Genomic DNA, 144,179 nt, shown 5'->3' with positions numbered 1-144,179 from the left:
ATGGAATTGTGAATATGACAAGGAAATGGAGTTCCATGAGTGTTCAATGTATAAGTTGAGAGCGTGCCTGGTACACCAAATGTGTCAATTGAGTGTGAACACAACCTAAAATCTACAGCTCTACTATATTGTAACCCCTCATTCACATCTGCATTGGTATTCCATTCAGGGGAGTCCACATGGGGACATCCCCCGAAAGGAATACCGAACTGCAAGCGCTTTGCAGTAAAAGCACACGGATCCCCATAGACTATAATGGGGTCCGTGTGCTTGCCGCCAGATCTCCGCACAGAACATGCGGACAGGAAAGTAGTTCACAATCTACTTTCCCGTCTGCATGATTCGTGCAGGCAGCGCGCGGCAAGCACACGGACCCCATTATAGTCTATAGGGTCCGTGTGCTTTTACTGCTCACCACTTGCAATTGCGTTTGGTATTCCGTTCGGGGGGATCCCCGTGCGGTCTCCCCCGAACGGAATACAAATGCAGATGTGAATGAGGGGTTAGAATGAAGAACAGTCTGTAGGTAATGTCACATGTGCAGTACTCGGTGACTTTGTAGGAACAGACAGATGTTTTTAGTTCTGATCACTTAGTACACTAATTAAAGCATTGCCATCTACATCTTAGAAACTTGATTACAACTGAGATTAGCTAATGCACCAGAATCTGAAGATTTATATGGGGATTACTATCTGAAGCAGATGGAGCTCGGATTCCTGACCCATGGCACCCAGCTGTGTAGACTTGACTCATCAAAAACATTTAAAAAAAAAAGCGATCTTTGGATTTTCTCTTTGGGGTTTGTTGGCAGAAATGGACATTCCAAACCAATGAGAAAAAAAGTGGATGGGACATTATTGTTCCAAGAACACCGCAGAATGGAAGAAATAATCCAGAGACAGAGGAACAGAAGAACATGCAACACTATATCCATGAAGATTGTTACAAAGCTCAAGTGTAATGTTTATGGCATCCAAGCATATATCTGAGACTATGTTACATATAGAGTTTGTGTATCCATAGCATGTTCCATGAAGATACCCTCGGATCTACTAACATAATGTGATAGCTCTCATGTTAGAGGTTCCGGGTGAGACTTTAAAAACGTTTTCACACTTCCCTTCTTTGCCCACCTTATCTGCGGCGTTGCATTTTCATGGGGTCAAACTCTAGCCTGACTTTTATTCTAATATCATCTGATATCTAGAAACCAAGACTCTGACTTCTTCCTCATCCATTGTCTACTCTCCTATTTAATCATTTTAATAATCATTTGTTATTTATATAGCACCCACGTATATATAATTGTCTATAGGCTGTGCCTCTGACTGTCCTCCAGGTCTGTTCGTCCATGATCTGGAAGGGGTCAAGGTTGAAAGTCAGTGAATCTTTAAGATTCTAGCAAATCCCATCCCCACACAGTGATAAAATATATGAGCATCGGACAAGCAGCAATTTCCAAAATTGTCACATTTTAATTACTAGAGATGAGCAAGTACTATTCGAAATGGCCATTTTGAATAGCATGCACCCATAGGAATGAATGGGGGCAGCCTGCGTGCCTGCCGCTTCCATTCATTCCTATGGGTGTTTCGAATAGTACTCGCTCATCTCTATTAATTACACCTACGAAAATGTCGGTAGTTTCTCTATAGGTATAATTGTAGCAGAATGTCCACAAAGGGAAACCTTTTCTGTGAAAAGCCAGATTTTATTAATCTCACAGAAAATCTGCATTCCCAGTAAAGAAGCACTGAGCATGTCACATGTTCCTCACTAGCGTGAACTATATAGTCTGTGTGAACTTGGCCGAACAATAATTTCAGTCTAATCCCTGTGCTATCTCGTAACAGACACGCCAAATTCTGAGTGTTCAAATTCCAAAGACAGATTGCTAAAAAATGTACTATAAATTTCCTGAGAATATACACAGTGCCAACGATATAGAGAGAAACTGAGAAACAATAGTCTTGTTTAAGGATAAATGAAACGTCAACGGTTTACTGAGTTACTAGTGAATTTCTCTATTTAAAGGGCACCTATTATTTCTGCCAATGTCTGATATGTCATAGTGACTCTAGGTTCACGCCTGTGCCCGGTTTCCATTCTTTGGGTCTGCTCGGGAACCCGACAAACAGAAACTGAATCTTCTTAAAAAGCAGTTACCCGCGCAAACCTGTGGGTAACCGCTATAATGGGGTCCGCCGGGTTTCCACCAACCACTGAACAAGTTGATGTTTTTCTTTTTAAAATTCATGCACCTGTTCTAAATATGGCCCCTCGAAGGTTATATGTGAATTAGCTCTGATTCTCCAAGTAGGCGGGAACCTGTTAAGTTTCGAGAAATACAAAAATGGTCACCACCCACATGGAGAATCAGAGCTGGTTCACATATAACCTTTAAGGGGTCTTACATTCTAAATGGGTAAACAAATTAACACCAAACACAGAAAAACACCAAACTTGTGAGTAGCACAGTAAGGATAAAATCATGTATAGCATTTAGCATTTTGTACTTAGTGATAGGTCCTCTTTAAGAATATAGTGCAAGCTTAAAGGGGATGTCCAGGATAAACGGAAAATTAACCCCTAAACTAAACTCCCTCACCTCACTCTAATTTACTTCAATGAAATAAAATCTATAATCACCCATAGCAGTCACATCACCGCTCCAAGGGCACTTTCAGATAATCCTGTGATGTTCCGTTTCACCACTTCCGAAATGGAACATTACCAGTACTCTTCCCCTTCCCCTATCAATACTTACCAAACCTTCCTGTGTCCAGGGAACAGATCCTCCCCTCTTCCTGTCTTCTAGTATTGGCCAGAATAGGTTCGCCAGGGAGACTGGGGCATGGTGGGAGGAGCTATTAATGGGCGGGATCACTAGTCTTAGTGACACAGGGAGAGTGGGAGGGGCTAGGCTTAGTGAGACAGTGAGGGTGGGAGGGGCTATCCTAGTGAGACAGAGTGGGTGGGAGGGGCTAGCTTAGTGAGACAGTGAGGGTGGGAGGGGCTAGCCTAGTGAGACAGAGAGGGCTTTGGGAGTGAGAGAAGAGGGGGAGCTGTGTGAGTGGGAACTAGTGTAGCAGCTAAACAGGAAGCTGCACAGCAGCAACCAGAGACACCCAGAAATCACTGCAAGCACTGCTAAAGGTATATGGGTGTACTTATTAACCCATCACCAGCACTAACAGACCTTTCTGCCTGGAAAACTCCTTTAAAGCATAACTAAACTTTAGATTTTCTGCCAGCATTTAGTAATTAATACATTGTGTAATACACTGTATTAACACATTTTGCCTCCTTTCTATGAAATCCTGCATTTCTTTATTCTTTCCGTTGCTTTTCTATTAAGATCTGTACTCCTCTTCTCACTGTGTATGGGCTTATGTGAGTAATACTGGGAAAATGAGGGTGGGGGAGGGTCATTTCCAACAGCTAGAAACCTGCTTCTGGTGTCATATGAAGTAGGAGATTCTCATCTTTCATATGATACTAAGACTGCAGTTATAACCCATACACTGTATTCAGTGAGAAGCAGGGGGTACAGCTCTGAATAGAGAAGCAAGGAAAAAAATAAAGAAATGCAGGATTTCACACAAAGGAGAAAAAAATATGTTAATTATATTTCAAAATATATTAATGACCCAAATACTGAGACAAAATCAAAAGTTGTTTAAAAGTCTAGTTTTGCTAAGTTCACATCGGTGCCTGGGTTTCCGTTCTTTGGGTTTGCTTAGGGACCTGAAGAACGGAAACCTAATTCACTTAAAAAGCAGTTACCTTTAGAAACTCGCAAACCCCATAGACTAGAATGGGGCCCGCCCGGGTTTCCACTTGAAAAATGCGAAGTGAAAAGTCCTGGATTTTCAAGCAGATTTGGGGGAGGAATCCACAAGAGAACGGTGCCCTATGCTTAAAGAAAATGTAATAGCACCCAATTGCCAGAGCATCATATAACTTTGATGTGACCCTTATCGGGTTTCAAACATACTCCATTCTGATATACTACGTGCTGTTTGCTTATTCACCCAACACGGACAGAGTGACCTAGATGGGTCAGAAGACATTTAACTATCAGCCTCAAGCTTTGGACTGTTGAAATGTGCAGCATCTTATCAAAAGAAGGGAGTGGTGTCCGGGCGTCTCGCCAAAGTAAAGGATATTCACAGCCTTGTCCTGTCAGGAGAAGATGATCATCTCTGCTTCAGCAGTTAGGAAAAAGTCACTTTCCTGTCCATGTATTGTGCTGGGCTGTGGCAGGAACATTATTAACTATGTTGTTACCTGGATTCCATTATGGGCTCCGTCCTACAAATGAAATAACGGTAAAATCCTACATGAAGAAACTTATGAGCGCACACAAGTCATTACAGAAAATAACAAGTGACAAGACTTCAATGTACCAGCTAATACTCTCATGTGACCTGTGCCAGGAACTGATGTGGAGACACAGAGATATTACTCACATACAATAGTCTGCATTGTCAGATTTTCTTTTACAGGGGATTTCCAATTTCAAAATCTTGTGGAATAGACATGTTATGGCGGCGATACCAAAACCTCCAGGTCTCCAACTATTGCTAAACTATAATCTACCAAGCTAGGCTTCAGATGTCCTAAATGTGGATGCAATTGTATCCAATGTAGGCAATGCTCTGTGAGCTCAATACAAAAGAACAGGTGATCAGATGTCCAGCTAAGAACAGCTAAGGCCACACGTTGCAGAAAAGCAGTTTTTTTGTTGCAGATGTTACATTGCAGATTCTTCCTTTATTAAATCTATAGGGAAACCGCAGCTAAAACACATATGTTTTTAAAAATTCAACTTTTCAGCAGATTTTTTTTGTTTATGTAAATGAGATGAAATTAAATCTGATTCATTTTGCAGTTACTGTAAGGCCGGGGCCCCATGAGGCATAAATGACACAGTTTGGCAGCAGCGGAATCACCATGGAAAAAAACCGCAGTGTTTTATAGTCACTGCAAAGTGACTTCTAGTGAATCCCATCCACACATTGCAGAAAGATACGCACAGCGGATACGCTGCAATTTCCAAAACCGTTGTGATTTTAGAAATCGCAGCACGTCAATTATATCTATGGAAGCTGGCGGCTTCCCTGTAGATATAATTGTAACAGAAAGTCCACGGAGGAAAACTCTGTGAACTTTATGTTCAAAGCGCTGCGGGAAAAGTTCACGCCGCGGTTGTTCCTGCAGCGCCTTAGCGCTGCGTTTCTGGCCCATGGGGCCTTAGCCTAAACGGGTTATCCACCCTTCTAATTTTGAGGGCCCATCCTTATAATAGACCAACAATATTACATCTGCATTGATCCAACAGCCGGGACCCCTGCAGATCAGCTGTTCTGGGACAGAATGGCAACCTGTACTGTTAGCGTGCCAGGGGCCACACTGCTCACTCACCACACAGTGTGTAGTGGTGGGTTTAGGTACTGCAGAATTGCACTTTGTACGGCAGGCGAACAGCACAGTTTCTGGTATGTTAACATTACTGGTAGCCATACTGTCTCGGAACAGCTGATCTGTAAGGGTTCTTTGCCGTCAGATCCCCGCAGATGTAACATTGTTGACCTATCCTATGGATTATAAAGGTGGACAACCCGTTGGTTACACTGCTTATAGAAACATTATTAGTAGACGCTACAGCGATGCCTCTGGTCTGTGCCAGTCGTTACAATGGCTGCCTATTCATTATAGAATAAAATATAAAGTTATCACTCTCATCCACAAGGCTCTCCATAATGCCGCACCTCCATACATTTCCTCCCTCATCTCTGTCTACCGCCCAACCCGTGCTCTCCGTTCACTCAATGACCTAACACTTATATCCTCTATTATCAGAACCTCCCACGCTCGTATACAAGACTTCTCCCGAGCTGCACCACTTCTCTGGAATGCTCTACCCCGGACAATCAGATTAACTCCCAATTTCTACAGCTTCAAGCGCAAACTAAAGACACATCCTTTCAGACAGGCCTATCACAATCTCTAACGTAAACCCTTCCGTACTATAATTAGAATCCCCAAAATGAACCCTCCTCTGTTCCCGCTCCCATATTATCCCACATGATATGATGCCATCTCAGGCTAACTTTATAGGTCCAAGCTCCATCCACATGTTAAAGGATACGACTGGTGACGGCTCATAAAGTTTTATGTTTGTGTAATGACAGTAATCTCTATTACAAAAGTGTCTGACCTTTGTATAAGCAATGCCGCCCCTGCTACCTCTTGTGTCACCCCCTCTACCTCATAGATTGTAAGCTCTTGCGAGCAGGGCCCTCAGTCCCATTGTGTGAAGTGACTATTTCTCTGTAATGTATCTTTCTGTCTGTATTTGAACCCTACAAATTGTACAGCGCCGTGGAATATGCTGGCGCTATATAAATAAAATTTATTATTATTAGAGGTATCACATCACTATACATTAAGTTGTAGGGCTTTACTAACCTCAAATTACTTTTGTCTAGGGGCAACATGGTGGCTCAATGGTTAGCACTGCAGCCTTGCAGCACTGGAGTCCTGGGTTCGAATCCTGCCAGGAACAACATCTGCAAGGAGTTTGTGTGTTCTCCCCGTGTTTGCATGGATTTCTTCCCTTTCTACAAAAGACATACTGATAGGAGTAAAAAATGTACACTGTTATCCCTAGATGGGTCGCAGAATCTACATTAGAAAAAAAAAATTACTTTTGTCTTTTAATGTAAGAGGCAAAGGGGTAGAATTACTTCTGGCCATGTACTAGAATTTTATCAGAAAACTTCTATGCAGCGATCAGTTCTAAGCCCCGATTCACATCTGTACACATTCAGTATTCCATTTGGGGCGTCCGCTTGGGGACCCCCTTAAACAGAAACCTATTCGCATTAAAAAGTGGTTAGCTAAGAAACTACACTGACCCCATAGGGAAAAGTGTTGCTTGCAGTATTGGATTCGCTAGAAGTCGCTTTGCATTTTTTTCTGTGGCGTTTCTGACCCCTATTGTGAAGGGGTCACTCAATGTCACATTCAGACAGACGTAAAAAAGGAATAAACAAAGAAGATTGTGTTATATGTTTTAGCCACTAGGGGGAACCATTCACTTACATATTAGTCATATGAGAAATTTTACTGCCATTATAATGGGAACACACATAGGAAGCTCTACACAAGGATTAGTTCCCCTGCTTCAGCCACTCATTACAATGCAGGGTCAGATCTGCATTATATAGGCTTATTCCAGTGCAGATAAGACTAGCGGCCAGGCATGTTGGAAGGTATGTGTCAGTGTTAATAATAAATTTTATTTATATAGCGCCAACATATTCCGCAGCGCTGTACAATTTGTAGGGTTCAAATACAGACAGAAAGATGCATTACAAAGAAAGTCATTTCACACAATGGGACTGAGGGCCCTACTCGCAAGAGCTTACAATCTATGTTGGGCCCAGTCGGCCGGCATTTATCTAAAATGGCCCTGCAGCTTGTACTAGTGAAACACATGTTTCCATTGCAATACATATGCAAGATAAGCGGCTTCATTAATCTCCGTATATTCACTGTAAAACCATGCATGGCACGCTACCATGGGTATGGGCACCCTAAGGGTCATCATATTGCATACCTCCCAACTGTCCCGATTTCCGCGGGACAGTCACGATTCCGGTGACATGTCCCGCGGTCCCGGTTGGAGGGAGGTATGTCCCGATTTCAACTCAGATCTGCGTCCAGAGGACGCAGATCTGAGTTGAACACATACGCAGCTAAAGCAAGGAGCTGTCACAGTTCAGCTCCTTGCTTCATCGCTGCACGCCGCCTACTGGCTTGTAGACGTCATGTGATGACGTCACATCGCGTCTACAACTGTGTGCGAGTGAAAGAGAGAGCTGCGCAGAGAGCGGCGGGGGAACAAGGAGAAGGTAAGTGTAATGTGTACACTGAGGTGGAACGTGAAACTGGGGGCAGATGAAGGATAGGATGGCATGACACTGGGGGCAGAGATGTGGAGACATGAATCTGGGGGCAGAGATTTGGAGACATGAATCTGGGGGCAGAGATGGAGGGACATGAATCTGGGGACAGAGATGGAGGGACATGAATCTGGGGACAGAGATGGAGGGACATGAATCTGGGGACAGAGATGGAGGGACATGAATCTGGGGACAGAGATGTGGAGACATGAATCTGGGGGCAGGGGTGGAGGAGACATGAATCTGGGGGCAGAGATGGGAGGACATGAATCTGGGGGCAGAGATGGAGGGGACATGAATCTGGGGGCAGAGATGGAGGAGACATGAATCTGGGGGCAGAGATGGAGGGGACATGAATCTGGGGGCAGAGATGGAGGAGACATGAATCTGGGGGCAGAGATGGAGGGGACATGAATCTGGGGGCAGAGATGGGGGGACATGAATCTGGGGGCAGAGATGGAGGAGACATGAATCTGGGGCAGAGATGGAGGAGACATGAATCTGGGGCAGAGATGTGGGGACATGAATCTGGGGGCAGAGATGGAGGGACATGAATCTGGGGACAGAGATGTGGAGACATGAATCTGGGGGCAGAGATGGAGGAGACATGAATCTGGGGGCAGAGATGGGGGACATGAATCTGGGGCAGAGATGGAGGGGACATGAATCTGGGGGCAGAGATGGAGGGGACATGAATCTGGGGACAGAGATGTAGGGCACATTTTGTCCCTCTTTCGGTTCTTCAAAAATTGGGAGGCATGATATTGGTTACAATGATAGAAAAGTTGAAGTGAGGACACCGTTATGTCTATATCCACATATATGCGAATTCTGATTTTTTTAGTATTCACTTTCAGAAAAGTATAATAAATAAGGGACCTCCCGCAGGTCAGTGTATATAGACTGATATATATATATACGCTATCCTGACACAGTGAATGAACTTTAGCTTGTGTCCTCCTCTCGGGCCTGTATTTTGCAGACAGGAAATCTGTGTCTTTGTGCCATTGGCCTTCACATTATCTTACAGTCTCCTGGGGAGTTTTGAAAGGAAGGGTGGTAGAGGAGTCTGCAGAGTCTTGTCTGCCGGAGACAAAGGAAAGTGGACAAGGTAGCAATAAATCTACTTTATACTTGTCGCAAGAAGTGTTCTGATATTATACCATGTACTAATTCGGAAAACAGTAATACTAGTGACCCAGCAATGTAAATCAGGAGAATATTGCCTATCTAATATGTCCGTTTAGCTGTAAAAAGAATCATCTTGGATCATATTTTCTTAGATTTCTGCGTTATAGAATAATCAATATGTTATATGAACTTCTTAGCATTCCCTTTCCTGATCATGGTATTAGCCTTACCGGTATGGGATCAGTTACTATTCGCAGGATATGGTTTATAATAGGTACATTTTACATCCAGGTTGGATTGGATGGTGCACAGGGCAATACCTTTTATTGCACCCCCTTAAACACCACGGCATAGGTATCCTACATGTCCATGTCTCAAATAGCTAAATCTAACCCATCTATTACAGAATACTTGGCTGCCACCATTTTATAGCACAAAGTTTGGAATCAGGGTCCAAGTGCCCAGGCCATCGGGGTCAGTGGCACCTCGGTCGGTAGTCAAGGTTTGTGCCCAGTCTGACCACACAGGACTCCCAGCCTCAGGTGTATCACACCATGTTGTTTCCGTAGATATCCATATTTTCTGTATTCAAAATTGATTTTGATCTGCAGCAGAAAAAATTGCACCAAATAATTGCAGATTGTGTTGCAGAATTGCTGAGAATTGACAGTAAATTTTTTAATCGTTTTCCAAGCAGATATCTTTCTGTACAATGTGAATAAGCTTTAGTGCTATTGCATTCACTTTGTTGGTTTGCATATTTTTTACATGCAGGTCTGCAACAGAAAATCCACAGCATATCAATGTGTGAATATCATCTTATATTGCTCTATATTAGGGATTGGAAACCCACCATATGTCGGCTAAGAGTGGTCTGTGAGACACAACGCCCTGGCAGGACAAGCTCCTACCTCTGTGCTTTATTACACCCTCCGGCAATATGCATATATTTCCTTACCATCCATAACTTGGCAGTAGAGAGCCATGTTACTGTACACGTCACTCTGCTTGGAATTATAAAGTCACAAGATCCACCATCATATGCGAAGTTATGGATGGGATCAATGTCTGCAGGTACAGGTGGCTAATAGAATGGGGACGGAACAATCCTCAATAATAAAGTACATGGCACAGAGGTAGGAAATACTGTGCAGAGCACTAATGGGGCATTACAATATGTATATGGGCACTAAGATGCATTCTACTGTATATAGGGGCAAAAAGTATACTGTGCATAGGGGACATTAGGGGGTATTATACTGTGTATAGTGGGAGAGCATTATACTGTGCATAGGGGACATTATGGGGTATTATACTGTGTACAGGGGGCAAGAAAGAGCATTATACTGTGCATAGAGGACCACTATGGGGTATTATACTGTGCATATGGGGTATTATACTGTGTATAGAGGCATGAAAGAGGATTATACTATGCATATGGGACATTATTGGGTATTATACTGTGTATAGGGGCATGAAAGAGGATTATACTATGCATAGGGGACACTATGGTGTGTTATACTGTGCATATGGGACATTAGGGGGTATTATACTGTGTATAGTGGGCAAGGAAGAGCATTATACTATGCATAGGGGACCACTATGGGGTGTTATAATGTGCATAGGGGACATAATGGGGTATTATATTGTGTATAGGGGGCAAGAAAGAGCATTATACTATGCATAGGGGATCACTATGGGGTATTATACTGTGTATATGGGACATTATAGGGTATTATACTGTGTATAGGGGCATGAAAGAGGATTATACTATGCATAGGGGACCACTATGGGGCATTATACTGTATATAGGGGCAATAAGCATTTTTCCCATTTATAAGGGACACTAAGTGCCATTATACTGTGTATAGGGGCAATAAGGAGCATTCTAGTGTGTTTAAAGGACACTAAGGGGTATTATATTGTACATGGGGGGCACTAAGGAACGTTCTACCATGTATAGAGTACACGGAGGGGAATTATTCTGTGTATGCTGTAGATAGGGTTCCTGGCATTTTACTGCACAAAATAGCGCACGGCACACCAAATACCTCATCCTCCATATCTATCTATCTATCTATCTATCTATCTATCTATCTATCTATCTATCTATATACAAAAAAGGACTACCTGCCCCTGGGTATACTGGACATTCTCTATGCATATTGCCAACCTCTGAGCATACTGGACATTCTCTAGGCATACGGCCTATCTCGGCTCTACGTATCGATGTGCGTTTGTGGTAAAACTACAAAATTGATGGCACAAAATGTCTTTCCTGCAGAGCTTTCTCATCTAACTTCCTAACATCCATTGTGTTTGTCATATTAATTTTCCTTATTAATCCCCCGTATTATTAGCTGCTGTGAATTACACAGAATAATGTGAGGAGTTCAGTGAATTCCTCTTATAACGATATGTTCTCCCCTTATAGGGAGGATCTTGTCTTTCAGGTGAAGGAACATTTATAGAAGGGTATAATTTCTATATAATTTCTGTATAATTTATACTACATTTACCATGATTCAATATAATGTAACGTTCACACAATGTAAGGCTGTCACAGCTGTGACTAACAATACTGCATAGTGATATCATCTAAAGAATATCTGCACCACTCAGGTTTCCCTACAAGCCTTCCCATTTCCCACACTCTGTTATGGGATCAGCGGTCGTCCCACCAAAGGTCGTCCTGAGTGTGGCGTGCTGGTGACACGTTATACATACATGTTACCAGACGTTCTGCTCTTTATAGGATTCTGCATTGTCTATGTCAATGTGCTGCCAAAATACAGACATAGACTCTATGAGACTCCATTGTAAATACGTACAATTACAAACCCCTTTTTGCAAGACTTAGGTTTAAAGGAGTTGTCCAAGTAGGACAACCCTAGGCCAACAAAGCATGTCTCATGTGGCAACTCTCTTGGAATGTCTGTGAGGCTCCCCAAAAAAGGGGGTATCGGAAGAGCAGGTGAATCCATTGGACTTGTCAGAATACTCCAGCATCCGCCAGACTGGTTGTCATTTTATATATGACATGGACCTCCCGTCCCGCATTTTGTGCCCGCATCACTAAAGGAAAACCCAATGTGGCCTGTTCCACAAGGGGCCTAACCAAAAATTCTCTAGTTGCCCTCTCTGAGCCAAAGCCAAGCGTGATTTCACAAGGAATGGGATATTTAAAGGAAACTCTTAAGGTACGTTCACACAGGGTTTTTGGACCGGAACCTGAGGTGGAGGCTGTCGCGCACTCCGCTCCGGATTAGGCCCAAATGAAGGAGTGTCTCCAGGCGGATGTTGCGAGGCGACTCCACCTGAAACAATGAGCATGTCGCTTGTTTTTCCGGGAGTCGGTACAATTGGCTCCCAGAAAAAAAGAACTGACCAACTCCCATTGATTTCAATGGTAGCTTTTTTTTGGCTCCACTTTTGGCTTTGGCTCAAGAAACCATAGCAAAATCTGCAACAAAAATTGCATTTTTTTCACAATGTGTCGCCTCAACCTTAGAATGTTGCCAAGCATGTATGCAATTTGGGGATAGGCTGCCGATGTTCTTTCAAAGATCTGTATACAAAAAATTTGCAACATTACCAGAGGAGTGAATGAGATTTTACTAAATCCCAAGGGTCATTCCTCCGAAAAGAAAGTCTGTAGTGGAAATTGCCTTGTGATATAGATTTCTGTATAAAATCTGCGGACTTTCTGTGAAAAACAGTGCAGGGAAAATAATGCAATACATCTCCGCCACAGTCTTTCTGCAGCGATTCGATGTGTGTGGTCTTAGCCTTAGGAAACATTCAATGATCAGCGGGTACATAAAAATTTGCACATTTTAGACCAATTTTCAAATAAAGATTTATTGAATTATTTGTATATATGTATACACCACAGTTACCTTGTAACATGTATAATACTCAGATACGCTGTATGTGTTCATGTACGTTACAGGCACAGCTGGTTAGAAGTTTTATTACAAATCAAGTAAATGCTACAATCTTAAAACTGCTTCAAGGTCCATCCAGCTCTTAAGATATTGCATGGATTATAACACATATCCTTACAGTATGGGACATATTGCACATAGACCAAAAAACTAACGGCAATTTAAGAAAGAAAAAAAATGAATGATCGTACATGGCTAGCCCAATCCATACTGAGTACAGAAACACTCAGACTCTCTTTCCTTTGTTCTTTGTTATACAGTATATATGACATAAAACAATAGGATCATCATTAGCAACACAGGCAATTCAATCTCGATTGGGATAAAAATACGGGATATCGAATTGCTTTTGCTCTTTTACTTTACCTCCTGTAGTAGGACTAACACAATGTTATCAGATTTGTTAGATTGTTGGGATCCACCAATGATGACCCATCCTAGAGTTATGGAAACCCCCTTTAAATAACAGTACAGAAACAGTAAAGTAAATGACAGTGATGAAACCAAACCAATCCCATGTCCCAGTAATATGTTACATTCATGACCACTATAATACAACAGCATTGGATTGGCACTTATTTATCAGATGTGGTCTACAATCAGATGTAAAACACGTTAAGAGAGACTTGACTAATACCAATAACCTATAGATTATGGAGAGCATACAGGGATTACACATATTAAAATATCCGGGAGCACCGCTTCTATTATAACATGTCGCAAACCTCACGGATCATAAGTAGGAATCCAAATGTCAAGATCTTCCATCTATGACCTGTGCGATGTCAGATTTTTCTGATGAAGAGTTTTTCTTGTATTCATATACCCAATAGGGTTCATTTGTAGGGTTGAGTGATCAGGATCGGAAAAGATCGGATGCCGATCAGCGATCGAGCAAATTTCACGATCGGCTGGAAAATGATCGGAAATCGGATTTTGAAATTTCAACATTGGCTCAACCCTAAAAGTGACTTTTCCCATAGTGAAGGATTGAGCAATCGGGAAAGATTGCATCCTGATCAGTAATCGAACAAATTTCACAATCATGTACTCTTGCCAATGGCCTCATCCACTTGTCAGACAACCAGGCTTTTCCTTCTTCCTGGTCTTGAACTTAACTCTACTTGTTTAGCTCGTGGTTCATCCACTTGGGCATCAGGTTGACAAAGCAACTGGTATCCAAAGAGGTCTGTCGCATTTGTATAGCGCCATCATATTCCGTAGCACTTTACGGTCATTGAGCTCACAATCTACATTCCCTATAAGTAAGTCTTTGGAATGTGGGAGGAAACTGGAGTACTCGGAAGAAACCCGCGCAAACACACGGAGAACATCCAAACTCCTTGCAGATGTTTTCCTTGGCAGGATTCAAACCCAGGACTCCAGTGCCGTAAGACTGTTGGGCCTGTTGGCCTATCCTAAGGGAAATTGTCCTCTTAACTCTTGTATGTGATGTTCAGTACTGTCCTGGTTCTCTTCTGATGCAGAATTTGAAGGGAATTTGTCACCATTTTTTCTTTCTTTATTAAAACCATAGAGTGAAATAGATGACTTTTTTTCTAATCTATTATAATTTTCTATCTTCTGTAGATGATTATGGGGGCTGCCATCTTGCTAGAGCTTCTATTCTTAATAGAAATAAGTGATAAGTTCCACATTAGTGTCGTTAACATAGGCATCAATAGTCTAGATCTGACTTATTGTGGTCTATGGGAGAATTGTCTAGAAACTGTGACATCATCTATTGTCAATAATGGAGGCAATGGATGGGTCAATGGGGTAACCTATAGAGGTAAAATCTAAAATTAGAATCCTATCTGTGATGTAAATGAGGTCACTGCTGCAAAGTAAACCACTACAGACTTGGCAAATATTGTGTTTAGGGGTCAGAGTGAACGATTTTTTATTTAAAAAAAAAAAATCTAGATAGTGACATGAAAAATTCTTTCAAATATCGTCAAGAATTCTTAAACATTATGTTTAACATGAAAACCTGGTCTAAAAATAGGTAAATTCCCTTTGATCAATGAACTGTTTACAAAACAAATGGAAAGGCTGGTTCTTCGGAGAGGAACTTTTTGGTTTCGTAGACTCTTCACTAAAGGTAGTTGGTAAAGATCTTAAAGGGATTCTTCTACTAAATCGCTTTTTTTTTTTTTTGCTTAAGATGTCGGAATAGCCTTTAGAAAGACTATTCGTCTCTTACCTTTAGACGTGGTCTCTGCGACGCCATTCCTTAGAAATACCGGTTTTAACCGGTATGCAAATTAGTTCTCCGCTGCAATGGGGGCGGGCCCCAGTGCTAAAACGGCGATGGGGGTGTCAGAGAGCTCTCTCCAGTGACGCCTCCATCTTCAGCTGCAACCCTGCCTCTTCTGTCTTCCGTGTCGGTCCAACCTGCGACGCCTGCGCCATTTTTGGGAGGCCACTCTTGCTCTTGTAGCTCAATACAGGAGCGTACTGAGGCTGGCCGGCGGCCATTTTTGGGAGGCCGCTCTTGCTCTTGTAGTTCAATACAGGAGCATATGTGCGTAGGCGTCGGAGGTTAGACCGACACGGAAGACAGAAGAGGCGGGATTGCAGCTGAAGATGGAGGCGTCGCTGGAGAGAGCTCTCTGGCAGCAGTGGGGACGCCCCCATTGCCGTTTGAGCGTTGGGGCCCACCCCCATTGCTGCGGAGAACTAATTTGCATACAGGTTAAAACCGGTATTTCTAAGGAACAGCGCCACGGAGACCACGTCTAAAGGTAAGAGACGAATAGCCTTTCTAAAGGCTATTTCGACGTCTAAAGCACGAAAAAAAGTGATTTAGTGGTAGAATCCCTTTAAAGTGCTCACTCCCTTCTAAGCATTTTCATTTATGTTACAGTTCTCTCTCGCACATTGTGCACAGTTTGGACCCCTTGATGTCCTCTATAGGTCAATCATATCTTGACATAGCGATGTAATGTCCATTGGCAGGTCTGTCGCATTTGGGGAAATTGTTAAATGTCAACAACCCCAAAACATTTCTTTAGCCTGGATTAAGGTATGACAGCAAAAATACAACTTATGATGTAAATTCTACAATATCTTTTTTTATTTCCATGGTATAAGAAGCATCGCTTCAGTAGGAATACAGATTTTTCAAGTATAAACCTATTAGAATCGTCCTATTCTTGATCCCAAGAACAACAGGAGGTGCTTTGTTTCTTTGCAATTATTTTCTTTTTATAAAACATACTGCCATTTACTTCCTATCATTTTCTTTTCTTTACATGCTACAGTAAATTTTTTATCATCATATAGTATAGCCAAATTCAACAGCTTGGAGAAAAGTCCTACTTTAACAATCAAGGAATATAGCATATTGTAGTCCTGATGTAAAACAGACACCTTCATTCATTCATTTACGTACGTACCATTTACGTAACTGGGCCAGTCACTCCCACTCCTACAATGCACAACAGTCTCCCTCATTGACCAATCTTCAACCCTTTCTAACTTGTAAGGTATTGAGTCCCAAGGTGTATTAAAGGGGAAATATACTGTGTCAAACGAGTAAGTGATTTGGCTGTTACATTGGCTATTAAAGGGGTTGTCCAGCTGATATTTTTTAAAGCCTTAGAATGCCATGACAAAGTAAAACAAAAAATGTAACTTCTCAATCTCCTATCATTTTCTACTTCCTGGTCCCGATCAACAAACAGGAAGTGCCCACTCGGCCAATCACTGGCCACAGCAGTGATTGGCTGAGCAGCTTTTCCTGTGCATCAAGGTTGAACAGTAAGCATAGACCATTGGGGAACACTAAAATAGGAGCAGAAGAGGACTGGAGAGAAAGAATTGAAAAATAATAATTATGGTATTATGTAGGTTTTCTTAAAATCAGATGAATAACCCCTTTAGGGGACCTTTCATCACCTCTTCCAATTCAACCTCTTAGTATCTGTTAATAGGCGCTGCTCCACTGTTTCCAGCACAGTTGGAATTTCTTGTCTAGCCCCTACGGGTACTGAGCAATAAGTACAGTTAGTTTTGATGTCTGATGTACTATTTATGTAATGTCAGAAGGGTGGAGTCAGGCGGGGGTGTGATTTAGAACTCCAATCAGAGGCAGCCAGTGTCAGAGCTCAGAATCACACCCCTTTCCTGCTGCTGCCTGATACCGCCCACCCGATAGTACTGAGCCTAAACAGCATATCAGGCACCAACACTAACAGCATTGATTGCTTGGGAATGGAGGGGGCTAGAGATAAAATTCCAACTGTGGAGCAACACCTATTAGCAGATGCTAAGTAGCGGAGTTGGTGAAGGTGGTGAAAGTACTCTTTAATTTCCAATGATCCTAATGGCAATATTTAGTAATGCTATGACATAACTAGTGGCACTAGCACACAACAGTATCATGGTGTGAGCCCATTGTGGGCACTGTCTAAAGAACACTGTTGACCAACTGATCTGCACATTGACTAACGTATTTTTAAGGAGTGTTGGGAAAGTAATTATCTCAATTTTATCAAACAGCTTAATCTTAGCCATAAATCATTTATCACAGTGAAATACGTAAAGGCTATAACATCTGAGGCAACATAATGAGTCCGCAGAAGGACAACTCCTCCATCATTTTTTGGTGCATGGCAATCTAGAATAAAAAAATTCCAAAACACATTCTTTTTCAATATGTGATAAAATAAGGCACAAACTAACATTCATGAAATACTCAAGCCATTGAAGTTATTCATACAAAACAGATGCACTGGATGAACTAATGATCATGATAACTTGGTCCCTGTAACGGTAACAAAATAACCCATAAAGTAATGGAACACGATATTTTTTAACAAAATATAAATGTCTCTCAGATCTACAGACAGTACCTGAGCATTTGAAAACCCAAAGGAAAGTCTACAAAGGTCCCACAAAAAGTTATATTGCCCTGCAATAGATTATTTTAATGCCATATTGTTTAAAGGATCCTATCATTGGATTCCCTTTTTTTCTGACTAACACGTAGGAATAGCCTTAAGAAAGGCTATTCTTCTCCTACCGTTAGATGTCTTCTTTGCGCCGTTGTTCGGTAGAAATCCCGGTTTTCTTTGGTATGCAAATAAGTTCTGTCGCAGCACTGGAGGCGTCCCCGATGCTGCGAGAGAACTCTAAAGCGACGCCTCCATCCTCACCTGGAATGTCCTTTTCTTGCGTCTTTTTCCGTCCTGGGTTTCAATCTTCTAGGCCTCAGGAAGAGCCGACTGCGTATGCCCGGGCCACAAGAAAATGGCCGCTTACACCAGCTTACTGTGTAAGCGGCCATTTTCTTGTGGCCCGGGCATGCACAGCCGGCTCTACCCAAGGCCTAGAAGATTGAAACCCAGGACGGAAGAAGACACAGGGAGAGGCTGTTCCAGAAGAAGATAGAGGCGTCGCTGGAGAGTTCTCTCGCAGCATTGAGGACGCCCCCAGTGCTGCGAGAGAACTCACTTGCATATCGAAGAAAACCCAGATTTCTACCGAACGGCAACACAGAGAAGACATCTAAAGTTAGGAGAAGAATAGCCTTTCTTAAGGCTACTCCTATGTGTTAGTCAGAAAAAAAGGGCATCCAATGATAGGATCCCTTTAAGGTAAATTTTAATCGGTCAACACTACAGTGCTGAAAAATAGCGACCAACAACATGTACATTGTAATAATGCCCAGTATAAGTGGGCCACAATAAGACATAAAATTAGGTCCAGTCTTAGAGGATACTTCTCTCGGCCTTGCCAACAGTACTGTTTTGGCTTCCCTTCTAGTCCCGGCATCCTGACACCAGGCTGCTTTGTCCTATTCTAATTTCATTTGTTCCCTAATATCAGATGGAAGAGTCTCAAATAAAGTGTCTTCTACAACAAGTCCAACTCTCTTCAAGGCTCTGCAATCTCCAAGTTCTGGTGGCAAAATTTCAAAATGATTCCCCTTAATATCCAGGTAAGATAGGAATACTAAGTTCCCAATTTTTGGTGAAAGAGTACTCAAGTTATTCTTCCCGATTTTTAAGGTTTTCAATTTCTTGCAGAAATACAGTTCATCTGGCACGCTTTCCACTTTGTTGCAAGAAATTGAGAAATATTGTAAACTTTGCAAAACTCCGATCTCGGGAGGAATGAATCTAATATCGTTGTAAGATAAATCTAAGTATCGAAGTTTGTGGCATAAGAACAGGTGAGAAGGAAGCACCTCGATTTTGTTGTGGCTGAAATACAGTCGTTCCAAACTTGTGAGTTTCTTTATGTGTTCCGGAATATAGGTTATGCTGTTGTACCACAGCTTTAAGATGGTGAGTTTACGCAAATGTTGGAAGCTAAGTATTTCTTCAATGGATTTAAGATTGTTTTCTTTCAGATCCAGTTCTTGAAGAGCTAGAAGACTGAAAATGGCGTGAGGTATGCGCTCTAAGTCACAGTGTATAAGCTCCAACTCTGTCAAGTTGACCATTTTCTTTAGATTGTTTAGCATGACCAGCTTGGTTCCATCATTATGGATACATAACCTCTGAAGATGACCCGAAACATCAACTGCTCCTTGAGGAATTTTAGAGAGATTACTCTTGATAAATAGAATCTTTAGGCTCTTCAGCTCCCGGAAAGACTCGAGATTGATATTTTTGGATATATCAGGGCTTAGACTTCCGATCAAGTACAGTTCCTCCAGGTTCCTCAAGCTGTACATCCACGGTGGAAGTTCTCGAACATCATCAAACTTCACTCTCAATATCTTGAGATTCTCTTTTAGAAAGGCCAAGGCCGCTGTATGAATTTTTACAGAGCACTGATACAGGGACAATTCTTGAAGGTTATCAAGCTGAGCAATTGTTGCTGGTATCATAACATTATTGATGATTTCCAGCTTTAAAGACTGCAGCTCGGTTATCTCGAAGACGGTATCTGGAAGACCAGAGAGCATAAATAATTGTATCTCCAGGCGGTTGTTGGCATTTGTTTGTAACCTCTGTCTCAGCTTATCGGCCGTCCATTCATTGTTCAAGTTCAATTGTTTCAGTTTATTTTCGCTTACTTCCGATAAGAAGACGGCAAATCTCTTCGAGTACAGTGGGTCGTATTGGTCTATCATGTGAAACATGAAGGCAAAGTCATTTTTCACATCAGGGATATCATCGATGCCAGTTTCTTGACGGACGTATTCAAAAGAGTATTCTTTTAAGGACCGGTAGAACAACCAGTAGAGAGTATAAAGGCACGTAAGTCCGTAGACTCCAACGAAACACAAGTAACAAAAGGACAATTTAGAAAACAAGTGCGCCATTGTGTGATTACAGGAAAAGTTCTTATATCCCGTCATATCTTGTATGTCAACATTACAGTCCACAGTAAACTGTACTTTGGAAACAAGTGCACTATTGTAGCAGATAATAATGAGGAATTTAAGAACTTTCAGTATGGTTTGCCGAACGTACATGGCGTGAAGAAGATCTCCTTCTTCAACGTGGAGCCGGAATTTTTTAACTTTCTCAAATAAGGCTTTGGCTTGTTCTCCTTCCTTTTTATCAAGTGCTCCTGCTGTAGTTTTATCAACCACAAACTTCTCAGGTATGGATTTTAGGGATTGGGTCTTCACAAGTGGGCTCTCCACCGCAGAAGGGGTAGCAATGATTTTGTTCTGAGCATTTTTACGGTTGTCCTTCTCCTCCGGTTCCTCACCGGATACTTCTGACAAGGCTCTGGTTGTCCAGGGTGAATCAAAACACTTTCCCAATATGGATATGAAATGCTCAATTTTTGAGCTGGACCCAGGAAATTTAAACCAAAAGTTACTACACACCATGAAAATTAAGGTGTGGATGAGAACCAGGTAAGGGAAATACTTTGCATACCAATGGAGGGCTCGCTCGTAACACATCTGGTTAATGAAACTGTATTGTTGGAGATCCAAGTCTGTCTTTAATCCCCTCATTTCCACAGTTCCAGACGGAGCTGTTGGTTTGGGAGCCGGAGGAGACATATTAGTAACCACAGCTCCTGATGCATTATAGATGGAGGCGTTCTGGGCTGGATATACTCTCTTTGGCAAACAGATAATCTTGTCTTGCATTACCTGAGTATAAAGAACAAGAAAAAGTTATTTCCAAAGAAAAACTAATACTCTTACATAGTTACATAGTAGATGACGTTGGATGAAGACATCAGTCCATCAAGACCAACCTATAACCCTACAATCCCCTACAGTGCTGATCCAGGGGAAGGCAAAAAACCCCATGAGGCTCATGCCAATTGCCAAAAAATTCCTTCCCGACTCCAATATGGCAGTCAGTATGAAAACCCTTGTGAGAGAGTGAAGGGTGTAGTCTGGGAAGACAAGAATATTCCAGTCAGGCACCTAAGGGGTGTTTGGTAAAGACCCACACCAGGGAGGTCAGATGACTAATCAGGCCCTAATAACAGTCTGAGTGTGAAGACTAGCAGGGTGGCACCACACTGACAGAGCTGACCTGTCCAGACCGGACCTCCAAAGCAGGTACTGTGCCACCCGTTGTTGCCAAGGTGGGAGACTGGTAGCCAGTCTTCTGTATAGTCAGGGATAAGTTTCCTTACGCTTAAGCTAGTTTCTCAGCCGAGAAGGGTTTTGTTTATTCTGTGGCTTTGAAAAAGCAGTGTATGCGTTACATGTGAATAAAGCCTTAACCTGTGTGCAATCCAGTGTCTGTGTCCCTGTTTCTTGCATCTACCTGAGCGATTCCCCACACCCTGGATCAATGTAAATATTAGAATGTGCGGGAACAGGTGAGTATGATTTTTCTTTTTTTCACCTTCTATCTCAACAATACATTTTCCGCCTCGGACAACCTCTACAACCTTCAGACCCCATAGCAGATAACATGGCTATTAGGGCCGTACTTAAGTCCGCGGTCATGCACGACCATCTAAACATAAATATGGCCTGAATTCTGAATTTGTGACAGATTTACATTAAACTTGTTAAATATTTGTTCCTACCAACCTTGAGTGCATAAGGCCACGTAAACTTCTGGATCCAAATTGGCTACAGATATCATCTCGGAGGAAATGCCTTGTAATATAATTATAATTTGGATTGTTTGTTCTGGTACAAAGAAAACTAATCTAAACTGAACAAACCAGGTGAACAATTTCCAATGTTGTTTCTAAGACAACTAGGAAAAGGCCTTAAGAAACAAACAAACTAATTACAATTTCAGATGTGAAGCCACAATGGAATTTCCTTAAATTATCCCCTCGCTGAAGAAAATTCTAATGGAACAATAATTCATTTCAGATGGAACTAATGTTTAATGAACCGGTTATCAGCAGTGCGCAGATTTCATGGATATTTTTGCTATCAAAATACAGCGAGGAGATGTTTTTGTTCTGTAATGATCTTCAATGATAACACTTTCATTAGCAAACTAAATATGGGAACAGATCCCAGCAAAAATGTTCCCAAAATGTTTTCCTCTGCTGGGATCCATTCATGTTTCATCATTCATGAACCATAACTGTAAGTGAGTCAGGCGAAATCACATACACTCCTGGCACAGGCCTCAAAAGTGTTTTCTTTAGTGGAGCTCGTGGTGTGCTGAACATCTATGGATAAAATTGCAAGTAGATTTCTTCACCTCGAATTTATACTCAAAACCTATACCTGCCTATACCTGTTTTTCCTCAGGATGATGGCATCTACCAGCAGGACAATGCGACGTGTCATAAAGCTCGCAGTGTACGTGCGTGGTTCGAGGAGCACCAGGATAAGTTTACCGTACTCCATTGGCCAGCCAATTCCCTGGACTTGAACCCAATCGAGAATCAGTGGGACCACCTCGATCGGGTTGTTCGCGCCATGGAACATCAACACAACATCCCCTCTCTTCCTGCACGGCTCGCAGCGATCGGCACTGGTTATCCTGGTTATAAAGGTGGTTATTTGACAGGTGGTCACATTCATGTGACTGGACTGTGTATTTTCTATCTTCTATGATATCCAGTGGGGAGGCGGTCAGCCCCTGACAGAACGTGCACCCACCATATACAGGTGATCTGTGTGCTGACTATACATACTTTACCACACCTCAGAGTTCAAGACATGGCTGAATACTTCAAAGACAAAATTGATAAGATCCTAAAGGAAATAACCTAGTCCCCAAGAAGAAACAATCACCTTCCCTCCCTCACTTCTCCTTGTGAATACTCATTCTTTAACCCAATACCAGAAGTCGAAGTCTCCCAGTTCCGCTATCGCCCTACTAATGGCACAGGCAGCCCTATCTCGTCTCGCCTCCTCCGGTCTCTGTCTCCTGCTGTTACTACTGTTACTACTTACCGTCTAACATTTCTAACCTCTCTTTCATCTGGAATCATTCGCTCCTCTATGAAACATGGTGTTATAACCCCAATACTGAAAACACCGTCCCCCGACCTATACTGTGCTGCTAACTACCGACCCGTCTCTAACCTGCCCTTCATCTCTCATCTCCTGCCATGTTTGTTCTGTCCAAGCCTTCTCTTCTAAATTTCTTCTGGACTCTATATAATCTTGTTTTTGTGCATTACACTCTATAGAGACAGCCCAGAAGTCTCCAATAATGTCTTGATGACTATATCTATGGTTCTTCTGGATCTTTCAGCAGTTTTTGACACCGTAGAGTTCTCCTCATTATACTCCATTCTACTGGCCACAAGGACACTGCTCTCTTGGTTTTCTTCCTTTCTTTCTGACCACTTATTTATTGTATCATTGGCTTCTCCTCTTCCCCTTGCTATTGGGGTTCCTCATGGCTGAGTCCTCTCCTCACCCTGCTTCTGTAGCTTCAAACATGTCCTACAAACCCATCTGTTTAGACAGGCCTACCATACTTCTCATCATACTCCCTCACACTAAGCTAACATCCTAAGCGATCCTTCCTCTTTATTCCTCAGAACCATCTAGAAGTGAACTCCATGAACTGAGTATCTGTATATTCACAGATTCCGGCTGGCGACAGTCTCATACATAGATTCATTCATACGACCTTATTAAAAGATGGCTAGACCATCATATAAAAGATTCATCTGTACTCCCAGGCTCTGATTTAGCAGAACAATGTACCCCTTTCAGTGAGAAGATTTCTAAATACCAGATTAAATCTCTACCCGCCGCCTTTTGTTAATAACGTGGCTAATTTTGGCCATGTTTTCTATCTAAGCCCTTTGCCATTCCATGCTCTTAAATTTTCTAATGTACTTGGCTTTACGATTCTTTGACTTTTAGTTAATATTACTAGCGATATTGTAAGTCATGAAACAAAGGAGTCTGATAATTCTATCTAACCTATTCTTATAGTTACTTTCAGACCTACAGGCTGCCAGGAACCAAGGAATGATGCGCGCCATGTCTAGACAAAGTACCAGTGCTGTCATTTAGAATCTAAGGCTTCTCGGCAAAATCAGCCCCCAGACATGTGCCAGATGTCTGCTTTTACTATTCGCTTACTTTGTTGGTACCATTAGTATTACTGTTAATGTATATAATGTCATCATCTATCATGGATAATTAGATAACAGAGTGGTTACCTGCAATGTACAGCCGAACACTCCAATCATAAGCATGGCCACAGACAGGTAATCCGTAAACACATCCCACCATGGTTTGAGGACTCGGAAGGCTGGCTGCTGCTCCGAGAACTGACGGAATTCAGTAACTGGAATCATTGTCCTGTAAAGCACAAATAAGACTTATTATTAAATAAGCCAATATACACAGTCCAGTCATATTAATGTGACCACCACCAACGTTAAATAACCAATCGCAGAAGGCACGTGTCATCAGCCATCTGGGTGCACTCATCATTGTGGAAGGCACGATGGATCAACACAAGTATGCATCTATCCTTGCGGACCATGTTCACCCCTACATGTGAATTGTTTTTCCTGAGGATGATGGCATCTACCAGCAGGACAATGCGACGTGTCATAAAGCTCGCAGTGTACGTGCGTGGTTCGAGGAGCACCAGGATGAGTTTACCGTATTCCCTTGGCCAGCAAATTCCCTGGACTTGAACCCAGCCGAGAATCTGTGGGACCACCTCGATCGGGTTGTTCGCGCCATGGATGCTCAACCGTGTAACCTAGTACAGCTGGACACGGCTCTGGAGTCGGCATGGCTCAACATCCCAGTGATCATCATCACAACATCCCCTCTCTCCCTGCACGTCTGGCAGCGGTCCGCTCTGCCAAAGGTGGTTATTCTGGATTTTGACAGGTGGTCACATTAATGGGACTGGACTGTGTATAAATGTCACCAGACAAGTGGCGAGCCATTGCTAACAAGTGTTGTTCCCCAACCAACTCATAATAACTATAAAGCAAGAAAATGTTGGGCGCTTACAACATGCAATGGGAAAAACGGTATTAAATTTATTAAATCATTTACCAACACAAAAATACATGGACCATCCATTGTCTATTTAGTAAGTTAGCAGCTTCCACATATTGCCAAGACATATAGAGTATATTGACCGACATCCACAATAAATACATTTATTACAAATGAAGAAAATACTTTCTTTTCATCAAAATACACAGTAACACATTGTCCCCCCATAGGAAGACACCGGCTACACCTATCATCTATCCGCATGTGACATATTCATACCACATATGGCAGTCAATAAGTCAGAAAATATTAATATTCACACTAGGCTTTCTGTTGTGGTATCTCCAGCCATACAGCACCAAATATACCATATCTCCAGTCATATAGCACCAAATATAAATGCCGTATAAATAGCGACCACGTCCAACAGGATCCTATGTGATGTATGGTCCTGGTACCACACCAAATAGCAATATAGTCAACAGGGAAACCTGAACATACTGAAACTCCCTCCATACTGTGTACATAGGTCGCCATTTGAGTCCAGTGACCCTAACCCATCTATCTGTAGGGCTGGACTGATATGCTGGGATCTGATGAGAGGCTCCCATTAGAGAAATATCAAGGGCTTTAACAGGGCAGTACGTAAAGCAGGAATAACACTGTCATGTATCAGCTGTCAAAGCGCAGGCAAGAATTATCCACAACGTCATCAAGTAATCCATTACTGATAATGCCGTATATTCATGTTTGATGGATTATTAACCCGTGACTCATTTCATGAGCCTGAAATTGTTCCATCCGCTTCTATGACGCCAGGACTTGTGTTGTTTCATTATATCTGTAAAATTTAATAAAGGCTTTTTGTCCAAGTAAAAAACTCTTCGTGGTTATATGAAAAAGTATTTCCACCCATCCAGATGTCCAGTATTAGTATTGTTGTAGAATAATTTACCACCACTTTTAGCCAACCTTAGCAAAATGCAAGCCCTGCTCATGGACATATTGATCATAGATATACACAGTGAGACTGAATAGAATCTTACCAAAAATCATGATATAGTCGTCTATGAGCTGGGATTGCATTGTGCTAACATCATCAAGTACATGCTATCACATACAGCAAATATATCCTTCCAAATGAACTAGGGCAGTGATGGCGAACCTTTTAGAGACCGAGTGCCCAAACTGCAACCCAAAACCCACTAATTTATCACAAAGTGCCAGCACGGCAATTTAACCTTAATAATGTGCACACAATTACAGACCTGCAAAATATGGTCATATGAATGGGGCTTTATAGAGCTTTCTGCTCAACTGTGACCTTCACACAGTTCAATCTGTTTCACAGTGACCCCCACACATTACAATCTGATACACAGTGGCCTCCACACAGTATAATCTGCTGCACAGTGGCCTCCACACAGTATAATCTGCTGCACAGTGGCCTCCACACAGTATAATCTGCTGCACAGTAGCCCCTACACAGTAAAATCTGCTCCACAGTGGCCTCCACACAGTACAATCTGCTGCACAGTGGCCTCCACACAGTACAATCTGCTGCACAGTGGCCTCCACACAGTAAAATATGCTGCACAGTGGCCTCCACACAGTACAATCTGCTGCACTGTGGCCTCCACACAGTATAATCTGCTGCACAGTGGCCTCCACACAGTATAATCTGCTGCACAGTGACCTCCACACAGTATAATCTGCTGCACAGTGGCCCCCACACAGTATAATCTGCTGCACAGTGGCCTCCACACAGTATAATCTGCTGCACGGTGACCCTCACACAGTACAATCTGCTGCACAGTGACCCCCACACAGTATAATCTGCTGCACAGTGGCCTCCACACAGTATAATCTGCTGCACAGTTGCCTCCACACAGTATAATCTGCTGCACAGTGGCCCCCACACAGTATAATCTGCTGCACAGTGACCTCCACACAGTATAATCTGCTGCACAGTTGCCGCCACACAGTATAATCTGCTGCACAGTGGCCTCTACACAGTACAATCTGCTGCACAGTGGCCTCCACACAGTATAATCTGCTGCACAGTGGCCTCCACACAGTATAATCTGCTGCACAGTGACCCCCACACAGTACAATCTGCTGCACAGTGGCCTCCAAACAGTATAATCTGCTGCACAGTGGCCTCCACACAGTATAATCTGCTGCACAGTGACCCCCACACAGTACAATCTGCTGCACAGTGACCCACACACAGTACAATCTGCTGCACAGTGGCCTCCACACAGTATAATCTGCTGCACAATGGCCCCCACACAGTACAATCTGCTGCACAGTGACCCACACACAGTACAATCTGCTGCACAGTGGCCTCCACACAGTATAATCTGCTGCACAGTGGCCTCCACACAGTATAATCTGCTGAACAGTGGCCTCGACACAATACAATCTGCTGCACAGTGGCCTCCACACAGTATAATCTGCTGCACTGTGGTCCGCAGAAAGTACAATTTGCTACACAGTATAATCTGTTCCATGGATGGGTGCCCAAAGAGAGGGCTCTGAGTGCCACCTCTGGCATCCGTGCCATAGGTTCGCCATCATGGAATTAGGGTATCTTCTCACAATTATATGACTCTCAATTATTACGTGATTAAACATTTGGCAACATACATATTATTAATACTTGGTTTACAGTGCTGCTATTTTTTCTACTCTAATCCAATAATTTGGTCACTGGTGCAGTGATGTATCCGGTGTCACTCAGCCATGTGTATAACTGCACATGCTCTGTCCGATATACAGAAATTATTCTTCAATTAAGAAAGTAAACAGACGTCTGTAATATTTTTTTTACATTAGAATCAATGGGAACAGACACAGATGGAGAGGGCTCTGTCTGTGTCCATTACTCTACGTTATATCCATTGCTGTCATCCTGTAATGGACTGTGATAACGGTAGTGTGAACTTACTCTAACTGTATACTAAGAAGAAAACATTACACTTTGGAAATAAATTTTCAATTTCCATGTAGATAAAAAAACAAATGGCTTGTAAAATTATGTTTGACCCAAAAGAAAAAAAAGCTGTAATGAAAAACTAAAACTGGTCCACTTAGGTACACAAAAACCAGAAAACCAATTCGCTTAAAAAGCCATTACCCATGGAAACCCACAGACCCCATAGAGGATTCCCTGAACGCAGAGTGAGTACTGGTGTGAATCCAGCCTTACACTTATATAAGCATAACCTGATCATTTTAGCAAACCATCTAATATGTTTGGGGGTCTTCCAACTCTCCCCTTGATCTTAAAGTTGGATTTTCCTGTTCATTCCGTTTGTTTCCAGGGAGAAAAACCAGTGCCACAGGAACCTGGTGGCATCCTTCCCTCTGCCACTTCCTTACACATGCCAACCTCTCATTTCATTACAGAGGTGGATAGGCCAATGTTGAAATCTGCAAAGCATAAAAAGGTCATGCAATTCTATGCACATTGGTTTCCGTGCTAAAATTTCGGACTTTTACTTTTGTGCACTGCCCTTGCCACTTTTACGAAAAAGGGGCATGACAAGAGCATACAAGTGGTGGTACCACAAGGCAGGGGTTGTGGGTGTCAGATTATAGGTGCACATGTAAGCTAAGGACCAAACGGGCAAAGCTATGGCAGGGAAAGAGAGTAATACACAAGCCAAGGTCAATGCCAGGAGAGTACAAGAATACCTAAAATAAGAGCAGAGGAATAAAACATACCAAACCAGGGTCAATTCCAGGAGGTCACAATAAAGCCAAATCAGCAAGACATCAGATAACTGGATGAATGGCCAAAATCAGTAACCAGGGAATCAGTAGAAAACAGGTTAAGTTCTAAGAATACAGAGCCAGAAAACTAACGTAATGTAACATCTCTGCCTGTTCGGGTCACTGCACCACCCTCTGCTCGCATGCTGCGGCGCAGGAGGCGTGTGCAGTTTGAGAATCTGCTTAAAGTTTTTAGTTGCACTGTGTGAACACGGCTCTAGTCCTTAATTGGATTTGCACAACACCCGTCTTCTGCCAAGGTTGCCTCTGTCCATTAAGTGGTTAATCTGGCCTTGCCCTGTGATTGACAGCTGCCTTTCTGTGTACTCCATGGGCGGGTTCTTCCTCCCTATTTAGCCTTGGTTCCCATTCACACCAGTGCTTGTTATTGCCGTGCGCATACCTGCTCTTACTGTCCCTGTTTGCTTATACTATTATACTTGACCTTTGGCTTTTCTCACTGACTATTCTCTTGACTCCGATTTGGCACTGCATCGCTCTCTTGTTACCGATCCCTGGCTACCTGACCTCCCTTTGTTGTTGTACGTCTTGTCTGTGTTTTGTGTTTCACATATTCAGGGAGGGATTGTCCTCGTGGTTGTCGCCTATTACCTAGGATAGGGCCTGGCAATAGGAAGGGAAAGTGGGGGGCTTCAGCTTAGGGCTCACTGTCTTTTGTGCCCCTCCCAGGGTTTAACAGTTCTGGGAATTGCTGTCTTAGCAATTCCCTTACATAATAACAAGCCCAAAAACCTACATCCATTGCTTCCGTACAGACAGCATGGATCCTATTCAGTGCCTTGCAGCAAAGTTGGAGGGTTTGACCGGCCTGGTAGCTGAGCTAGCTAAACAGGTTCAGACCCTAACTGACGCTGCTGCATCATCCCCAGCTGTTTTGGCACCTTACAAGGTCAAGATGTTACTCCCGGATCGTTTCTCAGGGGACCGTGACAAATTTGAAACTTTCAGGGAGTCTTGTCGCTTGTATTTTCGGATTAATCCACATGTGACTCAGGCCCAAATGGTGGGAGTGGTTATATCTCTGCTACAGGGGGATCCACAAGCTTGGGCCCTTAAACTCCCTCCTGATGCTGATGAGTGGTCTGATGTGGAAAAAAATTTTAAGTCCATGGGCTCTATCTATGCTGAGCCAGACCACATTGCGCTTGCGGAATCTCAACTCCTCACCATGCGGCAGGGAAAACGCTCTGCAGAGGAGTATTGCGCAGAGTTCCGTAAGTACAGTGTAACTGCAGGTTGGTGTGAGTCAGCTCTAAAGGCTCACTTTAAAAAAGGTTTGTGTGACCGTGTTAAGGAGCTCTGGGTTGGTCACCCAGATCCCCCGACGCTTGAGAAAGCCATGACTTTGGCGGTCCGTATTGACCGCAAGATCCGAGAAAATTTAAAAGAGAGAGTAGGGTTTGTTGCCTCCAAGTTTTCTGTCTCTTCCTCTCTCTCCTCTGAAAAACCTACCTTTCCTCCCATCACTTCTGGTGAGGAACCCATGCAACTGGGAGCTATGGACGCCAAGACACGACGAGAGCATCGTCTCAGGAATAACCTGTGCCTGTACTGTGGTTCCTCTGGTCATGTCATCCGAGACTGCTCTATCAGACCATGGTCACCTGCGCAAAAACTTCAGTGCCTGAGTGGTAATCAGAAGAACCACTCAGGCAACCAGGTATTTGGTGGGAATAACAATAAGTTGTTGTTATCTGTGTCTCTGTCCTCTGGGGACAGATCTGTTTCTGGCAAGGCCCTAGTTGACTCTGGGTCTGCAGCAAATTTTATTAAATATTCAGTTGTTGAATCTTTGGGCATTGAGCTTTTGCCACTGGACTCGCCTATGTTTAACAGGGTTTAACAGTTCTGGGAATTGCTGTCTTAGCAATTCCCTTACACGTAATCACAGGGAGAGAATCCTTAACTCTAGATCGGACAATGAGGCGGTTCTCCGATTGCCTCTGTTTTTGCTATTAACCATGAGATATAATAAAACAGTCAGACAATATAGTAAGGTTAGCCATTGACTACAATGTATAATACATTTACTGACACGTTGTGACATAAGAAGAACAAAACACAGCCATGAGGCTATCCGGCAATTCAGAAGGCATTTCCTCCTATAAATCTGCATATCTGTGATGGACGTGTGCATGTTTTATGTCAGACTAGGTCAGAGTTACAGCGGCAGCTACAAACATTACATAAGTATGTGGAGATTGACATTTCGGATACAACAACTAACAGCTCTATTCAATTGACCGTACAGTAACCGAGTCTCCATAGATAAACAGAAAGTGACATACTGAAGCTTAGTGCGCTGCTGATATGGGACGCCACCATTTTACAAGTTAGTTAGCCATATATCTGCCATATGGTGCTACTGTATGTAAAAATAGCCTTACTGCGCACAACATCATCACATACTTGTCTAGAGTCTCCCAGTATAGGCTTCCATAGACAAGCAGCTGCACATAAGACAGTCATTGCCAAAACTGAGAACTTTGGTATCTATGTATACCCTCTTTGATCGCTTTGGACGGTCCAGGGAAAATCAGGGACAGCTTGGCAAGTATGTAAGCCCTTAGATTGGCAAGTACAATGTCAAGTACACCAATATAAAAATTTGGAGCAGTGGGCTGATTTCTCTAGAGCTGTGTTGGTGACCCGTCATCTACACTGAAGTCACTTACAACAGACTAGCCTCAAAGATATAGGCCATACAGTACGAGGACACTCTCCATAGACACATCGTGTTAACCCCAGGGGCAGATACAGACAGCTCAGTGTCCCTTGTTTTCCAATATATTTTAGCATAGAGCACCCCCTTACATTTCTAGAACAACATACCAGTAAAGTCGGACTTGCAAGACATTTTCGTCTGCGATTGTAGGAGGACTCTGACTCAGATATGAATGTAGCCGAATCCAAGCACTGACATTGACAGAATCCACAGTGATGCAGTCTAGGAAATCCTCAATGTCATAAATATTTGCATGATCAATGGACACCAGGGATGAGATCCTCAATGCAAGTTTGCAGGAGTCTAAGAAAATGGGCAGGGAAACGGCTTCCTGGTGGTCATTTTTAAAACCCATTAAGGGCGGGTTCACTCCTGTGCCCGGTCTCCACTTTTGGATTTCCGTCTTCTGCCGAGAGAAACTGGAGAGGAGACGGATACAGGGCAGTCAGTTTTCAAACCCATTCACTTGAATTCACTTGAGCTTCTTCTGCCTCTCCGTTTTTGTTTTTTTTATAACTCAAATTTTTATTGAAAATTTTTACAATAAGAAAAGAAAAGACAATTACAAGTTACAAGGCGAACACACGCTCTCCGTTTTTTTTTAACCAGACACAAAGTTGGACATGCAGGACTTTGTGTCCGGCCCAAAAAAAATCCGTCCCCTATCCAGTTTCCCCGGGAAATAGGACAACGACCCAAGCTGATGGACATGGGAGCAAGTGTGAACGCCCTATAGGAGGTTGAGCATTTGAAGGGGTGGAGCTTACCATTATTTTTGTCCTACAGCAGACAGCAGGGAAACTCCTGCTCCAGCCAGTTGTATTACAGCCGGACATAACACAATGTGGAGGATCGGGGGGGATGGCTGATGTAAGTCTTATTGTAATAAATGACAAAATAGTCAAAAAGAGGGGAGATTTTTTTCTATTTTTTGTGCATTTTCTGTGTTTTATGTTGTTTCAATCACTTTAATAAAAGTATGTACATAACATGAAGAATAATACATGTAAATGGTATTCAATGGTTAGGTGCATTAATCTGTATTGTTGTCAGTACTTCGTTGCGCTTAATATTTAATGTGGTCGGTCAATCACATTGCTCTTACTGAGGGTGGTGCCCAGATCGCAATATTTCAATTATGACTAAGGTGTCGGAAGTATATATAATGAAAAATATAAAAAGCATTACGGCTGGCGTATTATTGCGCCCTATTAGATAATGCCTGCTTGGGAATGAATGCAGAGTAAATTACAGAGCAAGTCTAATGACATATGAGGCTCCAGAAGGCCTGAACCTCTCGCAAATGAACTCTATAAAAGGATTCTATGGAAAATGATATTTCCTGCTATTTAGATCATCTTCCACATAATAATAAAGCAACAATAAAGAAGCTTTAGATCTGACAACCTAATGCAATGGGCAAAAAGAAGCATTAACGCTCTTTATGGATATTGAATGTGCTTCAACCAGGAGGTGGCGCTATATTTAAAGAGTATTTTCTACACTATTATTCATAGTATGTATTAAGTCTGTAAAAGTCCAAAATGTTGGGCATACCTGCATTAAACGGGAATGTGTCTCCAGAAAATGACTTATTTTTCAAACCAGGTTTTGTCATTTTTCATGTCTAACTATATATTTTGAAAAAGTACTACATTCTGCAATTCTTACTTTGGCCACTAAGCCTAATTATAGTTGAATACTTGCCAATTCTAGTTTGTTTTGTATACATCACAAACAGGATTACAATAGAAGATAACACCACTGACCCATCATTACATCCACCACTGACAACGGATGATATCACAGCTTATCTACTCCCCTCCCTGGACAAAGTATGTCTAGAAAACTCTCCCATAGACCCCACTGAGTAACATCCAGACTACTAATACCTATGGAAATGACTATTGAGAGATGACTGCTGACAAATATCAAGACGGCCTGCCATTAACTCAAGAAACCATAAGAGATTCTTCTACTCTGCTCATGTGACATGGGGCATTTAATAATAGGTAGTTTGGACATAATAGTAGGTGTCTGTGACTGCCGATAGTACATACAGTAAGAGGCTAGAAGAAATGGAACTTACAAGGAAAATGTTACGGGGAGGACTGGAGCCTCCGCAGCACCGCGGCCCTCTCCTCTCTGCACTCCCGAGTCCCCACTTCCGAGTCTCAGAAGACAGGCCGGAACTTCCACGGAGTTGCCGGTCTCCTCCTGATCCAGATGGGGGACTTCCCTGTTTGGGGAGGACTCTGGACCACTGTTGGCCATTCAGTTGTACTTCTCGTCCTGGTAGTAATTTGTTTGCCTGTGTTATTGACCCCTTGCCTGTCCTTAGATCTTGCCTTTGCCTCCTGATTTTGTCCTGTGCCTGCTCCTGTTTATGACCCCGGCTTACCTCTAGACCTCTGCTTCCTGAACACCGTTTTGTACTACGCTACCACTTCTGTTACCGACTTGGCCTGCGTGACGTTCCCTTTTGGTTTTCCCACTGTACTACATATCCCTCTTGCTGACGACCTGGACTACGATTTACTCTCTGCTGACCACCCGCCACAGCCTTCTGGATCCCTGGACCTACATCGCAACCCAAAACATCTGCTGGTAAGAGACCTCAGTGTCTGATTTACTGTGATTTGTGGTGCGCTATGTGTTTGGCGTTTCCTGACCCGTACCGCTCTGCCCAGCAGTGATGCCAAGTCCAACCCCGCTATCTGGGGCTCTGGTGAAGACCATTTTGGGGTTGGAGTTGGTGCGGCCCGGGGGGTGTTGGACACACGGCACCGTGTTTAACCATTTATATCGGCGTATCTAGTACTGGTTCTCACTATTGGCTCAGATCTGCTTTCCTAACAGATGAATACTAAGTTTATGGACAATACTCCACATCAGTAACTAAGGACCAATATGTGATCTCTCCCATGGCGTGTATAAAGCTGGGTTATGTACTAGACTTCATACTGAACAGCATTCGGTCATGGGCCTCTGGGTGTTTATCGTAAAACATGTTGCTAGGTGGTGCGACTGAACAGCTGGTTGTCATGTATACAATGGCCAGCTGATTTATTTCATGAGGTTCACTCCAAAGGCGGCCAAGCCTCGACTTTCTGGAAGTATATGTGATGATAAAATATAATAAAGCTTTAGACGGCGCAAAGCACTTGAGGTATTGGATGACACAGAGATTTGTCAAAAGGACAATAACAAGCACCAAAGAATACTGAACAAAGGAGAAGAAGGAGATGGAGCGAGGTGCTGTGAACTCGGAGCCAGTTTGGCCACTTGAGCTTTAAAGGTGCCCAAAAATCACAGACGTCAAAAGAGAAGAGTTCGAGAATAGAAGTGAGGACTGTTCAGATTGTTCTTTCTAGCACAAACCTCACAAAGGCTATATTCACACTACCACGTCTCTTTCTCCGCTGTGAATAATGGAGGAATCAGTCCGTATTTAAAGGGATCCAATCACTGGATAACCTTTTTTCTGACTAACACCTAGGAATAGCCTTAAGAAAGTCTATTCTTCTCCTACCTTTACATTTCTTCTCCGCGCCGCCGTTTGGTAGAAATCCTGGTTTTCTTCAGTATGCAAATGAGTTCTCTCGCAGCACTGGGGGCGGTCCTCAGCGCTCAAACAAAACTGAGGACGTCCCCCAAAGCTGCGAGAGAAATCTTCAGCGACGCCTCTATCTTCTTCTCTCCTTGTGTCTTCTTCCGTCCTGGGTTTCAATCTTCTAGGCATGTGCAGTCGGCTCTGCCATCAAGCCTCGAGCAGAGCCGACTACGCATGCCCGTGGCCACAAGAAAATGGCCGCTTAGACAGTAAGCTGGTGTAATCGGCCATTTTCTTGTCGCCATGGGCTTGCGCAGTCGACTGTAAGCTGTGTAACCGGCCATTTTGTTGTGGCCGTGGGCATGCACAGTCAGCTCTGCCCGAGGCTTAGAAGATTGAAACCCAGGACAGAAGAAGACACAGGGAAAAGGCTTTCCAGAAGAAGATAGAGGCGTCGCTGGATAGTTCTGTCGCAGCATTGGGGACGCCCCCAGTGCTGTTTGAGTGCTGAGGACCGCCCCCAGTGCTGCAAGAGAACACATTTGCATACCAAAGAAAATCGGGATTTCTACTGAATGGCGGCGCGGAGAAGACATCTAAAGGTAAGAGAAGAATAGCCTGTCTTAAGGAAATTCCTACGTGTTAGGGACAAAAAATTTCACTTTAATGGTAGAATCTCTTTAAGGGTTAAAGTATGTGTCTTGTATACTGTATGAGTACTGTATATACTTTCTTAAGGCTATTCCTATGTGTTAGTCAGAAAAAAAGGGTATCCAATGATAGGATCCCTTTAACATGCAGTTTGCATCCGTTCCATGTCTGTTTTTCCATCTCTGACAGCCGGGTGTTTTGCTCCCATTTTTAACAGACCTTTACAAACCACATACGTTTCGTTGGTCTTTTTTCTGACCCAATTCACTGTCCCGTTTTTAACACGTCACTTATTTTGAGAGCCGACTTTGATGGCGGCTGTGCGGCCATCAACACAGATAATAATAGAACATGAAGACAACAATGTATAATTTCCTTTCTGCATATCCTGGTAACTCTAAACGTGCAATACACACTGGAAGGAAAAGTGTAATAATAACTGGGCAATGCTATAGCGGCACAACATTACCGCAGTGATATAGGAGCCGGGTACGGTATATATTATTCATCATCTGTGCTACTAGAAATAGATATTTTCTGTAATCACTTGATATCCCGCTTCAGTATCATTGTGCACATGAAATATTAACCTTTTATCTTCCTTTAGGACCGGATGCAATGGGTAACTGAAGTGATAACTGATGTCCCACCCCATCACTCCCCATAGGTGTAATACAGGCTCATACAGCAAATATAATGTATGATATCTCTTCTGCCCAAAAAAGAGGAAAATGAGACGCAACGGCCTTCACACAGGATAAACTATGCTGCTTACTTACTGAGTAAATAATCCTTCACCAGCGGATAAACATTTATATTACTCATAAATAGTAAGGGAAGCCAGGACAGACAGCAAGACAAGTGACTCAGACAGACTTCCTGCAGTGTCCATTTGTCCCATTCTCATCGGGGTCTCCGTGACTAAATTTGGAACTTAAGAAAATTAGTTCTTAGTGCAGAGTTAAAGGAAAACCGTCTCCAGGACTCTCCATTTATGGGGAATACGAGTTTAATAAAACCCCAGTCCATATGTCTTAGCACGCACCACTTGATGGTCCTCAATGACCTGTCCTAAAGTAGAGTGAGAAGACAACAGCACCAACGCAACCGCCAATGTCAGAACGGAGGGGCAAGTTATATTTTTTTTACTTGCATTTTAGATGAGCTGGACAACCCCTGTAAGCCATTAAACCTATGGTAATGCATTTGCAATGATCCTCTTTAATAAGACAGAAATGGTACAGTCTGCTCATCTTCAAACCTAAATCATTACCTAGTATTTATTATCCTCAGATCAGGACTGCTTTCTAGCTCAGGTCTGTAGTCCAGGCTGTGATCTGTGAGTACAGTACAGGGAGTCTGAGGTAGTCTGAGACACGCCCCCTTGTCTCCTCATTGGTTCAGGCTGCTGCTCTGCTGAGAATACAAACCTGGACGCCAGCTGTTTGTTGTTATGAGATGACAAAGAGATTTAACAACACACAAGTGAGGCAAACAGGTAATATGTATAGCCATTATATAGGACAAACTTACACCAACTATTATATGGCCAATCTGGGAATTCTCAGGTCACCTCTGTGACACAAGCGCTGGTTATTACAATTTAGTAATCGCTAGGATATGAGTCTAATACTCCTTCCTACTGCAAAATCAGACTACATGCACGATTTGTGTAGTCTGTATCCATGGGAACACATAAATATGAGTAAGAGCTGTATGTGCTTTTTTGTTTGTTTTTGTTTATTTTATTTACAAAGTTGCTTGTATAAAAGTGTTACAAAAGTGACATATGTATTCATACGAAATCCAGAAGGTTCCACACATACATATAGATTCATAGCAAATCCAGAAGGTTCCACACATACATATATTCATATGAAATCCAGAAGTCTCCATAAACATATATACATTCATAGCAAATCTCTCTTTCTCTCTCTCTAAATATATGTAAAAAATGTCAGCACTCCAGAAATAAAGTGATCTAGTGTTTCTTTATTCCAATGAGGCGTTTTGTTCCAACCTGGAATCATTCTCAAGCTTGAGAAAGGTTCCAGATGGGCCCAAAATCTCATCTTAGAATAAAGAAACACTAGATCACTTTATTTCTGGAGTGCTGCCATTTTTTACTATCTTGTATGTGCTCTTTTTTGGATTATGTACCCAAAAGCCGTGCTAACCCGGTGAGACTATATTGCTCCTGTTGTTCGGGTGGATGGTAGTAAGCCACACGTATAGTTAGGTTATCCGATATATTATTTAGTTGCTCAGACAAGCAGGTATTTATTTTGTTTTGTTATTTTGTGCCTGAAGTCAAGGTTTATTTATTTTCCTGTTTGTTTTTTTTCTACATAAACCAGTTTGCTGCATATTTTGTGTTCCTGTCTTGACTGTTTGGGTCCGCACCACTGCTTCTACCGAGCTATCTCCCCCACAATATATATAGTGGGAGGAAAGGCTCAGTAGTAGCAGCAGCGGACCCAGACAGTCAGAGACAGACACAAAAATTCAGGTGCAAACAAGTTTTATCCTGTACGTTTATTACACAAAAACGGCAAACAAAATAAGCCGTAACTTCGGGCAAAACAGTAACAGAAATCCTGCTCGTTTGAGCTAACCTAAACCTAACTGTACGTGTGGCTTGCTTCAGCCACATAGTCAACACAGAGCACAGTAGGCGCAACAGTTCAGACTGGACTTTCACCAGTTTGCAGTGTGTTAGGAGAGAACCCAACTCCTACCTGTGTTTGAAGGTTTCTCCCTAGTAGAACAAGAAGTGGTTAACATCTCACAGCTAAAATGTTACCTAAATAGTAACCTCACCTACCACATATAAGTGAGGAATCTGGGGGAGGTATAGCGACCTTCCAGAATCTCACCTGTCACCTTCTCACTGTATGTATGTATATATATATATATATATATATATATATATATATATATATATTCATTCATATTCTCAGATAGTTAATATTTCGTGTACTTGTTGCAATGTTCCGAAAACGGCAAAAATAAAAAAAACTCAGGGAAACTTCCAACTAGGCCAAAAAAGGTCTGATTCAGTAATCCTCAGTGTTAGAATAAATTGACTCCTTTACATGGGCCAGCTTTTCGTTTAGCAGGTAAACATGGCTTTCCCGGCTGCACAGTGATTGCATTCTCCTGCACAGGATGCTAGATCTTTTCCTGTCAGTGTGAATAGGGGCTTTCTTCTTCCACCAATGTTACTTAAACTTATTCTGGGACATGTCCATGCTGTGAAGAATACGTTTATATCCGCACATAAAGCTCTTGTTTACTATAATGATAAGGTACGAGATCTATTTTTGGGCAGCCGCAGACATAACGTAAGGTGTCGCCTGCTAAAACTTCTAGACTGTGATTAAAAATACAGTCACCGAGATCCTTAGATGGTTCACGTCACGTTAGATGTATCAGCAGATGCAAAGGTAAGATTAGCAAAAATCCACCGACCTATTTTTGTTAATTAATCTCAAATGCAGATGTGAACAATGCCCTACAATGGCCCTGGACAAATGTGACAAGCGTTCTATTAGTCGCCTTATGGAAGGAAACTTGAGACTACACGGACTTGACGAAGGAAGTGAATCTATAATCCAGACTATATACTGCGTGTCTTACAGTGTAGGTTTCCCTTATGTGGTGTTATTTTGGGATCTTCTCCCTGTAGCAGGCCTGTGTACTCTTCTCCTGCCAGTGTCGTGAGAATCAGGTTATGGCAGCCAATGATCTGTCAATGTACACAGCCTAAAGACTGCTTTAAAACAGCCGGTGTCTCCTGAGTTTTTTGGCCAGAGGAATTCAAGATCCTCTCCAGCCCCGCTTGTGTAATGTTACAGCTGTAAAAGGGATGATCGGCCTCCAGGGGCATGCAAAGGATTTTTAAAGAGATAGTTCAAAGGTAAATTGGTGCCCATAACTGAGATGGCAAAATTTCCTTCCTTACCCCTCCCCCTCCTCCCAATTATATTAACAGTATACAGTATACATCTTTACATAGGGTGTTTTATATGTTAGTAATTCCAGAGTGTTATTGGCTAAAGGGGTTATCCAGCTTTTCGAAATTGATGTCCAACCCATTCGATAAGACATCAATTTTGGATTGGCAGGGGTCTGACTGCTGGTACCCCTACAGATCAGCTGTCTCTCCATGACATTGTGAGCTGCTGTGTTCTCTCGTGGTATGTATAATAGTAATGGACAGTCGCTGCGGCACTCACAAAATCTACAATTACATGTGCAACTACCATCAGCATGGGGAAAGAGCTGATCTGTGGGGGTCCCAAAAATTTGAGGTCCTATCTTATGGATAGACAGGGCCCTGGAATCATTAGGGTAAGTTCATACAGAGTTTTTTTGGTCAGGATTTTGAGGCCGTATCCGCCTCAAAATCCTGACCAAAAAGACGGCTCTCATTGAAATCAATAGGAGCCGCTCAGGAGTTTTCTTCCGGGAGCCGTTTCTTCCAGCTCCCGGAAAAAGAAGCAAGGTGCTCATTCTTTCACTCGTTTCACCTCGCGATTCGGCCTGAAGACACTCCCTCCACTCAACTAGGCCCATAAATTGGGCCTAATCTGGAGCAGAGTGCGCAACTGGATGCCGGTGTAGTGCACTGGCATCCAGTCGCAGCTACCCGTATTTTGGATCGCAACCTGAGGCGGTCTACAACTCAGGTTCCGGTCCAAAATACCCCACCCTTAGGCCAAACCACCAAGTCAGACTGCTCCATAAATGGATGTCGGCCATCGTCAAACAAAAGCAGTAAAGATCCTCTAATTCAGAAATACAGTGGAAAAAAGCTAGTGATTGAATTCTATCTACCGTATGCAACAAACTTTGTATCTAATTATTATATATTATATATTATTATATATATATTATATAATATTATTATTATATCTCATTATACAATACTATTAAATGGATAATATATTAAAAATAAAGTCGGTAACTTTCATGATCCGGCCCCAAATCCACAACCCTGTGGATGGGACTTCGGTTTTGAAAACTGGATTACCACCATAATGCCCCATACACTGTATACCTAAGTGTGTATACATAAGTGTCACTAAATATTTGTGAGCCTATTTACTATTAACTTGCCTAAAAATACCCCTTTAAAACGCTTCGAGGATTATTTTTACTCTGCTGAAAAATATTTAGTGTGACCTCTGAGCCTCACAGGGTTATAGGATGAAGTCACCGATGCTGGCTGTTGTGCTACATTAAGTAAGAGGAGAACTTTAGGCCAAGTATATGGCAGATGTTAACATGTAATTTTATTCATGTCAGGACTTTAAAGCGCGGTCTATAAACACGACTTCCAACATAAGCGGCAGCGGGCCGGGTGATTCAATGTAGTGGTCACAGCCCTTAAACAGTAACCAGTTCTGGGAAATGACACAGATTTACTTTGCCCTTAGAATATCACTTGTTTTCTAGCAAGTTCTGGATGGCTGGGAAATCCACAACGTAAGTTATTCAGTGAATAGGGAAATGAGGACATGGGTGCTGGTGACTAAGTGCAAAGCTAAATGACTCCACAGACCCAACATATGGCACTACTATATAGAGGAAACCTATAGAGGAAACCCTGGAGAAGCAGCAATATATAATAGAACTTCGTCCACGGCCCCCTCACCCCTTGCATGCCCCACCTGCAGTGCCACCCTGGCCCCCCCGCCTCTGCCTTGTGAGCGTAGCGGGCCCATCCAACACCAGTGTGCCCATGGCCCCCCACCTTGCGCCCCGCCGGCCCACTTCCTCTCCTCTCGCCCCTGACCCCCACTTTTTTCCCTACCCACTCCCCCATTCCCTCGTTCCCTCCTCCCCTCCCAACCTGTGACCTCTGGCCCGCTTACCCCTCCTTTCCCACACCACACCGGGCCCCCTCCCCCCCCCCATTCTACATACCCTCCCCCACCCTGTGCCCCGTTTTTGCCCTCCCAAAACCAACCCCCACACCCGAACCTGCGACTCCGGGCTCACCCCACCCCACGGCTCAATGTGTGCCGAGGTTACAGGGTTGCATAGGGTTGGGAGACCGTGCAGCGGCTGCTGCCATGCATGGCGCGCAGCACAGGTAGACAGCGGTTTGCAATAGATACCCCAGTGTTTACAACTATAGAGGGTACAGGGGAAACAGTCATAACTAATACCTGAGCCGGGTACACAAAGGACCCCTGTCACATAGGACAATGTACACTAAGGCCCATGTTGCACCACTTAGGTTCAAGTCATCCAAGTTATGCTACAACATGCCAGCCTGTGTATGACTACCAGTCAGTGCGGTGCCCTTGGTTTATGATAGCCGATGATCTGTACACAGCAGTCGGGATCACAATGCGACTTCATTCACTTACATTGGCAAAAGGTTTGCAATGTGATTTTTGGATGCACACTGGGAGTTGCGGTCAAGGTCTCTTTAACCATATGGCCAGCTATGGTTCACCTCTACCCTTCAGTCTATGAGAACTGTACTGCGGTCACGGCTAAATCTATCCAAGTGTGACTATCAACGTAGCATACACAGCAGCTATTATGTGGCCCTGTGGTCACGGGTGGGGGGGCAACCTCATCTCACAGATACAGGGCTTTTACTAATCATTGTGGACAATGAAGGAAATTACTCAATTAAGCAATAAAGTAATTGAGAGAAGGCAACAGATTAGTGGCTATTAGAGCTATTTGGAAAATTCACATATCACTATATGAGAACTTCACATGGTTTAATTTGTGACACTTTCTTGTCCTCCTTTATCGTGAATTTTTGCTTTTCCAGGCTTACAAACAACAGCAGGTCATGTGACTTTGATCCTGCACAAACAACTTTACTAGAACGGGGAAGAAGTTTCGAACAGGTTCATAGTTTCTGTGGATTTGTAGACACATGGAAATCTGTATGTGACTAGACTACAGCTTAATCCTTGAAGCATGGCTAATGTAATAATCCGACTACAACTGTAAGTAAATGTCATGAAATTATTAGCGCTCCATACACATGACAGTCCGAGGAGAAGACGCCGCTGGAAATTATGATTCACATGTTGGCAAATATAAATGAAAATACTCATCCAGTGTCTGACCATTTACTCAAGTAGAAGAGGGATATCAGGGAGAATCTAGATGGCGATTGTAAGTGTGACCAACATGTGTCAGACATGCATGCCATATTCTTTGGCTATAATATTGCCCTCTGGCAGTGGGTTTTATATAACCATTTACTCTATAGTAAATTGGACATAGGATTTCAGATCACTGACTGTGAACTCAAAGCTGCTGATGTTGGCGTCATGACAAGACGATGTAAAGAAAATGGTTGTTTATATAGACCATATGTTTTTCATTTTCAGGACAAGTATGTAATAGGAGACACGGCATCAAAGGGAAGTTAATGGTCAAGGAACACGAAGGAAATGACATCCTGCTGCTCAATGTGACCCACAGAATGGGATCAGACCTTTCTCCACTGCAGCACAGGTTCAATGCAGGTAAAAGTCCAGGGATTCGGAGTGACAACCATTCAGTACCATCTGACATCTACATATAACATCGGCAGTATAGATATAGAGGATGCAGCTGTAGCAGTCACTACCGGGCACCAATAGGACACTCTGCAACATATATATACCACTAGTCTAAATGTTATATGGTAGTAGGAGCTTCAAGATATACCCCTGTATGGGGCCACATGGTGGCTCAGTGGTTAGCACTGCAGCCTTGCAGCGCTGGAGTCCTGGTGTTCAAATCCTGCCAAGGGCAAAAAAACATCTGCAAGGAGTTTGTATGTTCTCCCCGTGCTTGCATGGATTTCCATCCCATATTCCAAAAAAGACATACTGATAGGGAAAATTGTACATTGTGAGCTCTATGTGGGGCTCACAATCCACATAAAAAAAAAAAAAAAAGATATAATACTATATGTGTTGTGCAAAATGAAAATAAATATTACATATATATGACAAGCACTATACTACAACACATGGGAGTTAGGTTAGTCACGCCTGCAAAGATAACATAAGAGGCAAATGCTTCTATAACTTGTATATATAATATATGAAAGTGAAAAATCTTTAACTTTTAATTTTCAAAAAATATTAGAAAAATCATAATAATAATAATGATGCTATCGTGCCTAGATAAATGAAGCCATAGAGTGCCCAGATTAAAGATCCAGACAGTGCAAAGATAAACAGTCATACATTACTCAGATAAATGGAGCCATACTGTGCCCAGATAAATGGAGCCATACTGTGCCCAGATAAATGGAGCCATACTGTGCCCAGATAAATGGAGCCATACTGTGCCCAGATAAATGGACCAATACTGACACACAGATAAATGGACCAGTACTATGCCCAGATAAATGGAGTCATACAGTGCCCAGATAAATGTACCCATACTGTGCCCAGATAAATGGACCCAAATAAATGGACCAATACTGTGCCCAGATAAATGGAGCTGTATCGTGCCAAGGTAAATGGTGACATACAGTGGCTAGATAAATGAAGCCACACTGCGTCCAAAAATATGGTACTATGCAGCACAATTGCAGCATAATTGAAGCCATACAGTACCTAGATAAATGGAGGTACACAATGCTCAGATAAATGGACCCATATGGTGCCCAGATAAATTGAACTATACAGTACCTAGTTAAACGACCTATACAATGTCCAGATTAATGGACACCTACAATTCCCAAATTAATGGTCCCTTACAATGCCCAAATTAATGGGCCCTATAGTGCCCAGATAAACAAAGCCACACAGTGCCTAGATAAATGGAGTCATAAAGTGCCCAAAAATATGATACTACAGTATACAGCACTCAGACAAATGCAGCCATACAATTCCCAATTACATACTGCCACGCAGTGTCCAGATATTACCCCACAATGCCAATATATAACACCTTGAGTACAACAGAAAAGAGAAGCAGGTCCTGGGCTCTCTGGGTGCTGATGTTTGCCCTGACATGATGCCAAATCACTAAATAAATAAAAAATTAAACACAAATCTGAAATATTTGCTTGTCAGAAATAGTTTCTATGTCTAATTTTTGCTTTTTAGTATTTTCAAACTGATTTAGAAATTCTGCAGTCCACGGGCCATAAAAGAACTGGCAGCCGTACACAAGTGAGTATTGGAAAGCCATAAAGTATAATGCATGCACTGCAGATATAACACTTGTCCTGCTCCAGTAAAGTAATAGGAGCGCCCCTTGGGTATATCTGCTCTTCATTTCTGAAAGGAGATTATTGCCGAGATGATGATGTATATAAGATGCAGAAGAAACCAGACGTATTGTTTACTTTAACTAAAAACTTCTAAAGGAGGCGGCACAGAGGAATCTCATGTTCCTCATTAGTAGATTTCGGCTCATCCGGGTTCTAAATCCACATTAAACTTCTGTCTCAGGCATAAACAAGGCATGACAGCCTCACACCCGTCTCTGGGGAACGTGTCCAAAACCATAACTGAAAGGATATATCTGACAGCGAGCGATCGCCATCTGCAGCCATTCACTAAATGAAAAGCAAGGGAACTGTAGTGCAATGAGTGCAAGAATGACAGCCAACCTCAACATCGGTACCACACCATCAAATCACACCGACTTCAGGTGCTACCTAAAGAGATTCTACCGTTTTTTATTTTGTAGATTGTAGATTTTTTTATTCTATTTTCTGTACAAGATTATGGAGGCGGCCATCTTGCCTGAGCTTTTTCTCTGCTCCATTGACAGCATTTAGTCATGGCCATACACAGTAGTGATCTGGAATCGACTCAATGAGGTCTATGGGAGACTTTTCTAGACATGCATGCTGCAAGGAATGGAAGCAGATAAGCAGTGAGCTCATATATAGTCAGTAGCCGATGTAATTATGGGTCAGAGATGTTAGCTATGGAGGATTTATCTTCTATTGTAATCTTGTCTGTGATGTAAAAAAGGTCACTATCAATCAATCTATTGGCTTAGTGGCTAGACTGAAAACTCTGAAATTGAACAAAATCTGCAGCAGAAAAGCTGGGTTTCCGGCAACACTCACGTTTTTGAAAATCGCAGCATGTCAATTATACCTATAGAGACACAATGGCTCAGGCCTGGTTCACATCTGCGTCGGTAATCCGTTCGGGGGAGTCTGCATGGGGACCCCCCTGTACAGACTACCGAACACATTGTCAAGCGGTGTGCAGTGAGAACACACGGACCCCATAGACTATATGTGCTTTCCGCACGGTCTCCACACAGAATATGCGGACAGAAAAGAACTTCACGATCTACTTTCCTCTCCGCATGACTCGTGCGAAGACGTGCGGAAAGCACCTATAGTCTATGGGGTCCGTGTGCTTTCACTGCACACCGCTTGCCAATTCGTTCAGTAGTCCATTCTGGAGGTCCCTGTGCGGACTCCCCCGAACGGATTATTGACACAGATGTGAACCAGGCCTTATCCGTATAGATATAATGGGGGCATAAAGTTTGCAGGGGAAAAGATTCAAGGAAAAAAATGTGATGTGATTCGGCCATGGTGTGGCTCGCTATGTGGGCCCTTAGCCTCACACTACAATGTCCTTCCACCCTTGGTATGTGTCGGCTGCCATGTCTACTCGGCTCGTGTTTCTCGGTACACGTGTTCTAGTTCTCATTCCATTATTGAAGCATCACCTCATTATGTAACTCTTGGGCCCCATAAAGATCCCGATGGCTCCTGGATTGTATTACCTTGTATCGAGAATGTTTCGTTCATCTCCAACAGGGAATGTCATAAGGCAGCTCACATCTGTATCCTGAGGAAGGCACGGGAACAATGCTATTGTGCAGGTCTCATAGCCCTCAATAGGTGAAAACTATAGCACTATATTTATCAATGAAAGGGTAAAAATAGTAGCCTGCATGTAACTACTGACATTGGATGGAAGGACAGCACCCTGGATTTCAAGGGGGCCATTCATCTTTATGGAAGCCTGAACGAGGCCCATAGGCATATAGTATACTACATAAAAGTCAATTCCATGCTGGAAAAGTCAGCCTACCCCTGCTTTAAAGACATATTCTACCAATGGAGGCGCTAGATATCGCTATATCATGATCTTTGCTCCTGATTGGAGAGGGATCGGTAAGGTCACTGGTTCCTCACCAACAACAGCAGAGGCCATCAATTGGTCCATTGGTATGGCTAGAACGCCAGGGGTAGGTGAGAATGTCTCTTTTTTATTTTATATCCACCCTCAGTTTGCTCTCAATCCTGGACAACCCCTTTAAAGTTTCCAGCACAAGCAGTTTGTTCGTTTTTGTGACTATGTTGCAAAATGCCATAAAGTAATCCAATGAGCATGCTACACATGGGAAAGAGGCCAAATGCACAATACTGTACGTCCTGAGCACTGACACAACCTGGTTAGGTCACAAGCTACGGGACTGAATGGTCTTTCATGTATTCATAGCTGAGAGAAGAGAAAGCTTATCCTCCATTATGTCCATGGGCGTTATTACACACAGTCCCAAATGACTATAGGCATTATCTGCCCAAGTAATAGGAGAAAGTACCGAATAATGGAAACGCAAAGGAAATAATTCTCCTAAACAGCATTAGAGTGTATCCGTTACAGAGATTTCTTCGGCTGAAAATCAGCGCAATACACAGGAACCGGATTTCTGTAAATCCCATCTAGAGGAATGGGACAGAACACCGAACAATGACAAAACAACGGCCCACATTTACAGAGGCGATGTTCTTCGAAAATGGCCAAAAATGCCTCCATGTGTGAATCTAGGAGGGCTGGGGCGGTCACTGACTGCCATAGGTCTAACCCCTCATTCACATCTGCATTTGTATTCCGTCCGGGGGGAAGGGGGGGGGTCTGCATGATGACCCTCTGAATGAAATACCAAATGCAACTGCAAGCTCTGTGCAGTAAAAGCACACGGACCCCATAGACTATAATGGGGTCCGTGTGCTTGCCGCGCGCTGGCTACACGAATCCTGCGGACAGGAAAATAAAATGCTTAAAAAAGTTCCAGTCCCATAAGGCCGATTCACCCTATACCTCGCATTTATAGGGTGCCTGACCCCAGACTCTCACATGACACATCTATTGCTGCAGCCGGAGCCATTCATCTTATAATGTATAATCCACCTCCAGTATAAACATCCAAGAGCAGCAGAAGATCAGATTAAACGTCTTCTGGCGCTCGCCATGAAATGACACTGTAATTTACTTAATACGCCTCGTAGCCGGCGGAAGCAGTTTTCATGACAACACAATACACAAGCCTCTGCCGTACAAGGGCAGCCACAAAGTGGAGAACTCAATATTTTGTATTCCAGGATCCCGGGGGTAAATATTACACCAAGACAACCCAAAACCTAACCAGCAACAGTGTTACAACACCGACATATAATGTATCACATTGTATAGTGTAGTGTTAGTTGCTTAGTTCTGAACATTTGACAACACAGACGTAGCAGAGCTGAATTTGTCACATTTGGTTATACATTTTTGCCCAGCAACGTAAATGAGATTTAGTTCAATCCTACACGTAAACCCTTGCGGAAACCACAGAAAACGCAGCAATTTTACCAGACTTTTAGAAGAGTATCCGAAAATATGAAATATAAAAAAGCAGTGAGTGTTTTTGGCATTGCGATTTCCGCTGCATTTTTTTTTTTTTTTTGCAGCATTTTGCTGTAGGGATGTTCCAGGATCGGGGTGCCGCCATATTGATAGGCCATCAATATGAGAGCGGTGAAGGTCCGCACCCCTGCCAGTCAGACGCTGCTGTGCATGTGCAAATGCTGCGGTCACGTTATTGCTTACATTACTCCACCCACATGTACATTTAGCAGCGGTGCACTGTATTGCAGCTTTGTCCACAAAAATTTATGCTGATCCCATATATAGCGAAAACCAGCAAATTAATTAAGCAATAAGGAAATGCAGCAGCCACATGGTGTTAAAAAAAATAAATGCAGCAAAAACATTTCCGATATCACTGTTTTCCACTCTGGGGGAAGGCAGCGAATCCATTGGTAAAATTAGGATGATAAATTTTATACATAACACACATTTTTGTTGAGTTGAGTGTTGCAATTACGCAAAATCTCCTCCACTTTGCTGGGACTGTGAAATGCAATGTGTTTTTCTAAAATACCCAAAACTGCAGCGTTTCTGCAAAGTGCGACCTCAGTCTTGAACTCAAGTTCACATCTGCACTGGAGGATTCACAAGGATGGAAAAACAGAGCGGCGCGCAGGGCTATTTTTACAGACCCCATTATAGGATTACTGGGGTATTTTGGGGGCCGTTGGTTTCCATTTTTAACATTTGCATCAGTGTTTTGTTTTGATAATAAACAAAATTCACAATGTAGATGTGAACAGGGACTTAACCTGAACTTCTACGTAAAATGTATAACAAAATACAAACTCAGCTCAGCTACACCTGTACTATCGCAAAACCACCAACATCTGCATAGAAAAACCAATAGTATAAGGTGATGAAGCTGAGGGGTCCTGGCACCAGTATAACCAGTATATACCCCGGGTTGGATGATGTGGAGATTTCTACAATCTACCAGGATTGTCCCATTTAGGAGAACCGAAACTGGAAATCTGCAAACAATTTTACAACTTTTTGCACAAATTCTAACAATCTTTGCAATGTCCTGAATGTGTGTGGTGTGTGCCCATCACTGTGATGCCCCATGAAGGATATATACAGGATTGTAAGTATATACCTGCATATATTCCAGCATAGGGACAGTCAGAAGCTGACATGTGTGGACGATCAATCACATTATTCTGTACAATTACATCGTACGATGGCACCCTGATGTCACTGAGGACATGTACGGGCACCTGTACAGTTCAGCAACCCTGCAGGGCATCCCCCGGACCCTCCTCGCCCCCTCCGGTCACATACAAGGGGCACCCTGCCCCCCACACAGAAGCCCCCTGTACTGTACAGACACCCGCACACACCACAGACCAAGTTCCCTCCTCACCTGACTGAGGGTGTCCGCGGCACAGACGTGCGGGCTCAGCTGGTCCTCATGGCCGTGGTCCCCGCTGCCAGGGACTGGGGATGCCGCCGTGCCCTGCTTGCTGGCTGCCTCCCTTTCCTCTGTCCTGCAGCTGCCCAGCCCCGCAGTGACGCACAGACTCCCCCTCTATACAAGGAGAAGGAGGGCGGCCCTGCTCGGAGGGTCCTGAGGTGATGGACCTGCCCCCTGCAAGCATCCGAAAACACCGTGTGCCCTCATGGCTGGGGAGGGTGTGGGCAGCTGGTAAAAATAGATAACAATGTGAGGAAAGAGGAAGAGTCTATTTATACAGCAATGCCACCACAGAACAATGCCAGCGTCACTGCTGGGGGACCCAGGGGCAGGGGGTGCCCTCCAGGGGGAGTCTGGAGACCCAGGGGCAGGGGGTGCCCTCCAGGGGGAGTCTGGGGATCCAGGGGCAGGGGGTGCCCTCCAGGGGGGAGTCTGGGGATCCAGGGGCAGGGGGTGCACTGACAGAGGAGCCTGGGGGACCCAGGGGCAGGGGGTGCCCTCCAGGGGGAGTCTGGAGACCCAGGGGCAGGGGGTGCCCTCCAGGGGGAGTCTGGAGACCCAGGGGCAGGGGGTGCCCTCCAGGGGGGAGTCTGGGGATCCAGGGGCAGGGGGTGCACTGACAGAGGAGCCTGGGGGACCCAGGGGCAGGGGGTGCCCTCCAGGGGGAGTCTGGAGACCCAGGGGCAGGGGGTGGCCTCCAGGGGGAGTCTGGAGACCCAGGGGCAGGGGGTGGCCTCCAGGGGGGAGTCTGGGGATCCAGGGGCAGGGGGTGCACTGACAGAGGAGCCTGGGGGACCCAGGGGCAGGGGGTGCCCTCCAGGGGGAGTCTGGAGACCCAGGGGCAGGGGGTGCCCTCCAGGGGGAGTCTGGAGACCCAGGGGCAGGGGGTGCCCTCCAGGGGGGAGTCTGGGGATCCAGGGGCAGGGGGTGCACTGACAGAGGAGCCTGGGGGACCCAGGGGCAGGGGGTGCCCTCCAGGGGGAGTCTGGAGACCCAGGGGCAGGGGGTGGCCTCCAGGGGGAGTCTGGAGACCCAGGGGCAGGGGGTGGCCTCCAGGGGGGAGTCTGGGGATCCAGGGGAAGGGGGTGCCCTCCAGGGGGAGTCTGGGGACCCAGGGGCAGGGGGTGCCCTCCAGGGGGAGCCTGGGGGACCCAGAGGCAGGGGGTGCCCTGACAGAGGAGCCTAGGGGACCCAGGGAGTGCCCTGACAGAGGAGCCTGGGGGACCCAGGGGCAGGGGGTGCCCTGCAGGGGAGTCTGGGGACCCAGGATCAGGGGGTGCCCTCCAGGGGGAGTCTGGGGGACCCAGGGGCAGGGGGTGCCCTCCAGGGGGAGCCTGGGGACCCAGGGGCAGGGGGTGCCCTGACAGAGAAGCCTGGGGGAGTCAGGAAGGGGTCAATACAGGGCTCTGCCCATCATCATCACCACTATCACTGTCTTCTCTGCTTATTACTAATTGTACGCTTTATGATGCTATATGTGCAGGAGGTATATTTATAGAGAGAGAGAATCTGTGACTATAGGTGTGTGTATATACAGTAAAACTTCTTGGAGCCATATTTGCACACAAACATGGTCGCTTATATGGTCCTCTCTACATTGTCTATCAATAAGTATTTGGACACCTGGTATCTTTTGTTTTTAAACTAAAAGCAGCAGAGGATAAAGTCTTCCATTCAGGACTTTTTCCAAAGCCAGCTTTCGGGAGACTGAGTAACAAAATCTCTAACAGAGACTAATGCAGATGTGAACTTAGCATCGCTCCTCTGATAATCTGCATCTTTCCTCATTCAAAATGGTCCCATCATTCCTGCTCTCTGGCATGGCATCTTTTTAAATCTTGGTCCCCAGCAAGGCTTTCCTCTAAATCTTAGTTGCCAGTATGGCTCGGCTCGCCTCTTATTCCTGGTCCTCAGCATGGTATCCTTTTAAGTCATGGTCCTCAGCCTGGTTCCCATCCCATTCCTATTCCCCAGCAAACAAAGGCCTCTGAGAAGATCGGCATGATGTTAAAGGGAGCGCCCTCTATTGGTTTCCTTGACTGAGACTCTGTCCTAATTACATCATGGAAGATAGACTTGCACATCCTCAGTGAGCGCCCTCTATTGGTGTGCATACTTGAGGCACTGGCATCCTAATTACATCATAGAAGTCAGATTTGCATATTCTTCCCATATTCCCCAGTATTCATTTTAAATCAGTGCCCTTAGCATGGCTCCTTCCTCCTCTCATTCCTAGTCCAGAGCATTATATCCCTTTAAATCATGGTTCTCCTCCTGGACCTAGTATGTCTACTACTCATTTTCTTGGTCCCTCTTATTCCTAGACCCTAACATGGTTCACCTGACATTTTGTAAGCCAAAATGTTAACATTAAAGCCCACCTGGGAACACCCCAAATATAGCCATTTCTGTATGGGATATACATAAAAACCTGTCCTTTTTGTGGCCCAGTTCCTCAGATTGTCCTAGTAAAATTGTGACTGTTGACATGCATGCTCAGTCCCTCAGTCGAAGACTGCATGGACTCTCTGCTGCAGTGTGATGGTCTTTTGCTCCCTTCCCTTACCAAACTGAATGGGCACAGGTAAGATCTGGTTCACATCTGCATTTGGTATTCCGTTTGGGGAATCCGCTTGGGGACCCCCCTGCACACATTGAGCTTATGAAAGCACACGGACCACTTAGACTATAACGGGGTCCATGTGTTTTCTGCGCGGTGTCCAGACGGATCATGCGGAGAGAAAAGTACTTCATGAACTAATTTCCTCTCCGCACGACTCGTGCAGATACTGCGCAGGAAAACACATGGACCCCATGTATAGTCTATGGAGTCCATGTGCTTTCATAAGCTCACCGCTTGTCATTGCGTTAGCTATTCCTTTTGGGGGGTCCCGAAGTGGACTCCCTGAACGGAATACCGAACGCAGATGTGAACCAGACCTCAGTTAATATAGCTGCAGAACCTGCAGCGAGAGACACTCTTGTGCACAAGTCCATTCATCTGAACCTAACCAGCAAGTAAAAGCGACGGCGAAATGCCAAAGGTCGGAAAATGGAGAGGAATTTCATATGGAAGTCCGCTATATGACCCGGAAATACAGAAGTAGGGATTGAGATAGCTAATAGAGATGAGTGAACACTGATCGGATCAGCCGATCCGAACAGCACGCTCCCATAGAAATGAATGGAAACGGCCGGCACGCGGGGGGTTAAGCGGCTGGCCACCGGCAAAGTCTGCGTGCCACTTCCATTCATTTCTATGGGAGTGTGCTGTTCGGATCGGCTGATCCGATCCGTGTTCGCTCATCTCTAATAGATAACTGTGTATTTGGTAGCTTAAAAGTAGGTAGGCACAAACTCCTCGCACAAATAAAGGTCAGGTATAATGTATTTTCCTGTATACCGGGTTCAGCTGCTGAAAGCGCAGACAGTCAGCTGATATCACTGTGCAAATCTGCAGGAGAAATGTTATATGGCATGGCACTAATCCAGATACATGGTTCTTTATAGCAGTCTCTGCTCTGGCTGACAATGTCCCTCTCTATAGGAAACCTCTCTGCGACGTCCATATTTCATGTGTAATATTCTTAAAAAGATTGCTTTTTGCCGTTATGTTAGGAAATTCTTTTCTTAATGGTTCCCAACCAAGAAATAACCTCCTCGGATACAGTAGTGGCTCTGAGCTGGACAATTGTAACTACTAGTATGCCACTGGGGAATCTATGATCCCAGGCTTGGGGTGAGCTCACAGACTTATATTTTCTATACCTTTCCATTCATATATGTTTTCATGCAAAGGGAAGAAAGAAGAAAAGTAGAATCTATTCCAAGTGACCTGACCACTGTGACAGTCTAATTCTGGCTGTTCCTGAGGGACTGGGGTGAGGCAGCAGTCGCAGGATGAGGTCTGAGAGGGTTCATTCTAGATATAGGTGCAGGTTCCAGGCTGGGAATTAACTCTATCAGACATTTATAACTTGTCTTGTGGATAGGCCATAGATGTTTCCAACTGGAAATCATCAACAGAGAACAGAGATTGCACTGGCTTATGAGCACTAGGATCAGAGGGGCTACAACTGCTACTCTGCCATATTGCAAAATACCAGTGTCTTATCATAGGGATAACTATGTCTGTCCATCCATCTCTGACGTCCTGTCATCTGCCCATTATCTCTGTATGACATTGCACTGAGATTATGATCCCTGCACTGTGACATCCCTGTGAGCATCATCTTTGTGCTCTCACCTCACTTGAGGTCCACTTTGGTTCACAAGCTTGTAACATTACTGTATCTATTACCCTTGTACTGTGTTTGTGATCCCTATACTGTAACATTACTGTATCTATTACCCTTGTACTGTGTTTGTGATCCCTATACTGTAACATTACTGTATCTATTACCCTTGTAGTGTGTTTGTGATCCCTATACTGTAACATTACTGTATCTATTACCCTTGTACTGTGTTTGTGATCCCTATACTGTAACATTACTGTATCTATTACCCTTGTACTGTGTTTGTGATCCCTATACTGTAACATTACTGTATCTATTACCCTTGTACTGTGTTTGTGATCCCTATACTGTAACATTACTGTATCTATTACCCTTGTACTGTTTGTGATCCCTATACTGTACATTACTGTATCTATTACCCTTGTACTGTGTTTGTGATCCCTATACTGTAACATTACTGTATCTATTACCCTTGTACTGTTTGTGATCCCTATACTGTACATTACTGTATCTATTACCCTTGTAGTGTGTTTGTGATCCCTATACTGTAACATTACTGTATCTATTACCCTTGTAGTGTGTTTGTGATCCCTATACTGTAACATTACTGTGTTTATTACCCTTGTACTGTTTGTGATCCCTATACTGTACATTACTGTATCTATTACCCCTGTACTGTGTTTGTGATCCCTATACTGTTACATTACTGTTATTATTATCCCTGCGGTGTGACATCAGTTTGTGCATTATTTAGGTTCTGAGTAGGGACATCACTATGTACAGTACATGATGTAGGGATGTAAGTTTATGAGGTTCAGAGGTTTCTTCTGGAAACTGGTGTCTGATTTGGTCCAACTCTTCCACTACCACAGTTGATTGGGTAGCAATTAGAGATGAGCGAGTACTATTTGAAACGGCCATTAATATAGCACGCTCCCATAGAAATGAATGGAAGTGGCTGACACTTAGACTTTGCCGGCGGCCGGTTAACCCCCTGCGTGACGGCTGCGTCCATTCATTCCTATGGGTGTGTGCTATTCGAAAAGGCCGTTTCGAATAGTACTCGCTCATCTCTAGTAGCAACACTATAAAAATTATGGACCGTTCTGGGTACTGTTTTGGACCAGGAGCTAGGATAGACTTGGACCCAGAGATGAACAGGTGAATCCCCGATGGGCCCCTATCTCATCCTGACATGGCACAAGACACTCATTGGACTTACTATAGATACTCATTATACAGTATCTCTACCAGACTATGTATTAGTATAATATACTGGGTAGATCAATTAAAGGGGTGGTCCAGGATAAAAGCTAATTTCTACACTAATCATACATATGCTCGGCTCACATTGCTTAAAGGTCACTAGTACAAGGCAAGAGTCAGGCAGCCTCAGATACTGACAGGACCCCAGGACAGAAACAGTCAGGGGCCAGAGCTAGGCTGCAAGAGACTCCTGGAAAATGAATTGATGTAGGCAATATTTTAGGACTTTTTGGATGAGTAATATTTACAGGTCGGTGCATAGAGGGCCCCCAGAATTAATTTTACTAATGGGCCATAATCCATCCAGTCCAACACTGAGCTAGGATCCCAGGTAAGTGTATACAGGGTCCCCAGAATGAACTTTACTGGTTGGCGCTCAAGTCCGACACTGGGCTACAGCCTTTAGTTTTGTATGCCTTTATTTTTGCATTGTAAGCAATTACTCAATGTTGTAGGTTAGATCAATATACCTAAGTCCTGGAGGTGCCAATAACTCACATTGGTGTTATTTGCTAAAAACATTCTCTCAGTAAACATAGATCTTGGCAGAAAATGTTACCAGGGCTCAGCCAGTGTTTTCCTAAAGACACACTAGACTATTGCAGTATCCTAAAAGCATCGTGTCTTTATTTGTCTTTTCCTAATATAAGGAGTCTCCAAGATAGAGCTTTACTTTAAGTGCAGTTTTGGCATATTAGTGCATTGCTTAGGTATATGACAAATAATAAATAACAGCGAGGAACAAATGATAATATTTTAGTAAGTGAGTCAAGTGTTTGGGTAATTTGTGATAAATTATAGCGATCCGCTAATTATTAACTTACGGCTGCTCGTCCTGCTTACATTTCTTGCAGTGTTGGACCACTTTGCTAAACACAGATTTAGCATTGTTAGTAATGTAATCTTGTTTTATTGTGAATACATAACCAAACACAAAGTGTACTGAATGTGAATACTGTGCATATCTTATCAGCCCTGACCAGGAGATGAGACATCAACCAGTGAAATGCAGGGGGCGTTAGTCTGGGCACCATTATACCTTTAGATAGTCCTTGCAATACACCAATTCCTTGAAAAGATGTTTTATAAGTTTGCAAATGAGGCTCAAGTGCAATGGATTAATGGTGCATCCATTGGACTATCTCAAGGTATATTGGCGCAACGTTCCCTACCATGCACTACAGTTGGTTTCATATCTAGTTTGATATCAGCCCTGCAAGGAGACATCCCCAGTCTCTTGCATAAATATCAGGTGTATTCAGCTAATTATGGAGTAAATGCAATCCCACAATTTACACAAACATCTTACTGTCTAGCCTTAGCCAAAAGGAATTTGTTTTATATAAAGAAAACTGTAAACTATTTGTTATCTTCCAAAAGCACCAAAAACTGTACGAATGTGAAGTCTCATTGATTTGCTTCTACAATGAAAGAACTTATGAACTGCCTGGTCATCTGCATATGAAACTTCCCTCATTCTCCAACAATACTGTTATACAGTTCTCCGTTTATTTAGTATCTAGAAGAGGAAGAATAATGTGATAATTACAGAGAAAACAAGGCCAGAAAACCTTTAAAGGGTTGCACTGCAGGACATTTATATATAACCTCACCCATTCTGCTTTTTACCCTGCCTAATATAACCCAATCCCTTTGTGCCCTCACAGAGTATAATGCCCCACCTTAATCTAAACCCCTTTGTGGCCCCACAGTAAAGATCAAAACTATCCACTTCCTATCCAGCTTTCCTGATCCCCTATACAGTGATCAGTAGCTTTCCTGTGCATTTCCAAAATATCTCACACCTGGACTTCCGGTTATCACCCTTTTTGATGGATCCAATCCATACAATACAATACAAAGAAGCTTTACTGCCATGTCTGAATAGGTATTTGGCATTGCCAAAGCATGTAGAATAGGTGGGGCTGGGGTGGGGGGTGAGGGTGTTCGTAGAGTGGATGGATGGGTGGGAGGGTGGTTGGTTTGGGGTACAATAGTCATTGGGGTCTTGTCGTTCTCCTCGTTTGGTGGCAGGTGGACAATGGACATGTGGTGGGTATGAGCAGGCGTAGGGTGGATGGGTGGTTGATTTGGAGTATAATAGTCCATGGGGTCTCATCTTCCCCTCAGTTGGTGGCAAGTGGACACATATTGGGCAGCGATCTCCACAGTGGACTCCTCTTGTCCTAGTAGGATGTAGAGTTTACTCTTCTCATCTGCAGATGTGAAGCCTGGGATGTGGGCAGGGAGTCTTTGGTAGTAGGCAGCCCTGACAGCTGAGTATTTGGTGCAGTGTAGCAGGAAATGGGCCTCGTCTTCTAGGGTCCCCTGGGCACAGTTTTGGTACAGCATGTTCTCCCATGGCTTGTACGTCTGCTTTCTCTTATACAAATTAAGGGGTTTGATGCGTCATTTGGATGTGTGTTTACATGACCTTGTTCCGTTACATTTGTGTCTTTCAGTAAAAATTTTGCACTTGAAAAAGGGTTTTTATAACCTAAAACGCGTCGTGTTACACTGCTTTTTATTCAATACAATAAAAATTTGTTTTACCTGGATTTGTTGACCCACCCATTTATCGGCTACCAGCGAGCGCGGAGTCCCTGACGTGGATTCAGGTCCACCTGTCTTTCTTTTTCCTGGGCACAGTGTTGGCACAGTCTGTTCTCCTGTGGCTTGTACATCTGCCTGTGCCGCCCCGTTTCTATCTCTAGGCTGCGGGCACAGTCTGTACCGGCTCTAGGTCTGTCTGTGTTTGGGGTGGGGTATTTTTTCCATGTAGGTGGCCATGGTGTAGTCTCTCTTTCTGGAACTTCCAACCTAATGGGACCGGCTAATGAGATGTTTAGCCAAAAGTGGAAGAGTTCCAGGACATCGCAACTGGCGAGACATCAGCGTTGCAGGATCGGACTGCGCTGGGAGGACTACGAGGCATCGGGGACAGGTGAGTATGATGTTTTTTTTAAAAAAAAAAATTCACCTCCCCATCCTGGCCTATTTAAAATATAAAAGAAATTGCCTGAACAACCTCTTTAACATAAAAGTATATATACATGGTTGGCTATAGGCAATGTAAGACGCTGTATGTAGTGGCGTACACAGGAGGTATTTCTTCAGAAATCCCCCTGACATATACAGACATACATAGGCAGTATGAATTGCCTCTTTTATATTAGAGGAGTGTCTATAATGCAATAATATGATAGGAAGCGCTGCTGTGGAGTCTGGCTGATTGTTACAAGAAGGAGAAAAGCATCTAGACATTGAGTGATTCACACATCGGGGTGCGGTCTCCTGCAGAGGAAGCCACTAGCATGAAGAAGTGACAGCTATCCTGACTGAAAGGGAAACCACATCTTCATGTCTTATTAGCTGTCCTCTCCGCAACCTAGGAACATTGCAGCTGACCTCACATACACCAGCAGTAGCCACATGGGAACTACAGCGAGCCACTGCTACAGCCATAACTGAATGATTATGATGGGGTATGCGTATACTCACCTCTCCCCATCTTTATACTTCTCTGTCCTGACGCCAAGACCATGAAGATCTTGTATGGACAAAGTTTTGCAGCCAAAACTTGATTATGTGAAAGCAGCCTAAATAAGATATTGGTGTTGGGGAGCCAATGTACACAGTCCAATCATATTAATGTGACCACCGCCTACTTTTGACGTCAATGTTAAATAACCAATGGCAGAAGGCACGTGTCATCAGCCATCTGGATTCACTCATTGTGGAAGGCACGATGGATCAGCACAAGTAAGCATCTATCCTTGCGGACCATGTTCACCCCTACATGGGAATTGTTTTTCCTCAGGATGATGGCATCTACCAGCAGGACAATGTGATGTGTCATAAAGCTCGCAGTGTACGTGCGTGGTTCAAGGAGCACCAGGATGAGTTTACTGTACTCTCTTGACCAGCAAATTCCGCGGACTTGAATCTGTGGGACCACCTCGATCGGGTTGTTCGCGCCATGGATGCTCAACTGCATAACCTAGCGCAGCTGGCCACGGCACTAGAGTCGGCATGGCTCAACATCATAGTGACTATCATCACAACATCCCCTCTCTTCCTGCACGTCTCACAGCGGTCCGCTCTGCCAAAGGGGGTTATTCTGGATTTTGACAGGTGGTCACATTAATGTGACTGGATTGTGTACATGAAATTTGTTTGGTCCCAATATGTATACCAGAGCAATAAGCGGTGCAGAGGAATCAGTTGCATCAAAGCCCTGGTGCTGAATGCCCCCTACATCCCTGACCCCTGACTCTGGTGTTACAAGTAACACATGGTACAGTCGGAGGGGGCTCATGTTATAGCTGCTGTAGCATTAGGGCCCAGGAGCTTCAGGTTACACCTCTTGTGCATACATTTCCATCTCTACTCTATATTTATCCCACAATAATCCTTTTTCAGTAGGCGCCAGGAACATATTGAGCCACAATATATTTGTGAGACTAACATTCCCGGCTACTTCTATCATAGTTTTTACGGCTTTAGTTTCTAAGATGTATACGTCCGTGCTCCATAGCTTAGCTGGATGTATATCCATATCTATAACCCGTGCACAGTGCACCCGTACTACCCGTACACTCCTATCCTTGCACTATATTAGATGCCAGATTAATGCTGTAAGTGGAGTCGTATTAATTCTTTATGACATGAAGCTTAGAAATGTTATTATGATCCGGGGTGAGGCATCTGCATATAAACTATTCACATTACTGAATCAATCTACGCAAGAACAAAATGTCCAGGTTATTGTCCGGATTATTCAGATTTTCATGGTGCCTGAGACGTGTCCATCAAAGTATCCACTAAAAGATTTCTGCCAAGTAATGATGGGAATGATAGAATCACGAAGATGATGGTTTAGTGGTGCAGGCCAGGCAGCACAAGAAATGAAATTCAATTGTGGGTTAAGGTAAATTGAATATATTTGCCTCCTGTGTCATGTTCTGAGATTAAACTCAATTTGGAAGTGGTCTGGGTACAGCTGAACAATGTCTATGACATCTAGGAGATATATATAAAGGTAGAACCATCGTAGAGTTAGACAAAATATTTGAGGCCAGTAAAGGTTACGAGACAGAGACTGGATAAATAAAATGTCAGACTCATGTCTCCCCGCCGTTATATTCTCTAAATCGGAGGGGCACATACTGGACATCACATTTTGCAGGATGTAACTAAACGGGGACTAGCATGAGCCAAGGATGGTAAGGAAGAAACCTTGGATGCAAAGTGATGGCAGCGAATCAAATCTTTGCCCAGAGTAAAGGATAGCCCAGCTCCATCTTGGGTTGGGTCATCCAAAAAGTCCTTCTTCAGGATGCCAGCGTACTCATAAGCCCCCAAACTCTCTCCCGGAGCTGTATAATGGGAGCTCTTAGGCCACAATTCCTGTCACCCTGAAATTTCTACCCTAATATAAGTGATTGGCAATATTGCAATCCTGCTATCTAGCCAAAAAAAAGAATCCAACAGTGCCCAATCTTTTTGTGACTCGAAGCAGCAGTTGCAGATCCTTTGGTATTGCAAAGTGACTCTATCCATTTGCGTTAGTGAAGGAGTTGCAGGGCGACTCAGCGATCTTTGTTGGCACAATGGGAGTCACAGCCAAACTCACCATGTAGCTCTAGTCTTAGCATACATTGAATCCTATATAGGTAGAGGTATTTTAAGGAATTTTTTTTTTTTTTTTAAAGTGTACTATTGACCTGCGCCAATGTGTGGTTTTATCATATGTGGGATAGCCACGAGTATATTCGATCGAATACCTCCCCCTGCATGGCCCCTGGTGTAAAAAAAGAAAAAAGAAAAAGCACCAGGGAAGTTAGGAGGGGAATTGAATATTTACCGCATGGTACTCGACAGAGTACACCAACAACTATGCAAAGGGAGGTATTCGATCGAGTACTACTATTCCATTGAATACTAATCGCTCATCTCTAATAGAAAACACACAAGATCAGAAACCTGAGTGTGTTTGATGGTCCCAATAGCCATATCCTATGGGAAATAGTGGTCTATGGGCAATCTTGGGTCTGTATCTAAATATTATTGCATGTGATTCGTCCCTACTCAGTTAAGTTTTCTCCACTTCAATTAAGAAGTCAATTAACTTTCCAGACCATGAGATAGCACATGAGGACAAACAGAAAAAAAACCCCACAAACTGCAGATGTTACCTGGTACTCAAAGCCCTATACTGAGTATTTTGTGTCCGGTCTCTCAACTGAAATTCAAAGCAATGGCTGACACCTTGTCCAACTCACTGTTCAAATTTAGCTTGATTTTGGCATCACTGGTCCATGGGGTGTCATCTTAAAGAGAATCTTCCATCACAATCTCTTTGCATCCTTCTGTAGATAGTTCTCCATTGATCCAAGCGCAGATGGAATTTTGTCTCTAGCCCCCACCATCGCTGAGCAATCAATGCTGTTATTTTCAATGCCTGATATGTTAATCACGGTTTCTTGAGTCAGGTGGGTCCTAACCTGGAAGAGAGACCCTGCGACCACCCAACAGGGAGTTGGAGTTGATGGAGGTTGTGAAAGGACCATTTTAAAGAGGACTTTACACATCCTCTGGCTCTGGCGGTATTATATACTGCTAAAAGGTGACGGTGCTGGAGATATTGGCACTGTTAGTTTTGGCACCGATATCTCTCCACTGTCAGAAAGGCAGGCCTTACAGTCTAGCATCATCGCTGTGCAATAAGAAACACCAAGTGATCAACAAGTAAAGGACTTTTCGCTATAAGAAAGCTTCGTAATGGTTTTAATACAGAAATTGTACATATCCACACTATACAAAACGACAATGGTACATTTGCTTCTCATGCATTGTGATGTCTTACATGTGCGGTGCACAAATGTCGCTTCCCCTGGATGTGTTAGAGCGAGTATTGCTACATTTATTATATCCACATTGCATCCAGAGTAAGGGTTACAATAACTATTATTTAGTTTCCGCCATTCCATTTATTTAGTGATAAATCAGAAGTAAGCCTTGAGACAAGATTTGGTATGCGAGTAACTGCGAGGTCACTGCAATGATTAATGGACTGAGTTCATGAATAACATTTTCTTATTGCTCAGAACAATGATGTCATTTCCTGCAGAACGGAATCTCCTGCAAATTCAGATTTTATGTGTAATCTCCTCCAGTATCCTAGTATTGTCCTACAGCTGTGGGGTCTGATATGTGTAGTCACAAGTTTCAGTATGACAGGGGCCATAGAATTTACTACAATGTAATGGTCATCACTTATACAATTCTGTAGTTTAAAGGGGGGTTCCAGTATTTTTTTTTAATAACATTTACTATATACTTACCTGTCCATTCAGCCAGGGAATCCAGTGGAGAGTCTCAAAGTCCTGCTAACCATTGGCTCGCACGTCAGCCAATCAGTGATGTTCTATTCACAGGGTACATCAGCTCTCACCACTGATTGGCTGACATACTTGTGCACAGGCAAAAGGTAAACATAGATCAGGGCCAAAACGGAGACTCTTTGATGGATCCCTGCAGATTTTCTGTGAAATAAATGTTGCAGGAAAAAAAAAACATGAGGCTTTCCACAGTGCTTAGCCTTAGGCCCCCACGTTGCATTTTTGTTGCAGATTTTGCAGCTTTGTGGGGGGGGGAGGGGGGGTTTGAGCCAAAGCCAGGAGTGGATTGAGCAGAAGGTAGAAGTATAAGAGTTTCCTATTCCTTTTGTAGCCATTCTTGGCTTTGGCTCCAAAAACCCAACAGAATCTGTAACAAAAAAAAGCTGCGTTTCTGCAATGTGGGACTTTAGACAAAAAGTGTTTGAGGGGTTTATGGTCATTTTCTCGAACCATATCATACTCAACATGAATACTGAAAAGGAGCCAATTTCTCCATAGGAAACATAGAACTGTTCATACCTACTAGACTCGGTATGAGGCAGCACACTCAGGAACCACTCAGGGCGGGTTCACATCTGCGCCCTTTACCCAATCCTGCTGGGTTTCCGTCTTCTGCCCCGATAAACTGGACACGGGACAGAAACTCGGCAGACAGTTTTCAAACCCATTCAAGTGAATGGGTTTGAAAACTGAGCGACCGTGAGCGTTTTGTACCTGTCCGTGGCTAAACCGTTTTTTTTTAACCAGACACAAAGTTTTTCATGCAGGACTTTGTGTCCGGTTAAAAAAAAAAACGGTTTCGCCATGGACAGGTACAAAACGCTCACGGTCGCTCACTTTTTAAACCCATTCACTTGAATGGGTTTGAAAACTGTCTGCCGAGTTTCTGGAAACCCAGTAGGATTGCTTAAAGCGTGCACGAGCGCAGATGTGAACCCACCCTCAGGTGTTTCTCTTGAATGTAAACTACTACAGTTCATTAGATGTGTCCACTGGAATAAAAATATCACACTTGACCCCATCATGTCTGGATTGCTGTCCCATTCTTCTGCTTGTTGATATCTACTAGTTTCCTTTGCACAATTTCATAAGAAAAGATGGGAAAGATTCCCAGAAATTGAAACTTCTTTCCATTTCTGCTTTTTCAATAACAACATATTGAAGATATCTACAAGATGCCTTTGAAGTTGAGTAATTCTTGCAATACTGTAGAATACGTCCGCCTATCTCTGTATCACTTCTGCACGAAAAAAGAGAAATAGTTAGATAAATAATAAATCTAAACATGAGCCAGAAATCGGAACCTTGAGGTGTGACTGCACCCTACAATCCTTCTCTTGATATAGGGACAATAAAAACAGCTCTGGAGGGAGAAAAAAAATCCTAAAAACCAAAATTTTGGGCCCTTTTAAACTACTGAGTGTTTTCTGATTCAATGGCTTCTGTGCAATCTGTATCTGACGGACAGGACATAGACTCCCTCAGTCTTCATGCAAAAACTTTAACAACATGCCCAATTTTGATCCATTTTCCCAGATCAGAAAGGACATTCAATGGGCAGCCTGAGATTTTCGAGGCTAAAAATACTGTCATATCTTTACTACCTACACTATTAAAAGTATGACCTGAAGGGAAGAGAACATGAGAAATTCCAGTTTTGAGTGGAGTCGGACCTTACATTTACTATTTCAACACCCCAAAGTGAAGTTGGCAAGCTTACAGGATGCAAAGGGTAAAAGCTGAAAATACCAAACCAGCAATGCAGCAGGAATGTTGTATAGAGATCAGGTGTGGAAAGGTCACACAAGGCCACGTTACATCACACAGTTACAGAACATATCACATTGTACAAGGTCATGGACATAGTTTTGTTTTTATTCAGCACTTGGCTCTATTTCTCTAGTAGGCGCATTTTGTATTGTAAGTTTTGGCTGCATAATATTTTGAAGACGACCCATCAGAAGGCGCAAAGGGTGATCAACTATATATAGTCGTATATGTATTGTATTTGCACATAATAGATGATCAGTGTTAGTCAGGGAATCTGAATATCCGGACAATGTAAAATTAGGCCAGCGGCCACTGTTACAGGTTATGATTTTAAGATCTGTGAGTAGTCTTGTGGGCCAGGGTGCAAACTTTTGTCTGGGCCCCCTACCCCCTTCCTAGAGCGAATTCTTGATAGTGGCAGTTACGGACCAGATACTTGAAAGGGGTACAGCTTTAGCACCTACAACTGCAGTTATCAAGAATACAGGGAGTGAGCAGCATGTAAACAATATTGGGATAGATTACACGTTCTGCAGTGGACCCCACATAGTATTATGTGCTCCACAGTGGCCCCCACACAGTATTATGTGCTAACAGTGCCCACCCCCCCACCAGAGCCTGAACCCCCATTCCCACCTCTTTCTCACACACACCCTACACCACTATTCCCCCTCTTGCTCGCACATATTCTCTTCTCTCTTCCTTACCTTCCATCAGTCTTGTTCCACACTGTCCTGTACAATCCAGAATAGCTGACACAAGAGTCTAATCATATCCTGGTTGGCTAAAGGACCTTTGATGACATCATCAATGGTCCTTTAGCCTACTAGGATTTAGCATCTATTGCAGGAAGAGCCCCCAGGCTGTAATTCTCTATGACATTACAATATAGTCATCAATTGTGACTCACTATAAAAGGAACAAGGAGCAAAACTTTCCTGTTTTTTTTTTTGTTTTGTTTGGAATTATCTACTTCTTCCGTTAGAAGGGGATGTTCTTATGATGTCTCTAGGTTTCTTAAAAAAATACAAACCAAGCATTGATCTAGTAAAGTAGTTCCTAAGCTGTGGGTTGTGACCCCCCCATGGGCAGTCGTGTGAAGACGCAAGCCATCAGTGGTATTTATGCTGTGCCTCGATGCACCAAAGTCCGAGTATGGTGAATGATGGTGGCCGCTATATCTGTAGCACAGCACTGTACAGTCATCAGCGGTGAGCCCGGGGAAGATGAATAAAGAACTCATCAGCAATTCTCTACATTGACAGAATGCAGGCTGCCATAAATGTCTCTTATATTTTGATAGACTTCTGCAGACAGTGATAGAGAATAGAGATGAGCGAACACTGTTCGGATCAGCCGATCCAAACAGCACGCTCCCATAGAAATGAATGGAAGCACCTGTGACGCCGGACGCCGGCAAAGTCAGCGTCACAGGTGCTTCCATTCATTTCTATGGGAGCGTGCTGTTCGGATCGGCTGATCCGAACAGTGTTCGCTCATCTCTAATAGAGAATGTTACTACCCTGACATCCTCGATTCCTTATCAAGAACCAAGATCAGCCTAGCGTGTAAAGGAAGTGAGTCTGATAATAACTTTTTATATGGAACGTCATTCTTTAACGTGACTCTAATTTGGAGATGGTTGGACATATTATGTAATACTGGTTGACTTTTGCATAATATCCTGGACACAGAGGATGAGTAGTGAGCATTATATAATCACAAGTCGCCCATAACAGAACATAGAACATAATTAATTATCCGCCATGTACGAGGACGCCAAGTAAGAAACAATGTAGTTGTGTGTCAGAGCTGCCGACACTCTTAGCTCGGTGTCAGGGACGTGACGCACACTGCGCTTGAAGGTCTGAGCAGCTAAATTGTAGGAAATGGTTCACACAGAGATACGCTGGGACATAATCTAATACATGGAATCAGCGTTTCCTAGAAAATTACATCATATTTTTGTCAAAGCAGATTGAACCATGGGGGGATTTCACATAGTCCTCTGTGTCTGAGAGTAGTAGTAGAAATATAGATCAAGAAAAGAGATCGGGTATAATACACAGATAGTATATTACATGCATAGAAAACTTTCTTAAAGGGCTTGTCCTGCAACCGCAACCAATTCCATATTGACAGTATAGTAGAGAAGTGTTTGATCACATTCATGAGAATGTGTCCACTGCTGCTCCATTCAACTCCAAGGGCTGCAGTCTCATACACAGCAGACATGGGAAACCACTGCTCAATGCAGGAAGCCATTCCATAGGCTCAGAACACTACTAGATACTTGCATATTACATTACACAGGTTTGTATGGAACACTTACCATGCTTCTACAGAGAATGGACTCAATGTTATCTTTGTGTTTACATAGAGAGATACCCAACTATGTACAAACCTTTATCAGTAAGCTGCAATTAGCTGACCAGATTTTTTTTCCTTCTTCTCCAAGTAAAGCTGTAACATAATTGACAGACACAAGTTTGAGCTTTTCATACAACACCCCTTAGTTTTCTGCTTTCTGTACATCTACTTACAGATGAGTCTTCCTCAGTCTGGTAGAGTGGCTCAGAACACTACAATATACTTGGCACATCTTACAGGATTTGTATACACACAGTACATATCATACAGACCCAGACACTACAGATAGGTGACAAACATGACACAGTGCCCTCTGGTGGCAACAACACAAAGGCTTTCTGCCAGATGGTTAAACACTCACATATTCCCTTTATTGACTTGTATTTCTTATATTCGGTTTCTTTGATTTGTGGCAAAATATTTTAAATTATAAACTGCGCAAAAATAGTATCATTGTATACAACTATATTAGTAAAAAGAAAATAAATTATTGATTGCAGAAGATGATAAATCATACCTAGCAATTTGTACAGTTTGATAGCAAATGCTATAAATTTATAAATTATATTCAGTCTTGTATAGACATAAAGGTATGCACCATCCATTATACATTACAGCAAAAATAGACAATGTCATGGGGAATATATTAGGCAACAAGTGAACCTTCAGGTAACATTGAGGTGTTAGAAGCTGGGAGAAAAAATGGCAGCCTAAGGATCTGTGACTTTGACAAGAACCAAGAAAGGACAAGGGGTCACGGACACATTTAGCAGTCTTATGTCTATAAAGCACTGAGGCAGACAAAAAATATCCAAGCGACACAGCTCAGATAGGAAAAGTACAGGCTTACTTGTTATGTTAACTCACTGTCAGCATTTAAGAACAATTTGCAATAACTCATAAAACATCTTTAAGGCTGAGGCCTCACATTGTGGAAACGCAACTTTTTTTGGTGCAGTTTTTGCTGTGGTTTTTTGAGCCAAAGCCAAGAATGGCTACAGAAGGAATGGGGGATATATAGGAAGTTCTTAGACTTCTTCCTTCTGCTCAATGCACTCCTGGCTTTGGCTCAAAAAAACACAAGAAAAACTGCAACAAAAAAGCTGTGATTCCGCAACGTGGGACCCCAGCCTAATAGTTACAAAAATAAAGAACTAAAGGATGTAAAATGTGCAGAAACCGAAAGGTACAAAAGTTAGTGATTCTTTGTGGTAAGGTCCAATAAGTTTTCTCCATTCACACATGGATGGCCAGTAGTGAGTAGAATAATCCTTCTTAGGCGTGACATTTCATTATTTATGTACTAGGACACTCACCTTATAACAATGATCAGATTATATTACAATGACAATAATGGGGTCTGTGTGTCTTCCCCCCGAATCATGCAGAGAGAAAAGTGCTGCTTGCAGGATCTGTCTCTACCGTATGACTCGTGTGGACACCACACAGACCCCATTATAGTCTATGGGGTCCATGTTGTTTCATTGCTCACCGCTTTTTAATGCGTTCGGTATTCTGTATGGTGGGTCCCCAAGCAGAGTCGCCAAACTGAATACCGAATGCAGATGTCAACCAGGCCTATGTAAGAACCAAAAGTCTGCAGAGAGAATACAAAGAATATATCTGTTATAATAAATACATCATTTATACATGGTTAACTGTGTCACACAGCATTATATAGGCTGTTGTCATAATATGGGCTAGTTCACACGGGGGGCGGTATGGCGGGTTTTGGCACCGAGAGGGATGTGGGGAGCCGCGTCACTCTCGGGTCAAAACCCGCCTGCCACGACTATCGTGGCTCTATATATATAAGGAATATAGTTTGTAGCGGTTTTGTTGCATTAGGTAACGTTACAGGGATTAATTGAGGATATTTTCTGTTGTTCTTGTACAAGTCAATAGTTACATGCAAATGGAAATAATAACAACCCAATTATAGCGATCCATGTCCCTGGGAAAGAAATACGCACAGCATAAACAACTGGCCTAAGATAAGGGCTATAATCCCCAATTATACTATTCTTCTCACATTCCAGGATTACGTCATGTTTACAGCAATCCAATAAATAAAGCTGCTCTCGAAAGATGACATTTGAAGTTTGTAGATGAGGTCTGTGAGCAATTACGGAGAACTATATATAGAAATTATGTGTAAATATAAATGCACTGCGTCCAGGACATGTCATGCTGTAGGGAATACACGTACTCACTGCGTAATCTAATAATCTAACATAACATTACAATGTAAAGTTCAGATGAGGAATCGTTGAATAGTCAATTGTTACCAGGCTCTCTGTTTGGAACAAAGAACTTTGCAAAAAATCTGGAAAGAAAAAAACAAACAAACATGGATGCTATATAGTTACATACCGTCCCAGATTCCTATATACTGTAGTGCTGTTCTTGTGTTTTCCAAGCTCTGGTGCAGCAGTGCAATGGCTCCTTCCTTGGTTTGAGCTCTGCTGTTCTGGGTTATCCTGTCAGGCCTGGTATGTATACTCACTAATATCGCTCAGTCACTGCCCTTTGAGGAGAGATTTTATTGCAGGTCTTGCAAACCTTTGTTTTAAAGGGTTTTAGACCTCGTTCACATCTGCGTTTGGATTCCGGCTGGGGGAGTCTGCATGAGACTCCCCCAGCCGGAATACCGAACGCAACCGCAAGCGGTGTGCCAGTGAAAGCACACGGACCCCATAGACTATAACGGGGCCGTGTGCTTGCCGCCAGATCGCTGCAGGGATCATGCGGACAGGAAAGTAGTTCGCAATCTACTTTCCTGCCCGCATAATTTGTGCGGGCAGCACGTGGCATGCACACGGACCCCATTATAGTCTGTGGGTCCATGTGCTTTTACTGCACACCGCTTGCAGTTGCGTTTGGTATACCGTTTGGAGGGGGTTCCCATGCAGACTCCCCGAACGGAATACCAAACGCAGATGTGAATGAAGGGTCAGTCTTGGTATCTAAACTTGGCTTATCCTTGACTTGTTGTACTTCTCAGGTAACTGACCTTGGCTCTGTTCCCAATTTTGACCTCTTCGCTTACTAATGACTATCCAGGGACCACATTTTGCTATTACCAGTACAAATCTGAGAATAATCAGTGATTTGCAACATGGGTGTTCCCTGCAGTGAAGTCTAGTGCCTTGTACCAGGGACACAGGACAAATACCAGGGAAATCCTTAGCTTAGAGGACTCACTCCCAGCATAAGCGCAACGTATTGTATTAAAGGGGGTGTACCAACTACAGAAGTCATCTCCCATCGATAGGGTAGGGGAAAACTTTATGATCATTGGGGTCCAGTTGCTCAGACCCTCACTGTTCTTAAGAATGATGGTCTGGTTCCCCTGTCCTGATGACGCAGTAGGCCAAGCATGCGCCTTGTTGCTCCATTCATTTTCTATGGGCGTACCAAAGATAACCCAGTACAGCACTGAGGGTCTGAGCTCAAGGATATACAAAATTGCGGATCTCAGTTTCTCTCCCCCTCTATAGAAATCCCCAGACCGGGTCAGTTTAGAACTGCCAGCCACTTACACCCCATGTAAAGTGATAGGCACAATCTCCTATGCAGAAAATGATATATTTTTATAGGCACCGGCTTTAATAAATCACCAGTCATCTACCTTTAGTCTGGACTCCTTTTTACTGCTCCGAGCAATAAAACTAGATGACATTCATAGATACACCGTTCTAGGAACAAATCAACAATTCTCAAGGGCGACTAAAACCTCTGACAAATTTATCTGTCCATAATGGTGTTTAATGAAGCGAGAGGAGGAAGACGAGATCTAAACCTGCTTAAGGAAAAAAAAAAATGTAATAAAAAAAAATCTCAATGCAAATATTTACAGCAAAGAGTGAAGAAAAAAAACTTTATTGAAATAAATGCACATTTCAGTCTTTGTACAAAGCAATGGTAACACAGCGAACACTTACATTCAGAAATGGCAGGAACCACCTAGAAATGTGTCTGTCCCTCTCTGCCCTTGGGGCTCATGCACATAAGAAATACTGTCTCCTGGTATAGTTTGGCACTACTTCCATCTCTAAATATTCACATAAGATTGTATAGCCTAGGCCATCCCTGCACTAAATGATGTGGAGTGGCCTCCATGTACACCAGGGTGTATGTGCTCAGAAAGTCCAGAATATCAAGCCATACTTACTGAAAGGAATCGACAAGAATAACCAAAATGCAACCAGTTACAGAATGTACAGAAGCCAAAGACGTGTAATTTTCATACCCATTTTGGCCAGATGACCACAGGCGGTAAGTACATCATCTATGGAGACTCCTGTTAGGCAGGTGCTGAAAGGGCCCAGTGAAAAGAATTGGCTGGTTATACCTAAAGGGAACCAGTCAGGTGGATTGTCCACTAAAAAGTGGTCCCATCATGTACAGGATCAAGTCATGACCTCTCCATCGCTGACCCGCTGTAATCTTTCAGAGAAGTTACGGGTAAGCTGACAGGGGGTTTTTTGGTCAGGATTTTGAGGTCATATCCGCCTCAAAATCCTGACCAAAAAGATGGCTCCCATTGAAATCAATGGGAGCCGGTCAGTTCTTCTTTCCAGGAGCTGATTGTTCTGACTTCCGTAAAAAAGAAGATGCTCGTTCTTTTAGGCGGATTCACCTCACGACATTCGCCTGAAGACGCTCCCTCCTCCCGACTAGGCCCATTCATTTGGGCCTAATCCAGAGCGGAGTGCGAGACTGGACCAGCATCCAGTCGCAGATATCCGTATTTTGATCCGGAACCTGAGGCGGCCTCCGCCTCAGGTTCTGGACCAAAAAACCCCGTGTGAACTTACCCTAACTGTTTCAAAGCACAAGAAGTCCTGTGTAAATTATCCTAGGCTAAGGCTTTGATGACGACTTTCTTGGGGGGCGAGGAGAAGCCTTAGCCTAGTCACGCTGCCCCCTGCTATCCACACCTCCTGGGTATGATGGACGTCTCCCTTATGATGTCAGGAAGTGACAGGACTGTGAGGGGGATATCAAATTTCCATGTGGGGTGAAGATCAGGGGGTAGCATGACTAGGTTGTAGCTTCTCCCCGCCCACCTGACTACTTAGGACTTTATATGCTTTGATATACTTTGTTGCAACAGAAAGATGACAGAGGTCGGCGATGGAAAGGGGATTACTTCTTCCAGTACACCATAGGGCTAGTTTATAGAGGAAAAATCACCTGAGAACTTACCTTAAAAATGTAATTATTCAACCCAAAAATGGAAATGCAAAAAAAAAAACGAAAAAGGAAAAAACACACATTTTCATGTAAATCTAAGACATCTATGAAGCCTTCACTTCCCACCATGCTTAGTTTGTTCCACCTGTGAAGGAGTCTGTGGTGATGTATACCATGTGTAACTAGGGGTGGGGGAGGTAATGAACATTGACCAGGTGACTAAATACAAATATCAGACATCCCCATCAGCACCCTGGTCGCCGGCTTCTGCTTTACTGCAATGTGCATCACACCTGAATGGTTATATGTATGTAGAATGACTTTGCTGCCTGACAAACTGTATACCTATTACTCCATGCAAACAGTTATCAAGAGGTATACCTATCTTATTTATTAGTAGTCAATACATTGTACGTTAATATGTAAAGGGAGATGTTAAGAAAGCAGAAACCTTCACAGGTCACCTCGGCTATACATCTGTCCTGAGAAAATATTAAATAATTCTTCATTTCTAAAGTTGGATATAGAGCAGGGGTCGGGAACCTTCGGCTCTCCAGCTGCTGTGAAACTACAACTCCCAGCATGCTCCATTCACTTCCATGCCAGTATGCATGCTGGGAGTTGTAGTTCTGCAACAGCTGGACAGCCGAGGTTCCCTACCCCTGATATAGACGATATATATTGTAAACACTTGTAGTGGACTAGTCCATGAGTATATTCACTGAATTTATGCCATGGTACATATAAATATTAGTTATGGTATATGACAACACACAGTATCACCTCCTGCTACATACACAGACAAATACTACACAGGACTAAGACATTGAATATGAGTAATGTAATAGATTCCAATAGTTCTAGAGTCGGTCTTTATATAATGCTAATATAGGAATGGTTCCATCTACAGAGAGAAGTTTTACATCCACCATTGCTTCTAATAGATGTCACGCAATACTTGGCTGGAAATGGTAACGTAGGGAGAGCGAGCATTCCCAATGCAGAAGACTACAAGACCCATTGTCTGAAAACAGGTTGTTCAATGTAGACAGACATTCACTATAACCTGACTCACCCAAAAAATAATTCAAATTCCAAGGGAGCCATAAGCTAAAATCCACGAATGTTATAGAGGTTATCATAGAAAACAATCTAACATTATAGAACTAATAGAAAATTAAGAAAATAGAGAAAACAGTAAGACCAGACGAGCTTACACAGAGACACTTGTAAGCCGCACAGCACCAGGTTTGGGTATAGGAACATACTATTAGTAGCTAAACCATACTGTGCAAAAAAATTCTGGAGTACGGGGTAAGAAGATATTGCCTTTAGTTTTGCATGTAGGTGTGAGCAATAAAACATCTCAGTGTTTTATACCATCAGAAATCAGTTGCATAGTGAAAAGAAATGCTGGAGACGAGAAGGTATATATGGCTGAACTCCATCTGTGATATACAGGAACGTAGGACAGTAAGGCCTGCGTCAGTAATCCGTCCGGGGGAGTCCGCATGGGATCCCCTGAAGGAAATACCGAACGCGACTGCAAGCAGTGAAAGCACATGGACCCCATAGACTATAATGGGGTCCGTGTGCTGGCCGCGAGATCTCCGCAGGGGTCATGCAGACAGGAAAGTAGTTCACCATCTACTTTCCTGTCCACATGATGCGGCAAGCACATGGACCCTATTATAGTCTATGGGATCCATGTTCTTTCACTGGCACACTGCTTGCAGTTGCATTCGGTACTCCTCTTTTGGTGGGGCCCCACGCGGACTCCCTGAATGGAATACCAAACGTAGATGTGAAGGAGGCCTATATTGCCTAGCAAGTCTGGCTGTGCTATACTAGAAACACCATCAATATACGAAAACATTTCTTAGTCTCAACCAATATGTAACCAGTAACAATTTGCACCTACTACATATGCTTGCAGACTGCCTTAGGCCTATATAAAGACTCTCTCCATTGGATACACAAGAGGAATGAACCTGTGCGGTGAGTGCAAGAGAATACAGCATGGTGGTGATCTGTGATATAAAGGTGTATAAGGCCAAGTTCACACGGGGGGAGCCGCATCACTCTCGGATCAAAACCCGCCTTGCACGACTGTTGCGGCTTCCCCCACCAGAGCAGGCTAAAATGAATGGGCCGACTCCGGAGGTTGCTGCCACTCACGGAAAAAAGCAGCCTGGCAGTCTCCATAGACCACCATTGTGAGGGGGCAGATTATGACGTGCCCCCTTAGTGCCCGTGTGAACAAGCCCTTAGACTTGGAGAAGGATTTCTGGATAAAAAGCAGAGTTAACTCTGACAGGACTCCTAGGAGAGACAGTGAGAGTCCTGATAACCCCGCCCACACACAGTGATTGACAGCTCTCTATCTATTAGTGTGTACACAGAAGGCTGTCAATCACTGTGTGTGGGCGGGGTCATCAGGACTCTCACTGTCTCTCCTAGGAGTCCTGTCAGGGTTAACTGCTTTTATCCAGAAATCTTAGCCCAAATTATATAAACCTATATATCGCACAGTTCCACCCATCTATTATATCCTTCTCTCAGCTCCACAGCAGAAATCTCGACAGGTTCACTATTTTGAATGGGCATCCAAAATAAGAAGTAACTCATCCTGCTGTCTGGAGTCTTCTGCGGACTTGTGTGTCTTTGTGCTTCTAGATTACATACCCTTTGTGTTGTCTAATCCCGCAGTCATGGGTTACGTTTCTTCCTCCTCCTCCTCCTCTTGCCCCCCTACAGACCTTGAAACAGGGTCAGGTGATCGGGAGTAATGTGACTATATGGTTTGTAGCCTGTAACTAGGATAGGAGCGGTGTACACAAGCCGGCGGCATGTTCAATGTAGTTGTAAAAGAAACTTCTATTATTTTAGATACACTGAAGCAGAACATTAATGGTTGCAATAATAATTAAAAAAACAAAAAAAAGTGAATAGCACCCGTGAATGTAAGAAAATAAGACGGAACAGTTATCCTTTAATAAGATATCTTCTAACATTTCTTATCAGGTTGTTTTCCTCCATATCCATAACCAGCCTCACACACAGAAGTCTATGAAGAGGGGCTGTTACCGGCTAGTAATTGATTTATTGCCTTATGTTATGCACCGGTGGGTCATTATCTTAAGATCTATCTTCCTTACAATGTGTAGTAGAGTTTAGCAGCGGCAGCATGTGTCGTTTCCAGCAGCCCCTCCCTTTTCATAGACTTCTATATTGGAAGTAATAAATCATAAATAATAAAGCACGTTTATGTAATAAGATACGACAAACTTTCTTATATTCACTTACACCATTCATTTCTGAAGAAATGGTTTGATAATTGGAGGAACACTTTAAGCAATCTTGTTAAGTAAACAAAAAAAAAGGAGTTTCAGCAAATATGTGCCATCAACTGTATACAGAAAACATAGAGCAAGTACAGTATTGTAAAGGATTATACTATTAATATTAGATTTCACACCACAGCAATAACTATCAAGGAAATGGCCATAGAAATTAAGTATCAATCGAAATAGAAAGGCCAAAATAAGACTTTGGTTTGGAAGCACATACTCTTACCTAACAGGGAATGGGTGTTATCTGTGACACCCTAATATACTCCCACTGCAGATTTTAATTATTGATCTGTCATTGAGCAATCACTTAGACTAGATTACTATAGATGACTATTTTAGGCCCCGTTCACACCGCGTATTTTGGTCCTGATTCTAACGCGGGAAGCCGCATCAGAATAGGACCGAAATGCGCCTGCCGCGACTGTCGCAGCTTCCCGTTCCAGAGTAGGCCCAAATGAATGGGCCTAGTCCGGAGGGTGCTGTCGCGAGGCGGACGCCGGGGCTGAATCAGCCGCGCAATCTGCCTGAAGAAAGGGCAGCTCGCTTTTTTTTGTGAGAGGGAACATACCGAAAAAAGGAAGCTAGTGGTCTACATAGACCTCTATTGTGAGGGGGCAGAGTCTGAGGTGGATTCGACATCAAAATCCGCCCCCTCTTGCCCCGTGTGAACGAGCCCTCCCTGCCATAGGTATTCATGTAAGCGGTCGAACACCAAGGGGTTAAGCACATCAAATATTCGATGCATTTAACCCCTTGGTGTTCAGCCGCTTACACGGATACCTATGACAAGGAGGTATTCGATTGAATAGTACTCGCTCATCTCTCATAGTAAAGTACCTCCAATTATAAAGAACTTTTCACAAATGAATAGTACAGGTTAATATATGAAACTTTATAATATATCAGATTAAAGAAATTTGTTTTCTTCTCCACTATTTAGGCAGAGAGACTTTCTACATATTAGTCCACGAAGAGAGATTGAAAAAAAACACTCTAATAATTGTTGCTGCTAAACTCTGCTACTTTTAACACTGCTAGGTTGTAGATAAGAGGCTACTAGTACATGGAATGAGACAATAAATCAATTAACCTGTGCCCCCCCCCCCCCATGTGAGAGGTGAATACAGAGAAGAATATAAGGTAAACCAAGCAGTCAGATTGAAGATAAGGAGCAGGAGAACAGCTTAATAAGTGGAGAAGGAAAGAGATCTCCTTAATAAGATATATTACAAACAGAGATGAGCGAGTGCTATTCGAAACGGCCGTTTCGAATAGCACACACCCATAGGAATGAATGGACACAGCCAGCACGCAGGGGGTTAAGCGGCCGGCCGCCGGCAAAGTCGGCTGTGTCCATTCATTCCTATGGGTGCAGGCTACTCGAAACGGCCGTTTCAAATAGCACTCGTTCATCTCTAATTACAAAGTTATCTTATATTCATCTATACTATTCATTCATGAAAGTCGTTTATAACTGGAGCTATGCTTTAATAGACACATATTTACCAAAAACCAACATGGTGGCTGTATACAGTCACCACTAGAGGGAGCTTTTAATGCATACTGTGTTATTGCTGAGCTTAACAGGGTTTGAGGGATTTCCAGCTTGACATTTAAGGTTATATCCATAGAATATAATGAAATTGGTCTCTGGAACTATTTGCGGCCGTAAGGAAGAAAGGGCACGCATGGTCAAGTCCATTCACTTGTATGGCAATTCCAAAAATGGGCGAGTAGGTAATTTGAAATTTGAGGTCTACAAAGGGAATTTGCCATCAGTAAAACAAATTTCATCAGTGCAAAGTTTTGAACTATTTTAGCAAAAAAGAATTAGGAGCTCAAGGATGAATATTCACTTTTGTTTTAAAGGGATCCTATCATTAAAATGTAATTTTTTTCTCCCTAACACGTAGGAATAGCCTTTTTTAAGGCTATTCTTCTCCTACCTTTAGATGTCTTCTCCGCGCCACCATTCGGTAGAAATCCGGGTTTTCTTCTGTATGCAAATGTGTTCTCTTGCAGCACTGGGGGCGGGCCCAGCGCTCAAACAGCACTTACCCCAGCTTACTGTGTAAGCAGCCATAAGAAAATGGTCACTTACACTAGTTTACTGTGTAAGCGGCCACAGGAAAATTGCCACGGGCATGCGCAGTCAGCTCTGCCTGAAGCCTGACGGCAGAGCCAACTGCGCATGCCTAGAAATTGGAAGCCAGTGCCGGAAGAAGACGCGGAGAGAGGCGTTCCAGGCAAAGATGAAGGCGGCGCTGGAGATTTCTCTCGCAGCATTGGGAACGCCCCCAGTGCTGTTTGAGAGCTGGGGCCCGCCCCCAGTGCTGCGAGAGAACCCATTTGCTTACAGAAGAAAATTGGGATTTCTACCAAACGGCGGCGTGGAGAAGACATCTAAAAGTAGGAAAAGAATAGGCTTTTTTAAGGCTATTCCTATGGGTTAGGAACAAAAAATTGCATTTTAATGATAGAATCCATTTACAAAAAAAAAAAAAAAATCAGCTACCAGAAAACTCCTTCTATATCTCACACAGGACATCGGCAGGGATTTCACATTGCGGTTAATTAAAAAAAAAAATAATTAGATAATGAATCAAGACAAGCAACAAGGCTTGGAGCAGGCGACATCGGTGACTTTGGTTACACTCTCACCCATACATAACCAGTGCCATAGTATGTTCCACTCCACTGGATGAAATGTCCATGGGATCAATAGCATGTCTGATCCACAGATTTGTCTGAGATTCGTCAGTAATATCTACCTAATGTAAAACCTTTACACAGGTCATAAGTCTTACATCATTTCACACATTTCTAAATATACTAAGTCTACACACAGCTACAAACACAACTATATACGTTACTATCACAGTAGTTTATCGCACATCAACTTTTAAGAGTTTGGCATGCCTGGGTCTCTCAAAGATCCAAGGATTTTTGACATATGGCTACTTTTTTGGTCCCGTAAAGGGGTATTCCCACAAAAAAAAGACCTATTATGTGTTCACAGGATAATATATGGGGGGCCCCACCGAATAGTAAAACAATGGTCCCAAGCCCTCACTGCATAACCAAAGTGAGAAGGAGTGCGACTAGAGCGGCGGACGCACATCCCCCGGTTGCTCCTTCCAGCGTCTATGGGGCTTTCTTATAAGCAGCTCTACCATTTTCATCATCTTGTGCTATAATATACAGATAATAAACACTGAAAAGAGCAAAAAAGGATATTTTAGCTTTTTCGGTGGCAGGTTCTAGAAGTCAGAATAAGAAATGCTAATAATAATCCAGCGGCGGCAGCCAATAAATCTTTGTGTGTGCAAAAAGTACAGTATGAACAATGCAAAAATCTGCTGCCATATAATCGCCAGCCCATGAATGAAATAATGCTGCTACCCTGTTAGCTGTAGAGATCGGAAACTAAACTAGTCACAAAAATTGCAATGAAAAAAATGCAATAATAATAATAATCATCATGTTGTGGGTCTCCTATCTGTGCGCAGACTTGTGGTTCTCTTTTGTATAGGATGGCAGTGTATGCAGCACGTTGGTCTCTACAATAATACAGTTTGGTTTTAGGGACTGACAGGACTCAAGCTCGGGGGGAAGAGATTCAATCTGATTGCCGATCAGCTCTATCTTAATAAGGTTTGTCAATTCGCCGACGTGCGGTGACAGGCTGGTCAGGCTGTTCTTTCCTAGGAGTAGACACTGCAGTTTGCTGCAGTTAAACAGCCCATCGGGTAACATCTCAATCTGAAAGGGAAAAAAAAAGATAAAAATGTTAGGAAATCTATAAACTAGACACATTAAGAATTTTTTTTTTCTAATTTTCTTAGTTCTGAGTGGACCTTTACTTTATGGCAAACCCCAGTCAAAAGGCCTTTACTAAAAGTAGTGAGTACCTCTGATATACTGTAGAGCAACTACGCATGCCCGGGTCACAAGAAAATGTCCACTTACACAGTAAGCTGGTGTAGGCAGCCATTTTCTTGTGGCCCGGGCATGCGTAGTCGGCTCTGCCCGAGGCCTAGAAGATTGAAACCCAGGACAGAAGAAGACGTGGGGAGAGGGCGCTCCAGAAGAAGACAGAAGCAGCGCTGGAGATTTATCTTGCAGCATTGGGGACGCCCCCAGGGCTGTTTGAGCGCTGCGGACCGCCCCCAGTGCTGTGAGAGAACTCATTTGCATATAGAAGAAAAACGGGATTTCTACCGAACGGTGGCGCGGAGAAGACATCTAAAAGATAAGAGAAGAATAGCCTTACTTAAGGCCATTCCTACGTGTCAGTCAGAAAAAAAGGGTATCCAATAATAGGATCCCTTTAAACTCCTCTTCATTTTCTGTCATGTAAACATATCCTATAGAAATCATTAAGTCATATCCCTTTTGCAGGTACAAATGTTGGAGAGTACATAACTAAGCTCGGTCTGCTCCATTACATCACTTACTAGTCCCCTTCTAAAACGGAAGATGGACCAAGCAGTCCATAGAACAAGATGTCTTATAATCTACAGCTGCTCAGACAGGATGACAGTAAATGGAGGAAGCACATCCGCCACACTGACAGGCAATACACCATCAACATCTGTTTCCACATGATAAACTTTTATATTAACAATGGAAAAAAGGGAAAGCGGTGTATAAAAGTGAATAATCGAGCAATACAAAGTGATACGGCTAGAGTGGATATACAGAGCTGTGGAGTCCGTAGGCCAAGCCTCCAACTCGTATTTTTCCACAGCTCAGTTCCAACTCCATAAATAGCAGACCACCATGGCCAGTCAAAAACCGTAAAGACCCTCTAATTCATTAAAAAGCCAGGGTCAGGGGATAGTCGTACACATAAGGGAGAGTGTGTGTGCCTACATCGGCGTATGGAGACTTACAAGTCATTCCTGCTCCGCTAGGGATTCTGGGTAAAAAATGTGCAAATCTATTCTCCAGGATGTAATTAGTAGAACAGTGCCTCTGTATGCTGCCCTCTAGGGACAGCCCCCTTAACATCAGTTAATAAGCCTACTGACATGATGCGGGGTTTATAGCCAAATTAGGATTACTATTAAAAAGCCAGTGATTCACTTCCTATTCAATCTTCGTGCTGGCGCTGCCAGGCCTTGTTGGAGATGGTACGCCATATTTTCTGGGACTGCCCCATCCTCCGCCCTTGGTGGGTGGAAATTAAACTCCTTAGACACCCTCTTTGTGCAGGGTGTCCCGTTGCACCCCTTCACCTATCTTCTTAACTTGCCCCCTAGACATCTAGGTAAGAAAACATCTAAGCTGTTCCCCTCCAGCTTGCCCAGGGCCAGTTTATATAGATGTATATCTATTTTTGCGAGATAATCTTCTACTATTCTATTTTGCAGAGAATCCAAAAAAACGCATACCTTGGGATATCCTACCCAATGGAACATACTTACACTATTGTTTGTCACAGAGAAATACTGAAGATTCTTCAATAGCTGGATCTCGTCCGGGATGAAACTCAGATTGTTATGGCTGAGGTCTAATACCCGCAGCTTGTTGCAGAGAAATAGTTGTAGTGGCATCATTTCTATATTGTTGTGATTGAGATGGAGCTGTTCGAGGTTGGCTAAAGCTCCAATCTGTAGTGGTATGTAGGCTATAGAGTTGTGCCAAAGTTTCAAGCAGGTCAGTTTGGGCAAATGTTGAAAACTAATAATTTCTTCGACGGTTTTAAAGTTATTCCCTCTGAAGTCGATCTCCCTCAGTTCAGCCAGACTGAATATGGAATGTGGGATTCGCTCGAGGTCGCAGTTGATCAATTCCAGGCTGCTAAGGTTGACCATCTTCTTCAAACTAATTAAGATTAAGAGTCTATTTCCTTCATTGTTGATGCTAAGCTTCTGAAGAAACGGTAGCATGTCTGTAACCACGGGTGGGATCCGGGGAATGCTGGTCTTCAAGTAAAGGGTTGTCAGGTTCTTCAAGTCCTGAAGGCCCTCAATGTGTGCAAAGCTGTAGTTGTCAATACATCCCGCTAAATACAATTCCTTCAAGTTCTTCAAGAGGAAAATCCAAGATGGAATCTTCTCGACGGAAGTAAATTTCAGATGTAGAGTTTCGAGGTTGTCAGCCAGAAAGCTCAGGGCTTGTAGGTCCACAGTAAGTGTTGAGTGGTAGATGTGGAGTTCCTTCAGACTGACTAGCTGTGTGATCATCGGGGTGATCTTGGCATCTGGTATAAGTTCTAACTTCATGACTTCGATCTCGTTGAGTTCGAACACATTGTCTGGCACGCCACTCAGCATAAAGAGATGAAGCTCGGTTTTGTCCTTGGAATTTCGGATGAGTTTATTGCGCAGCATATCCACCGTCCACTCGTTGTTGAGATTAATCTGCTTGAGTCTGTTCTCGCTGACTTCGGACAAAAATATGGAGAAACGCTTGGAGTACAATGGATCGTACTGGTCTGCTAAGTGAAGGATAAAGGCAAAGTCGTTCTGGACGTCGGGGATGTCGCTGTAGTGACTCTTTTCTCGAACGGCTTCAAATGAATACTGTTTCAGGGAACTTCTCATCATCCACCACAAACTGTAAAAACAAGCAAACCCGTACAAAAATACAAGGAGAACGTAAAATGTAGCCAAAACCTTGAAAATTGCAGCAAGAGAATACACGCATTGGTATCTCTTGTACCCTGTAAATGCCTCAATGTCAACTTTACAGTCAATTTCAAATGTTATATGCATCAAAAAATAAGACACGTATGTAATAATCACGAGTAGAGCGAGGACTTTCACGACGATCTGCTTCAGATACAGTCTATAAATGATGTCCTTCTGCTCAACGTGAAGACGAAACTTGCGGACTTTTTCAAACAGGGCCTTGGCCTGTTCCCCTTCTTTCTTGTCCAGGACACTCGAAGCGTCATCCTCCACGGCAGTGGCTTCAACCCCATGTTGTACGGATTGTCTCCTTGCATCCGTATCTTCGCTAGTCAACCGTCGCGATGGCTTGTTTGACCAGTTTCTCATGGTCTGTTCTGCGACCGTCTCGGACAAAGCTCGAGTTGTCCATGGAGAATCGAAACACTTATACAGTATGGCAACAAAGTGCTCCAATCTAGAACTTGTGCTTGGGTAATGAAGCCAAAAATTGCTACACACAGCAAATATTATAGTATGAAGAAACACCAGGTAAGGAAAAAACTTTGTAAACCAATGCAGCTGCTTCTCGTAGCAAACGGCGTCAATGTAGGCGTATTGCTGGCGGTGTAACTCATTCTGGATTCCTCTTGAGGGACTGATTTTTCCCAGGGGATTGGCAGACAGATTAATCTTTACGCTGACTTGATCCAGAGGATGTGCACAGTGGTTGCCCACTTCCGCCTTACAAGGAAGACAGAGCATTCTGCTTTGTGTCAACTGCAGAGCACCGGCCAGGACGGCGATCATCAACATCACCATTGTGATATAATACCAGAACACGTCCCACCATGGCTTCAATATGTGATAGGAGGACTGGGCATCTGCCAAAATTTTGAGTTCTGTTACCGTGATCATGATGTCAGTGGTAGCTGTGGTAGGGAACAAAAAAATATATTAACTTAATGTGTGTAAAATGTGTCACATTACAATAGCCACTAGATTATTTTCAGGGGGTATACAGTTAGAAGTTTGCCTGTCTCCATTGTTCCACAATGGATGTTTCATTGGGAATAAACAACTACTAAAATCTGATATGTCAGGGGAGATGACCGATCCTCTTTAAAAGTGTTATGCCATGAAAATGAGTTCTCTTCAATTCTGAGAAGGGGGCAGTGGCAGGGCTAAAGTCGTGTGGGTATCGGTGCAAGCTTTTGTCCCCCTACAGTGAATTCTGGATAGTGATGGTTATGGGGGCTTCAGTGGTATCTTAGATACTTGAAAGGGATACAACTATAGTACCTACAACTGCAGTTATCCAGAATACGGTGAGCAGTGCAATGCCCGGCATGTAAACAGTACTGGAGCTGCGTGCTGTGGGAAACAGCTGATCTGCAGGGTACTAACAGTTTAAAGGGGCTCTATCACTAGGAAAAGTCATTTTTAACTAATCACACCTTTGCATAGCCCTTAGAAAGTCTATTTCACACCTACCTTTTGTATGTAGATTGCCTCACTGGTTTCTGAATAAGTCCGTTTATATTCATATGCTAATTAGACTAGTGCACGATAGAAGGTGCACACCTCTCCTATTGTCTTCTATGGGAGACCGCTGCTGCTGCTGATGACTCGCTTCCTGTTTGCTTCACACACATAGAAGATAATGGGAGAGAGGAGGCTGCTGGGAACTTCCTGAGCTGCCTGGAGGCTCATTAGCATATGAATAAAAACGGACTTATTCAGAGACCACTGAAGCAATCTACATACAAAAGGTAAGTGTGGAATAGCCTTTCTAAAGCCTATGCAAGCATGTGTTTAGATAAAAATGACTTTTCCAAGTGATAGAGCCCCTTTAAGAGATGTAAGAGATCAGTGGGAGTCCAATATGTGGGGCCTGAAATTGAGGCTCAGCGAACACGTGGGGCTCACTGACATTGCTATGCCTGTACATAATGTGACCACTGGGGTCCAATCACAGACCCCAGCAGTGACATCTGGGGCGTAGGGTCTCACTCACAGGCCAGAAGAGACCAGAGAGGATGCCAGGAATCGTCACCCAGGAGAGGCAAGTATAAGTATTTCTTATTATTAGTCACCTCCCCTGGGCTGGCATCTATTGGTAAGGGCCCAGTGACATTGGGTGGTCTGGGAACCGTAATGACACTGGAAGATGGGAGTATTTTCTCTCCCATTATCAATGTAGATGTTCCCCTGCTCTATTTAGATCAATGGGAGCACTAGATATAGCCAAGAGCACTTCAGCTACTTCCAGCGTTACCACTGAAATGAAAGTGTGTGCAGATCGGAGTCCACTGCTACATTCTCAATGGGAGAAATAAAACCACTCCCAGGACTCTGGATCAGTAGGGGTTTCAGCAGTCAGACCCTTACCAATAAGCAAGTTATCTTCTCAAATAGAGGACAGCTCAATTCTGTGGCATAACCCCTTCAGCATTTCATTGAGGATTGAATACAATACAATTGTGCTGTGAAATAAATGATCTTCTTTCTTAAAAATCATAGTCATCCTGTATGATATAACGAAGAGATATAAAGCCAGAGAACTGACTGATAACAGCGTGTAGAACGGTCCATAAATGCCTATAATGCAATACAGGCAAAGCACAAATGACAAGTGCAACTCTTACATGAGGGATCCATATTCAGGAAAGACAATTCAGTACCAAGTTTGTGTTTACACATCCATGGCCGCTCCCAGTCGAAAAGAAAAGAAGTTATACAATCCATGATGTAAGATCATCTCTTTTCTATTCATTTCAATGGAGAGTGATCACGTGGGCAGCAAGAATGGATGTTGCAATAAAGTTTTTCTTAGGATTCTCTTTCATGCAACCATTAAAGATCAGAATAGATCATCAATAAGAGATCAGACCCTCACTGATCTCTTATTGATGATGTATTCAGAGGATAGGATCAATAAAAAGAACTGGAAATCCCTTTAAGATAACTTCCAAAGTTCTCATACCTTATTGTTCATTGTTTGATACTTTCAGACTAACTCCATTGGCCAGCATGATTTGGATGGAAGGATCAGTAAGTCTTCCAATGTGTTTCCCGTGTAACTTACCTCAAAAAGGCAGACTGGAGAATGTTTTCAGTCAGGGGGTCTGCATCTTTTGTACAGTCTCAATCTCTTCATTTCTGCTTTCATTCTGGATCATAGCCCAACGCCATTGTAATCCTCCTGGAAGAAGGAAAGTACGTGAACCATAACAAAGAGATATATAGCAACTTAGTATATAAACACAGATTCAGAGGCTTCTTAGTCCCTATGAAAACACACATACGTTTTCCTTATAGGGTTCCATATTCCATAATGTTGGTGAAAACTAGATGGGGGGGGGGACAAAAAACCAACACCCGGCAACATAATGCTCAGTCCTCCTGGATAATACCAGATACATTTCAGATTTATGTCAGCCAGGCTGTTCTGGGAAGGGTCAAACATGGGAACAATTGTCACACTCCCATGGGAAATACATGGATGTTTCTGTGAAACGCGTTGTTATGTGCTGCAGTATTGCTAGAAGTACAGCAAAGAAAAGCTGGAAGCGAGGACGGCCGCTCATTAATCCATCTCTTGGACACATATATTTATATATTTTTAGCAGTACCTATATCCAGGTGTGAATAGTCCAATTGCTTACGTCATATGACTGGCACAGTCACCCTAAGTATCTGGTGTTCTGTTTATCCAAATCTCTTCTGCCGTTCCAAAGATATAAGCCCTTTTTGTGTTAATGTGACCAAGGGAAGGATTAAGTGGTATATAAATGAGTGGCCGTTAGGGTTGAGCCGATCTTAACTTTTCAGGATCGATTTTGAAATCTGATTTCCGATCATTTTTCATTCGAACCCAATTCCGATCCCAATACAAGTCAATGGGATTTTATTTACTAATTGGAGATCGGATTTTAAAAACAATCCTATTCACTATACAGCATGGAATCTAACAATAGAACGCTTTAATTGTTAGAATCCACGCTGTGTAGTGATTTTTTTTAATCACTAAGTAGCCAGAGGATTTTTTTTTTAATCCTCTGGCTTAGTCCCCCCTGGTGTCCACTTACCTGCAGAGATGGCTGCTCCGATGCCCGGTGTTCTCAGTCTTCCTCGCCTCGCTGCCCCCACCTCCCAGGTTAGGAGAGTATGGGTGGGTACAGGGTGGGGAGACGTCACGTCTCCCCTCCCAGTACCCGCCCACACTCTCCTAAGCCACAAGCCCCGCCTTCTTCCTAGCTCTTTAACACTAATCTGGGAGGCAGGGGCAGCGAGGCGAAGAAGAACAAGAACACTGGGCACCGGACCAGCCATCTCTGCAGGTAAGTAGCTACTAGAGATGATAGCTAGTCTCCCATTAGAATGAATGGACGCCGCCAGCGTGCAGGGAGTTAAGGCTGTGTGCCGGCTGCTTCCATTCATTCCTATGGAACCGCAGCAGAGCCTTCACACTGAGTATACGCTCCGCTTAGGACAGAAGATGACAGAGGGAGAGGCCATTGCAGAAGAAATATAAGGGTCGCTGGAGAGTTCTCTCGCAGCATTGGGGACACCCCCAGTGCTGTTTGAGCGCTAGAGACTGCCCCCAGTGCTGCGAGAGAACTCGTTTGCATACTGAAGAAAACCAGGATTTCTACCGAATGGCGGTGTGATGAAGACATCTAAAGGTAGGAGAAGAATTGCCTTTCTTAAGGCTATTCCTACGTGTTAGTCAGAAAAAAAGGGTATCCAATAATAGGATCTCTTTAAGAAGAAATTCAGGGGAAAAAAAAAGGTTTTGAATAAACATTTCTAAGACCAGACAACATCTGCTTGTTTCTCAGATTGTGCTGAATGACCAGATAATGTACATTTCATGTGTCTGCAGGAAGTAGGATGCTTCTAGTACCACAAGTTCCCACAGTTCCCTCCAAAAATATTTGACCGAAGACCCACACTCCACATAAAAAAAGGACAGGAATATGCGCTGAAAGGATAATATCATAACATGTACAATACACAGAAGAGGACAACGTTTTGCAGCAATTGGACGTCTTGGTCTTTGTGAAAACGATGTCGGCCTACAGGTAAGTTTCTATCCTTTAGACATTAGTAAGTATTGAACCTTTATTGAAAGGCCATTTTATAGCCCAATCAACGGGGTTTAAAAGGTAAGTACCAGAAATTATATCACATTATTGCTACAGTAACAAATAATGTCTGACAGGGAACAGGAGGCAGGACTGGTCAGGATCTGAACGGTAATTTTGTTATTTCGACACATATAAAATGGAATGGACATTATTCCTAGGTCTTCAGGGGACCAGATAACAGTGATTGTTGGTACCTTTCATAAGAAAAGGGCGGTATAACTCATGGATGGCAGAAGTGCCCGCTCAGCCAGTCACTGGGACAGTGCCCTTCATCAGGCATATGAATGAGCTAGGCATGGTGGGCAGCTGTGTGTATCTTCTCCACTCAGCACGCTTGACCATGACTGTCAGCCATTTATGCAGGAGTCGGAGAAGGAGTAGGAGTCGGGATGAGGAAAAATGAAGGAGTCAGAGTCAGTATGGCCTATTAATTCCATAGATCTGATGCTCTGGTAGTCGCTGTACCAACCTTCTCTTGGATCACCCAGCAGAGACTAGAGGGAAGCATGGCAGACTAATAAAGTACGGCATGCACAGTGTAGTCCAAGAAGCAGGTGGACATTTTACATAAAGGGGTGGCGGGTATATTACAGAAAACAGGCCCATCAGGATCTACACAGTCCAGTCATATTAATGTGACCGCTGCCTACTTTTGACGTCAACGTTAAATAACCAATGGCAGAAGGCACGTGTCATCAGCCATCTGCGTACACTCATCATTGTGGAAGGCACGATGGATCAGCACAACTATGCATCTATCCTTGTGGACCATGTTCACCCCTACATGGGAATTGTTTTTCCTCAGGATGATGGCATCTACCAGCAGGACAATACGACGTGTTATAAAGCTCGCAGTGTACATGCGTGGTTAGAGGAGCACCAGGATGAGATTACTGTACTCCCTTGGCCAGAAAATTCCCCGGACTTGAACCCAACCGAGAATCTGTGGGACCACCTCGATTGGGTTGTTCGCGCCATGGATGCTCAACCGTGTAACCTAGTACAGCTGGACACGGCACTGGAGTCGGCATGGCTCAACATCCCAGTGATCATCATCACAACATCCCCTCTCTTCCTGCACGTCTTGCAGCGATCCGCTCTGCCAAAGGGGGTTATTCTGGATTTTGACAGGTGGTCACATTAATGGGACTGGACTGTGTATATCTGCACCACAGTTCAGACACTGATCTAGACTGAACACAGAATATCAGATTTTCTTGAAATCTTCCTCCAACATAAACCAAACAATCACATATAATATATGGATGCCAAAGAAAGTCTGAGGACACACATTGAGAATCCCTCCTTATACCTCTCCAACCCCACACTGCTGCGTTTTTGTCCCTCATTCCCCCCAAAGTCATGTTTTTTGCTGTAATTCACTACATGTGACCTTAGTATCCAAGTCCAACTGCGTAACAGGATTAGAAAGAAAAGGTGGCTTTTTTCTTTCAGAAACAGAGCAACCCCTGTCCACGAGTTGTGCTTGGTACGGCACCTTAGCTCCACTGAAGTGAAGGGAGCGGTGTATAGACTGTGGACAGATCTGGCACTACATTGGGAGAACGCACGTATGTATTGTACAAACTCCATAATGTACAGGTGTATAGTCTTGGGAGAAGTAAAAGGGAAGGTCTCTGCAATTTCTCTACAATTGATATTCTCTGAATAGTAGCTAATAAAAGCTCATTGCCAGCGGACACCTAAATGAGAATCATTAGTAATTACCGAATAGTACAAAGTATTCTGAAAGAGAGAAATCAATAGAGACTGCACAAAGGAACAAAGCCTAACAGGGAACATAACAAGGAAATCCTACCGACCACCTACAGAAATAGATTACGGGCAGCATGGTGGCTCAGTGGTTAGCACGAGTGCCTTACAGCCCTGTCCTGGGTTCAACATCTGCAAGGAGTCTGTGTGTTCTTCCCGTGAGTTTCTAGATCTGTAAAACGCTATGGATTCAGTCACTGGCTATCAGAGTTGCAGCATATACCTACAAATTGCTTTTTCAAGGAAATGCTAAAGCTATGTACCGAGTTTCCCGGTGACAGACTCTTGGTATCATACTGAGTTTCCTTGTGACACACTCCCTTGAATGGTAATGCAAACTGTTGAATCCAGAATGCTTAATGTCTGTATTATGTAATAGTCACACTATACGGATATGAAGCTATAAATAATAAAAAAAATAAATACAACCTAGGCTTTATGCCAGAGAATCAGGATACTGGCCATTGTGCCAAGTCTTAGCTTAACCACTAATATATTCTCAGTTTTTTCAGTGTCTGCCCTCGGCCCCCTCACCCCCCTGGACCCCCTCACTTCTATAGGCCATCTGTGAACATTATCATTGGGATCGCATGATGTCTGATGTGCGACTCTGACAAATGCCTAGGATACGTCAAAAGTTTTCCAAAACATGAACCAACCCACCGCCTATTTTAACCAATAAATCTTAAATGTGCTCATAAATTGTCCTCTATCTCTGGCCAGTTTCACACGAGTGTAATAAGCGCACAATTTTGATCCCTGCGATTCATTGCTTTTGGGTCACTAGAGCCAGGGTCAGGCCTGGATTATTGGCCACAGTACTGTAGTAAGTAAGCGCCCGTGTTATGCTCATGTGATCCTGCCCTTTGGCTGCATTTACACAACCAATAAAACTCCATGCGAGGGCTGTAAATATAGTGTCAAAGAGGAGAAAGCAGTAAAGCCTTAAAGGGTTACTCCTAATATGTAAGCAGTGGGAGCCTGACTGATAAGAAGAATGGGGGTCCTGTGTCCCCAGTTTGGAAAGATCATTCTGCTTTCACTTTTTGGCATAGGAGCCCTAAGGGCTCGTTCACACGTGAGCCCAGGGGAGGTTTTTGACAGCGGATTTCGCGTCAAAAACCTCCCCTTACAATGGTGGTCTATGCAGACCGCCAGGCTTTTTTTTCCCGCTAGCGGCGGGCTGCTGCTAGCGGAGAAAAGAAGCGACCTGCCCTATCTTCAGGCAGAAGCCGCGCGGGTTGAGCCGCGCGGCTTCCGCCCCCAGCAGCACCCTTCTATGTCGGCTCATTCGAGCCGACAGTGGAGGGGAAAGCCGCGACCGCGATGGTCGTGGCAGGCGGGTTTTGACCAGAGAGAGACGCAGCTCGGGGAGAGTGAGCGTCAGACCCTACCTATCATTAAGTGGATTCTGCCTCGCAAAACCCCTTGAAAGGAATGGGAGGCAGGAAAGAATAAAAAAGTAGCAGTTTTTGCAAAAACTAATGCAAAAAAAAAAGGCCTAGGACCTCATACCTTTTTTTTTCTTATTGAAATAAATTGGATAGTTGGGAGTTTTGTGGATTCTGCCACAAAATTCGGCCTGCATAGAACTACGTGTGAACCTACCCTTTTGCGGATGTGCCGTATATTTAGAATCCAAGATAGGATTGGATCTATAAGGTTAGCAAATCCTTAAGAAGAATTTGGGGAAGTGTTTTCCAATCTCTCAGGAGACAATGAAATCCCATTGTCATATATATATATATATATATATATATATATATACACATATATATAGTGGTTATGTATAAAGCTGTAATGCAGCTTGGGCCCATTTCTGCGCTTGTATTGCAGATATGAATCCCAGTCTGATTATGGTCAGATCACCAACAAACGGTATTATAAGGACCTACAGTACATTGTGGTTAATTTAGGTGATCACAATGGATCCTAATATTGGCTCAGCAATGTACCTACTGGTCTACATCCATACAATACTCGCTGTCCAGAGCTGCTCCATATTGTAAAGGCTTGTTTACACTTGACAGTTATCACTGGTCGCTGAGAAATTGCAAAGATAATAGACCATTGTGAAAGCCGGGCCATGTAAACTCTGAATGCGGCAATAGCTGTACATGTAAATTCTGCTAGTACTGATATTTATATATATGAAAACTATTGCTGGCTAGTGCACAGCTCCTACCAGAGTTGCTGCTAAGACCCAATGACACTGCCCGCCAACAATAAGTATAAGGCTGAGTTCACATGGGGTATTTTGGTCAGGGTTTTGAGGCCGTATCCGCCTCAAAATCCTGACCAAAAAGACGTCTCCCATTGAAATCAATGGGAGCCAGTCAATTCTTGTTTCCAAGAGTGGTTTGTTCCGGCTCCCGGAAAAAAGAACGGACATGCTCATTCTTCAGGCCGAGTCGTCTCGCGAATCTGCCTGAAGATACTCCCTCCTCTCGACTAGGTCTAATCCGGAGTGGAGTGAGCGCAGCTACCCGTATTTTGGGCCAGAACCTGAGGCGGACTCCTCCTCAGGTTCTGGATTAAAAAACCCCATGTGAACCTGGCCTTACAATCATGGAAACCATCAGCAGATGGTCAGCTGCAATGCATTTGTTATTTGTTTTCCATCGTCCACCCTTCGCTTAGCACACAGGGCCATTTTAATTCAGAGAACAATAAACTGGCAGATATGTCCAGGATCCTTATTTAGGATGGATCACTTTACAGTTTTGTATGGTATTTAGACTGAATGAGCAGGGGGCAATTCATTAGACTAAGACAAAGGATTTGCTAAATTCCAGAAGCTTTCTATGACATAAACCTGTGCCATGACTGTTAGGATTGTATATAGCGTACTACTTAAACCAGTAGTCAGTAATACAGTAAATTATCAGACTTATTACCTACATTCTACTAGAAATACCATAAAACATTTGGAGAAATTAGCCAAGGGAGCCATAAATCATCTGGTGAGGCGCTCTGCACTTCTGGTAACTTCTGACTAGTTCCTGGAGTCCTACATGGAAATCTCCCAACACCCATTAATCCACCAGACCCCTCCAGTATAGATATTATTCATCTGGAATAGCAAAGAAAGCCTTACACTACAGGTATTCAGTGTCTGCTACTCTCATTCATCAGAGGATAAGAGCAACAGACATTAAATGACAGAGGCAGCCGGGCCCCTTAGTCCATCTTGCTTTCACCTCATTGTAAAATTCAGGGCTTCTTTTTTTTGTTTGCTGATAGAAGACAGTGGTGTGTGCAGGACTTTCTTCCATAACAAAAGTGAACAAACAGGCCAGAAGAAAGTGTCCGCCATGCTGCTTACATTAGAGTCAATCAGAACAGACACGGACAGAAGGGGCTCCATGTGTGTCCGTCACTCTGCTATAGTTCATGTCAGTGGTTATCCTATGATGGATGACAGCAACAGACATTAATAACGCTTTAATATAGTAAAACATCTCCACTTTAAAGACAGTTTTTCTTCAGTGACCGATTCTCCCGCTATTATACACTATGGAAGCCGCCTCTATATGAGCAAACTGCCCCCTTATGCAACCAAAAACCAAGCAAGTTTTCGGTGGGAATTCCATTGAAAAGACCCATCGTGATCCCAACATGGATGAAACTCTGTGTCACGTGACTATATCACACTACAGCGGATGCCAGGTGTTTAACTATGGCGGCTGCCCGGGAGTCAGGTGGCCGCCATAGCTGCCGGATGTCTACTGTTTTACACAGTAGATACCCAGCGCTAATGTCTCCGGTTGGTGCCTCGGTCAAAGCTGACCGAGGCGCAATCTTCCCGGCGGCGCATGGGCACTCTACAAATCTATAAAAATATTTTTCCTGTACAGTAAACGCCATAGCAGGAAAGAGTCAAAAGTGCCAAACCACCGTTTTTTCACTGTTTTGCTTCTTATAAAAATTATTAATACAAAGTGATCAAAGCAATAGCATTTCCCCAAAATGGTAGAACTACCTGGCCCTGCAAAAAAAGTCGCCCTATGCATCGTACACGGACGTATAAAAAAAAAAGTTATGGGTGTCAGAATATGGCGACTTTTAGAAAAAATTTTTTTTAACACAGTTTTGGATTTTTGTTAAGGGGTTAAAATGTAAATAAAACCATATTAATTTGGTATCCCTGGAATTGTACTGAAACACAGAATACATGGGACAGGTCATTGTGGCTGCACAGTGAACGCCGTAAAACTGAAGCCCGTAAGGAAGTCGCAGAAATGCACTTTTTGTTCAAATCCACCCCATTCTGAATTTTTTTCCAGCTTCACAGTACATTATACAGAATAATTAATGGCGGCATCATGAAGAACAATTTGTCCCGCAAAGATTAAGAACTTAGATGGCTCTGAGAGCGGAGAAATAAAAAAGTTATGGGGTTTAGAAGGAGGGGAGTCAAAAACGAAAATCGAAATATGCCGTTGGCGGGAAGGGGTTAAACTAATTATCAGAGTAAAATCTTGATTTTTATTATAATCTGTATAACAGAGAGGCATCTTTGGAAAGTAAAGAAGCTGCTATACAAAATACTTTCATCGATTTGATCCAGATTTTTCTGCTGACAGACTCCCTGAATGATCTGACAAAAGGACGCATCTCTCCCTAGCAATGCTGCCTCTATAACCAGCGGTGATCTGATAATTCAGGATAAATCATCAATATCACAATCCCTGAAAAGAGCTTTAAAATTTTTAATAATAATAATAAAAAAAACAAACATGCAAGATAATTACTATGCAACAAAGCTACCCCCTTAAGGACCAGGCCATTTTTTGGTTTCGCATTTTCGTTTTTCCCTCCTCACATTTCAAGAGCCATAACTTTTTCATTTTTCAGTTCACAGAGTCACATGATAGCTTATTGTTTGCGGGACAAATTGTACTTTGTAATGGCACCATTCAATATGCTGTGCAATGTACTGGGAAGCTGGAAAAAAATTCAGAATGAGGCGCAATTGGAGAAAAAATGCATTTGCGCCATTTTCTTATGGGTTTAATTTTTACAGCGTTCACTGTTTGGTACAAATGACATGTTACCTGTGTTCTACGTGTCAGTACAAACGCGGTGATACCAAATTTATATAGTATTTGAAATTTTTTGATACTTTTAAAAAAATGATAAACTTTGCAAAATAGAAAAAAAAATTTGTGTCATCATGTTCTAACACCTGTAACTTTTTCATATTTCCATGTATGGAGCTGGTTGTGGTGTCTTTTTATGCGGGACAAGATGACGTTTCTATTGATACCATTTGGGGAAAGATCCGATGGTTTGATCACTTTTTATTCAATTTTTTATAGGAGGCAAAGTGTTGAAAAAAACGCTTTTTGGCTGTTTTTATTTTTTTTGCCGCTACGCCGTTCGCATTACGGGATAAATGTTTTAATATTCTAATAGTTCAGGCATTTTGGAGCGCAGGGATACCTAATATGTTTATGTTTAATGTTCTTTAATTACTTTTATAGCTGATCTAGGGAAAGGGGGGTGATTTGAACTTTTATATTTTTTTTATTTTTTTAATACTTTTAAAAACTTTTTTTTTCTTCTGTTACATTTATGATCAGACCCCTTAGGTACCTTGAAACCTAGGGAGTCTGATCGCTCATACTATTCACTGCAATACTACAGTATTGCAGTGAATAGGAAAATCGCAGCACTTCTATTAGACGATGCCTCTGGCCTCTGGCATCGTCTAATAGATCTAGTGCAGAGACAAGCCTGGAAGCCTTCAATAGGCTTCCGGCTGTCATAGCAACCGATCACCGCCCTCTTGTGACGTTCAGGAGGGCGGCGATCGGCAAAACATGGCGGCGCCCATGCCGCCGGCGCCGTTTACACACTGCGGTCACGTTTGACCGCAGTGTGTAAAGGGTTAACAGCAGCGATCGGCTCGGGCACCGACCGCTGCTGTTAGTGGCAGGTCCTGGCTGTATTATACAGCCGGCATCTGCCGTGTATGGAGCGAGCTCAGCGTGTGAGCTCGCTCCATACATCCCCATGCGACCCATGATGTACAGTTACGTCAAGGGTCGCTAAGGGGCTACAAATGTCAGCCCGCGATGGTCACCAATCTGGTACTTACCTATATTCTGATATAGTTACTGCAGTCACAGGTTTTAGGGTTGTGGTACTCTCATCTGTGTCCATGCAGACATTACCAGCTCGCTCCTGACAAGGCTATTACTTTATGGTTACTTTTCCTGTCATATAAGTGTATTTATTACACTGTACCAGAGTATATTGTCCTGACATTCACAATCCCTTAAAGTGCCCCTGCATTGAGATCTAGCAGAGACTACTATACACCGGTATACTGAGCTGCTTACCCTCCAATCCAGTTTGTAGGCAGAATCCCAGAATGCAGAGCTGATATACAGATATATAGATATATAGTATAACCAGTGATAATACTCGTCTATGGACAAGCACTGTGAGCAGAGGGAGGGGGCGCTCCTCCCCGCTCACATTGTACAGTGCTATAGGCGCTGCTGTGGAGGAGGATGTACCTGACTGACTGTCAGGAACGCCCTTCTGACTGTAAAGAGCTACGGTACCGGGACCGATAGCGCTTTACCCGGGACACAGATCGGGAAAGCCGACAGTGCCCTGAATTCAGCGCCTTGTCGGCTTTCCAGCAGTATATGGAACTGCCTGTGCCCCAAACCATGAAAGGTCCTCTTTAAAGGGGCTCTATCATAGGAATAACATGATATTCATATGCCTGATTAGCCTTTTCTTGTGTTCTTTCTTCCATTGTCCACAAGAAAATGGTGCTCGGACATGTGCAGTAGCGCTCAGAAGGTAGCGTTACTGCTCATGCCCGAGATTTCAATGCGCAGGAGCGAGATTAGAGACGATGGGGGAGGTTACATGGTCAAAGGAGGAGGAATTCTCTGAGCACAGGGGGGTGCATGGTGGCTTGGGGGAACAACCAGGGTGCACGGAGAGACTCATTTACATTTTTTAAAATCACGTTATTCCAATGACAGAGCCCCTTTAAGTCTGGTCGAATTGCAGAAGGTCCCATGTGCTAGAAGTCTCTATTATATTATCCCGTTTCTGATATACTGTAGATGGCGTTTCCCCAAATAATGAGAGATTCTTATTATTTTTTGTTGGGGTGTGGTTGTAGTCCCTGATACATTCGGGTAGTTCTGAAGCTCATTGTTACATTTACTGATAATCATAAGAACAGAAACATTGTATAAAGATACAAATAGACTCGTAAAAAAACAGAACTTCTATGTGGCCAAGTAATAAAAGATTTACTACATATAAACTTCCATGTCCCACACTTATAATATTGTACCTAGAACTCCTGACAGGGCAAATTGTACAAAGCGGGGGCATAGGATACTGAAATGAGTTGCAAAAAGTAAAAAGCAGAAGTGGTTTCATTCATAGCTGAATCTGCTGACCTGTTACATTTTGCAATGCAGCCAAAAGACGTATGTACCTTATATGTCCCCAAGCTTCAGCCCAAGCGTGCCCATAGAACGTCACCACAACAGTTACTATAGCTTTCTTGCATTATATTCCTTAGTTGTGCGACCCACATGGATCTGCAATTGGTGACTGATCCTTATAGGACACCAATATTATTAGGCTGGCGATATACATTATATGAAGATCGAGCAAACTGCCAATTTGTGCCGGACTGTCTAACCATCTAATGTTTGTGAGGGGGTGGAAGCAGCAACACGAAAATGGCCACAGGCATGGCAGAGCCGACCGCGCATGCGTCCCATAAAGCCAGAAGAAGACGTCACGGATAGAGATGAGCAAGTACCACTCGAAACTTCAGTTTCGAATACCTCACTCCCATAGGAATGAATGGGAGCGGGCGAACTAGAAGGGGTTAAGCACTGGCCGGCGCGTGGCCGCTCCCATTCATTCCAATGGAGTGAGGTATTCGAAACTGCAGTTTTGAATACTATTTGCTCATCTCTAGTCGAGGAGAGGGCGTTCCAGAGAAAGAAGAGGCAGTCGCTGGAGAGTTCTCTCGCAGCACTGGGGACACCCCCAGTGCTGTGAGAGAACTCATTTGCATACCGTTAAAAACCAGGTTATCTACGAAACGGCAGCGCGGAGAAGACATCTAAAGGTAGGAGAAGAATAGCCTTTCTTAAGGCTATTTCTACGTGTTCGCGAGGAAAAATACAGTTTTAATGATAGAATCCCTTTAAGACAATGAGTTGGGACCAGAAAACTGGCGTGAGTTCTTCCAGAAGTCTACCTGACTCGATAGATTTCTTTTCTTGCCCACGGGAGAGCCCGAGCCTCTCAATAATTCAGACGCCGCGGGCGCCAGTAGGGAATTTGTGGGAAACGACAATCTCCATAACTTCCCACCACTTAGATTTTTTTTTCCCTTTTATTTTTTTGCAGCCAGATGTTTCCATTAACCCCGCAGGGAATTACAAAACTCTCTACAAACTGCGTTTTTTGTGCCTTTTCATTGTTTTTGGGCCTTTTTACCATTTTTGGTGCCGTATGCTTTGCGCTTGTTATTTTTCTACTCTCCACAGATTTCCCTACGGAAAAAAAAGACTGAGGCAAAGATGGGCAATTAAAAAAAGCCACAAAATAATGCTTTGTAGCACTTTAACGGCATTTTTACCACAAAAAATACGTCACGCCCAATTTTCCTGCTTGTTCTGAATAACCTTACATAGGTAGGGATTTCAGGCTATGTTTTTGCCTCTTTGGCATATTTTTCTCAGCATACCACCACTTGTTTCTCGTGTACATTTGACATGGCGCCAAATTTCAGGACTTTTCACTGAAACCATAAAAAATGGCAGAAATTCAAGGTATCACTGTCACCCATGACAACCAATCAGATGGCTTCTTTTATTTTTAAATCTAAGCTGTGAAGATGAAAGCAGGCATGTGATTGGCTGCAAGGTTATCTGAGGTCCAGCGTGTCATACGTGCAATATCCAGATCCCACCTCAGTATAGGAGCAGTCTCCATCATATACATCACTCACAGCTGTATATAGACAGACATTATACAAAGCCTCATCACTCCTCTTCCCAGCGGCCGCCTGACTGACTCTAACAATAACAGACACACCTCGCAGCTTTCACTTACATGGCTCAGCTCCCATCTATCCCATCAGCCTGTGGCCTCTGTCAGCTGCTTCTTCCTACTCCCTCACAGATGCACAACACTGCTAGACACACCAGCCAATGGCGTCTCGCCGTGATCCTGGCGCCTCATCCTATTGGCTACTGAGGCTGTCAGTCACCTCGCATCCACCTCTAGTAAGAGAGAACGAGCGACCTCTGCTGGAAGGGGCGGTACTAAGCGCCGAGCCCTGCTATTGGCTGAGGTACCTATCAATCATGTCATCCTCCTGTGCCTTGTATTTGCTGTGCTGTAACCTGGTGTCATTAGCTGCTAGCTGCCCTCCCTTTCCTCCCATGCTTGTGAAGTTCACTGGGTTAGAAGGACGCAACCAGTAAGTGATATGTTTACTGCACTGTTGTATTCCCTGGTTCTTGACAAGAGGTGCTGCAGCAGCTGTGCCTTGCGCTCTCAAGCCTTAGTAAAGGTCTAATGACATTGTGTACATGGAACTCTCAGGCTGCACTATGGCTTTGTTCACACACTACAGATTTGTTGCAGCATGTATATAGATTTCTGTAAAGCATTCGGTCAGAGTGTCTGCCATGTGTGAGCCTTCGCCAATGGAAGACTGACCTACGCGCCATTCTTAATAAAGACCCTTACTGGTGCCGGGAACGGGAGATTTATGAAGAGATGGCACCAGTGGGATCTGCCATAGATTTTCATCTAAGGTGCCATTGGACGCTGATTTGGGAGCAGATACCGCCCTCGGATCAGCGTCAGATTTCGTCCAGGTTCTGCTTCCTGTTGTTTTCAATGAGAGGAAGAGATTGTAGCGGGACAATCTTGTCGCGGAGACTCCCTGCTGGTCAGGTCTATTCATCCGGGCCTAATAAATGGCAGAATGCAGATGCCAGACAATGATCCATCACCTGAACAGCCCTAAAGGCGTAAATGCTGGGATAGAAGCCGTAGCCGCTGCCACAGGGCCTGGGACAATAGGGGGCCCAGCGACCCCTGATGGGTATTTTTTTAATAGGCCATTACCTGCTGGAGTAACCTCAACAGGTAACGGGTCCTATTTACTGACCGATCCTTGCCCCGACTCATGGCCACCTGCACTTCCCCTTCTTTGGACGTGGCTGTTAGCAGGAGCAGGGATTGGTAAGTAAGGCTGCAGGCCGACTAACCCCACAAACACTGCTATTGTTATACTCTGGGGCAGTGGCGTAACTATGAATGGCGGGGCCCCGTGGCGAACTTTTGACATGGGCCCCCCCAACCGATACCGAAGACCTCGACCGCACCCTCCTCCACACTCTATTATGTCCCTTAGTAAGCCCTGCACACAGTATTCTGTCCCTTAGTGGCCCCTGCACACAGTATTATATCCCATACTGTCCCCTGTACACAGTATTATAGCCCATAGTGTCCCCTGTACACAGTATTATCCCCCATAGTGTCCCCTGTACACAGTATTATCCCCCATAGTGTCCCCTGTACACAGTATTATCCCCCACAGTGGCCCCTGCACACAGTATTATCCCCCATAGTGTCCCCTGCACACTGTATTATAGCCCATAGTGTCCCCTGCACGCAGTATTATAGCCCATAGTGGCCCCTGCACACAGTATTATAGGCCATAGTGTTACCTGCACATACTAGTATGCCCCACAGTGGCCCCCTACACACAGTATTATCCCCCATAGTGGCCCCTGCACACAGTATTATCCCCCATAGTGGCCCCTGCACACAGTATTATCCCCCATAGTGGCCCCTGCACACAGTATTCTCCCCCATAGTGGCCCCTGCACACAGTATTCTCCCCCATAGTGGCCCCTGCACACAGTATTATCCCCCATAGTGGCCCCTGCACACAGTATTATCCCCCATAGTGGCTCCTGCACACAGTATTATGCCCCATAGTGGCCCCTGCACACAGTATTATAGCCCATAGTGGACACCCTTAAACAATTATTATACTCTGGGGTCTTTTCAGACCCCAGAGTATAATAATTGGGGACCCGGGGGAATAAAAACATAAAAAATTACTGTTACTTACCTGTCCTCCTATGCTGTCTTGTCCGCTGTCGGCTCTCTTCTATGACGTTGGACGTCACATGACCCGGAAAGCAGGCCGGGTTCATGTGACGTCAGACAACTAGGAAGGAGGCCTGGCAGGATCGTGGAGAGGTAAGTAACAATGTTTGTTACGTTCCTTTACCTCTCCCGGGCCTCCGATCATTATACTCGGGATCTGCAAAGACCCCCGAGTATAATGATAGCCTTTGTGGGGCCCGCGGTGTCACTTACCGATCCCGGCCCAGCCAGGATCGGCAAGTAAATAGGGCCTATTAAAAAAAAGAAAAAAAACGCAGCGGTAGTGGCTGTCACCGGGCCCCCTAATAACCCTTTGGCAGCTGCCTCTACGGTAGTTACGCCCCTGCTATGGGGTCTTTGCAGAGTATAATGGTCAGAGGTACAGGGGAGGTGAGGGAACATAAAAATCACTGTTACTTATCTCTCATGTGCATGTCTTCCGTCATGTTTGGTGATGTCCCAGACATCATGTGGGCCAACCTGGCGTCATTATGCGTCGTGACGTCGGCCTGGTTCAGGTGACGTCTGGTCCAACATTGAAGATGACCGAAAGTAGTGGGGAGTGCATCGGAGCCAGGGAGAGTTCAGATATACAGGACTTTTTGTCCGGTTGAAAAAAAACCCAAAAAACGATTTAGCCGTGGAGAGGCAGAAGACTCACATAGGCGGTCACTTTGAAAGCCTATTCAAGGGAATGAGTTTGAAAACTGATCGCCGGGTTTCCATCTCCTGTCCAGTTTCTCGGGGCAGAAGACAGAAACCCGGCAGAATGGCTAAAGCGGAGACCGGGCGCAGGTGTGAACTCACCCTTACATTGGTAAAGACTGAAACCTAAGACCCCAACCGTCACTTAGGCGATCTCCTCCTTCTCCTTCCTTTTCTCAGGTCAATGGCATCCCATCCAATTGTCTCAAGGCAATGCACCAGCTCAGTACCATTGAAATGAATGAGGTTGAGCTGCAATACCAAGCAGAGCCACTATACGACATATGGCACTGTGCTTATAAGAAGTGAAGAGGCCACAGCACTTGTCCTAATGCCAGAGCCCCTTTGGTCAGTTGATCAGCAGGGTTTCTGGATGTTAGACCTCCGCCAATCTTGATGACTTGCTTTGGTGGTCAGACCCCCACTGATCAGCAACTTAAAAATTGCTAGAATACCCATTAAATTAGTATGGCGACCTGACATAGTCCCCGGGTTTACCCTCCATTCTGATCCTTTCTTTACAATGCTGAAGCTTTAAGCAATTGAACATTATACCGTGATTGCAACTAATGAAGGATTATTTAGGACGTGCCCCCTTTTACACACCACACCCCTTAATTTTATACCACGCTGCTGATTTTTGGTGTTCCTTATTCACATATCAGCAGTCCTGATTTAATAGTGACCGATCTCTTAGCCAATGGCAGCGTGAGACAGGATGGCATGGACGCAAAATAATTGACATGATGGATGAGTGCAAGATTATCGATTTTATTGAGATGACCTTTGGATCTGGTTATTTAGAGAATTGCCCAGACCTATAACTGTACCTAAAAATACTTGTCCTTCGCTCCAATACTACACTTGCGCGCCCTGTCGGGGTATAGTCATGTGCTGCTCATGTGCCTCATTCTATATTAGACACGCTGGTCATGTATGCATGACTACATGGAGTTATGTAGTAGGAGACTCCAATGGTTAATATAGCTTCAGGCTTGTGAAGAACATAGAAAGTTCTGTATCTTCCCCATTACTCAGATGGTAAGCCTTGTATATATGTAAAGCAAAAAAACAAAAGTCCAGCTCACCAAACCATGAATCAAAAGTCTTTTCCTGACCTAGTTGATGCTGGATTTTTTACTTTCTTGTATATATGTGTATGTAATGAATGTTAAAAATGAACATCAGAGTCCTGGGACCGGGCAGGGTGCAGTCATCTGCTCATGACATCATCTGATGCAATATTTTAGAATTTCAAGGGTTTGTCCACTTTATATTATTGATGTCCTCTCCTTAGTGTAGGTCATCACTATTAGTTCTGCGAGGGCCTGACAGTCAGCACCCGCACAGATCAGCTGATCAGATCAGCGTAACTCCCAGTAAACTTTACTTGCCAAGAGCTGCGTTGCTCACTTACTGTACTGTAGTTTTCTCGCAGCACTGGGGGCGTCCCCAATGCTCAAACAGAACTGGAGGCATCCCCTGTGCTGCCTTCTTCTTGTTCGCCGCCTCCGCCTCTTATTTCCTGTTCAGCCACAGGAAAATGGTCGACTGCGCCCACTGCGATGGACATGTGCAGTCGGCACTTTTTGAAGAAGATGGGACAAGGAAGAAGTGGTGGATAGTTTTCTCGCAGCACAGGAGACGCCCCCAGTGCTGTTTGAGCGTTGGGGACGCCCCCAGTGCTGTGAGAAAACTCATTAGCATATGGACGAAAACCGGAATATTATCGCAACGGCGGCGCAGAGAAGACATCTAAAGGTAGGGGAAGAATAGCCTTTCTTAACAGCTCGTGTACTTGTTGTATTTGTTATTCTACGTTTTTGCATTGCGGTGTATGCCCAAGGTCGCTTCATGATTCTAATATTCAGCATGTCATAATATTTTTGTATTTTTCTAGTCATGTGATTGTATAAGTATCGTCTGCTCTCTAGGAATGTAGCCCTCACCTTAGTAAGTCACCTTGAATACTCCATTTCAACAGACTACTGTACAGACTACGGCCACATTCACACACATTTTTTTTTTCAGTGTTGTACAATGTACATTTTTCCCCTATCAGTATGTCTTTGTAGCATGGGAGGAAATCCACACAAACACGGGGAGAACATACAAACTCCTTGCAGATGGTGCTGCGGTGCTAACCACTGAGCCACAGTGTTGCCCCTGTTTTTTTCAGTATTTTTTAAATTAAAACATCAAGCGCTTTTAATTTTTACAACCAGTTTTTTGTTGGTGTTATAATTTTCACTTTTCGTATTTTGGCTTTTTCTTCTGTATGCGGTGTATCCATATACACCGGAATTTATGAATCCATATACACCGGAATTTATGAACCCATCTACACCAGTTTTCTGTGTTATTGTGGCACATCTTTGACGCATTGGCCCTTTTGAGCACCAAACATGCGCTCCATCCTGACATTTGTTATAACTCACGCTAGGAAACTGTTGCAAGCCATATAGGACATGTATGCCAGTTCCTCACTTGAGTAGATTTCCATTCTAGCGCATGAGACCGCGTCTCATTTATTAATCCGTTTTGGCCATGACTCCCATTATACCATTTTGGAGAATGTTGGATGTTTTGATGACTTTTTATGCACATTTTTATGTGCATAAAATTTTTTGACCCCCAGGGGATCTGATCACGAATACAATACATTGCAATGATTAACAATGATTCCAGTTTTGTGTTTACAGCTCCTCTGCAGATTTATGCATCGATCAGCCCTTTGTGTTGCAAAAAGAATGTGAAGGAGTAACCCGGGCTCTAGCCTTGCTGTGTTTGGTTTTCCATATGTGTTGCTTCAGTTCCTTTGCTATTCCCCATCACGTTTTCCATTTACACCACATCCCGAATTAAAGCTCCAGCAATTACTTCAGTCCATTCTCTGCTTCAGTGAAACCCATAAACTGGGGCCATGTTTTATTGATGACTTGCACTTCAAAATCAGCTCTAAATTCTGCCTTAAATTTGCCACCCATTATTTTCAATGGGGAGCCAGTGATGGACGTGTACAGCAGCTGGAACCCCCAACAATATGGAGAACAAGCTTCTGTTGTTATCTGGTGGCTGCGGGGTCAACTGTGTATTGTTTTAATGGGAAGTTAAAGGGGTTGTCCGCTACCACACCAATACTGGGAGACGAATATTACTATTTGTATCATAAAACGTTGTGCAATTTTCCAATATACTTTCTGTATTTGGTATACTTCTGGTTTTCTTCATCTCTCCTTGGTGTCATTCATTCTGCTTAATTGCAGTGTATAAAATCTGTCCATGGTCATGTGATGTACAGCCCATAGTCATGTGATGTACAGTCCATAGTCATGTGATGTACAGTCCATAGACATGTGACATATGGTCCATGATCATGTGATGGACACACAGGTGCACAGCTCGTTACTAGGCAGTAGAGATGAGCGAGTACTATTCGAAACGGCCGTTTCGAATAGCACGCACCCATCGGAATGAATGGAAGCAGCCGGCACGCAGACTTTGCCGGCCGCTTAACCCCCTGCGTGCCAGCTGGGTCCATTCATTCCTATGGGTGCGTGCTATTTGAAACTGGAGTTTCAAATAGTACTCGCTCATCTCTACTAGGCAGATGTCTACTGTTCTGTGACTATAATGAGCTGTGTACATCACATGACAATGAGCTGTGTACATCACATGACCATGGACTGCCCATCACATGACCATGGACTGCCCATCACATGACCATGGACTGCCCATCACATGACCATGGACTGCCCATCACATGACCATGGACTGCCCATCACATGACCATGGACTGCCCATCACATGACCATGGACTGCCCATCACATGACCATGGACTGCCCATCACATGACCATGGACTGCCCATCACATGACCATGGACTGCCCATCACATGACCATGGACTGCCCATCACATGACCATGGACTGCCCATCACATGACCATGGACTGCCCATCACATGACCATGGACTGCCCATCACATGACCATGGACTGCCCATCACATGACCATGGACTGCCCATCACATGACCATGGACTGCCCATCACATGACCATGGACTGCCCATCACATGACCATGGACTGCCCATCACATGACCATGGACTGCCCATCACATGACCATGGACTGCCCATCACATGACCATGGACTGCCCATCACATGACCATGGACTGCCCATCACATGACCATGGACTGCCCATCACATGACCATGGACTGCCCATCACATGACCATGGACTGCCCATCACATGACCATGGACTGATTTTTATCCACTGGAAGTAATCAGAATGAATGATAGCGAGACAAGAGCTAGAAAATTCTGAGGAATTGATACAGAAAGTATATTAGAAAATTATATAACTTTTTGTTATACACGCAGTAACATTTGTCTCCTAATATTGGTCTGAACATGGAACTGTAGCATTCATGAGCTATCCTTAGGCCATCAACTTGTGGGTCCGATTCCCAGAACCTCTGCTGACCAGCTAAATAGAGGGGCCAATTCTACTTCATTGTTAACCCAGGCTCCCTTTTAGGTATTTAGGTATACAGCAGGGACTTTACAATGATGGTTTCTATTGCTCCCATTTGCTTTAGAGACAACATGGCTACCTACCTCTGAAATTGGGATTGGGACCCACCCATTTTTGAAATTACTAGGGCAGCCGGGCTCCAGTTGCTATACCACCCTGAGGTTATCCTCATGATTTGTATTAAAAGTCATTTTAATTAATCTCTATATACATGTACATGTATGCATCTATGTAATCGCTATTGATAACATCACCAAAAACATTCTAGCAATTTATCTATAATGTAAAGTACACGTATACCTGATGGTGGAGGATACCATTGTAAAACATGAGCAGAATTTATTTTTGATTAGCACCATGTACGAGACATTAAAGGGGTTGCCCAGTTCCTATCTTTATTCTTTCATCACTATTGAATACCACTGCCACAGATACATAACATAACCATGGTCAGATACATAACATAACCAATGCGTACTCGCCTCTCTCTGGACCTCCGTTTCCATATCCGGCAGCTCTATATGTTTGTATACAGGTCATGTGCTGTTTGTGCAAGGGGATCGCCGCCGCCAATCACAGGCCTTAGCGGTCAACTGTTCACAATTGCCCGTATACATATGAACGGAGCTACTGGCAAAGAAAACAAGTCTCGGGGAGAGGCGAGTACTCATTTGTTATGTGTATGTCTCTCTTGCAGCAGTATTCTATAATACAAATAGGAACTGGACAACCCCTTTAAGATTTATACCTTCAGGCCCACAATATTGGTTTCCTCCACTATGTCTATGGTATAAGGACATGTAACAATAAACTTTAATTTTGCTGTTGCTTAAAGGGAACTTGTCCCCTAAAAATTCAATCCAATCTACAGGCAGCATGTTATATAGTGGGAAGAGCTGAGTAGATTTGTATGTCATTTTGTGGGAAAATATAGTTCACTGCCCCAAATCCTCTACGGAGTCCAATGGGCGGGCCTAGTGATGACTGTTATTCATTCCATCACTGATTAGGACCGCCCACGTGTCCCCTAAACCCAGAATGAGCTGAAATGTAGACCCATAAATGGCAGGTTATACTGAATATTTTCCCATAAAGCGATATATCAATCTGCTCTGCTCCTCCTGCTCTATAACATGCTGCCTGCGGGTCAGACTGTATTTTCGATGTGACGGGTTCCCTTTAAGTAGATCGATATACCTCATATAGTTGTATAACTATAATTCACACCTATTAAGTGCTTGCTAATTCTTTGCCTCTCTTATTGACCTATCCTATAGGCATGTTGATTGCTTTTCGTGCTGTCTGCCGCCTTGGGAATCGCTGTCAATTGCTGAAGACAGTTCATTCCTCTCAATTCCTCAGCTTTTCCACTACAGGAGTATGTATTGCTTTTAACATTCCAATGGACTCTTTTCAGAATTGATTTTGGCTGTGCCGGTGCCGCTTTATACTGGGAGGTTATTTTTGGAACCGCAAATGTATCCTCAATGAGCATAAATTTCACATTTGTTTCTCTTGCTCTGAGATATTATTATTGTTGTTTTCCACGATGTTTTTTTTCCATTACTCTGACCTAATAATGATAATATTTGCTCCAGCATTGACAGGAGTGCCGTGGGGAAAGTAAGTGGAATTTACTATTTGTCGATGAGGACAAATATAAGATGTTTATTTTAAGCTAAATATACACAAACACGCACTCGGCGCGGCCAAAATTGCGTTGATGTGCTCTAAGTAAAACTCAATGGTCTGTCCTAATGAACTGGAACTGATTTAGGAAATGCTGGAGGAGAATCAGGAAGTGAAAAGATCGCCAACGTATAAAGAGAACATTGCTGGTGGTTTCCGTATAGGCACTTTCTGGCTGGGGTCCGCTATGTGGGCCATAGCCTTAAAGGGAAGCAAAACAGCTAAAAAACAGCGGTTGCCCCCCTCCCCCCCTGCAGGTCACAATCAGTATTCCCTCTCTAGAGTTGGGCTCCTTTTGGATTCCAGTCTTCTTGGGACAGACCTCCTGTCTGTCTCCAACTGGTCCAGTCTACCTGCAGCACTCTCCTGCTGTGTGCACTCCCTCTGGAGTAGAGCCCCTTTCTCCGGTATGGGTGTGGTCCAGGTCCTTTTTAACCCTGTTTTGGGTCGCTCTACAGCACCCTCTAGGTTCACACCTTCACAATCCCTAGAGGGGTCTTGCACCCCGCAAAGTCTAATCACTAATATAATGCATTGTACAATTGCAGCACTTCTATTACAGGCTGCATAGAGCAGCCTGTAATAGAATTATATGCCGGACAAGCCTAAAGAGTCTTCCATAGGTTCCTGACTGTCATGACAACAGATCTCGTCCTAGGGGCTGACAATCCACCCCAAAATGTCAGCGCCCAAGACCAACAGAGAAAATGCTGACTGTGGTGCTGGGGGGAAATAATGCCTTTAATCGGCGTGGGCACTGATGGCAGACATAGGCGCTGGGTGTCTGCTCAGCGGAGAATCGGTGGTTATGGCAGCAGCTCAGCTCCTGAGAGGCAGACATATTTCATTATCCAGCATCCGCCGTACTATTATGGCAGATGGTGGGAAAGGGTTAAAACCAGATCAGTTTCCCATCCATGTGTCACATTTTTCATCCATTCCCTGGCTGTGTCTCTGTTTTTGAAGTCTGTTTTGCATCCGTCATCCATCTTTGTAAGAAGTCTGGGTATTGCCAGACGTCAGCTAGAATCCTTTTAAGCATGACGCCTCTGGACTTTGGATAGTGTACGTAAGTTCACTAGGATGGAAATAGCTGACGTTCTAAATATTAGCTTGCTATATGGGATTGGAAGATTGGACCATTGCATGCTGCACTTGCATAAACCTCCGTTTTCCATACTAGCTCATTTTCTACATCAGTACAGAATATCTAATAATACATTTAAGGGGTTATCCAGTTTATTAAACAATGAGCCAAATAACAGGATGCTTCAATACAAAACACTTCCTAATATACAGTATATCCTATGTAAATTCAGCTCTGTTTATCTGATTTATTTTTAGGTCATTGACCTCAGCTGTGACGTTTCCTTTGTAACCCCTGTGAGCAGTCCAGCTGGCAAATGAAACGTCACAGCAGCATGTGACCTCAGATGTGAGAGTGATTTATTACCTGATTTTATTGCAGGGGAGGGGTACACAGAGAGGGTGAGCAGACAGATGAATCATGGGAAATGTACTTTGTCCACAGATTCACTGAATGTAGATAACAGTGATACAAGAGCAGCAAGTAATATAAAGCCAAGCAAAGGCTGCACAAGGGAACAGTGAGTATATGGCACTGCTGTGGATGCATTTGGAAACTGGATAACCCCTTTAATAATTGGTGATCATTTGCTATTGGGAGTATGCCAGGGTACATTGTCAAATGTTACATGTTATGTAGAATGAAACGCAGCTTTCTGGTCCACATATAGTATAATACTACTTTGATGGTAACAGGTGTCAGTTGTAAATCCTGGTACCTGCTATAGCCATGAAAAACTTTTTTTTTTTTATTTTTTTTTTTTAGATCTAAAGGGGTTGTCCTGGTTTTTATTTATTTATTTTAAATCAATAAAAATCAGTGCGGGTCTGATTCTTGAGACTGCAGCTGATCCGCTGTTTAAAGGTGCTGCGGCACCCAGACGGGTTCACAGTCTAAAGTTTGCTTTCTATCGGTAGCGGCTGTGTGATATAGTTACAGCACCGTCTTGGTCAGTTATATAGGACAAGGCTGTAACTGCATAGCACGGCCGCTGGGAAACAAATGTCATGGGATGTGAATGGGACCCTCAGGAGTGGCACAGCCCCTTCAAACAACGGGGCCCCACTGATTTTTTTTTTTTTTTTTATTGATGACTTATCCTGATAACTTCCAAAACTCCCTAATAAACCATTCTGCCTTACTAATATTGATCTCCTATTGACGCCTGTGTGTGACTCTTTGGTGAATGTCCTGTCTTGGCTCTTCAGGTTTCGCTGTGATGGTATCTATCAGTCCTGTTGCTAAATGTCCTCTCCCATCTTTTTGTTTCAGCCCTTCCAGTCATACCTGTCTTTTCTTATAACATTGATCCTCTCATTTTTTGGTGAATCATTCTATGTCTTCCTTTTGTGGGTCATAACATTTTGTATCTCATTAACATCACTAGCTGTATTATAAAGATTTTTTGGTAGATCTTGCATATTCAGATTGCTCTGTAAGGCTGTGTTCACACATGCTTTGTTTTCATCTGTTCTTCTAGTCCATCATACAAATAGAAGAACACACTAAACATTAAAGTTGATCCATCTTTTGATGAACAATGGATCCCAAGGGACTTCATTGACTATAATGGGATCTCTTGGGTATCCATTGTATTCTATGTGATTTTGTAGGCTGAAAAGTCCTGTTTGTGCAGACTGTGCTAGAATCTCTGAATGGAGTCTCAGTTGCAGATGTGAACGTAGCCTTACCCTAATTGTTTCCAAGGTTCATTCTTCCAAACCTACACAGTCTTAGATACCAGTAGTTGCTCAGCATCATAGACCTGAAATATTTGTTCCAAAAATAAATAAAAAAAATCCCAGTATTGGAGCAGTTCTCCTATTAAGATGTGTGTAGAAGATGCATGGGTGCTAGGCATCTTGGTGCCACTTACCTCTAGATAAATAATAGCTTTGGACAGGAAAATTTCAGGTACAGCTGCTTCTAAGGAGCACCCACCACCTTTCTCCCAGCCATCCAGAATCTTATTCTATACTATCGAGAAGTGATGCCAACTTAAGATGTCACATCTCATGTCATGTCTCATGTCTCAAGGCTCTGTATTGAGTAAAACATTGACTTACATGATAGCTACATATCAATGGATAAATGGCACAAGAGATACAGCTGGCTTCATTCTGACACATTATGGTGCACGGGACCCAATTTTAAAGGTAGTCTACCTCCTCCCCCAAGTGTATTCAGCTGTCGCCATCATGTTACACAGAACACATTACAGTGATAAACCGTATACTGTTTCTGCTGCTCAATTTAGATGGGTGATGTCGCATCACTGGGAGGATCAACTCTCATCGCATAGGGTGAGATGGTAGGAGTCTGAATTGCAAGAGCAGTTAAGGCCCGCCCCCAGTGCACCAAATGGCCTAATTTTGATAAGACTTCAAATTTGTTTTTCTCTAAATCTACAAAAGTGATATAGATACAGTGCCTACAAGTAGTATTCAACCCCCTGCAGATTTAGCAGGTTTACACATTCTAAATTAACTTGGCATTGTGACATTTGGACTGTAGATCAGCCTGGAAGTGTGAAATGCACTGCAGCAAAAAAAAATGTGATTTCTTTGTTTCATATTTTTTTTAAATTGTGAAAAGTTTATTCAGAGGGTCATTTATTATTCAACCCCTCAAACCACCAGAATTCAATAGTACGGCGCATGTCGGGTCTGCAACTATGGCGACCGCCATAGCCGCCGGGTGTCTACTGCTTTAAGCAGTAGACAATCGGCTCTAATGCCTCCGATCGGTCCCCGGACCGATTGGAGGCATTAACCCCTCCAGCGCCGCAGTCAATGGCGCCGGAGGCGCCATTTTCTTGGCGGCGCATGGGCGCCGCCATTTTGCCCGGGATCGCCGGCTCCTGGATGCTCCAGGGCCGACGTCACGTTGGCATGACAGCCGGGAGCAGGCTTGTCTGCAAATCCTCTCTTTTGCAGGCTGGTCTATGCAGCCTACAAAAGAAAGGATGATTTTTTGCAATGCATTAGCATTGTAATGCATTGCATTAGTGATCAGACCCCCTGAGGTTCAACACCCCTAGGGAGTCTAATAAATGCAAAAAAAAAAAAAAAAAAAAAAAAAAGTGAAAAAAAATATAAAAAGTATTAAAAGTTCAAATCACCCCCCTTTCCCTAGAACACATATAAAAGTAGTTAAAAACTGTGAAACATATACATGTTAGGTATCCCCGCGTCCGAAATCGCCCGCTCTACAAATCTATAAAAATATTTTTCCTGTTCGGTAATCGCCGTAGTGGGAAAAATAGTCAAAAGTGCCAAACCGCCGTTTTTTCTCTGTTTTGATGCTGATAAAAATTTGAATAAAAAGTGATCAAAGCAATAACATTTCCCGAAAATTGTAGAACTAAGAAGTACACCCGGCCCCGCAAAAAAAGACGCCCTATGCATCCCCGTACACTTACGTATAAAAAAGTTACGGCTGTCGGAATATGGCGACTTTTAGAAAAAAATTTTAACACAGTTTTGGATTTTTTTTAAGGGGTCAATATGTAAATAAAACCATATAAATTTGGTATCCCTGGAACCGTACCGAAACACAGAATATAGGGGACATGTCATTTTGTCTGCACAGTGAACGCCGTAAAACCAAAGCCCGTAAGAAAGTCGCAGAAATGCATTTTTTCTTCAAATCCACCCCATTCTGAATTTTTTTCCTGCTTCCCAGTACATTATATAGAATAATTAATGGCGGCATCATGAAGAAAAATTTGTCCACAAAAATTAAGACCTCATATGGCTCTGGGAGCGGAGAAATAAAAAAGTTATGGGGTTTAGAAGGAGGAGAGTCAAAAACGAAAATCAAAAAATGCCATCGGCGGGAAGGGGTTAAAGTCATGTCCTTTCCAGCAACAGATAATGAGCTGTATGGGTCCCTAACCCAGTCAAGGCATTCTGTGAAGGCTGAAGAGAAATAAAGCGACAACTTCTCCTCAAGAGTTTTCAAATGTCTGCCAGTCACCTCGCACATTGCCGCAGTGTTGCCATCATGCAGTTTCTCGGTGAGCGGGAACATCTGAAGGTTGCCACCCTGCACATGTTGTTGCCAGAGCTGCACCTTTAAACGAAATCCGTTCATTTTATCAGTGCTTGTAAGCAGGTTTTCATTTCGGCCTTGCATCCGTGTGTTCAGTTCATTCAGATATTGAAATATATCAGCCAGGTACGCCAGCTTTGCACACCACTCATCACTTGCAAGCAGCTTTGAATAATCGGACCTCTCGTTTGTCAGAAAAAAAAAAGTACCAGCTCATATGCTGAGTATTCTGCCAACAGTTCATATACTCAGGCAAAAACTCATATAATGAGCAACTGTTAATGAGCTGTTGCTGACTTAATGATTATACACAGCATTATTGGCGGACATTACCTGGGCGGCGGGCAGATGCGAGAGTCTCTCCGCTCTCAGGATGACGCGCTGGCCTCAGTGATGTCATTAAGTCGCGCGAGCGTTCAAAGCTCGCGCATGTGTTATTGTACACGGCTCCTACACTGTAGGAAGTTGTGACTGCGCATCGCTGCACATTGCCGGGGAACAAAACACAGGGGGCACCATAGTTTGGGGAACTTTCCCCGCGGCACACCCGACCATGTGTCGCGGCACACTGGTTGAAAATCACTGCCCTGAAGTATTAAGAAGTAGTTCAGGCACAAAGAACAATGAGCTTCACATGTTTGGATTAATTATCTCTTTTTCCAGCCTTTTCTGACTATTTAAGACCCTCCCCAAACTTGTGAACAGCACTTGAAGGTCAACATGGGAAAGACAAAGGAGCATTCCAAGGCCATCAGAGACAAGATCGTGGAGGGTCACAAGGCTGGCAAGGGGTACAAAACCCTTTCCAAGGAGTTGGGCCTACCTGTCGCCACTGTTGGGAGCATCATCCGGAAGTGGAAGGCTTATGGAACTACTGTTAGCCTTCCACGGCCTGGACAGCCTTTGAAAGTTTCCTCCCGTGCCGAGGCCAGTCTTGTCCGAAGAGTCAAGGCTAACCCAACGACAACAAGGAAGGAGCTCCGGGAAGATCTCATGGCAGTGGGGACGTCGGTTTCAGTCAATACCATAAGTAACGTACTCCACCGCAATGGTCTCCGTTCCAGACGAGAGACGAGACCTTTACTTTCAAAGCCTCATGTCAAGGCTCGTCTACAGTTTGCTCATGATCACTTGGAGGACTCTGAGGTAAGTTGTTCATCACTAATACGCTCTGTAACATGGCGGTGACAGTTGAATGTGCTTGGGGGAGGTGATAGACTACCTTTAATCTTTGATCCCCATGCACCATAAAAAGTGTAAAACTAGCTAACTAATAGATGGTGCAATCTTAGACTAGAAAATATAAAGATTCAGGAGATTTCTCATTTTTCATCAGCACTGTGATAAATCTGGTGCATTTTTACACTGTCTAATACAGTGTCACTACAGTTACTATATACAGAATTTATTTAGATCGTGTTATTTCCTTTACTTTGTTCACAAATGTTTTTATTTCCAGATTATGCCTTCAAGACATAAAAACGCGAGACGTATTGAGGGGCTTGATAGCAATGTATGGTAAGAAGCCACTTGTGTTAAATTAGATCCGTGTGATCCGTGTGTGTTACTATCATTACTATATAGCAAAAGCCAATTGGTGAGGCCCCCTGGGGAACTACAGAGTACACTCGTGCTGGCCATCAATGGAGTAGCGGCCATATACTCACTTTCATTCTTCTTGTATGAGTGATGGCTTTCTTCTTACTGAGTTCTTCTAAACGGGTTGTCTAAACCCAAATGTTTTTTTCATAGATCACTAGTCTAGTGTCTGATCTGTGGAGGTTTAACACCTGGACCCCGCACAGTCTGTACTGTCAGCCTCTGCGAAACTGGAAGCTTCTACAGTGCATGTGCTTGTGTTCAAGTAATAGGAGCCGAGTTGCAGTTCCCTGGAACCACCACTATTCAGTGGATGGAGCTACTGCTCCGATTCTGTTACTTGAATAGGAGCAGCCTGCACATGCTCCTTGTCCACTGCAGCAGAACAGCTGATTTGTATGGGGTCCGAGTGTTGAACCCCCACAGATCAGATACTGATGGTAGGTAAGGTAATCAGTATGAAAAATCCAGGGCAGCTTGGAAGAAGTGAACCACAAGATTTGTTCCGTGTAAAAAAATAAAATAAAAATAATTGACTCAAGACATTTAATATATATTCAATAGAAGGGGTGTCACGAATACTGATATTATGTGGTGCCCATGAATCTCCAATCCAGTATTTAGAAGACCACACGTTCTCACCTTATAGCTGCTGTAGCACTCTATACATTGCATTGGTACCAATCTATCCACCAAACTAGCAACACCTATAGAGTCTCAATCACTGATGGCCACTTTGGTTTTGTGTGACCTAATTTGCAAAGTTGCGAGATTGCTTGATAAAAAAAAAGTTTGCACAAACATTAAAATGACAAAAATAAATGCCAAAAGTGTCATCTGCCATATTTGCAGTAAAAAAAAAAAAAAAAAAAAAAAAAAAAGAAGAGTAAGCAAAACTAAACTTCTGTAAATGAAATAAAGAAATACATGGTTAGCATCGCATCCTTAGGCATGAACAACTACATTGTTAAACTCAATACTGCCATCTGTTGGTAAAGCAAAAATAATTATTGTATGGTTGTATTGTTGAAAGTGAACATTTTTAGAATTAACAAAATCATTTTCCAAATATTTAAAACCATGCATTTCAGCCACAGTTTATTCCGCAGCGCTTTTTGGCTGCGGCCCGCCATGCTTTTTCAAGATTGACACTTATCACCTGTCCACAAGGTGGGTCTCTGACTGCTGGGACTCTCACCAATCACAAGAACAGCCATCCCATGTCTTCCATTTGACTAGAACAGGAGTCACGCATGTGCACTACCACTCCATTCAAAGTCTAAATCTCCATGAACACATCCAGGCATGCCATCTGATGGTCCATTCCGTTCCAATGAAACTAAAGCAGGCTCTATCCTGTCTCATCAGAACAGGATGGATCGGAAGTCCCCATAGAGGTAAATGCATCACCGAATGTACTCAGGTAACACTCTGATGTCACGCCGTATACTATCCTAGTGCATTCTGCTGCAAAATTGGCTCTACATCAGATGCAGACCCGATCTTGTACATGGGGCCTAAAGATAGTAGCCATTGCATAGATAGATACAATTTAGGACTGCCCTAGTATAAATTACTGGATTAAAATCACATTCCCATAGTACAGATTATATGTATCAGATGATTACATAATGATTGTTCCAAAGACATGGTAAAAAGGCGCCTCTGACAGTCCAAAACCAATATCTATGGAACCGGATAGATCCTGGCAAAGTGCAAAGAATTCAGCTCATTGTCAGCTTTGCAGCATTATATAAAACTCCAGATGTTACAGGACATGAAAGGTCCTCTCTAGGTGGGTAACGTTACACTGCATTAATGCTCACCATGTTATGCTACTTTGTAATTATCCCTGGGATCTTACCACTAACCACTACATATGTACTATGTCTGTTCTCATACAGGGTCGAGTTCACAACGCTGGCTGCCGATCCCACAGTGGTCAACCTTGGGCAAGGATTTCCAGACATATCTCCTCCTTCCTATGTAAAAGAAGGTCTTGCTAAAGCCGCATCTGTTGATAGGCTGAATCAGTACACTCGTGGCTTTGTGAGTAAAATATTAGCTTTTTTTTTTTTCTAGAAATATATTGACAACGAACTATATCATGGCTAGTGAGTAACTATATGGTTACAAATTAACTACAAGACCCCATACACACGACTAAGTGTGCTTACGATGTGGGGCAGAGTTTGCAGAGGAGTTTGTTGGATAATACTGGAACATCCAAGTGCACTCATGTCTATGTGGGCTTCCGGATCCATTCCGTTCCGATAACACAGAACAGGATAGGACCTGCTCTATAATCATCCATGTTATCAGAACGGAATAGTTGTGGAAGTTTCCATAGACGTGAATGCATCATGGAGTGCACTCAGATGTCAGTTCAAGTGTTATCCAACTGCATTGCACTGCAAACTCGGCCCCAACTCGGATGCACGCTTGGATATGTGCAAGGGGCCTAACGTCCATTTACAATTGGGCAGAATGTATAATAGTAAATCATATACAGTAATTTATTAAAGGGATTTTCCTATTCACACACCGCTTCATATAGTCATTGCGCTAAATCACACACTGTGCAGGGCGACTGACATGTCCCTCACCACTAGACGTCAGCCTGATGCCTTACCTGGCTTTTTCGACTCAAACTCCATCTAAAACTAGACCTCACTTGGACTCCGACTCCACAGCCCTGGAAATTTTTAACCTGTTCCTATCCTGAACTGAAGGCATCAGAGTCTGTAGCGGCTTCCGAAACTGTGCAGATCCTTCGAGTGTAAGATCTTAGCCTCTCTCTTTTAACCTCCTTGATAGATTTATGTGTCTGTATTTCTATTTTGGGCTTGTTTTTGTGCCCTTCTAAAGTTACAGAGTGACTTCTCTGGAAAGTGACACAATCAACAAGGCCTGATGCAATGACTTTGTGTAGCTGTGGTAGGTTTTCTGTTGAGGAAAGCGGCCATGCTGGATCACTGATACGATCTGGAGTTTTTCAGAGGTGTCACAATGCACATATATATATATGTCTCTTATTGCCAGGGTCACCCGCTGCTGGTAGACGCCCTTTCTCAAGTTTATGGTAAAGTTACAGGAAGGCAAATTAACCCGACCAAAGATATCCTTGTGACGGTTGGAGCATATGGATCCCTATTCAGTGCTATCCAGGGCCTGGTTGAAGAGGGCGATGAGGTGAGTCTTGTTCTAAATGGCATCCATTACTTTTACAGGCCCATTTACCTCAATTGGTCCGTGAGACAGTTTGATCTGTGAAAAAATAGAGCGTGTAAATAAGCTCTTATTCAGTGTATTTCCATAGCACTGTACTGCATTAGCTCCTATATTCTTCATGGTAATATGGAAGCTTTAGATAAACTATAGTTATTGTAGGTTAGCAGGATATTCCTGAATAATGACAAGGTAAGTGCCTGGTTACGCTCGGGTCACACTAGGACTGGGCTCTCTGTTGTTCGGACCTGTCAGGGGACTTGAACGACAGAGAGCCGGACAGCTATAACAGCTTTTACACATGGAGACCAGCAGACCCCATTGGCTATAATGGGGTCTGCTGTTTTGAAAATTAAGGTGCCGGAGAAGAAAGTACTCCGCACATGACTTTTTTTCTCTGCTGATTTTCAGCAGTCTCTACGATGGAGTCTCCATTGTGGTTTTTGTCCTGGACTTTACTCCTTTGCTCTAGTTTGCAAGCCTTACATTGCAAAGAATGAAAAAGTTGATCTTGCAAGACACTTTACGCTGTTGCTGTTTTTCGGCAGTTTGTGGATGGTTCTACGTCCACTACATTGATACAACATATTGCAGCAGGGTAGCCGCCAGCAATTCATCCGGTGGCTGAGCCGCTGTGACTACAATGTATATAGATCTTAGGACATTTTTTGATGTATAAATTGAAGGCTATTTAGATGGAATCGATATAAATTGTCTTCTAATGTGTTTTTAGCTGTCATAATTGGCGGGGCATTGAATAGAGCAGGCCACATAGCATAGATACAATCCCTGCAGCTGCAACAGGCTTCTTAAAGGCCCTCTTTCTTACCAATGAAGGGGTGCTAGTCGAGCCGTTTCGAAAGGTAGAGTTGTGAGTAACCAGTGATATGGGGAAGTCGTATGTAATTTTTTTTTATCAGATATTTATATATTATCTGAAGTCTCTTCTTCATACCCGACTTTACAATGCTGGTAACAATACTAAAAAAATGTTAGTGTTAGGTAAGCAAGCCATGACCTCAGCTGGTGTAAGTGCTACCTATTTAGGTATACTACAGGCATATATTATATTGAGTCTTGCCCTTTTGTAATATAATTCATTCTTATTAACCAGGTGATAATAATTGACCCTTTTTATGACTGTTATGAACCAATGATAAAGATGGCTGGAGCCACTCCTGTCCACATCCCACTCAGATATGTAAGTAGCATCTCATGTTGTATTGCATGTATTGTATCCTGTGCTATAGTATTTGTCAGGATGGTTCTGATGAGTTCTTGGTGAACGATAAGGATGTATTTGTATAGAGAAAGTCTAGGGCAGGGGTAGGGAACCTTCGGCTCGCCAGCTGCTGTGAAACTACAACTCCCGTCATGCTCCATTCACTTCCATGGGAGTTCCAAGAACAGCAGAGCCAGTATACATGCTGGGAGTTGTAGTTTTGAAACAGCTGGAGAGCCGTACGTTCCCTACCCCTGGTCTAGTGCATGCTTGGATTCCCCAATCGGTTGCTGATCATATTGACCAAGACTGGGATCCTTTATTATAGCCATTGGTGGATGTCCATGGCTGACCCTATCCCCTGGGTAAATGTTATTTGTCTTGAATCTTAGCTTTATATTCTAAACCAAGTGTTCTTGATATTCTATATGTTTGGACCTTCCAGAAGGACAGTGGTAAGGTCACTGTAATGAGCAGTGACTGGGCTCTGGATACTGAAGAACTGGCCAGCAAATTCTCTCCCAGAACTAAGGCTATAATCTTAAACACTCCAAACAACCCTATAGGAAAGGTAAGAACATGTCTGCATTGTTTTCATAGCATTTACCATATATTTGTGAAACGGGACGACTACGATATTTTTTTTCTTGTTTTTGAGATGGTTTTTTTTTTGGCAGCTCCTTTGTACTTGTTCTGCTGCCACCTGACAAATTACAGCCAGACTGGTTATAGGGATTCTGCCTAACAACTACAGTCCTGCTCAGACAACCTATTCATGGCAACCATTGTGTCTTAGTCTAGTAACAGCTCAGTCTTGAGTTAAAGGACTCCATAATCTAAGGTGGGGAAAGGGTTTCTTGAAAGCGATGCAAAATAGATTTATCGCTGAGGCTGATGCTGGACAATAAATCTGTCCTCGCTTTAGACTAGTCTGCGTTTTAAAACGCCCTTTAGTTGACTTAGGCCCGGTTCACATCTGCGTTCGGATTTTCTTTTGGGGAGTCCACTTGGGGATCCCTCGAACGGAGACCTATACTCATAAAAAAGTGTTTACATAAGGAAACCCGTGGACCCCATACACTATAATGGGGTCCGTGTGGTTTCTGCTCGGTTTCCACATGAAACATGCAGAGAGAAAAGTGCTGCTTCCAGGACAGCACGGACTCCATTATAGTCTATGGGGTCCACGGGTTTTCCAGGTAACCACCCCTGTATCTAGTTGTAATGACAATAGTAAATCTGGGTTCTCAAAATGACATTAGACGGTCGGTAGAAAAATTCTAACTAGAGTATGACGTATATCTGGATCCTGTTTTCAGTAATATGTGACTAACACATCTTTGCGGCTGTTTTTTAGGTGTACACAAAGGAAGAACTGCAGATTATTGCTGATCTGTGCATAAAACACGACGCACTCTGTATCAGCGATGAAGTTTACGAATGGCTGGTGTACGCCGGAAACAAACATACAAAAATAGGTATTGTATGTCTGTAGTGTTATAGTGTCAGCAGGAAAATAATCGGCATCATACTAATTACCGTATCTTGTAGAGCATCCTTCTGACATCTGCCATAATAGTACAATGTATGTCAGGTATTTAAATATGGTGGCCGCCCAGGAGCTGAGCGGCTGCTATAGCTGCCAGATCCCTGCTGTATTATACAAAGCTGACAGACGCCATTTTCCCAGTGCATGAATGCTGCCATTTTGGGAAGATCAATGGCGCCTAAAACAAAATCCAAGGGCCAGTGATCTGTTTCTATGACTACCGAGAACCTATTGAAGGCTCCCAGGCTTGTCTGGCTTTACTTGTATAACAGGCTGTTCTATGCAGTCTATCATACAAATGCCAGTATTTTGCAGTGCGTTATCGTTGTAATACATTGCATCAAACCCCATGTTTTATTTTTTTCGCTGTTTCACCTCTGATAAAAATTTTACTAAAAAGTTATCAAAGCAATACACATTCCACAAAATGGAATGCAAATTTGATCCAATTACACCCCATTATGAATGCAAAGAGGCAAACTCTTTCCGAATTTGTCTCATTCTGGTTTTATCCCATTGCAAAATTACATTATTATTAAATGCATCTATATACTTTGTGCTCATCCAGTTTTCACTGTGTACACACATATATCAGTCACAGCATGTGTGGTCTTTCATCTGTATGTTTTTTTTTTTTTTGTATTATTTCTTAGCAATGTTGCCGGGTATGTGGGATAGAACAATAACAATTGGAAGTGCAGGAAAGGCATACAGTGTAACGGGATGGAAGGTAAGCAATGCAAGACAATATTCATGTTTTATGTATGTGTTAGTGCTACTTATATTATTATTATTCCTTAGCGCCCCCCCCCCTCCAAAATTACACTCTGTAAGATTAAAGAGGCCGTTTCACCACCAACTCTTACTCTTTGCCTCCTTCTTACAGGGGCAGTTGGAATTTTTTCTTTAGCCCTTACCATTCCCAAGCAATCATTTATGTTAAGTTTCAGGACTATAGTCAGATGGGTGGTCCAAGGCTGGAGCAGAAAGATGGGGACCGCCCACATGACAGTTTTAGACTTCTTTCAGATGAATGCAAGAAATCTGTTTCTGCAGCAGATTACTTATATCTGAATATACTACTTTTTTCTGCTGTCATTCCTTGGATAAATTCATTCCATGGTCATGTGATGGACACATTAAAGTCACAGCACAGTAATCGGACATCTGCCTTGTAACGAGCTGTGCACATGGCTGTCCATCACGCGACCCATGGGCTGTCCATCACGCGACCCATGGGCTGTCCATCACGCGACCCATGGGCTGTCCATCACGCGACCCATGGGCTGTCCATCACGCGACCCATGGGCTGTCCATCACGCGACCCATGGGCTGTCCATCACGCGACCCATGGGCTGTCCATCACGCGACCCATGGGCTGTCCATCACGCGACCCATGGGCTGTCCATCACGCGACCCATGGGCTGTCCATCACGCGACCCATGGGCTGTCCATCACGCGACCCATGGGCTGTCCATCACGCGACCCATGGGCTGTCCATCACGCGACCCATGGGCTGTCCATCACGCGACCCATGGGCTGTCCATCACGCGACCCATGGGCTGTCCATCACGCGACCCATGGGCTGTCCATCACGCGACCCATGGGCTGTCCATCACGCGACCCATGGGCTGTCCATCACGCGACCCATGGGCTGTCCATCACGCGACCCATGGGCTGTCCATCACGCGACCCATGGGCTGTCCATCACGCGACCCATGGGCTGTCCATCACGCGACCCATGGGCTGTCCATCACGCGACCCATGGGCTGTCCATCACGCGACCCATGGGCTGTCCATCACGCGACCCATGGGCTGTCCATCACGCGACCCATGGGCTGTCCATCACGCGACCCATGGGCTGTCCATCACGCGACCCATGGGCTGTCTTCTATCCACTGGAAGTAAACCATGAATGACAGTAAGCAGAGTTCTAGAAGATTGTGAGATATTGATACAGAAAATGTATTGGAAAACTGTAGACCTTTTTATTTTTACAAACAATAACATTTATTTGCTGAAATTGGACAACTCCTTTAAGCATTGCATCCAATACCTATAAAAAATAGTTTCTCATCTATGTCATGTTATTTAAAAAATTTTGATTCCATTTTGGGGGGTTTGTTGCTAAGGGATAACCCCTGTCACTAGCTAAATCTGTGACTGATCGTTTGTATCTTACACGTGTACATTTGTGATTAAACATAGATGCTAAATGGTGGAACGATTATGTAATATTTCTTCCAGCTTGGTTGGTCTATTGGCCCTGCACATCTGATCAAACATTTGCAAACTGTCCAGCAGAACTCTCTATATACCTGTCCTACTCCATTACAGGTAAGTATTACACTGGTGAGACAAATCTATAGTAGTACATTCAATTACAGGGCAGTAATCGGGCGTTCATATTTGCGCCCTGTTTCATTACGCCAGGTTTCCGTCCTCAGCCCTGGAGAAATTGCATAAGGGACTGGGGATATACACGCAATGGTACTCCTTTACTCGCCTTATATTGTGCATTCACGGTTCCTTCCCTTCGGCAAAGGGGATCTGTGGCAGAAAGGAATAGCGCCCCCTACCATGTCCTCCAACCACTCACTGTGTGTTATGTGCAGGAAGCCTTGGCCCATGCTCTCTTCAAGGACCTGGAGAGGATGGATGAGCCAGAATGCTACTTCAAGGAACTACCTCGGGAACTTGAAGTGAAGCGTGACCGAATGGCTTGCTTACTCCAAGAAGCCGGGTTGAAGCCAGTCATTCCAGAAGGAGGATATTTCATGATTGCTGATGTTTCTGTATTAGGTAACAAATCTTTAGTGAGAAAGAATCATGTAAAAGTAAACCCCCTATAATATCAGAGCACCGCCATTGTGAAACCGAGATGTCAACAGTACATAACAACACAAGATTCTGGAATAAAACCTACCGTAACTCCTATTGTAGGTCCTTTAACACATGCAAGCTTATGGGCTCCAAAAATATACAGTATATATTTTACATATAATATAGTGCATACATTAAAGGATTATCTTATCCTTATACATATCTGAATCAGCTGATCATCATGGATATAGCATACCACGGAGAAAGTGTATACAGAGACTCCGGGCGGTGACTGACGACTGTTTAGGCGGCTTCATAGAAAAGCCTCAGGAAAAATATAGTTTACAAAGCAAATAGTGAGTTGTGTCCTGACATCTTAATAGGACTTTCACCTGATCTCACAGCAGGCAGCCCTTCCAATATGGAGTGCATCATTACATATTGTCAAAATATATCTATTTCCAATGTCACTGTTATTTTTATACACCCTATAGAAATTTTCAGACAAAAGCATGCATGCTCAACAGGGGCCCTTGGGTCATGGAGAAATAACCATCTTACTTTAGCTCACGCCAGTTAGTGCAAAATTTTTCTTATCTTATTGCATTTTATTGTTCTTCAGGTTAAATATAAGGGTAGATTAGGGTAGGACAGAGGTGACTACTACATACAACTATTGCTTTAATATCTGCTGCCACCTGGTGGACATTAGGAGACATCTGCATAATACTTTTGGCGCTTCTAAAAACATAGACACAACCTCATTTCTAATGTAAATTCAGCAGTTTTTCAGAATTTGCAAAGTTTGTAACTAAGAGGGTATATAGTGAATTGATACTATCTATGAATATACTCACTGTATGTATTTTTGATCTGTTGAAGGTGTGGACCTTTCCGATATGAAGAATGATGAAGCTTATGACTACAATTTTATAAAGTGGATGATAAAAACAAAGGTGGGCAGCGTTGCGCGAGCAGTCTCTTATATATGTACAGGTTTAGTACAGTACTTTTTTTTTTTTTTTTAATTATTATTATTTTAAACATTGACTCCCTATATTATTGGCCGCCTTTTCACTGGCATCTGGTTGTAGTCGATCTGTTAAACCTTTCTGCTAAATTAATAAGATGGTTCAGTTTTAAAGGAAATTCAGTTCCTGAACGCTGGACTTTATGTAAGCCATATATACCAATACAGGTTAAACAAAATGTATCCCCAAAATATAATAGCTGTAGAATTTGTATTCACCGTCTATCTTACAAATAGGATTGATGGGAGCAACTTCTTCATTGTCCTCTATTTGCAACAAGCCATTTAGATTGGATTTATAGCTATAACTTTTTATTTTGAATGCTAGCAGCCTCTTCTGAGCCTTCCATATTCCTTCAGACATTGCAAAGCTAGTTATAGGAAGTGTAGTAAGCTCTATCCCAAATTGGTCAATGCAGATTAAAGGGGTTCTGATTAAACACATTGCAATGAATGCGTACACATGAAATACATGGATGCCGCACGTGTCTAATAAGGCTTGGCAGGATTTTTGTGGCCCTGAAAATGATTGTGAAACAGCTGAGGAGTGAGATTGTTGTTGCACGCCAGGCCAACACTGTTTTTACTGAAAACAAAAGGTGCAGGCAGTAATTAATATAATGTGTTATTAACCATGTGGCAGTAACAAGGCGCAGGTAATAATCCATGTTTCATTGTGTGAATACACTTGAAGTTCACCACGGCATACAGCAGGAGTCACGCCGCATGCCATCGCCTTCACTGCCCCTATGCTGGTTGTGCACAATATTAACAATGCAGAAGTCCCCTATACCAGCAGCCTTTTCCACGTCCTAACAGACTCATGGGATTTATCAGTCAGGCTGAATTGCACAACGACTGGGGCGGGTGAAAAATTGCATTAATGAAACAGGTATAAGTATTTGCAAAAAATGGGTTTTCCCATAAACAACCATATTACAATGTGTAGATAATTAGTAAATAGTTACATTGTAAATATAGGTAATGTGCAGAGTATTAAAGATTTCTGTAATTATCTTAGTGGGGACAGTCTTTTGTCTTGATAAGTAGCCAATGGAACTTTCTATGATCTGGGACTTGTCAGAAAGGCAGCCATGAATTCCTTATTGCGGCCAGGTTATCAGGTAGGGATGCTACATGTATGAGAAGGTAACCGGGATACAATCAGGAAATCATGGCTGGGTTTCTGATAAGTCCCAGATCATAAAAATGTCTTGCATTCATGGTCATATCCATTGTGTGGATGGGATTAGCCCTCTGCTGAGGGTTGCAGAAACTAGAGATGATCCAGCAATGGAGTGGATGGCAGATGTATGGTATACAGGTAGATAGTGGATGTAATGACAATGAACACAGAAGAAGCAGCATTGAACTGTCCCTATGTGAATTCAACCCAGCAAACATCGCAGAGGCTAACTAAATTGTGTGAAACTACAGATCCCAGAATATACAGAAAATGCACGGACAACCAGAATGGAGTAAGGTCTGGATATAAATAGGCCCTACCATCTTTATTCCGATCAACCAGGCAAGGCTAGACGATAGAGAAATCCAGGTTCGGATGCAAGGCAGTGCATAGCAATGTCCGAAAAAAGTAATACCGTACAACAGTTACTGACTACTGGGTCTGAACATAAATAAACTCCCAACTTCACACCCTAAGCAGCACATATCCTAAGACAATGGTTTGCAATATGCTTTTGTCACTAAGGTACTCACAGTGCAGTAAGCATTGTGGAGTAGGGGAGTTAGTGGCTGCCGTACAAGCGATCATCCCCCACACCCGCAAGGGTTAGTTGTTTTACAGGAGGCCAATTTACCTTTTGGTTCACTTTTGGCATGTGGGCGGAAACCAGAGTGACCGCAGGAAATTCATACAAACAGCTTGGTCGGATTTGAAGCCCGGGGCCCCAGCAACAGTGTTAACCACTGAGCCACCGGGCCAGCGATTTGCTGCTAACTAAAGTTTCAGTTTGGTGTGACGTTTCCTCCTTTACTTTCTATTTCCATGAATATCTTTAGTTGTATCTGAAAACGATGAAACATTTACATGTCCGTATGCTGTGTGTTGTAGAAACTAGCGGCTATCCCATTAACGGCGTTCTGTGGACCGGAAACGAAGAAGCAGTTTGAAAAATATATACGATTTTGTTTTATCAAGGTAAGACAGTGAGTCTAGTACCTGGGTTACTTGGCGACTTGTGGCAGTGCCATATTAAGAGGGCAGATGTTGCACCCAATAAGTATGGTTGCTCATAAATCCAATAGGATTGGGGTTTTGCCAATGGTCAGGTCAAGGCACTTTGTGGGTAGCAACAAGACCACATTCACTGTGTGATGGTTAGTGTGACATTGTCATCTTATGATGTGTGACTACAAACTGCCATGTAGTACTAACCGTAGGGGCCATTCGGAGGTGGGAATTTGAGGCTGATTTATGGGCGAATGTCTCCCCTGAATCAGCGGATAAAAGTAGGGACCTATTCACATCTCTGGTCCTATTTTAGTGGTCTGCTAGTCTGGTCCTCTGACAGACCAGAACAATGGACAGCTGATGTATGAACTTTATCATAAACTAGTTATTATATGTCCTAGCAAATGACTTCCTATGGTCAGACATGACATCACTTGCTCATAGTGGGCAATATGTACCTCCATCTTGTTTCACAATACAGTAAATGATGATGGACGTAAACAGAATGTGCTTCGTCTGCATCCCTAGTTATATTAGTTTTCAGTCCATTGTTCTGATCCTATGACAGATCAGTCCATTAGACTGAACTTTAAATTGATACAAACTTAACCTAAGATGTTGTCATTTTTAATGACGGTGAAATAGAAAATGTGAAAAAAGCTATCATGGGGAAATAATTTGTTTTAGCCAAACAAGCTTTACCAGTCACATTTATGTTGTTTATTTTTGGTTCCTTACAGAAAGACGAAACATTAGACGCAGCCGAGAAGATCTTGAAAAACTGGAATAATTGAAGAATGTATAAATGTAATACCTAGCTTTATTAATTGTATAGTAATGTTTTGATGATTTATAGCATCATGTAAGGCTTTGTTCACATTACCAGTTTAGGCTAAGGCCCCATGGGCCGTATCCGCTGCACAAACGCACTGCGGGAAGAACCGCATTGCGGTTTTCGCAGCGCTTTTAAGAGAAAGTTCATAGAGTTTTCCTGTGCGGACTTTCTCTTAACATTATATCTACGGGGAAGTCGCCGGCATTTCCGTAGATATAATTGACATGCTGCCGCAACGGCTTTGCAAATCGCAGCATGTCCACACTGCGCTTTTTTCCGCAAAGTGGGCATGGGATTCACATGAATCTCATCCCCTTTGCTTGCACTGTAAAACGCCGCAATTTTTACCGCAGCGTTTCAGCCATGGGCAAATTGCGGCGTTTACGTCCCATGGGGCCCCGGCCTTAAACAATATTCCTGTTATTCCGATTACTGGAATATTGTCCAACCCAATATATTTCTGACAGTGAAGAGATATCAGTAATGGCACCGATGGCTCTTGCCCAGGGGCACATAACGGGAAAGCCGACAGTGTGCTGAATTCAGCGCACTGGCGGCTTTCAAGTGGTATATAAAACCGCATATGCCCGAGGACATGAAAGGTCCTCCTCTTTAAAGAGAACCTTTCACCAAGTCCAGCTCTTTGCATCATTTAATAGGTGCCCTCCACTGTTTCCGGCACGTTGGAATTTTTTCTCTAGCCCCACCATTCCTGTGCAATAAGTTCAGTTAGTTATGGTCCCTGATATGCTACTTAAGGCTGTGAAAACGCAGCTTTTTTTTGTTGCAGATTTTGCTGCAGTTTTTTGAGCCAAAGCCAGGACTGGATTGAGCAATTGGGTGAAGTATAAGTCCTTATTTTATATTTCCCATTCCTTTTGCAGCCATTCTTGGCTTTGGCTCAAAAAACTGCAGCAAAATCTGCAACAAAAAAAACTGCGTTTCCGCATTGTGGGGCCTCAGCCTAACTCTATACTGTCATGTGGGGGGTGTCAGACAGGAGCATAAAAGGGGTGTGATTCTGAGCTCTGACACTGGCTGCCTCTGATTGGAGCTCTGAATCAGACCCCCTGCCTGACACCGCCCACCTGACGGTACACAACCCCTAAATAACATATCGGGCACCAGAAGTAACAGTATTGATTGATGGTGGGGGCTAGAGAAAAAACTGCACGGGAATCAGTGGAATGGCTCTTATTAACATATTCGAAGAACTAGAGGTAGTGAAAGGTTGTCTATAAAATAGTGCATGCTTCTTTAGCTGTAGTGTGAATGAGGCCTTGCACTTTTAGCCCATGATTTATTTTGACATAATAAAAAGAAACACTACAAAGAAAAGCAGAGGACTGTGCTTTGTACATCCAGCTTCCTTTATGTTCTATTACGTCTGTGTCTGCATTTTTTTTCTCTGTGTCAGTTCACAATGAAACGAGACTGTCGGTCATCTGTTTTTTCTGTAAAGACTTCAGTAGATGAGTCCTCCTGCCATATACTGTCCATGGTAATGTGGTGGGCGCACAGGGGCACCTGTCTGTCAACTGAAAGTAAGCAGAATGAATGGCGGCAAGCAGAAATCTAGAAAACCACGAGGAATTGATAGACAGTATATTTGAATATTGTAGAATTTTTCAGCATGTAAACAATAACATTTCTTTGCTTTGCCACAAAGGTAAGCGGTAACGCCCTCATGGCCCTAAAGAGCTCATTTGTGTGATGACAAATAGAGATGAGCGAACACTGTGCGGATCAGCCAATCCAAACAGCACGCTCCCATAGAAATGAATGGAAGCACCTGGCACGTACACTTTGCCGGCCGCTTAACCCCCTGCGTGCCGGCCGCTTCCATTCATTTCTATGGGAGCGTGCTGTTCGGAACAGCTGTTCTGAACAGTGTTCGCTCATCTCTAATGACAAAAAAAAAAAAAAAAATTACAAACAAAAAGTGGCAAGGTTCACATAGTTTATTAAGGCACACCTAAAGACTGGTTCACATCTGTGATCGGGATTCTGTTCGGGGAGTCCGCATGGGGACCCTCGAGCGGACTACTGAAAGCATTGACGAGCGATGAGCAATGAAAGCACACTGACCCCATAGACTATATCATTTATGGGAGTCCGTGTACTTTCATAAGCTCACCGCTTGTCAGTGCGTTCGGTATTTTGTTCGGGGGGTCCCCAAGCTGACTCTTCAAATGGAATAACTAACGCAGATGTGAACCAGACCTAAACAAACACATGCAACATTTTACAGGGGTTTTTTTTTTTTTTTTTTTTTTACAGACACAAAGTCCTGCATGTCCATGCAAAAAAAAAAAAAAAAAAAAAATGGTTTGACGGTGGAGAGGCTGCATTGGTGGTTTGCTTTAAGAAGCCATTGAAATGAATGGGTTTTTAAACTGGCCATCGGAAAGCTGTCCCTGAGTGGTTTTCGGAGACTCGCAATGGGCGGACAGCAGCGATAGTGTGAACGCCCCCTTATAAAAGTAAACCACTATGGATAAAAGCTTCTGTCATGTTTTTCTTATAATGGAGTGAATGGGTAGGGATACAGAGAAAGGGATCTCTTTCTGCATCCGTCACTTATGAGAGCAATGGTGGTGTGAACATCCCCTTAGTCTGTTGTGCATGTGTCTTCAAACCTTGAAAGCAGCATAATATGTTGATGCTATAGAAATGAAATGTATTAAAAATAAATCCTCGTTGAGTGGCCAATGGGTTGCCAAGAAGCAGCCATGTGCTGCCCCCTACAAACTACCAGTGCAGTTTTCACAATATGTATGATTATATATGGCCATTTGGTAACTATAGGTAAAAGTGCTGGGTTCTCAGCCTGGACACAGTAAGGTCAAAGTGCACTGAAGCCCCATGAACTCTAGATCAGCATGGTTTTTACACTGACTATATCTACAGTTTTGGTTATTTATTAACTGTGCTTTTTTTCTCCTTTTTTTTTGGTAGTGGATGTTTTTTTTTAATAAGCGCAGTTCCTTGATAAATGTTGAACATATATCAGTTATTTTAGCCTGGAGCCATACGACAACTTTGGCCATGACTCCAGTCCATTTTCCTTTTAGAGTGGAGTTGCAATGCAACACTGAGGGTACTTGACTTTTTTGCAATGGTTGCACCCTCCGATCACAATGTAACTCCATTAACTAACATGCATACGGCAATCTTTGGTGCATGCTGAGCACTGTGGCCCTAGTCATAGGTCTGCTTTTTGGGGGGCCCTGTGCACTTAGGACCTATTTTTCTAAAAATTTTGCACAAAAATAAACCACATGGAATTGTGAATCCAATGCTGTGTAAGAAGATAAAAATGTTTTTTTTTTTTTTTATATAAAGGCACGGGTTATAAATACGGTGAGAAAAGAAACTGCCTCTCTTCTTCAAAAAGCATGAAGTAGCGAGGGAAGAAAAACATCTAAGAAAAAGACATAAATGTGGCACAAATAAGCCCCCCCAAAATGCAATGTATGCCAAATAAAAGCGCAAGTTACATGACAAATCTAACCCCATTAACTTTCATGGGTGTGAGGATTTGCAACTGAACAGCGGTTTACTGTTGGCCCCCACACTGACCAGCCTTGGCCATGGTGCACCTCAGACATGTATGCCCTTCAGTCACAATACAGACATTCCACGTGGATGTAAGGGCAGATAACAGTGGCAGCAGCACAGCACATTGCACGTTACATATTCTGTGAGTTATAACATGACGATATCTAGATAACCGCAGATTCCACCACGCATTGCTAACGCTCTATGTAGCCTGGGCTATTGCAGAAACGAAAGCACGTGGAAAGTGTAAGCAACCATTTACTATACGCACGCACTGCGCGTGCGCTGTGATAAGACGGCAGTGCGCAAGTGCACTGAGCAGCCTTCGCATAAATCAGATTGGAAGATTAGAGGCATGCGCATTAGCCTTCTAGAGGTACATTTGCATGCGACATACGCATGCGCGAGAGGTAACAATGAGCCACCGTTCGGGCTGACCGCGTCTCCTCTACCACGTGATCGAGCTTTATATAAGGAGGAGCGCTGAGACGGCTGGTTACTTGTCGGGTAGCTCGGTTATTCGGACGCCGTAACAATGGCGTCAACGAGTCGGTGAGTGAGCAGGCTGGTGTTACTGTTGCCTGACCCAGCTGTGTAGTTGTGGTAAAGGCTGTAGAAGACTGTGAGGGCTCAGTTTACGGCTGCTCGTTGTCCGGGGCTGGGCAGCTGTTGAGATCCTTTCAGGGTTGTTGAGTGTGACATGGCTGTACCATACGTGTGGAGCTCTCAGCCCAAGCCCAGCACATGAGGAGGGGGCAGCCTGTGCCCTGGTACATGAGGAGGGGGGGCAGCCTGTGCCCTGGTACATGAGGAGGGGGGGCAGCCTGTGCCCTGGTACATGAGGAGGGGGGGCAGCCTGTGCCCTGGCACATGAGGAGGGGGGCAGCCTGTGCCCTGGTACATGAGGAGGGGGGGCAGCCTGTGCCCTGGTACATGAGGAGGGGGGGCAGCCTGTGCCCTGGTACGTGAGGAGGGGGGGCAGCCTGTGCCCTGGTACGTGAGGAGGGGGGCAGCCTGTGCCCTGGTACGTGAGGAGGGGGGGCAGCCTGTGCCCTGGTACGTGAGGAGGGGGGGCAGCCTGTGCCCTGGTACATGAGGAGGGGGGGCAGCCTGTGCCCTGGTACATGAGGAGGGGGGGCAGCCTGTGCCCTGGTACATGAGGAGGGGGGCAGCCTGTGCCTGCTAATAGCTGGCATATACCTGGTTCTTAGAGTTAAATTATCCCTAAATTTCCCATAGCCCTTCCTGTCACCTTGTTATATCACATTAATCTTCTTATCTATCTCTGAGAAAGCTGGGTGACAGCCAATATGGCTGCCCTTACAGCTCTTAAAGGGGCAGTCACCAGTTTCCTATCTCTGCCCAGTGACTACTATTCTATTTATTACAGTATACGGTCTGGCTGCCATTATGGGGGTGCTGTGCTGCTGCTGTGTTCCTCTGATAACCGATTGCTTCACTCTGCTTTGCTTCAGCTTGTGGTCTGCACATACTTCCTCTTGTATTATTGGGCAGACTTGCTGATCAGGAGTTTGGGAAAGCTGTGTCACATCCCCTCCCACATGTCTGCTGTGTAATTCTGTAAGCTTGTATCTCCCGCTGCAGATTTCTCTATAGCCGGTTACTATAGAATTTATTGGGGCAGGGGGCCATATGGTGGCTCAGTGGTTAGCACTGCAGCCCTGCAGCGCTGGAGTCCTGGTGTTCAAATCCCGCCAAGGGCATAAAACCATCTGCAAGGAGTTTGTATGTTCTCCCCGTGTTTGCATGGATTTCTATCCCATATTCCAAAAAGACATACTGATAGGGAAAAATGTACATTGTGAGCTCTATATGGGCTTACAATCTACATAAAAAAAAAAAAAAATTATTGGGGCAATTCCGACAATTTGTGTGTCATTTATCTACGAAGATGGCATTGCTGTATACCTGTGCCGAAATGTTCCTATATGTGTGCATAGGGTTGTGTAAGGGCAGGTCACATGTATGAGATGCAGGTCATAGAATCTAGGCCGAAAACCATGTAAAATCAAATACATGTGAACAGGCCCCGGCGTATAGTGACGTGCCACCCATGGGGGATGCAAGTTAAAAATGCTATTGTACGTGGTATGTTTGTTTTTTTTTGTTTTTTTGTTCCTTTCAATTTTCCTCCCCAGGTGCAGTATGGGTTATTTATGGAGAACAAGACTTTATGAAATTGTATAAATATGGCAAACCCCCCCCCCCCCCACTGGTATATAAGTCTGTTTAACTGTGCCTTACTATTTTCTACAGGATTCCTGCAATGACCTGATTCAGCTTTCGCTCCATTTTTTTCCTCGTTCCATACCGTAGAAGTCAATGGGAGGAAAAAACTCAATTTTTTATTTTTTTTAGCAGGAGGATCAAAGGGGTTTTCCCACAAAAGATGTTCATGGAATACCCACAGAATATGCCATAAAGTTCTGAAAGCTGCAGGTCCCGCTTATCTCAAGCATAACCCCCAGCCCCATTCCCCGCTACTTACTTGTGGATAACTTTCAGCTCTGATCAGGCTGTTACAGATATGGAAACCACATAGAGAATGGAAGTTATGGACGTAGCTCATTGTTGTACTCTGTTTCCTGATCCGCGTCTATCCTACTTATGGCGTATTCTGTGGCTATGTCATCAATGTCTTTCATGAGAAAACCTCTTTAGCTGATTTTTTGCAATGTGTGGCCCTAGTGTTAAAGGGATTTAGGGTTTGTACACTATATACAGGTTTATGGGGTCCCCAAGATCTGAGCTTGGGGTGGTTGACCTGTATGAAGATAAATAATAATGTATTAAAGGGTAAGTCATCAGTATGTGATCTATGGGACTTTGACACTTGGACCCACACAGATCAGCCGGTGCAGTGGACGGGGAACGTCGCTGCCGTTTCCCAGACCTACCGCTATACAGTGAATGGAGCGGCTGTACCAGACAGTCTGCATGTCTTTCCTATCCACTGTACCAGGTTGTGGGGTTCAGACGTGATCTGGTGTCAGACCCCAAACATCATATCCTTATGACTTATCCTGTGATTGTGGGCCAGACATCACCTTTAATGAGGATACTTGCAAGTTGTGAAATGATGGCATTGTCTGGGCTATAGGGCAATTGTATGTGACATTGACTCCCATACAAAAACCTTATGGGGACAAATGGTGTAAACTGCAGAAGACTAGTCCGGTTCCCAGACTATGGCCCTAACCAGACTATTGCCCTACACTCGCTTTATGGAGATATTTGGCGATAACAGGATTGGTTGTTCTACAGCCGTCGCTTCCCTATACATATAGATATACATATAGGTGTCATTTAGCGGTAACATTTCTATTGACTTGGAGTGTGACGGTCACATGCTGGACTTCTAGCAAAGATGACTGCCTAGCACTGGCCATGTGATGGCTGATGGTGAGCGCTCACTGATATGTCCCATAGGAATGTGCTGTGATCTGTCACGTGTCAGTCTGGAGGAGTATATAGCAGGATGACATGAGCTGTATTCCCATTGACGTATATGGGGAGAACATCATTGCTCCTCTTGGTGAAAGGGGATGTGGTTTTCTAAAATCACATTTGGGGCAAAAAAAATTTTTATATTTTGGTGCTTGCTCCGTGTTAGCTGTGTTTTTCACACTGACCCATACGCTCCCATGTGCACACGTACTATGGCAGAACACGAGACCGTTACTATTCCAGGCTACAAAGCAGACAGGTCTCGCTGAAGGACATAGATGGGGCCCTGGAAGTAATGGGTGGTGGGGGTCCATGTGCTGTTTTACCATAGTCGCTGTACACGCATACCTTCATGTAGGCCTTTTTTGGGGGGGGGGCAGGGGCAATGATGTAGGCCTTTGATGCCATTTTTGTGAGTGAGTGACTCTAGATTAGGGATTTGGGAGGTCAAAGTGCAAAAATAGGGAAATTTGGGGAATTGAAGTTTAGCATCATCATTGACAAACAAGTTCACATTGTCATAGTCGATGTTGTGTCCCTGTGCCCTGTTTCCCATCTGTTTTTCTATGAATTATATTAGAAGGGGGGGAGGGTGATTTTAATTTTGAGATATTTTTAACTTTTTTTTTTATATATTTGTATTGCAGTCTATGGTGAAATCCAGACATTACTATTTGAGGCTTGTCTCCATAGTCCTATCGCTATGGCAGGCCTGTGAGACTCCTTTTGGTATTAATGCTGAATGGCTGATGGTACTTGCCATATAACACTGGGGCCTGTGACTGTCATTGATCTATAGGTCAGTGAGTTACGGTTATGCACGGCGATCCCTCTTGGTATTCTTTACAAGCCTTGTGCAATAGTGTTGATAGTTACTGAGCGTCTGTGTGTCCTGAAGGTGAGGGTCTTTGCCGTGTGTGTATATACTATATTCAGATGTAGCAGAGGTAACCTGAACTACAGCCGTGTGACATCACAGAAGACAGCAAAAACCAATGAAGTCATTGATTTGTGTTAGTTTTTTTTTTTCCAGGTTAGCTCTGCTACATCTGTGCATTTTACATCATCTATATATAATCTTACTCAGGCTGTGTTCATGTTGGTGTCTCCGCACCTAATCAGTTTTGTGATGCGCCCATAGACTATAAAAACTAATGGAACGGGTCATTTCCAAAAACCTGTTGAAGTCAATCAGTTATTAAAGCCATCCACCCTTGTGTGTTTGGAGCTTTCCTGCCGTGTATCTGATCTTTTGGACAGACAAGTGTTTTGTTTTATGTAGATTGTGAACCCCATATATGTCCCACAATCTACATTTTTCCCTATCAGTATGTTTTTAGCGTATGGGAGGAAATCCACACAAACACGGGGAGAACATACAAACTCCTTGCAGATGTTCCTGGCAGGATTCGAACTCCTGCACTGCAAGGCTGCAGTGCTAACCACTGAGCCACCATGTTACCCCAGACAAGTGTTTTTTGTTTTTTTTTTTGACTTGTAGCTCCATCCAAAAAAAAAAAAAATTCACGACACAGGAATTTATCCATATTTTAACATTGAGGTCTATGGGAGGCGGACATAAAAGATGGTGGTCAGTTTGTCCATTTTTCGTTTTGTTTTCCGCTCCTTGTTCTCTGTGCATGCTCAGAATAAAGACGAGGGGGGAGGTAACATCGCAATCCATGTGACTGGGGACAATGACCTGTGCAGGTATGTGTCATGGAAGCCTTAGATGCCCTGATAGGGCGAGGGCTTTTGGTGGTTATAAACGCTGTTGCCTTCGGGCCGGAGCAGCAGGACGCGCCGCATTGTAATGTTTACAGGTGGAAAAGAATCGGCAGAGTGAATGACATTGACATTTCCCTTGAGGGTGTGGATGAGATTTGTTAAAATGAGTCCTGAGTACAAGAGCTATTCTATCCTGCTGTCAGCGGCCGCTGTGGGTCCGGACTAGTGTGGCGTAGTGGTGGGATTTGTAACGTAAGGCCTTCAGTTTTCTTGGTCAGTCTGTGGAGTGTTTTGTATTAGGTTTGTGTGATCCTAACAAGTGATAGCCGTGCGGCTAGAGGTGACCTGGGTTATATATGCTAATAGCCAGGAGAAAGCTGTGCATGCAAGGCAGGTTGTGTTGTGTTATAGATGGCCAAGCACGATGCATTGCTCCTTCTATTAATGGTCTGCAGCAGACATGCTCAATCTGCTGTTCCACAGGACCCCCCATTCTTGTGAGTAGTGGGGTTCCCATTGTTTGGATCCCCACTGATCTGACGGTTATCTGTGGCTAGGTAATAACCTGTACGCTTGGTCCGTCCCCTATAGCACGCAGACTGTGAGGGCTTCTCCTCCATTCTCTATGCTCCTTCATAGTGCTAATCCCTGCTCTCCGTGTAAATGACTCCGGGCTGCTCAGTAGCTGTCAGAGCCACGAAACCTTGAACAAAACACTTTGTATGTAAGCGGTGTGAAAGGTTACACTCCGAGCAGGGAAATCCTATGAGCTCAGCGGCCTGCCGGATGACTACATGGTATTGTAACGCCGCTCTCCTCACATAGGACTACTCCCTGTAACATGGAGTGTATCTGTAAAGTGGCCGGGCGTGTTTTCCTTTGGCGGCTTTGTCTGATTTGACACAAGGCAATAAGGAAGAAATTCTTCAGCGTGTGCGATGTCATTGACTGAATAAGTGTGTGATATTATTAGCTTTAGGTAATTCAGGGATTGGGCGGGTTCCAGAGTTAAAGGCCATGGAGTGCAGTGTACAGTATGTAATGGGGGAGGGGAGACTTCCCTATTGTCATATAAGCAGACAATGATGTGGAACCTCCCTAGAGAAGACTACGGTACATGAAAACGGGTCTCCAGGAATATATCGTCTGCCTGTTCTTAGGACGTGTCATTCACATTGGGGCAGTCTGACACCCCAACCTCTCTCAGATCTGCGCATTGAATGGGCTGTAGTGCCAGGCATTGCATAGCGGGTGTACAGCTCAGCCCCTGCTACTCAGTGGTTAAAAAAAATAAAATCCCTGGCATTTTTGCATACAGTAGATTGAAACACTTTGCCACATGGGAATGAGATCAGTGAATTTCCATCAGCCTGTTGTGTTACCTGTGCAACATGCAAATCCACCCTGAGGCCGGGCCGTGAGGGATATGTAGTGTCATTTTAATGCAAAAAAATAACTTTTCTTTTGTTTCTCTGTATTTTTCATTAGTGTGGAGCCGAAAGTCACATGTCCTAACCATCCTGATGCCATTCTGGTAGAAGATTACAGAGCGGGGGACATGATCTGCTCAGAATGTGGATTAGTAGTAGGTAAGGTCAAGTGTGTGGGTCATGGATTTAGAATCGATAGTGGTTTTTGTTTTCCTCATTGGACAGCGGGGATCAGCAGGGTGGGCTGGAGAATTTCCAAGCCTTCAAAAAAAAAAAAAAAATATATATATATATATATATATATATATATATATATATATATATATATATATATATATATATATATATATATACACACAAACACTCTTAGAACAGCGCTGTGTGTGTATAATATACATATATACTGTATATATTTTGTGTGTTTATATTTATACATACACATAGAGCAGCGCTGTCCGCTTTCTGCTGCATTCTCTGTATCAGCTGCTGAAACAACTCCTCTTGGTGATGCCACATTACAGACCCTCAAAGATCTGATATTACTGACTTCTCTTTGGGATAAGTTATCAGTATTCTTGGCCTAAAAGCCTGTTACGATCACAAATGTGACAACTAATGTTAGTGAATGCAGTCATGTGAGATCCTGCCAGTTTGGACTCTTTCCAAATGTCAGGCGGTAATGCCATTCACTATCAGTAGGCATGATGTAGTAGCAAGAGACTGCAGTCATATCTGTCTGTCACTAGGTAGCCCAAGCCTTAGGTCGTGTTCATCTGGAGGAATTTGTAGCTGATTTTGAAGCGGTTTCCAGATTTTCCTTTGTATCTGCCTGCCACTGTATTCAGTGAGAAACAGAAGACACTGATAATAAAATAAGTAATAAGTGAATATTGCGGTCACTTTGTGGGTGTGTTAGTAGTACGAGCACATGCCTACAATATAAACGTCTTCCGGTCCGGCCCGTATACAACAGATCACCACAGATTTTGGTTCTGACCAACTTTTAGCTAATGGTTGGCTCTATGGGACAGACTGTCCTTGGTTTATGTATGGGCAACCAATAGCATACAGCCCAAAATATGCCACGTCTGCAGTCTAAAACCTAATGTATATGGCCAGCGATGGTAGATTATTCCCATTCATTAAGTGGAAACCGGAGGACTGTAAAATGGAGAAGAATCTAAGAGGAAAGTCTGTCTAAATTTTTCTTCATTTTCCAATGGTGCCTTAGAGTGTATCAGTCCGGGGATCTAGTTGTATGTATTGTAAAGTATTACTGAATACATCACGTTTTTGATCTTCCTAATACTGGATCATATTTGGATTTTTTTTCTGTTTCTACCACTTTAGGTGACCGGGTTATTGATGTTGGCTCTGAATGGAGAACGTTTAGCAACGACAAAGCCACCAAAGATCCATCTCGAGTGGGAGACACACAAAATCCTCTTCTAAGTGGTGGAGATCTGACTACAATGATTGGAAAGGTATCTCTTACTGGTTCTGTGGTGGGCTTACAAACATATTCAGAGTTATTCCCGCTATAGTTGTGTCCCACAGCAGTATAGAGCTACAACTCCCTGCAGTGAACAGGGCATGATGGGAGTTGTAGTTACAGGACAGCTAGGCTGCTGTTGTAGAATACGGCCTGAACGATTAGAGGACTGAGAAGGGACAATTATTTTTAATAGATGTATTTTTTCCTGTCTTGGGTCACAGGGAACAGGTTCGGCAAGTTTTGACGAGTTTGGGAATTCTAAATACCAGAACCGGAGGACGATGAGCAGCTCGGACCGAGCCATGATGAACGCGTTTAAGGAAATTTCGACAATGGCAGACAGAATAAACCTCCCACGTAATATTGTCGTAAGTCAGCATCTTGTCATTCCAGTTGTGAAAGCCACAAATCTCACTTCTCCAAAATGACAGTATTTTTGTCTTCCTTGAAAGGATCGAACTAATAATTTATTTAAACAAGTGTACGAACAGAAAAGCCTGAAGGGCAGGAGCAATGACGCCATAGCGTCCGCCTGTCTGTATATCGCATGTCGGCAAGAAGGGGTGCCCCGAACATTTAAAGGTAAGCTCTTGTCAGACCACGGGCGGCAGAATGTCTTTTAAAGTAATGTTAAAGAAGAATTTAAGGGGTTAAAGAGTGAATGCCATAATGACAGCCCTGTCCTATAGAAGTGACTAGGAGGAGCCTATAATTACTTCATACGGTCATTATGACACACACGGTGCAGTATAAACACTGAACAGATCACATGCTGAAATGAGCAACGTGACCTATTTTGAGGAAGGTCTTCAATGAAAGTTGGACAACCCTTTAACTCTAAGATTGCCACAGAAACTCCTGGTGAGCCGAGTTAGAAAGTCCACTTAGTGCTGTTGTAAGACCTTACAGCGCCCCCATCTGTCTGCTCACACAGTAGGATAGTATAGAACATGCTGCCATAGATGTGGCCTTGGTCGCGTACTGGGCCGTGCAGCCATTTGCTTTTGTGTCAGATGGTGAGGAGGAAAGATTAGAAAAAAAAATTGAAAATGGACGTTGTACCACGCTGGGTAGCGCCTAGTGGTCATGTGATTACCAGGTCACATAGTTGTATTGCCTCTATTCACTAAATGGCTCACTGACTGTATAGGCTAGAACAGCTAGTAGATGGCCTATATCTGAGAGCCAAGGACCTGACCGCCTCCTGGTAGACTGCAAGAGCTATGAACATATGGGAATGTAATGTTAAAGCGGTGCAGCCCTCACCCAGGCCATGTACGTGTTATGTGTGTATATATGTATGTGTGGTTACAGAGCTACAGTAAATACTAGGTCACTGCCCTGAAGGAGGACCATTCACCACCTCCACCAAATCCCGTCCCCGCCATCATATAATAGACTTTGCTCCACCTGTACACCTGACCCTACAGAGCCTAAACGGTATATCTGGCAACAAAACTAACAGCACTGACTGTTTGGAAACTGTGGGGACTAGTAAAAATATTACATCTGCTCCAGAATCGGTGGAGCTGCGCCTATTAAAAGATGCAAAAAAATAATGGAATTGGTGCAGGTGGTGAAAGGTCCTCTTTAAAATAAAATGGCGCAGTACTGTATTTTACGGACTATAAGGCGCACTGGACTATAAGCCGCATTGCCCATGAGCGCCTTATAGTCCGTCTCGGTTCATATATAAGGCGCACCGGATTATAAGCCGCAGTCCGGTGCGCATTATGTTATTGAAAGCGGCGGCAGGCAGACTTTGCCAGCGGCCGCTTAACCCCCCGCGTGCCAGCCGCTTCTATTGGAAGCGCTCGGCAGGCGAGGAGGGGCTCTATCAGCAAAATCATGCTGATAGAGCCCAACCGTAAAAGTTAGATTAAATTATCCCCCCCCCCCCCCCCGTTTTAAAATAAAACCCTGAAACAGAATGTGAAACTTACCGAGCGGTGCAGGGTGGGCGGGCATTCAGGCCTCCTCTTCCTCCGATGTTCCATCCTCCTCCTCCGGCGCTCACTAACTGATAGTGGCCTGGGCGCATGCGCAGTAGCCGTAGTAGAAGCATTATGATATTGCGCATGCGCCCAGGCCATTATCAGATCGCGAGCGCCGGAGGAAGTGGTCAGGACATCGGAGGAAGAGGAGGCCTGAATGCCCGCCCGCCCTGCACCGCTCGGTAAGTTTCACGTTCTGTTGCAGGCCGGCGTGAGAGCAGGGCTGCCGGACACTTCCCATTCATTTCTATGGGAGCCGGCATGCGAGCGCTCCCCATAGAAATGAATGGACTGCTTTTTTCCATTCATTTCTATGGGGAGCGCTCGCATGCCGGCTCCCATAGAAATGAATAGGAAGTGTCCGGCAGCCCTGCTGTAACGCCGGCGTGTACGGCTGTGATACACGCCGGCGTTCCGTAGTGTGAATGCACCCTTACGGTGCCTTTTATGTATGTATGGAAGCGGCACACAGACTTTGCTGCCGCTTCCATCCATATATAAGGCGCACCGGACTATAAGCCGCACTTACGATTTCTGAGGAAATCGTAGGTTTTTATGTGCGCCTTATAGTCCGGAAAATACGGTAGTTTAAGCAGTGGCTCTGACTCTCTGGCTGTGCTATGGGAGATCCCAGTCCCTGAGTAAAGTGCTGTCTTCTCCCTGGTTGAGTCTCCAGCTCTCCTGTAGGGGGCACATCACATACAGCCAGTAGCCATGGCCTGAGCCTGGCTGACTCCGCCATGTGACGGCCGTCTTTCTTCCACTGCTCGTTCTCATATACCAGTACCGCCCAATCCAACTAACTTACTGCCAATTTCACCTGCTGTTTCCTGTCTAATTTCCATGAAGGCCCCATTGAGCATGGACACTGTCCTCCCCCTCCTCATACCAGACCCCCCATCTCCCCCAGGACACATCTGATGCAGAGGATTTGCTGCCATTTCATTAAAGCTTTCTTGCTCTTGTGATCGGCCCACAGTAGTCTGACCACTGATGTTTACTTTGTAGAAATCTGCGCCGTCTCAAGAATTTCCAAGAAAGAAATCGGCAGATGTTTCAAGCTGATCTTGAAAGCCCTGGAAACGAATGTGGATTTGATTACGACGGGAGACTTTATGTCCAGGTTCTGCTCAAACTTGGGTCTCTCCAAACAAGTGCAGATGGCAGCGACTTACATTGCACGCAAGGCTGTAGAGCTGGACTTGGTTCCTGGAAGAAGTCCCATATCTGTGGCAGCTGCTGCCATTTACATGGCTTCACAAGCATCTGCTGAGAAGAGAACGCAGAAAGGTTAGTACATGCCGCTCACACAATGTCTCTACAGAGGTCGTGTATATGGTTAACAAGGACGACACAATGCAAAACATACTGGTGCTGTACACATGGGACATGTCACACAAACCTCTCCTATTCACCAGTATGAGCTTTTCAGTGGCAAGCACATGGATTTCTTCAGGCAGGATCCAGAGGAGTGTGTGGGACCCTTGCTGAAATTTGTGACCTGTCTACATCCTTGCTCTGTGTAGCTCCTGCTTTTTGCAGACAAAAAAAATTCTGTACTTTTCACAGATATGATTGGTCCGTTTTTCAGTGTCTGAAGAAGGGCATAGAAAGTAGTGGAAAATTGCATTTGACCACCATTGTAATATTTATTCTCTCACCAGAGGGCGCTGCTGCTGCAGCAAAAGTAAGCAATTGCCTTATTTGAGCTGCTTCTATAGAATGGATATAAACTATTAGATAATATTGGGCCAGAAGATGGCTTGAAATTTCACTCTGCTTTAGTTGAACTTGTGCAGTCAAAGAAGCCAGCCATTTGTGTCACCAGATTATTCAGTTTACATCCAGACTCCTTTAGCATTAGATATGATGTGACTTATACACAGTCCAGTCCCATTAATGTGACCACCTGTCAAAATCCAGAATAACCTCCTTTGGCAGAGCGGACCGCTGCGAGACGTGCAGGAAGAGAGGGGATGTTGTGATGGTGTTCACTGGGATGTTCAGCCATGCCGACTCCAGTGCCGTGGCCAGCTGCGCTAGGTTACACGGTGGAGCATCCATGGTGTGAACAACCCTATCGAGGTCCCACAGATTCTCAATTGGGTTCAAGTCCGGGGAATTTGCTGGCCAAGGGAGTACGGTAAACTCATCCTGGTGATCCTCGAACCACGCACGTACACTGCGAGCTTTATGACACGTCGCATTGTCCTGCTGGTAGATGCCATCATCCTCAGGAAAAGCATTTCACATGTAGGGGTGAACATGGTCCGCAAGGATAGATGCATAGTTGTGCTGATCCATCGTGTCTTCCACAATGATGAGTGCACCCAGATGGCGGATGACACGTGCCTTCTGCGATTGGTTATTTAACGTTGGCGGCGGTCACATTAATATGACTGGACTGTGCACTTTCTTTTGGTTGCCCACTTACTGTGCAGAATTTCATTTTGGGAAATGTAGGAAGGACTTGCTGTTGCAAAATGCCATACAGGACCTAGTCTAAGCTTTTTGGGGCTTGTTCACTGATATTTCCATATGCCTGATTTGTCTTTAAAATCTTTATAGACAAGTGTTGGACTCACAGCAAATACTCTTTATCTTTTGTCCACAGAAATCGGTGACATAGCCGGCGTGGCTGATGTGACCATCAGACAGTCCTACAGACTCATCTACCCTCGGGCCCCAGACTTGTTCCCTGCAGACTTCAAGTTCGACACACCAGTTGACAAGTTGCCGCAGTTATAGGCGGCCTCGCGCGGTTCTGGAATAGTTGACCATTTGATTTTGCGGTTTTATTTGACACTGATGAAAGAGACGTGAAGTAGAGTTGGCGAAGACTGTGCCGGGTCTAATACGACATTCCAAGCGTTTTCTATGTGTATATATCATAGCGGGTTACATATTTAAGATTTGAACAATGGCGTGTTTCTTTGTTTTGCATACGTTGTATATTGACAAGCTAGTAATGGATAATAAACTCTTTCCAGAAATCCTTCCTTGTCATACTTTAAGGAGCGAGACCCGACGACCGCGTCTCACATCAGGTGTATAAACCGGACCAGACGTACATTGTAACTGCGGACTTATTGTTCTAATGATGCAATTTTCTATTTAATATATTCTTTTCTGTAATTAAATGGCCTACTGTCACATTCTTCATCATGGTCACTAATACTGAACACTTATTTGGTTTCTTAAAGGGGTGGTCCTGGATCTGAAGATAACTGATCGTGATGACCTAGTCACAGAATGTCCTCAGTATTGGGTCAGTCTGGATCCGGACCCTCTTAAAGAAACTCAAGAGAGTGGGAGCCCAACGGCAGCGCTAGGAGCCACTGCTACAGTATATAGAGCTCTGTACACTGTATACAGCTTCTGGTCTGTACACTGTAGAGGTGGTGCCTGGAACTGCAACCCCATT

At 43.6% G+C, this 144,179-nt stretch overlaps 4 protein-coding genes across 8 annotated transcripts; 2 read left to right on the top strand and 2 right to left on the bottom strand.

Annotated features, from left to right (window-relative positions):
• Nucleotides 1-18,537: 18,537 nt before the first annotated feature.
• On the bottom strand, nt 18,538-50,268 carry LRRC8C (leucine rich repeat containing 8 VRAC subunit C). Its single transcript, XM_075286559.1, has 3 exons — nt 50,147-50,268; nt 24,593-24,734; nt 18,538-21,125 (listed from the first exon to the last, which is right to left on the bottom strand). The coding sequence occupies exons 2-3, from the start codon at nt 24,728-24,730 to the stop codon at nt 18,858-18,860; spliced, it is 2,406 nt and encodes an 801-aa protein (XP_075142660.1). The 5' UTR covers nt 24,731-24,734; nt 50,147-50,268; the 3' UTR covers nt 18,538-18,857.
• Nucleotides 50,269-79,035: 28,767 nt separating this feature from the next.
• LRRC8B (leucine rich repeat containing 8 VRAC subunit B) lies at nt 79,036-98,519 on the bottom strand. Its single transcript, XM_075287840.1, has 4 exons — nt 98,454-98,519; nt 85,499-85,615; nt 81,223-83,342; nt 79,036-79,555 (listed from the first exon to the last, which is right to left on the bottom strand). The coding sequence occupies exons 3-4, from the start codon at nt 83,326-83,328 to the stop codon at nt 79,289-79,291; spliced, it is 2,373 nt and encodes a 790-aa protein (XP_075143941.1). The 5' UTR covers nt 83,329-83,342; nt 85,499-85,615; nt 98,454-98,519; the 3' UTR covers nt 79,036-79,288.
• Nucleotides 98,520-98,759: 240 nt separating this feature from the next.
• KYAT3 (kynurenine aminotransferase 3) lies at nt 98,760-128,391 on the top strand. 5 transcript variants are annotated; one of them, XM_075286570.1, is made up of 14 exons: nt 98,760-98,823; nt 107,048-107,148; nt 114,059-114,117; nt 116,103-116,247; nt 117,241-117,390; nt 118,541-118,627; nt 119,094-119,219; nt 120,006-120,126; nt 120,851-120,927; nt 122,445-122,534; nt 122,813-122,999; nt 123,903-123,976; nt 126,125-126,211; nt 126,985-128,391. In XM_075286570.1, exons 2-14 carry the CDS (start codon nt 107,050-107,052, stop codon nt 127,036-127,038), a joined length of 1,356 nt encoding a protein of 451 aa, XP_075142671.1. In that variant the 5' UTR covers nt 98,760-98,823; nt 107,048-107,049; the 3' UTR covers nt 127,039-128,391. The 5 variants fall into 5 exon arrangements, with proteins under 5 accessions (XP_075142671.1, XP_075142672.1, XP_075142673.1 ...); XM_075286571.1 differs by lacking the exon at nt 107,048-107,148 and having other exon boundaries at nt 98,775-98,823; XM_075286572.1 differs by lacking the exons at nt 98,760-98,823; nt 107,048-107,148 and adding an exon at nt 108,953-109,066.
• Nucleotides 128,392-131,048: 2,657 nt separating this feature from the next.
• Nucleotides 131,049-143,810, top strand: GTF2B (general transcription factor IIB). Its single transcript, XM_075286578.1, has 7 exons — nt 131,049-131,192; nt 137,325-137,425; nt 138,617-138,750; nt 138,983-139,129; nt 139,214-139,343; nt 141,764-142,045; nt 143,370-143,810. Exons 1-7 carry the CDS (start codon nt 131,176-131,178, stop codon nt 143,501-143,503), a joined length of 945 nt encoding a protein of 314 aa, XP_075142679.1. The 5' UTR covers nt 131,049-131,175; the 3' UTR covers nt 143,504-143,810.
• The last annotated feature ends 369 nt before the right edge of the window (nt 143,811-144,179 follow it).

The sequence above is a fragment of the Leptodactylus fuscus genome, chromosome 9, assembly GCF_031893055.1.
Source record: "Leptodactylus fuscus isolate aLepFus1 chromosome 9, aLepFus1.hap2, whole genome shotgun sequence".
Classification (NCBI taxonomy): domain Eukaryota; kingdom Metazoa; phylum Chordata; class Amphibia; order Anura; family Leptodactylidae; genus Leptodactylus; species Leptodactylus fuscus.
This window is presented reverse-complemented; position numbering and strand designations above follow the sequence as displayed.

What these genes read in the sequence shown, in the direction of transcription:
- GTF2B (XM_075286578.1), top strand. An exon ending in ACCTCCCACGTAATATTGTC is followed by an intron (nt 139,130 to 139,213) that starts GTAAGTCAGCAT and finishes CTTCCTTGAAAG; the next exon opens with GATCGAACTAATAATTTATT. An exon ending in TGAGAAGAGAACGCAGAAAG is followed by an intron (nt 142,046 to 143,369) that starts GTTAGTACATGC and finishes TTTTGTCCACAG; the next exon opens with AAATCGGTGACATAGCCGGC.
- LRRC8C (XM_075286559.1), bottom strand. Translation starts at nt 24,730, where the DNA reads ATGATTCCAGTTACTGAATTCCGTCAGTTCTCGGAGCAGCAGCCAGCC. An exon ending in TGTTCGGCTGTACATTGCAG is followed by an intron (nt 21,126 to 24,592) that starts GTAACCACTCTG and finishes CTTTATACTCAG; the next exon opens with GTAATGCAAGACAAGATTAT.
- LRRC8B (XM_075287840.1), bottom strand. Translation starts at nt 83,328, where the DNA reads ATGATCACGGTAACAGAACTCAAAATTTTGGCAGATGCCCAGTCCTCC. An exon ending in TCTCTGTGACAAACAATAGT is followed by an intron (nt 79,556 to 81,222) that starts GTAAGTATGTTC and finishes TTTCCCTTTCAG; the next exon opens with ATTGAGATGTTACCCGATGG.
- KYAT3 (XM_075286569.1), top strand. Translation starts at nt 113,320, where the DNA reads ATGGGAAAGACAAAGGAGCATTCCAAGGCCATCAGAGACAAGATCGTG. An exon ending in AAACAAACATACAAAAATAG is followed by an intron (nt 120,127 to 120,850) that starts GTATTGTATGTC and finishes ATTATTTCTTAG; the next exon opens with CAATGTTGCCGGGTATGTGG. An exon ending in TGCTGATGTTTCTGTATTAG is followed by an intron (nt 123,000 to 123,902) that starts GTAACAAATCTT and finishes GATCTGTTGAAG; the next exon opens with GTGTGGACCTTTCCGATATG.